The following is a 144,179-nucleotide window of genomic DNA, read 5'->3' as shown; positions in this document are numbered from 1 at the left end:
ACTTTAATCTATTCTAAACAGGAAGAAGATCATGAATCTCAACTTCGGATTGTCCTTGAGACAATGAGGTCACATAAGCTGTATGCAAAAATGAAGAAGTGTGCATTCTTCAAGCGTCAGATTGAATATCTGGGATTCATAGTATCATCAGAAGGAATATCAGTAGACCCAGCCAAGGTCAGAGATGTGCTTGAACGGCCAATACCAGTATCCGTCAAAGAGATACGTAGCTTTCTTGGATTGACAGGATGGTATAAGGTCTTCATCAAAAACTATGCTTTGATTGCAGCACCTCTTACAGACTTACTAAAGAAGCAGACTTCCATTACATGGTCAACATCCGAACAAAATAGCTTCGACTGATTGAAGAAAAGTTTGGTATCAGTACCTATTCTAAAACTTCCTGACCTCAATAAGGAGTTCGAGGTAGTAACTGATGCTAGCATTCTTGCCTTGGGGTGTGTACTTATGCAAGAAGGTCATCCAGTAGCATACTCTTCAAGGAAATTGAAGAGTCATGAAAAGAATTATGCCACGCATGATCTGGAATTACTAGCTGTCATCCATGCTCTAAAGCTTTGGAGACACTACCTCTTGGGTAACAGGTTTACTTTAGTAACCGATCATAAGAGTCTCAAATGGATTTTTACCCAGAACGAGCTCAACATGAGGCAACGTCGGTGCATTGAAGTGTTGGAGGAATATGATTTTGAAATCAAGTACTGACCAGGGAAAGAGAATGTAGTTACCGATGCACTCAGTCGCAAGGCATTCCTAAATTCCCTAATCTTGTAGAATCCATCAACGGCCAGATCTCTGGCTACAAAAGTATCTATGCCAAACAACCCTATACTTGAATTAGCTAGAGAGGAAGCATGCCGTGATTTTGCGTACCAAGCAATGCTAAATGAGATTTCTACCAAGGAGCAGAATCAAAAGTTGCAAGATAAATATGAGGAATTTTCCATTGATAATGGGCTTGTCTACTACAGAACAAGGCTATGTATACCAGCAAGCCAGTCACTTAAGCACAAGATAATATGGGAAGCTCATGATTCCCCTTTCGCAGGACATCCTGGCTATGCTAAGACTCTTAATGCAGTTAGGAAGAGCTACCATTGGGAGAGGCTCAAAGGTGACATTCTCAAATATGTCACTGAGTGTTTGTCTTGCCAACGTATCAAAGCCGAACATGTCATGATGCCAGGGAAACTGCAACCACTTGACATCCCCCAAATGAAATGGGAATTCATCAGTATGGATTTTGTTGTAGGCTTACCCCAAGTCCAAGGAGGATACAATTCCATTATGGTTGTGGTTGACATGCTTACCAAGGTCGCACACCTGATTCCAGTAAAGACAAACTATAAAGCCTCTGACATTGCAAGATTGTTTATCAAAGAGATATTCAAGCTACATGGTTTACCCAAAAGAATCATTAGTGATCGAGATTCTCTCTTCACATCACACTTCTGGAGAGCTATCTTTGAAGCTATTGGGACTCAACTCTGTTTTAGCACCGCCTAGCATCCCCAAACGGATGGCCAAACAGAGCGAGTAAATCAAGTCATTGAGGATATGCTTAGGGCATACTGTTCTCGAGAACCCAAGAAGTGGATTCAATACTTGCCTTTGGTAGAATTTTGCTACAATGCTTCTTACCAGCAAAGCATTCAGATGACCCCTTTCCAAGCATTATATGGTCATGATTGTCGAAGTCCTCTAAACTTTTCTGATCCAACCCTAAGGGTTGAAGCGTCAAGACAGTTGTTGGAAGACATGGATGATCAAATAAAGTCAATAAGACAAGACATACAAGCGGCCAAGGATAGACAAAAGGCATACACAGATTTGAAGCGTAAAGAAAGAGTCTTCGAAGAAGGAGACATGGTCTTCATTTGCGTACGCCCTAAAAAGAGTTCTCTATCCCTAGGAGATTGCAAGAAGCTAAGTCCAAGGTATTGTGGGCCGTACAAAATCCTCAAATGCCTAGGACCCAATGCTTATAGATTGCAACTCCCTGAGAACCTAAAGGTTCACAATGTATTCCATATCAGCCAATTGAAAAAATATGTACCCAACCCTAACCATGTACTTGATGACCAACAAATTGTAATGCCTAGTCAAGAAGTCCTTGAACTAAGGCTGGATAGGATCTTAGATGTTAGGGAGAGACAGTTAAGATCTAGAACCTTGAGAGAATACCTCGTCCAATGGAAAGATTATTCTGAAGAGGATGCCACCTGGATAGATGAAGGCACTCTCAACCATCAATATCCCCAGTTTATCTCGAGATGAGGACATCTCGATTCTTCTAAGGGGGAGAGAATGTAATATACTGAATAAGTTTTAAAAAAAATTATTTTTCACCTTTCATGGAGGCGCATGAGCTGAGCTGTGACGCCGCAATCCGATAGGGGATAGAGGGGGGGGGCCAGCAAGCTCCTCGTGGCTAGAGCTTGCTCAGGCCCCTCGCCATGCATGCTGATAGGCAAAGAGGGAGGATTCCCTCCCCTCCCCTATTTAAAGAGGGAGGGCCGCAGGGTTAATGAGGAAGGAGGAGAAGAAGATACACGCCGCCCTGCTCGATTGCAGCCGCCACCAGCCGCCGTTGCCGCCTATCCCCTCCAGCTTCCCTCTCCACAGTGCCACCGTTAGATTTCCCATTCCCCCCCGCCCCCCCCGCCAGATTGTTTTTCCCCCCTCTTGCCACGTGATAAAGGAAGTGGAAGCTTCCTAAGGGGGGGCTAATCAAGCCCCCATTCACCCTCTCATATCCCTTCCTGTGAATTTTCATTCCCCCTCCCCCGGGTTTTTAAACCCCCAAGCCCCCTTTCCCGTGGTGCATTAACCCCTTTTCCGGGGTAGACTTAAGCCTTTTCCGGGATACGATTAACCCTTTTCCGGGCTGTATTAAAGCCAAGTCCCTTAAAATTCACCTTACTCTAGGAGGAGAAAACCCTTAATCCCTGTGCCTAAAACCATAAGTCCCGTCTTGTGTTTGACCCCGTGTTTTACCCTCATATGTTCTTTTTCTTTTGTACACTCCTAAGCCCTTTCTAAACCCCGTACACACCTTTTTCCCCAACTATAAACCCTTGTGTTATTCTTCAATTTTTCCTTTGGGTTTGAAAAACTCCCAAATCCTTCCATTCCATTGCCAAAGATATCCCAAGGGCTTTTATAGATGTTTTTGAAGCCACACTCACACATAATCTTTCCACCGTGATTATATCCTATAGATCCTTTATCCCTTAAGCTTACGAGCCTTTTTCTCTCCGAAGAAGCTAGGATTTTAGAGGTCTAATTATCCCTTCCGGTGGTCAACTTTTTGATCGACTTCTTGCCTCGAAAGAGAGACAGTGGAAATCCGGAAGAAAGAGTAAAAGCTGCCTTCACAATAGAACTGCGATGCCGCCTAAGAAAGTCCAAGGAGTAGCTGCGGGAGGATCATCTCTTGGTATCCATGTGGATATCTCACCGCAAAACCAGGTTTTTCCTTCTTGGTTTTTTTCGATTTTAAGTCAATCAGGCAAAGAGAAATTGTTAGGGATAGGATATATTTTTTCGAGTTATTTACAATGAAGGAGTTCAGTTTAATTTAACAAATGATAATGTATAGAACGTAGTTTCATTCGAATAGCATCATGCATTTAAAACAAATTACGAACAAGATTATCTACTTACTATAGTAGTATATTTTAATTTAAATTCGTGATGGTATAAAAGCTGCATCTTGCACCATTAACCCTATTCTTTTTGCAACAAGTCATGATGAAATTCATGAAAGGTTTTTTTTATGTTGTTCAAATTACTAGGAAATTATCATTGCTAATTGCATATCTTGGCAAGGAAAATAATGTTAATTGGCATAAGTTTCATTTGCAAGGAAAATGGAAGATTAAATTGAATTTACCTACCACAAAGCAATAAAATTTAGGACTGAAAATTCAATTGTCACAAGGATAACAAATCGTGCCGAGGTGATCAATATTTCCTTCCAAAAGATAGCCAAATCAATATAAATTTAGAAATACCATGCTGTAAAACATGCCTTAAAGATCAAAGAAACGTTTATACCTTAAGCACTTGACTACCTTCCCTGATTGTAGGGTCAATTAATTTCGTAAAGGTAAATGAACTAGAGTTGTCCCTAAGGTTCTTAAAAAGAGACCCTAGGTCCAACATACGTCAGCTTAAAGAATCTAAAACGGATTATTTCATCGCAGGACTTGCGCAGTAAGTACGAAGTCATTTAGTTTTGTGATTTATTCACAAGGAGAAAGGGTAAACACCCTCAACAAGGATGGCAGATCCTTATGCAAGTTATCTTGCAAAAGGACGTATTCTTGGATATCCTTCTAAATAGGGAAAGTTATAAACCAGAAACTAAAGTATCTAATGAACTTTAGGGTTGACTAAGTTGGGTTAATAAGGTACGCACTAAATCGGAATATAAAGGATCTCACCAAGTTGCAAGACATCTTGGACGAGTGCTGATACACTCAAAAGGAAAGAATAATTCCTTAGCAATTTACCAAACAACACGGTCGATTAATGGAAATGTTTGTGCTTGCTAGAGATTTTAGAGCACTGTTTGATATATGAATTACAAATTAAATGAATACCTATACTTCAGGATGAAGGCCTGAAGAGAGAGGCAGTTTCAGTTACCCCCGACTGCCTGCTTGACCCTAACCAAGGGGGTTGTTGACCGCGCCGGGAACGTGGACCGAACCCGCCGCGAGAGGTCTCTCTATTGAGCTCTACTTGGAGCAGGAGGATGCTTGAGTGCCAGGGGGGCTCTGGCCGTAAATCCCTCGCCTGCCGGGTCCTGCACAAGAGGCTAACGTGACTCGGGATTGGATCTCGAGGCCCGCATAGTAGTTTACAGGTGGAAGCTTGGAATAGTAATCCCTGTGGATTACTGGATAGCCTTCGGGCGGATTATGGACAAGCCTACGGGCGGAAACTCCTTGTATTTCAAAGATAAAAATGATGATATGTTAATAAAGAATTTGTTTGATATTGTTTTTCTATGTCACGTGATAAGATTACGTAAAGGAACTAGTGCGTAACGGATTAATTAAAGAAGCTGATTGTTATGTGTCAAATTAATGTGTTAGATAATTACATAACTAAAACAAACCGAGAAAAGTGCGGAGGATGCGCCATGGGTTCGTCCTACAGTTGGGTGGTCCCGGTCAGCCGCGGAAACTTTTCTCAAAACTTGAAGAACAGCGGGATGATCGTCAAAAGACACGAACAACCAAAGCGTGGACCTAGAGTTATGTCTTAACCGATTTATGTTGTTTTAGGGGAATGGAATGGGACTATGCCTTATGGCAGAGAGGTTGAGCTTTGCATCCCTCTCGTTTCCCATTCTCCTTGAACCAAGTGCAGCGTGAATCCACTTCGGACCTGGCGTTTCTGCGTAAAGTAGTTTGCTTGGGTCCGACGCTAGTTGTTGCTGTTAGGTAATGACCAATCAGGATAACCCTAATTTCGGTCGATTCTAAGTGGGAACGGCGAGGATACTTCCGCTACGTGGCAGACGCAGAAAGACCTAGATCGCAAAGCCCGTAGCATTCCATCGGGATGCCAGGTGGAGTTTTCTAGACATCCTTTCCAATGGACTGCTAAGACATGTCCTGGATGATTCTAGTGGACACGTTACAGTTATAAAGAAAATCAGACATGATAAAGAGGGAAAGAGGAACATAAAAAGAGGAGATGAAGTTGATTTGAATTGTACATCATGGGGTCAAGGGACTCGATGATTTCTCATGAAAACCTACAAGAGGCAAATGCCATAGAAGCATACTAGCTACAACTGGTTGAGGATGGACACATTCATCTTTCAAGATCCCCATCAAGAATGTTACAAGCAGAGCAACAAAAGGTAAAGAGTAGAAGCTCAAAGATTTACATAGTGACCAATCTCATCCAGAATCCACATTTGGATTTCATTAAAACCAATCAACCAATTGGTTTGAAGTATTGTGGGTGGCACAAGTTTTATCGAGTATGTATTCATATATAAATATGGTTCTAATTGCATTTTTTTCTTGAAATTACCTTGAAAATATCTGATTTCTCTTATTTTTGTATTTCTAGTTTTTGGTGCCTACTGGGATCATAGATCACTCCCCCTAGAGGCCCATTTGGTGATATACAAGCTTTGCGCCAAGTTGTACAATGAATATTACAAAGGAAATCCATATTGCTTGCCTTCACCATAAGATATACCATAATTGAGAATAATAAGTGAACAAATAGATGCGAGAAGAAAACACCAAAGAATTGTACGATACAAGAATGGATACAATCTCCCCCCATGCATGGATGGGCACATCTCCCATACATGTATTTATAATATTTGAATAAGCTCTTCTACCAAAATATATTGATAGTATCTTTTTTGTGTTTTTTAGTTTTTCTCACCTCACACGACTTGCTTTTGTGCACATAAATCAAAACATATCCTATTCTTATAACTTTACTAAAATTGTATATTTTCCCTCTCTAATAAATACATCAAATAAACTCATTGAATTATATGGTCACCACGGTACAAAATACATTAGTATCCTTCCCTTTATTTGCCACGCATACTACTACTAGTGTCACATGTGTGCCTTGTGTTATAAGTCATGGATCATGTGATAAATAAGTAAAATCTATAATAATAATTTTTGATTGAATATCATATTAAACATAATTTTCATTATATTTCTCAAGGATTAAGAAGTAAATTTCCCCAATTGATAACTCAAAGAACATTTTAAGAATGCCTAGCCAGATGCACGTGTTGCTTAGTACGATGAATCTACACCATATACTAGTACTACCTATTGTGAAAAAATTGCACTAGAAATTTCCATGGATTTTACACAAAACACTACCCACTATGAGTAATATATACCCGTGGGATATTTAATGTGATTGTGAGTAGAAGAAACTAATTAGATTGTCATACTGCAAAAAGTTAGTGCTAATTTCTATATCTATTGTGATTCTTCTACAGAATGAGTCTCATATTTCACTAAATATCTATGTTATTGATAACTTCATCTAGTAGTTGTGTATTCATGGTCAAGGATTTATGTCACGAACTAAAATTTCAATGTTAGTCTCTAGTAAAGGTGTATCATCAACAAACAAGTGTAAATGGAGGTGTTTTCTTGAATGGTTTCAACTAATATGAAAAAAATTATGTAATTGCCAGTTAGGAGGAATACCCAATCACTACAAGACACAGGTCACATACTGACGTTCAAAGCAACGAAAATGTTCAGAAAAAAAATTTGCCCTCGTCGTTGCAAAAAAATATCGACAAAGGTCACCTACACACACAAAAATTGATGTTCACATAATCAATATGAATCAAGCAAAGCACGGTAATATAAATCTTAAGAAATTATCGTACTTAAAATACATATCTTATGTATCCTTATAAGTGATTCAAAAATGAATTGAGTAGGTGGATGCTCCAAGTATAAAGTTCTTTATGGTCCCATGTCAATCTCGTGACACAACTCTGCATACACTGTAAGGTCGATAGATAGATCACAACAAAAGCATGAGTCCACCTCGTTCTCACTCCTGAATTTCCATCATTTTTACCAAATTCTGGCTCCTCTACATGCTCCAAGATTTTGGTAGCCTCCACCCCTTGCAATATCTACACCTCTATATGTATATTGTCCTCATCTATGCTAGGAACATTACTTTCATCATATACTTTCGTATTTCGGGGAGCTGAAGGTACAAGATACCACGATTGAGGTTGTTGGGGGCTTGGATAGTAAATTACATGTTAAAAATCACGTAAAAGAGAGATTTAACTTTTGTGACATGTACCATGTTATAATATAATTTAAAAAAAACATGAATTCACACTACAAGAGAAAGGCCCTATAGATGCGCACTGTACACGTGAAAAAGCGGGCGCGTTTATAAGCGTATGTATCAGCGCACCTATTTACGCTAGTATACAGAACACATCTATATATCCGTGTTTATAAACGCGCCTATAGATGCGAAAATAAACACACATATTTTTCATTTCTCATAAAGTCCCTAAATATGACTAAACCTCTTAACAACTAGTACTTGTTTGAATACATTACCAACTTTTCTTCTTTCTGAGTATTACAAATATACATCCAATCATTCAAAGCTAATTATATATGTGTGATTTCATGGCCTATATACATCCAATCATGCCCTATACAAATGTGATTGGATAGGGCATGATTGGATGTATATATGATATAATTAAACCTGGATCATAAGGACATGGTATACATGTATAGGATCATAAGGACATGATATACATGTGTATACAACATGATATACATTACCAACTTTACTTCTTTCTGAGCATTACAAATATACATCCAATCATTCAAAGCTAATTATATATATATGATTTCATGCCCTATATACATCCAATCATGCCCTATACAAATGTGATTGGATAGGGCATGATGATTGGATGTATATACGACATAATTATCAGAGAAGTGATTGATACATGTATATGTTACATCTATTGTGCACATAACCTAGCCATGGCTAAAACTTATAGATCAAAGGTTGACTTGTGCATGTGCAATGTGTATATATATATATATATATATATATATATATAGAGAGAGAGAGAGAGAACTGATCAATACACTCACATCTCTCATTTGTTGTGCACTTAACCTAGCCATGCATAAACTTATAGATCAAAGCTTAATCAGTGATTCAAGGGAGTACCCTCACTTTTTAGGGTAGTCCCTTGATTCTCATTATTCTCGAGGAATATATATCACAATCAATACAATCAAAGAAAAAGCAAGTCATGCATGCCAATTCATAGCATGAGTAGATTGATGTAAATCAGTTGGCTTGTGCATGTGCAAGCTATTCCAATCATGTCAAGGTACACTTATAGCTCACATATAATTTTAGATAAGGTGGACCACATGTAGCCAATGTGCACATGTTCTCTTTTCATCATCTTTAGCTAGTGTGTCCACTTTTTGGTGACTAAAATAGATCACTGTAAGGATACTTTGCAATACCAACAAGTCAACTACAAATCTCTTATCTATGAAATGTATAAGTAAATTAACTTGGTCACTTTAATGAGGTCCAGTTTTCCTTCCATGGACAGTGTGGTTGGCTATCTACTTCAAGATTATGGGAACTTGCAGAAGTCAATGAAGCATCCTAAAAATGACGATACTCTAATTACTATATCAAGTCACTTCATGTGCATATCTTTGATTGATTGATGGATAATATGCCTTTCTCTATCTCTTTCATATACACCTTCATTGCATTATCTCTCTCTAGCTAAAAACCATTTGTGCTTTATCCACCTATTGATACTTGTATGAAATTGCAAGTGGGATGGTCTAGTAAGTCACCACATATGTGCCAATTGACTTGCCAATGTGTTATCTCTTATCCTCAAGCTTTGTTATATATGTCACCACATAGGTCAATTGATTTGCTAGTGTACCATCTCTTATCTCAAGATTTTCTATATATTTCACCAGTATTCTCAATCAAAAACATCATATCAAGCATATCTTGCATTAATCAAGCAGATTGGCCAACCCAACATAAATGAAATCGTATGAATAGCAATGTAGATCAAGATCTTAGCTTAAATCAATGACACCTTTTTGCACAATATAAACTGTTAAAGTTTAACTACAATATATAATGCCTGGAAATAAAAAAGAGGCTTGATAATCTGTTGGACCACTATGCACATACAATCTATATATGTCATATTCCCTAAATGTATGCATTGATACTTACAACATGGAGGCAAACATTTTGATATTGAAAGACTAGGAAAGTCATGTCATGTTGATCCAAAAACAACCAAAAGCTAGCATCTAATCAGTTTAGTTGTTCCTGCGCATCTATTAGCGTGTGTAATATGTATTATCTGTGCATATACACACGCAATTACATGTGCTTACAGGTGCGCTACGCAAATATAAAAAAAAATTAAAAAAAGTTGTGGCTTTCTTTTCAAACATGTGCTTTCCTGTGTTTTTTGTGTGTTTTGTGCAGTTCGAGCTCGACATCATTACTCATGTCTATCTATCACTTCATGAAGACAATGAGAGAAGGAAATAAGAGTAAAAAGAGGACAGGAGGAAAGAAGAGCCAAAGAGTAAAGAACAAGAGCCTAATAGTAAGGAAGAGAAGAAGATTCAAGCAACTTACCAAGGGAAGGGAGAAGGAGGACAAGGAGCTTGCAACCTAGCCGCCACCCGTCGGAACAAGCAAAGAAGGTGAATTCTTTTTCTCTCTCTCAATATTGTTTGCTTTCTCTGTCTGTTTGTCTCTCTCTCTCTCTCTTTACATGCTATAGACTGTCATCTATGGAGGTTTTTTTGTGCGTTTTTTAACCAAGTTTGAAAAAAATGGTCTGACTGTGCGCGTCTGTCAACGGGTCCAGATGACAGTGTAGACGCAGATATATACGCGGAAATAGATGCACTGACAGACGCACACATAGATGCAGATATAGACGCAGCATGTAATATGTTTTATCTGCACAGGGTAATATGATTTTTCTTGTGTAGATGTGGAATCCTGGATCTTCTAGCACTGATCCTGAGTTGGAACGCATGAACAACACCTTAGCGGAGTTTTCTAGAGGTGTTAGTAGATTTTTTGGAGGTTTTTCAAACAAGGAGCAATTCATGGGGGAGATGACCAATTATCTTGGTCGCCCTCCCACTGTAGAGGAGGTTTTCAGTGTGATGTCTAGGACACCTATCACATCTTTGCCTAGCACTGCCGCACAAACACCAAACCTTGGCACAACTCTACTAACAGGTACTCCACGCACTATGCATACACACATATCAGCTGATACATAGGGATCAGCTGAAGTACATGGATCGGCCAAAGCATGTGCATTTGCAGAAGCACGTGCATTGAGTGAGGTAGAGGGTAGTGCCCGTCGAGGGAGGAGGGAGAGTCGTGTGGGAGGACGAGGAGGTTGAGGGCTTTGTGGGGGTTGCCTAGGAGGTGAGCCTCCACTAATGTACTATTGTATCACTGATGTTGGTGGTATCTTGCATGATTTTGAGGGGAGGGAAGTGATGGCCTACTTGAGGAGTTTCATGCATGCCACATACAAAGATTGCATGATTTTCTTCAAGCACCAAAAAACTGGTTTCTGGTAAGAGATGCTGCGGGCAGTATATAGAAGGTACCTTAATCCCGAGAATTTACGATTCTCAGATGATTGGGGACAGTCAAAGGTGAGAGACGCGCTTCATAACAAGAGGTCTCACCTTATGACGTGCGCCAAGGAGTCACTGCGGAGACAAGAGTAGGGGCGCCCTGGATATGGCCAACTACCCAATTGCAACCGCAGGGAGTGGAAAGAGGCCAAGAAGAGAGCAGCAGGAAAAATGACAAGTCGCCAGCATGCAGAGGCGCAACGTATCCAGGTGGAAACCATGGGATCGTTGCATTATGGATCCAGTGGCAGGGAGTCATGGGAGGCTGAGTTTGTAAGTATTATTTGATTTCTTTTTTTAAATTAAATTTTGTAATTTGTTTCACTTTATTATGTAGTGTGTTCTAATACGTTGTATGTTCAAATTGTTTTGTAGTATCATATTGTTGGTAGGACGCCTACTCTTAGAGAGGTAGGCTACCATCGAGGTCATAACGGAGCGTCCACTTGGCAACATTTCTACGAGGAGGAACTCATCATGGAGGAGCAATATAATCATGCCATGAGGATTCCACCACCAGAAGAGATATGTTTTATTTTTTACATGAAAAGTATAGGTAACTCTAATTTATTGTTTGTAATGGTATTTATATACCTTAATCCTTTGTGTAAGTGAACCCTGATGCAGTTGAGGATAGCGAAGGGGGGACTAGCAGTAGCGGTGGCGGCAATGGCAGCGGCACAAGCAGCAGTGGTGGTAGCGATGATGATGCCTCTTCTGAGGACATGTAGAGGAGTCCCATGCATGCATGCCTCCCCTTGGCTTGTAATTTTCATTTTTGATATGTATTACTTTCAGCTAGTGCTTGCGACCATGACCATGCTTGAGGTCACAAGCACTAGAACTCATCATGTAAAAATGTTTCATCTATATATATATGAAAGTCCGTGTTCTACATACGTTGTTTTGTTTTCAGTACAAAAATCTTCGAAATAATATTTCTATTTTTTCCCTAAGCATACAATTTGATGTTGATGGGGGAAAAAAAACCAGAGAGCATGTGCAAAGCCACATGTGCTCTGGTTTTTTTTTATACCTCTGTTTTACGCATCTATCAGCGTGTGTAAATTGCAGGATAAATGCACGTCTATTCTCGTCAAAAACTTGCAGAGTAAACACTTTTTTAGACGCGTAGATACACGCGTGTATAGATACACAATATGAATATATCCACTTTTTTATAAATATGATGATATATTTACATAGCGCGTCAATACGCGCGTCTATATGGGTGTGTAACTCTGACTATAAGCACGCTTTTAGACGCGAAATTGTAGATGCAGCAGTAGACGTGGTAATAAACACGCCCGACAATTTTTATCACAGTTCAAATATTGCATCTACAAGTGCGTTTATGGAGCCTTTTTGTTGTAGTGTCATGCACCTATTCATAATGGGCCGGCAATACAAATGTATCGCGCAAATCCATCCAACCTTTTCTGGAATCTATTTCGAGAGAGCCAAATGGACGTCGTTGAACTATTGTCCCAACTCCTTCAAGTGCAAATTTGAACCACTGCACATCAAACACGATCATGGAGAAAATACGGTAATCCACTCTGATAATACTTTGCAAGTTTTCAAAATACTCCATCTCATCTATAACAATGTTTGGATCCATTGCTCGTCATTCGCTCTCTTGCTCGAACTTTGCCATGATAGCACAATCTGTTGTGGAGCGCATTTTGTCAATACTCTCCACGCAGAAATGCCATCCACGCGACCACGCCACACTGTATATTTTGTATTGTATATTGAAACAGTTAATTAGTTGTTGCATATAAAATCTAGATACGACAAACTCTAAACACGTCGTCACCTTTGGACTACATCCCCTCGAGAATTCCCACTCCTCAATTGAGGCCTTTGCCCCTTCGCGAGACGTAGTCAAAACTCCATGCAAACCATTGAGTTGACATAAACCATGTCATCTCCTCCATGCACTCGGGATATCAAATCGATCAATGGCACATAGTATATCAAAATTCAGATTGCGCTTCTTCCCGATCTTTCCTGGCTTGCTCGTAGGTACTGAGCCACATCTCCATGGAGAAATGATGCAACATAGAAAAACGATTCACTTTCTTCTCCATTGCATCATCCATCCTTTTTTCTATCCCATTTCCAACCATCACATCTCCAGTCAATCTATGATCGTCCTCCAAAAACCATAGTATACTATTGTCTGAATCCACTGTTTGTAGCCACAATGAAATATGCACTAACACCTCACATACCAACCAACCTTCAGTCATACTACCTTTTGGCCGAGTTTGTTGTCACACAAAGCCTTTCAAGGTTTTCATGAAGTGCTCCACGAAGAACATTCATCGCATATGGATACGTCTTGTAATCTTCACTTCCTCTAAAAGATGCACTAAGGGGTGGGTTTGTATCGTGAGCATGTTGGTGGGCAATTACTTCTGAAAGAGACATAGAGTCTCCACTGCTCCCTGCCTTGCAGATTTAATAGATTATTTGTTTATCTCCTTCTCTGAGATCCATTGCATGAAATTTGACAACCTGTAAATCGCCTAGTGTATTTTTGGAGTAAGGCCTCTCTTGATCGCGATCGGTAGTACAAACTGTGGCAAATAAAGAAGCATTATGAACAATGACTAGACTCAAAATAACAAAATATGCAGGCTTGATACAATCCATTTGTAATACAAACTTGACATATCTTATGCAAATCATGGAATTTTAGCCCTGATAATTGGTCATCTTTAGAGAACACGAACCTAAGAGAATGCATCATACCCGTTGGAGTGCGGATAGACTTGATAATTTGCTTCATAATGCGCTATTCCTTAGTGGACAAAACCCAAGCAACACAAGGTAGCTCCAAGCGACCATCAACACTGGATTGCGGCCAAAGCACCTCCGTCTTGTCGGTGCGGTCTTTAAATGGTACACTCTCCACTGGACAATCGAGAATTGGACTAAGAAACCCACATATCTTCATAAGAACCTCCTCTTGGGAGGAGGTCAAGAGATTAATGTCATCATTAGTACAAATAGTACAAAAAAAAATTATTTCCTTTCCCCAGCCGAAGCGTGGCTGAGGGAAGGGGATGACTAAAATGGAAAGGAGAGAGGTGGCAAGGGAGGGGATAGCCACACAAGGCAATTACGTGGTAGCAAAGGCTTACCCCCCCCTTCCTATAAAAACCCTCGCTGATGCCGTGATGAAAGGGGGAAGGTGGAAAGGCCGATGTGAAGGAATTTTCGTGAAGAGGAGGACGCAGAGGGCCACGCTGCGTGATGAGAGAGGGGGAAGACTGTGATGTCACCGTGTTGCGAAGGGAAAAGGCGCCACTGATGCCGTGAGCAAATGGGGAGGTGGGAAGGCTAGAAGCTGCGTGGAGAAAGGAAAGAGAGGGTTGTACTGCGTGGGAGGAGAGGGAAGCTGAGGACGCCATGCGAGGCTGCCGTCCAGTAGAAAGCTGCTGCTACGGTGCAGAAGGGGCCGCCGCCACGCTGCAAAAAGGACCCGCCGCCAGTCGTGAAGGGCCGCTGGGCTGGGCCGACAGCCGCCACCATCTCCCTGACAAGTCCATCTTTTTTTTTTCTCTCCATTCGATGTCATCTCCCAATAGTTTAATCCTTAATCAATCCCCTTGGCCACGTGATTTCTGGGGAAGCAGAAGCTTCCTAAGCTTTGGAAGCTTCTTGAAAGAAACAGGGCCTAAGACCTTGTGCACACGGGTTCTATCCCGGGGGTTAAAAGCCCTCCTTTAAAGCCCATTTTCCCATAGGCTTAATTTTCACAACTTCATTCGCAAGAGGTTTTTTTTTCGTTAATAGGTTCCAAAGGCCACAAGCCATCCGTAAACCCATGCCTTATCACCCCAGTTTCCCCTAAAGCAGCTCATAAAGCTTCCTTTCCTACAAGCACCATTCGTAAGATCCTTTCCGAAAAACCCCTCGAAAAACTCCAAATTCCATACATCCAAATCCCATAAGCCCAAGTCTCACAAGCCCAACCTTTTAAAGATCCGAAGTTCCGCGAAGGCATCTCCTGCATATGAGGGAGAAAGGCAAAGATCTTGAGGCTGCGTATCAAGGTGAGAAAATTCACCGAATTGTGTAAAGACAAAGGCAACCTGGAAGTCCGAAATTATGCCCACAATGGCCCAAGAGGTTGCAAGTCGAGCTTGCGCGGGAGGTTCTTCTCCTAACATTCATGTGGATATCTCCCTGAGCCCACAAGTCCAGGTATTTACTATTTTTGATTCGTCCCAAAAGTAAGGCATTATGCACGATAAATTCATGGACTAGGAAGCACCTACGCATGTCAAATTCACCTAGCCTAATTAGATGCAATTGGAAATAGATTGACTATTGAAATAATTAGCTCATGACATGAAGTGGTCATTGGTATTTCCAACATGATGAACAAAATAACGTAAATTATCTATGCATCTCACAACCTTATTAGTAGTTTTCCTTGCGTGCTTATCAAAGTGACGGCCTAGAACACCTATTGCCTATCCTTATAAGGTCAAAAATTGTTAAAGTGCACCTTTGATTAAGCATAGAAAGATTAATCCCATGTTGCATTTTTAGAGAAATCTTCATTGAATGATTCATTAGGGAAAGTCATTAATCCCGTAGAAAATAGAAGAGCCTAGAAATAATTCTAGAAATTTGCGTGTGGCATGGATTGTAAATTGGAATAAGTTAACTCTAGTTTTTTTGTTGCATAAATCTCAATCAATTACGTAAGTAGTTACGAAAGTTGGTGTATTGCTCATTTAGCCTACGAATAATTCATTTAGAAATAAAATTAGGAAAAGGCTGCATGGTCCATTTTAACATAAACCCCAAAAGCCTAGCAGCATAAATCATGAAATGCATGTTTTAGAAGGGTCAATGAAAATTATGTCGTAACTTAACCTATGCCTTGATCTTAACCAGGAAAGTTAGGGTTGGTAAATCTAATCATATGTAGGCAATGAATCATGTGATTATGAGAATGGTATCATAAAAATCTTCAAGAAGAGACAAGTAGATTAGTTCACCCTAAACACCTAAACCGCGAGGGACTCACTTAGAAATGGTTAAATCAAAGCAAACATATCCCAAGTGCTAACTAGGATTTAAAACGTTGAGGACGTAACCTAGTTGTTCTTATTGCCAAGTTGAAACTCTCATACCCTAAAGACCTGCCCACATTCACGGAATGTAGTGAAAATAGGACATACTTGCGAGAACGATCTAGGGTTTCTTACCCTAAGGGTCGCTCGCTAAAAGGATGAAACTCGGTTTGAATTGGAACCCCTAGGACTGACAAGGTTGGCCTAGTGCAATAAAAAATGGATTGGATATGAGGACACCCTAACCCTATTTCCTATTAATCATGATTTCGTGATTAGAAGACGACATTCGATGGGAAAAATAGTCCCATAGATTAGATGCGACACTTGTGCAACAAATTACAGAGTTGCATGACCTTGTGGGTTGACCACAAGGGAGTGGCCAATTCCTCGAAATGAGATTGGCAGATTCTTGCGCAAGTTTATCTTGCAAGAGGATAAGTGGTCATCCTGATATAACACCTTTCTTGGGAAAGGTGACCAAGATAAGTGGATTAGATAATTGCTTGGAAGCAAAATACCAATCAGTAAATTGGAATAACATATTTACTGCCAACGGAACTTAAGGTATTCGTTAAAGCTGGGTTAATAGGGTACGGCCCTAACCCAAGGACATATGTTAATAAAGAACTTGTTTGATATTGTTTTTCTATGTCACGTGATAAGATTACGTAAAGGAACCAGTGCTTAACGGATTAATTAAAGAAGCTGATTGTTACATGTCAAATTAATGTATTAGATAATTACATAACTAAAACAAACCGAGAGAAGTGCAGAGGTTAGGCCATCGGTCCGTCCTACAGTTGGGTGGTCCCGGTCAGCCGGGAACTTTTCTCAAAACTTGAAGAACAGCGGGATGATCGTCAAAAGACACGAACAACGAAAACGTGGACCTAGAGTTATGTCTTAACCGATTTACACTATTTTAGGGGAACAGAATGGGACTATGCCTTATGCAGAGAGGTTGAGCTTTGCATCCCTGTCGTTTCCCATTCTCCTTGAACCAAGTGCAGCGTGAATCCGCTTCGAACCTGGCGTTTCTGCATAAAGTAGTTGCTGTTAGGTAATGACCAATCAGGATAACCCTAATTCCGGTCGATCCTAAGTGGGAACGGCCAGGATACTTCCGCTATGTGACAGATGCGGAAAGACCTAGATCGCAAAGCCCGTAACATTCCATGGGAATGCCAGGTGGAGTTTTCTAGACATCCTTTCCAATGGACTGCTAAGACCTGTCCTGGATGATTCTAGTGGACACGTTACAGTTGGTATCAGAGCTGACCAACAACGGAATTGTTTTTATGAGATCTCAGTAAAATGAAGTAAAGAAATTGTTGATGTCCAAACATTTTCTTACCTTCAATGCTGTCTTGCAGAATTACGAAGCGTGGAACAAGTTTTTGGTATTTCGGGTCATGTTTATGACTGCAATGCATTCTCCGCTTTATAGACAAAGAATTGGGATGATGAACATCTTGGAGCAGATCTATAATCCATCACCTTTGTACATGGAACAAAGATGGACAGGTGCTTCAAGAATCTACTATATAGCCGCCCACCGGTTTGCTTATCTACAGACCAACTTAAAAAGGATCAAGTGGTTGGAAGACTTGAAAGTCCTGAAGCTGTTCGTTTTTGTGGAAGCTCACGTAAATTCTACTTTACATATCCGAGGTCGGAGGGTTGAAATGAACTCATATGTATATGAGGAAGTAACCCATGTAATCCCCGCCGACAGGATTAAAGTGTTGGGCCACCATGAGAAGTATGGATTCCAATGGAAAGGATATCCTGAACTTCCGATGACTTATCGATTCCTGAAGATCCATGACCCAAAAACCTACTATTACACAGTTGCTGTAGATAAATGCAATACAACGTTGTTCTCCCCAAACTAAATGTAACAATTGACTTATCATCACACGGAATGTTGTATTCGAAAGGGCTATGCCCATGTAAATACAAATAAAGACTTCTTTTTATCAATGTTTAGCTGTGCATAAGAGTTGTTAAAAAGTTAAGTAGCTACATTGTTTACGAGATAGCTGAACTAAAAATGAAAGATAAGCTAACATCGATTATCATATAATAACGTTAAGAAAACCTTTATTCAGGCACAACCCCAGGTACATGTTCCAAATTCGCCTCCTACATCAAGTACTGCTGTGATCCAGGAGAAAAAGTTCTTCCTCAAGCAGATAAAGCCACCCGAGTTTGACGGGAGAGGCAGGCTTGTTCAGGCTGATGCTGAAATTTGGATTGAATCCATGGAGGTTTACTTTGAACCAGTCGGTACTGCACCCACCAATCAGGGTATGCTCGGCAAGTTAAAACTCATCGGCGAAGCCACACTTTGGTGGAAGCAATGGTGCAGGGATCAAGGGATTTCAGAGGGATCCGTTACCTGGGAGAAGCTGAAGAAAGCCGTGCAGGGAAGATACTTACCACCTGCATATCGCACGCAAAAAATGAACGAGTTCTACGAGCTAAAACAACTAGGACTCACTCTTGACGCATACTACGCTAAATTCGTCTCACTTTTAAAGTATGCGCCACAGATGGACATGACGCAACAGGTGTCCAAATTTTGTACGGGCTTAAATCCACCAGTAAATACCCGTCTCGAATCTATGCGTCCATCAGATCTTCAGGATGCACTCATTCGAGCAGCGCCTATAATTCAGAAGGTGCAAGCTAGACCAAGGGGTAACAAAACTTGGTCTTATAATGACCCGAATAGAGGTGCATTCAGACCTCAAATGAAGAGAGTTCAAGGTCATAATCAGGGACAAAGAAAGAAAGCAAGGACAAATAACGTCAACAACTTTGTTCCTACTCAAAGTAATGGCCGAAACCTCCATTGTTTCCACTGCAACGAACCCGGTCACTTCAAGAGGCAATGTCCCAACCTTAGCGGAGGACATCGCCAAATGCCTTTCCAAGGAGTAGGCCACGGTCAAGGAGCCGCCACCCGTGGAAGAGGAAGAACCGCCTGCATTGCCAATAGGCAAAGATGCGAAGAAGAAGAAGAGGAAGATCCGACTATGGAAGCAGAATTCGAAAGAGCAACAGTCCATGCCGCTTTACACAAGAAAGGGCTGAATCGCCAGTTCTCGGTGATCCAGACACCGTCGGACTATCAAGGTAAAGGTTTCAAAACCTTGATTGATTGTGGCAGTACACATTCCTTAATCTCACCAGCATGTGCAAAAAGATTAGGAATAGCCACAGTAGAAACACCTACCATGCTTGTGGAATTGACAAATGATTGTGAGGTAACTTCTACCAGGCAAACAGCTAAGGTGGAATTCTTTTTGGGAAGAAAGAATACTTCAGTCAAATTCAGAGTCATGAATTTAGGAATCCATGAGTGTCTACTCGAAATGGATTGGCTTAAGCCCAACGACACCCACATTCACTGTGGAAAGGGTCAAGTTTCTTTTCGAAACTCTGAAAGGGAATTTGTCACAACTCAAGGTGAGGCAGGAGTGCTAAGAATCCAATTGGCCAAAGTATCTTGGATCATAAAAGGACTCATAAAAGGATTACCCGTTTACCTGATCAAACTCAACAAGTTAGGTAAAAAGCAACAATCTCATGAAGGACCTTCTTGGCTAAAGGAATACGCTGACGTATTCCCTGAAGAATTGACTGAACTTCCGCCTCAAAGAGAAGTAGATCATGAGATTAGGTTAGTACCTGGAGCTGCGCCAATTGAAAAGAGACCTTATAGAATGTCCATACCAGAAGCAATAGAGTTGAAGGAACAACTTAAGCAACTGTTAGATCAGGGCTACATCCGGCCTAGCAATTCACCGTGGGGAGCTCCAGTACTATTCGAAAAAAAAAAGATGGGACACTTCGACTATGTATTGATTACCGAGGGTTGAACCAATCAATAGTCAACGACAAGTATGCCATTCCTAGAATAGATGAGCTTTTTAATCGTCTTTAGGGTGCAAAGAACTTTTCCAAGATTGATCTCAGGTTAGGTTACTATCAGATAAGGATCAAGGAAGAAGATATCCCAAAGATGGCCTTCAATACAAGATATGGGCACTTTGAGTTCCTGGTTATGTCATTCAGGCTTACAAATGCACCTGCCACCTTCAATAGATTAATACAGGATATCTTTAGACCATATCTTGATGATTTCGTGCTTCTCTTCTTCGATGACACTTTAGTCAATTCTAAACAGGAAGAAGATCATGAATCTCAACTTCGGATTGTCCTTGAGACAATGAGGTCACATAAGCTGTATGCAAAAATGAAGAAGTGTGCATTCTTCAAGCGCCAGATTGAATATCTGGGATTCATAGTATCATCAGAAGGAATATCAGTAGACCCAGCCAAGGTCAGAGATGTGCTTGAACGGCCAATACCAGTATCCGTCAAAGAGATACGTAGCTTTCTTGGATTGACAGGATGGTATAGGGTCTTCATAAAAAACTATGCTTTGATTGCAGCACCTCTTACAGACTTACTAAAGAAGCAGACTTCCATTACATGCTCAACTTCCAAACAAAATAGCTTTGACTGATTGAAGCAAAGTTTGGTATCAGCACCTATTCTAAAACTTCTTGACCTCAATAAGGAGTTCGAGGTAGTAACTGATGCTAGCATTCTTGCCTTGGGGTGTGTACTTATGCAAGAAGGTCATCCAGTAGCATACTCTTCAAGGAAATTGAAGAGTCATGAAAAGAATTATGCCACGCATAATCTGGAATTACTAGCTGTCATCCATGCTCTAAAGCTTTGGAGATACTACCTCTTGGGTAACAGGTTTACTTTAGTAACCGATCATAAGAGTCTCAAATGGATTTTTACCCAGAACGAGCTCAACATGAGGCAACGTCGGTGGATTGAAGTGTTGGAGGAATATGATTTTGAAATCAAGTACTGACCAGGGAAAGAGAATGTAGTTGCCGATGCACTCAGTCGCAAGGCATTCCTAAATTCCCTAATCTTACAGAATCCATCAACGGCCAAATCTCTGGCTACAAAAGTATCTATGCCAAACAACCCTATACTTGAATTAGCTAGAGAGGAAGTATGCCGTGATTTGGCCTACCAAGCAATGCTAAATGAGATTTCTACCAAGGAGCAGAATCAAAAGTTACAAGATAAATATCAAGAATTTTCCATTGATAATGGGCTTGTCTACTACAGAACAAGGCTATGTATATCAGCAAGCCAGTCACTTAAGCACAAGATAATATGGGAAGCTCATGATTCCCCTTTCGCAGGACATCCTGGCTATGCTAAGACTCTTAATGCAGTTGGGAAGACCTATCATTGGGAGAGGCTGAAAGGTGACGTTCTCAAATATGTCACTGAGTGTTTGTCTTGCCAACGTATCAAAGCCGAACATGTCATGATGCCAGGGAAACTGCAACCGCTTGACATCCCCCAAATGAAATGGGAATTCATCAGTATGGATTTTTTTGTAGGCTTACCCCAAGTCCAAGGAGGATTCAATTCCATTATGGTTGTGGTTGACATGCTTACCAAGGTCGCACACTTGATTCCAGTAAAGACAAACTATAAAGCCTCTGACATTGCAAGATTGTTTATCAAAGAGATATTCAAGCTACATGGTTTACCCAGAAGAATTATTAGTGATCAAGATTCTCTCTTCACATCACACTTCTGGAGAGCTATCTTTGAAGCTATTGGGACTCAACTTTGTTTTAGCACCGCCTATCATCCCCAAACGGATGGCCAAACAGAGCGAGTAAATCAAGTCATCGAGGATATGCTTAGGGCATACTGTTCTCGAGAACCCAAGAAGTGGATTCAATACTTGCCTTTGGTAGAATTTGCCTACAATGCTTCTTACCAGCAAAGCATTCAGATGACCCCTTTCCAAGCATTATATGGTCATGATTGTCGAAGTTCTCTAAACTTTTCTGATCCAACCCTAAGGGTTGAAGCGTCAAGACAGATGTTGGAAGACATGGATGATCAAATAAAGTCAATAAGACAAGACATACAAGCGGCCAAGGATAGACAAAAGGCATACACAGATTTGAAGCGTAAAGAAAGAGTCTTCGAAGAAGGAGACATGGTCTTCATTTGCGTACGCCCTAAAAAGAGTTCTCTATCCCTAGGAGATTGCAAGAAGCTAAGTCCAAGGTATTGTGGGCCGTACAAAATCCTCAAATGCCTTAAGACCCAATGCTTATAAATTGCAACTCCCTGAGAATCTAAAGGTTCACAATGTATTCCATATCAGCCAATTGAAAAAATATGTACCCAACCCTAACCATGTACTTGACGACCAACAAATTGTAATGCCTAGTCAAGGAGTCCTTGAACTAAGGCTGGATAGGATCTTAGATGTTAGGGAGAGACAGTTAAGATCTAGAACCTTGAGAGAATACCTCGTCCAATGGAAAGATTATTCCGAAGAGGATGCCACCTGGGTAGATGAAGGCACTCTCAACCATCAATATCTCCAGTTTATCTCGAGATGAGGACATCTCGATTCTTCTAAGGGGGAGAGAATTTAATATACTGAATAAGTAAAAGAAAAAAATTATTTTTCACCTTTCATGGAGGCGCATGAGCTGAGCTGTGACGCCATAATCCGATAGGGGATAGGGGGGGGGACCAGCAAGCTCCTCGTCGCTAGAGCTTGCTCAGGCCCTTGGCCATGCATGCTGACAGGCAAGGAGGGAGGATTCCCTCCCCTCCCCTATTTAAAGAGGGAGGGCCGCACGGTTAATGAGAAAGGAGGAGAAGAAGATACATGCCGCCTTACTCGATTGGAGCCGCCACCAGCCGCCGTTGCCGCGTATCCCCTCCAGCTTCCCTCTCCACAGTGCCACCGTTAGATTTCCCATTTCCCCCCCCCCCCCCCCCCCCGCCAGATTGTTTTTCCCCCCTCCTGCCACGTGATAAAGGAAGTGGAAGCTTCCTAAGGGGGGTCTATTAATTTCGTAAAGGTAAATGAACTAGAGTTGTCCCTAAGGTTCTTAAAAAGAGACCCTAGGTCCGACATACGTCAGCTTAAAGAATCTAAAACGGATTATTTCATCGCAGGACTTGCGCAGTAAGTACGAAGTCATTTAGTCTTGTGATTTATTCACAAGGAGAAAGGGTAAACACCCTCAACAAGGATGGCAGATCCTTACGCAAGTTATCTTGCAAAAGGACGTATTCTTGGATATCCTTCTAAATAAGAAAAGTTATAAACCAGAAACTAAAGTATCTGATGAACTTTAGGGTTGACTAAGTTGGGTTAATAAGGTACGCACTAAGCCGGAATATAAAGGATCTCGCCAAGTTGCAAGACATCTTGGAACGAGTGCTGATACACTCAAAAGGAAAGAATAATTCCTTAGCAATTTGCCAAACAACACGGTCGATTAATGGAAATGTTTGTACTTGCTAGAGATTTTAGAGCACTCTTTGATTTATGAATTACAAATTAAATGAATACCTATACTTCAAGATGAAGGCTTGAAGAGAGAGGCAGTTTCAGTTACCCCCGACTGCCTGCCTGACCCTAACCAAGGGGGTTGTTGACGGCGTCGAGAACGTGGACCGAACCCGCCGCGAGAGGTCTCTCTGTTGAGCTGTACTTGGAGCAGGAGGATGCTTGGGTGCCAGGGGGGCTCTGGCCGTAAATCCCTCGCCTTCGGGTCCTGCACAAGAGACTAACGTGACTCAGGATTGGATCTCGAGGCCCGCATACTAGTTTACGGGTGGAAGCTTGGAATAGTGATCCCTGTGGATTACTGGAAGCCTTCGGGCGGATTATGGACAAGCCTACGGGCGGAAACTCCTTGTATTTCAAAGATAAAAATGATGATATGTTAATAAAGAACTTGTTTGATATTGTTTTTCTATGTCACGTGATAAGATTACGTAAAGGAACCAGTGCTTAACGGATTAATTAAAGAAGCTGATTGTTACATGTCAAATTAATGTGTTAGATAATTACATAACTAAAACAAACCGAGAAAAGTGCGAAGGATGGGCCATGGGTCTGTCCTACAGTTGGGTGGTCCCGGTCAGCCGCGGAAACTTTTCTCAAAACTTGAAGAACAGCGTGATGATCGTCAGAAGACACGAACAACCAAAGCATGGACCTAGAGTTATGTCTTAACCGATTTATGCTGTTTTAGGGGAACGGAATGGAACTATGCCTTATGGCAGAGAGGTTGAGCTTTGCATCCCTCTCGTTTCCCATTCTCCTTGAACCAAGTGCAGCGTGAATCCACTTCGGACCTGGCGTTTCTGTGTAAAGTAGTTTGCTTGGGTCCGACGCTAGTTGTTGCTGTTAGGTAATAACCAATCAGGATAACCCTAATTTCGGTCGATTCTAAGTGGGAACGGCCAGGATACTTCCGCTACGTGGCAGACGCGGAAAGACCTAGATTGTAAAGCCCGTAACATTCCATGGGGATGCCGGGTGGAGTTTTCTAGACATCCTTTCCAATGGACTACTAAGACGTGTCCTGGATGATTCTAGTGGACACGTTACAGTTATAAAGAAAATCAGACATGATAAAGAGGAAAAGAGGAACATAAAAAGAGGAGATGAAGTTGATTTGAATTGTACATCATGGGGTCAAGGGACTCGATGATTGCTCATGAAAACCTACAAGAGGCAAATGCCATAGAAGCATACTAGCCACAACTGGTTGAGAATGGACACATTCATCTTTCAAGATCCCCATCAAGAATGTTACAAGCAGAGCAACAAAAGGTAAAGAGTAGAAGATCAAAGATTTACATAGTGACCAATCTCATCCAGAATCCACATTTGGATTTCATTAAAACCAATCAACCAATTGGTTTGAAGTATTGTGGGTGGCACAAGTCTTATCGAGTATGTATTCATATATAAATATGGTTCTAATTGCAATGTTTTCTTGAAATTAGTACTACCTATTGTAAAAATTTGCACTAGAAATTTCCATGGATTTTACACAAAACACTACCCACTATGACTAATATATACCCGTGGGATATTTAATGTGATTGTGAGTAGAAGAAACTAATTAGATTGTCATACTGCAAAAAGTTAGTGCTAATTTCTATATCTATTGTGATTTTTCTACAGAATGAGTTTCATATTTGACTAAATATCTATGTTATTGATAACTTCGTCTAGTAGTTGTGTATTCATGGTCAAGGATTTATGTCACGAACTAAAATTTCAATGTTAGTCTCTAGTAAAGGTGTATCATCAACAAACAAGTGTAAATGGAGGTGTTTTCTTGAATGGTTTCAACTAATATGAAAAAAATTATGTAATTGCTAGTTAGGAGGAATACCCAATCACTACAAGATACAGGTCACATACTGACGTTCAAAACAACGAAAATTACATGTTAAAAATCATGTAAAAGAGAGATTTAACTTTTGTGACATGTACCATGTTATAATATAATTTAAAAAAACATGATTTCACACTACAAGAGAAAGGCCCTATAGATGCGCATTGTACACGTAAAAAAGCGGGCGCGTTTATAAGCGCATGTATCAGCGCGCCTATTTACGCTAGTATACAGAACACATCTATATATCCATGTTTATAAACGCGCCTATAGATGCGAAAATAAACACACATATTTTTCATTTCTCATAAAGTCCCTAAATATGACCAAACCTCTTAACAACTAGTATTTGTTTGAATACATTACCAACTTTTCTTCTTTCTGAGTATTACAAATATACATCCAATCATTCAAAGCTAATTATATATGTGTGATTTCATGGCCTATATACATCCAATCATGCCCTATACAAATGTGATTGGATGGGGCATGATTGGATGTATATATGATATAATTAAACCTGGATCATAAGGACATGGTATACATATATAGGATCATAAGGACATGATATACATGTGTATACAACATGATATACATTACCAACTTTACTTCTTTTTGAGTATTACAAATATACATCCAATCATTCAAAGATAATTATATATATGTGATTTCATGCCCTATATACATCCAATCATGCCCTATACAAATGTGATTGGATAGGGCATGATGATTGGATGTATATACGACATAATTATCAGAGAAGTGATTGATACATGTATATGTTACATCTATTGTGCACATAACCTAGCCATGCCTAAAACTTATAGATCAAAGGTTTACTTGTGCATGTGCAATGTATATATATATATATATATATATATATATATATATATATATATATATATATATAGAGAGAGAGAGAGAGAGAGAACTGATCAATACACTCACATGTCTCATTTGTTGTGCACTTAACCTAGCCATGCATAAACTTATAGATCAAAGCTTAATCGGTGATTCAAGGGAGTACCCTCACTTTTTAGGGTAGTCCCTTGATTCTCATTATTCTCGAGGAATATATATCACAATCAATACAATCAAAGCAAAAGCAAGTCATGCATGCCAATTCATAGCATGAGTAGATTGATGTAAATCAGTTGGCTTGTGCATGTGCAAGCTATTCCAATCATGTCAAGGTACACTTATAGCTCACATATAATTTTAGATAAGATGGACCACATGTAGCCAATGTGCACATGTCCTCTTTTCATCATCTTTAGCTACTGTGTCCACTTGTTGGTGACTAAAATAGATCACTGTAAGGATACTTTGCAATACCAATAAGTCAACTACAAATCTCTTATCTATAAAATGTATAAGTAAATTAACTTGGTCACTTTGATGAGGTCCAGTTTTCCTTCCATGGACAGTGTGGTTGGCTATTTACTTCAAGATTATGGGAACTTGCAGAAGTCAATGGAGCATCCTAAAAGTGACGATACTCTAATTACTAAATCAAGTCACTTCATGTGCATATCTTTGATTGATTGATGGATAATATGCCTTTCTCTATCTCTTTCATATACACCTTCATTGCATTATCTCTCTCTAGCTAAAAACCATTTGTGCTTTATCCACCTATTGATACTTGTATGAAATTGCAAGTGGGATGGTCTAGTAAGTCACCACATATGTGCCAATTGACTTGCCAATGTGTTATCTCTTATCCTCAAGCTTTGTTATATATGCCACCACATAGGTCAATTGTTGTGCTAGTGTACCATCTCTTATCTCAAGATTTTCTATATATTTCACCAGTATTCTCAATCAAAAACATCATATCAAGCATATCTTGCATTAATCAAGCAGATTGGCCAACCCAACATAAATGAAATCGTATGAATAGCAATGTAGATCAAGATCTTAGCTTAAATCAATGACACCTTTTTGCACAATATAAACTGTTAAAGTTTAACTACAATATATAATGCCTGCAAATAAAAAAGAGGCTTGATAATTTATTGGACCACTATGCACATACAATCTATATATGTCATATTCCCTAAATGTATGCATTGATACTTACAACATGGAGGCAAACATTTTGATATTGAAAGACTAGGAAAGTCATGTCATGTTGATCCAAAAACAACCAAAAGCTAGCATCTAATCAGTTTAGTTGTTCCTGTGCATCTATCAGCGCGTGTAATATGTATTATCTGCGCATATACATGCGCAATTACATGTGCTTATAGGTGCGCTACGCAAATATAAAAAAAATTTAAAAAAAGTTGTGGCTTTCTTTTCAAACATGTGCTTTCCTGCGTTTTTTGTGTGTTTTGTGCAGTTCGAGCTGGACATCACTACTCATATCTATCTATCACTTCATGAAGACAATGAGAGAAGGAAATAAGAGTAAAAAGAGGACAGGAGGAAATAAGAGCCAAAGAGTAAAGAACAAGAGCCTAACAGTAAGGAAGAGAAGAAGATTCAAGCAACTTACCAAGGGAAGGGAGAAGGAGGATAAGGAGCTTGCAACCTAGCCACCACCCGTCGGAACAAGCAAAGAAGGTGAGTTCTTTTTCTCTCTCTCAATATTGTTTGCTTTCTCTGTCTATTTGTCTCTCTCTCTCTCTCTTTACATGCTATAGACTGTCACCTATGGAGGTTTTTTTGTGCATTTTTTAACCAAGTTTGAAAACAATGGTCTGACTGTGCGCGTTTGTCAACGGGTCCAGATGACATTGTAGACGTAGATATATACGCGGAAATAGACGCGCTGACAGACGCACACATAGACGCAGATATAGACGCAGCATGTAATATGTTTTATCTGCACAGGGTAATATGATTTTTCTTGTGTAGATGTGGAATCCTGGATCTTCTAGCACTGATCCTGAGTTGGAACGCATGAACAACACCTTAGCGGAGTTTTCTAGAGGTGTTAGTAGTTTTTTGGAGGTTTTTCAAACAAGGAGCAATTCATGGGGGATATGACCAATTATCTTGGTCGCCCTCCCATTGTAGAGGACGTTTTCAGTGTGATGTCTGGGACACCTATCACATCTTTGCCTAGCACTGCCGCACAAACACCAAACCTTGGCACAACTCTACTAATAGGTACTCGCACTATGCATACACACAGATCAGCTGATACACAGGGATCAGCTGAAGTGCATGGATCGGCCAAAGCACATGCATTTGCAGAAGCATGTGCATTGAGTGAGGTAGAGGGTAGTGCCCGTCCAGGGAGGAGGGAGAGTCGTGTGGGAGGACGAGGAGGTTGAGGGCTTTGTGGGGGTTGCCTAGAAGGTGGCTGTCGATTACCCTCATTGAGAAATGAGATAGGTGAGGCTCCACAAATGTGCTGCTGTATCACTGATGTTGGTGGTATCTTGCATGATTTTGAGGGGAGGGAAGTGATGGCCTACTTGAGGAGTTTCATGCATGCCACATACAAAGATTGCATGATTTTCTTCAAGCACCAAAAAACTGGTTTGTGGTAAGAGATGCTGCGGGTAGTACATAGAAGGTACCTTAATCCCGAGAATTCACGATTCTGAGATGATTGGGGACGGTCAAAGGTGAGAGACGCGCTTCATAACAAGAGGTCTCACCTTATGACGTGCGCCAAGGAGTCACTGCGGAGACAAGAGTAGGGACGCCTTGGATATGGCCAACCACCCAATTGCAACCGCACGGAGTGGAAAGAGGCCAAGAAGAGAGCAGCACGGAAAATGACAAGTCGCCAGCATGCAGAGACGCGATGTATCCAGATGGAAACCATGGGATCGTTGCATTATGGATCCGGTGGCAGGGAGTCATGGGAGGCTGAGTTTGTAAGTATTATTTGATTTCTTTTTTTAAATTAAACTTTGTAATTTGTTTCACTTCATTATGTAGTGTGTTCTAATACGTTGTATGTTCAAATTGTTTTGTAGTATCACATCGTTGGTAGGACGCCTACTCTTAGAGAGGTAGGCTACCATGGAGGTCATAATGGAGCGTCCACTTGGCAACATTTCTACGAGGAGGGTCTCATCATGGAGGAGCAATATAATCGTGCCATGAGGATTCCACCACCAGAAGAGGTATGTTTTATTTTTTACATGAAAAGTATAGGTAACTCTAATTTATTGTTTGTAATGGTATTTATATACCTTAATCCTTTGTGTAAGCGAACCCTGATGCAGTTGAGGATAGCGAAGGGGGGACTAGCAGTAGCAGTGGTGGCAATGGCAGCGGCACAGGCAACGGTGGTGGTAGCGATGATGATGCCTCTTCTGAGGACATGTAGAGGAGTCCCATGCATGCATGCCTCCCCTTGGCTTGTAATTTTCATTTTTGATATATATTACTTTCAGCTAGTGCTTGCGACCATGACCATGCTTGAGGTCACAAGTACTAGAACTCATCATGTAAAAATGTTTCATCTATATATATATATATGAAAGTTCGTGTTCTACATACGTTGTTTTATTTTCAGTACAAAAATCTTCGAAATAATATTTCTCTTTTTTCCCTAAGCATACAATTTGATGTTGATGGGGGGAAAAAAACCACAGAGCATGTACAAAGCCACATGTGCTCTGGTTTTTTTTCATACCTCTGTTTTATGCATCTATCAGCGTGTGTAAATTGCAGGATAAATGCACGTCTATTCTCATCAAAAACTTACAGAGTAAACACTTTTTTAGACGCGTAGATACACGCGTGTATAGACGCACAATATGAATATATCCACTTTTTCATAAATATGATGATATATTTACATAGCGCGTCAATACGCGCGTCTATATGGGTGTGTAACTGTGACTATAAGCACGCTTTTAGACGCGAAATTATAGATGCAGCAGTAGACGTGGTAATAAACGCACCCGACAATTTTTATCACAGTTCAAATATTGCGTCTACAAGCGCGTCTATGGAGCCTTTTTGTTGTAGTGTCATGCACCTATTCACAATGGGCCGGCAATACAAATGTATCATGCAAATCCATCTAACCTTTTCTGAAATCTATTTCGAGAAATCCAAATGGACGTCGTTGAACTATTGTCCCAACTCCTTCAAGTGCAAATTTGAACCACTGCACATCAAACACGATCATGGAGAAAATACGGTTATCCACTCTGATAATACTTTGCAAGCTTTCAAAATACTCCATCTCATCTATAACAATGTTTGGATCCATTGCTCGTCATTGGCTCTCTTGCTCGAACTTTGCCATGATAGCACAATCTGTTGTGGAGCGCATTTTGTCAATACTCTCCACACAGAAATGCCATCCACACCACACTGTATATTTTGTATTGTACATTGAAACAGTTAATTAGTTGTTGCATATAAAATCTAGATACGACAAACTCTAAACACGTCGTCACCTTTGGACTACATCCCCTCGAGAATTCCCTTCAACTCAAGCAACTATTAGATCAGGGCTACATCCGGCCTAGCAATTCACTGTGGGGAGCTCCAGTACTATTCCAAAAAAAGAAGGATGGAACACTTCGACTATGTATTGATTACCGAGGGTTGAATCAATCAACAGTTAAGAACAAGTATCCTATTCCTAGAATAGATGAGCTTCTTGATCGTCTTTAGGGTGCGAAGATCTTCTCCAAGATTGATCTCAGGTCAGGTTACTATCAGATAAGGATCAAGGAAGAAGATATCCCAAAGACGGCCTTCAATACAAGATATGGGCACTTTGAGTTTCTGGTTATGTCATTTGGGCTTATGAATGCACTTGCCATCTTCAATAGATTAATACAAGATATCTTTAGGCCATATCTTGATGATTTCGTGCTTGTCTTCTTTGATGACACTTTAGTCTATTCTAAACAGGAAGAGGATCATGAACCTCAACTTCGGATTGTCCTTGAGACAATGAGGTCACATAAGCTGTATGTAAAAATGAAGAAGTGTGCATTCTTCAAGCGTCAAATTGAATATCTAGGATTTATAGTATCATTAGACGGAATATCAATAGACCCAACCAAGGTCAGAGATGTGCGTGAGTGGCCAATACCAGTATCCGTCAAAGAGATACGTAGCTTTCTTGGATTGACAGGATGACATAGGGTCTTCATCAAATACTATGCTTTGATTACAACACCTCTGATGGATTTACTAAAGAAGCAGACTTCCATTACATGGTCAACTCCTGAACAAAATAGCTTCGAAAGATTGAAGCAAAGTTTGGTATCAACACCTATTCTAAAACTTCCAGACTTCAATAAGGAGTTCGAGGTAGTAACCGATGCTAGCATTCTTGCCTTGGGGTGTGTACTTATGCAGGAAGGTCATCTAGTAGCGTACTCATCAAGGAAATTTAAGAGTCATGAAAGGAATTATGCTACGAATGATCTGGAATTGCTAGCTGTCATCCATGCTCTAAAGCTTTGGAGACACTACCTGTTGGGTAATAAGTTTACTCTAGTAACTGACCATAAGAGTCTCAAATGGATCTTTACCCAAAACGAGCTCAACATGAGGAAACGTCGATGGATTGAAGTGTTGGAGGAATATGACTTTGAAATCAAGTACCGTCCAGGGAAAGAGAATGTAGTTGCCGATGCACTTAGTCGCAAGGCATTCCTAAATTCCCTAATCTTGCAGAATCCATCAACGGCCAGATCTCTAGCTACAAAAGTATCTATGCCAAACAACCCTATACTTGAGTTAGCTAGAGAGGAAGCATGCCACGATTTGGCCTACCAAACAATGCTAAATGAAATCTCTACCAAGGAGCAGAATCAAAAGTTGCAAGCTAAGTATCAGGAGTTTTCCATTGATAATGGACTTGTCTACTACAGAACAAGGTTGTGTATACCAGCAAGCCAGTCACTTAAGCAGAAGATAATGTGGGAAGCTCATGATTCCCCTTTCGTAGGACATCCTGGCTATGCTAAGACTCTTAATGCAGTTAGGAAGAGCTACCATTGGGAGAGGCTCAAAGGTGACGTTCTCAAATATGTCACTGAGTGTTTGTCTTGCCAACGTATCAAAGCCGAACATGTCATGATGCCAAGGAAACTGCAACCGCTTGACATCCCCCAAATGAAATGGGAATTCATCAGTATGGATTTTGTTGTAGGCTTACCCAAAGTCCAGGGAGGATACAACTCCATCATGGTTGTGGTTGACATGCTTACCAAGGTTGCACACCTTATTCCAGTAAAGACAAACTATAAAGCCTCCGACATTGCGAGATTGTTTATCAAGGAGATATTCAAGCTACATGGTTTACCCAGAAGAATCATTAGTGACTGTGATTCTCTCTTCACATTACACTTTTGGAGAGCTATCTTTGAAGCTATTGGGGCTCAACTCTGTTTTAGCACCGCCTACCATCCCCAAATGGATGGCCAAACAGAGCGATTAAATCAAGTTATCGAGAATATGCTTAGGGCATACTGCTCTCAAGAACCAAAGAGGTGGATTCAATACTTGCCTTTGGTTGAATTTTCCTACAATGCTTCTTACCAGCAGAGCATTCAGATGACCCCTTTTCAAGCATTATCTGGTCATGATTGCAGAAGTCCCCTAAACTTCTCAGATCCAACCTTAAGGGTTGAAGCTTCAAGACAGATGTTGGAAGACATGAATGATCAAATAAATTCAATAAGACAAGACATACAAGCGGCCAAGGATAGACAAAAGGCATACGTGGATTTGAAGCGTCAAGAAAGAGTCTTCGAAGAAGGAGACATGGTCTTCATTCGCGTACGCCCTAAAAAGAGTTCTTTATCCCTAGGAGATTGCAAGAAGCTAAGTCCCCAAGGTATTGTGGGCCGTACAAAATCCTCAAATGCCTAGGACCCAATGCTTATAGATTGCAACTCCCTGAGAACCTAAAGGTTCACAATGTATTCCATATCAGCGTATTGAGAAAATATGTATCCAACCCTAACCATGTACTTGATGACCAACAAATTGTAATGCCTAGTTAAGGAGTCCTTGAACTAAGGCCAGATAGGATCTTAGATGTTAGGGAGAGACAGTTAAGATCCAGAACCTTGAGAGAATGCCACGTCCAATGGAAAGATTATCCCGAAGAGGATGCCACTTGGATAGAATAAGACACTCTCAACCATTAATATCCCTAGTTTATCTCGAGATGAGGACATCCCGATTCCTCTAAGGGGGAGAGAATGTAATATATCAAATATATACCAAATATTTATTTTGATTTTTTTTCTCCCTCTCGTGCGGTGGCGCATCATGCTGGTAGGGTGGAAGAGGATAGAGGAGCCAGCAAGCTCCTCGCTAGAGCTTGCTTGGCTCCACAAGCATGCATAGTGACACGCTTGAGAGGGAGGATTCCCTCCCCTCCCCTATTTAACCAGAAGGGGGGCCCTGCTATTGGGGTATGAAGGAGAGGAGATAAGACTGAGGACAAAGATTAGTGCTGCTGCTGCTTGATGCCATAACACCATGCTTAATGCCGAGGGAGAGAGAGAAGGATAAAGCCAAGCGGCCGCCGCTTGCAGACTATTCCCCCCCCCCCGTCGTCGCCATCTCCATTTTTTGCCGCCGTCAGATGGCTGGTTACCCCCCCTCCTGCCACGTGGGGTATGGAAGCTCCTAAGGGGGGGGCTAATTAAGCCCCCTTTCACCCCCCTTATATCCCTTTTACCCTTTCATGCCCCTCATATCCCTTTTACCCTTTCACCCCCCTCATACTCCTTTTTAACATACCCCACAAGCCCTTTTTTATTTCCCCACGTGTCCCCATTATTTCTTTCTTCCCCCCCCCCCTCACACCCTGGTTTTGAAGCTCTAAAGCTTCTAAGAGGCCCTAAGCCCTCTTTCCCTTGGAACCACACCCACCCCCCCCCTCGGGGGTTTTTTTAACCCTGAACCCCTTTCGGTAGAGCCACTTAACCCCAACCCGTGTTTAAGCCACCATAGCCCCCTCTCCCCTTGGCCTCAAAAACCATTAAGCCCCTCCGTAGTTTTAATAAGCCTTCCTCTTGAAGGGTTTTATAACCTATTTTTCCACCCTCCCCATGTTTTAAAAATCTTCCCCGTGGTCTTTCCCCATGAAATGCCTTAGGGTCCTATAAGCCCTTTCAAATTGCAAGCCTCTTAATCCTTCCTTGTGGGCTTCCACAAGCCTTCTCCAAGTGGATTTATACCCCCACCCGAGATTTAAGCACATTTCCCTCACAAGTTCCACGCCTTTTCTTTTAGGCTTTATAAACCTTTCCCTCTCCAAAGAAGTTAAGACCTTAAAGGTCTTGTTACCCCTTCCTTGTGGTTAATCCCGTAACGACTCCTTGCTTCGAAAGAAAGAAGAAGAGTATTGAAGCGGCGGTGGAATTTCGAAAAGGAGTGTAAAGCTGCCTTCACGTTCGAAGGATTACAACTGCAATGCCGCCTAAGAAAGTCCAAGGAGTAGCTGCCTGAGGGTCATCTCCTGGTATCCATGTGGATATCTCACCCCAAAACCAGGTCTTTCCTTCTTGGTTTTTATATCGGTTTTAATTCAATCATGCAAGATGAATTGTTAGGATAAGTTATATTTTGTCCTAGTTATTTACGATGAAGGAATTTAGTTTAATTGAACATGCATAATGGATAATGTATAAAATATAGTTTTCCTTCAAATAGCATTATGCATTGAAACTAATTATGAGCAAGATTATTTACCCACTATAGTAATATATTTCGTCTAAATCGTGAAGGTATAAAAACTGCATCAACCCCTATTCTTTTTACAACGAATCATCATAGAAGGGGAAATTAATGAAAGGTTTCTTACGTTGCTTAAACTCTAGGAAGTTATCATTGCTAACTGCATATCTTAGCAAGGAAAAGATTGTTTATTTGGCATGAGTTTTGTTCACAAGGAAAAAATGAAGATTAATTGAATTTACCTAACCTCGAAGTAACAAATTTTAGGACTGAAAAATCAATCGTCACAATAGATAACAAATCGTGCCGAGGTGATCTCGATATTACCTTCTAAGAGTTAACCGAATTAATATAAACTTAGAAATACCTAAGCTGCGAAATATGCACTGGGAATGATTTAAAAATCCAAGAAACGTTTATACCTTAAATACTTGCCTACCTTCCCTGATTGTAGGGTCAATAAATCATAAATGTAAAAGAACTAGGGTTTGTCCCTGAGGTTCTTAAAAAGAGACCGTAGGTCTGACAAACATCAACTTAAGAAACTAAAACAGATTGTTTCATCGCATATTACGATGCAGGACTTGCGCAGCAAGTACGAAGTCATATGGTCTTGCGATTGATTCACAAGAAGACATATTAAATACCCTCAACAAGGATGGCAGATCCTTACGCAAGTTATCTTGCAAAAGAAAAAAAGGATGTATTCTTTGATATCCTTCTAAGTAAGGAAGGTTAAAACCGGAAACTAAAGTATCCAATGAACTTTAGGGTTGACCAAGTTGGGTTAATAGGGTACGCCGTAACCCAGAATATAAAGGATCTTGCCAAGTTGTAAGACACCCTGGAACGAGTGTTGATGCATTCGAAAGAAAAGAATCATCCCTTAGCAATTTACCAACAACAAGATCGGTTAATGGAAATGTTTGTGCTTGCTAGAGATTTTAGAGCAGTGTTTGATTTATGAATTACAAATTAAATGAATATCTATACTTCAGGTTGAAGACGTGAAGGGAGAGGCAGTTTTAGTTACCCCCGACTGTCTGCCTGACCCTAACCAAGGGGGTTGTTGACCGTGCCGGGAACGTGGACCGAACCCACCGCGAGAGGTCTCTCCGTTGAGCTCTACTTGGAGCAGGAGGATGCTTGGCTGCCAGGGGGGGCTCTGGCCGTAAATCCCTCGCCTTGCGGGTCCTGCATAAGAGGCTAACGTGTTTCGGGATTGGATCTCGAGGCCCGCATACTATTCTACGGGCGGAAACTTGGAATAGTGATCCCTGTGGATTACTGGATAGCCTTCGGGCGGATTATGGGCAAGCCTACGGGTGGAACTCCTTGTATTTCAAAGATAAATATGATGATATATTAATAAAGAACTTGTTTGATATTGTTTTTCTATGTCACGTGATAAGATTACATGAAGGAACCAGTGCTTAACGGTTTAATTAAAGAAGCTGATTGTTACATATCCAATTAATGTGTTAGATAATTACATAACTAAAACAAACCGAGAAAAGTGCGGAGGATGGGCCATGGGTCCGTCCTATGGTTGGGTGGTCCCGGTTAGCCGGGAACTTTTCTCAAATCTCGAAGAATAGCGGGATGATTGTCAAGGGACACGAACAATGAAAGCGTTGACGTAGAGTTATGTCTTACCGATTTACCCTATTTTAGGGGAACGGAATGGGACTATGCCTTATGGCAGAGAGGTTGAGCTTTGCATCCCTCTCGTTTCCCATTCTCCTTGAACCAAGTAAAGTGTGAATCTGCTTCGGTCCTGGCGTTTCTGCGTAAAGTAGTTCGCTTGGGTCCGACGCTAGTAGCTGTTAGGTAATGACCAATCAGGAAAATCCTAATTCCGATCGATCCTAAGTGGTAATGACCAATCAGGAAAACCCTAATTCCGACGTGGGAAGCCCTAGATCGCAAAACTCGTAATATTCCATGGGAGTGTTGGGCGGAGCTTTCTAGATATCCTTTCCTATGGATTGCTAAGATGTGTCCTCGATGATATTAGTGGACACGTTACAATATATTGGTATGGAGGCTTCCTCTCTGGCGGATCAGATGTCTTGATATCCATGGGCATCAATGCATCGATCATTGCCTCCATCCCAGGCTCCAAGATTATAGGTAAGTTTGGAAGGTTACTTGTCTCCTTTGGTATTGATGGTATAGATTTGGTGGTGCCTTCCAGGTGGTGGATTGGCTCAAGTACTCGATCCATCGCATGCCCACGAACTCTTGTAACTAGCTGCAAAGGGTGTACTCCTCCTTGGGATGAGATGTCAGCTCCCTATAATAAAGTTAATGACCACATTCAATGTTTTTTTTAATAATATTCAATTACTTTGTGAATACAATGTATGATTTATATATACTTTTCTTACTGTTTGCTCAAAATTTAAGATTGCTTGATTAATGATCTCTGATTGAAACTTGCTAAAGTGTCATACATTTTCTATAGACAATTGACGTTTTCATCTAATTACCAGCTTATATTGAGAGCAAGGACATGGGACACAATGATTAAGATATGCCTCGCAATTGAAGACTATTATCTTCATCACAAGTTGTATTTCAAGGTGGCAACAACGTATCTCTAAAGAAGATGTTGTGAAGGAATATTGTGACAACATGCTAAAAGATGCAATCAAATTTGTGTCTAAGGAAAGGGCCTTTCTCATCTTTCAGATCCTTATTACTTGGAAGTTCCTTTTTCATCAATGCCAAATACACTTCAGTTTAACTCTTGTTTCATCCATATCCATGATATATAAAACTCTCTTGTTTAGCCCTCGATACCATCAGATTACGCCTCGTTACCACCAGATTTATGATTTGAGCATCAGATAACTGATTTTTCCAAGATCCCCTCCACGAAGAGCTCTTCCTCTCACTTCTTCTCTTGTTTAGCTATAAATATGAGGCATGGGAGGCACAAGGGAGCACAAGGAGACCCCGATAGGCTGCAAGAGAGAGATAGAAGGATAACCCTTCAAGAGATTGTGAGAAGGAGCTTGACAGAGAGAGAGAGAGAGAGAGGAGTTACCTCGAGAGGTTGCAAGGGAGAGAGTTAGCTCAATTCCCCCTATCTCGTTCTTCGACTAAGCCACCTTCTCTTATGCTCTTCCATCTCAAAATCCATTCCTCCTTCTTATCTCTTAAATCTATTTGTAGAAGATGGCCCCCAAGAGAAGAATATTGCGTATGGATGGCAATCCTACAACTAGCAAGGAAGGTTCATGCGAAGGCATCACTGTCAATCCAACCACGGTATCGGTTGTACATAATGTATTTCCAGATTGATAGATGCTTGCTTTGATTCTCTCATGCAATACATTAGGCTCCATACTTTGCCAAGCTAAAATAGGTCATTGAAAATGATAAATTGCATCTCAAATATTCAAAGATGGAGTTTGCGAAGTGCATGTATCAAGGGAAGTTAATTGAACCTAGTTGCTATTTGACGATTCCATGCATAGCATAAGCAACATATGAGACTCTAAAGTATTAAGCATCGATGAGTTTTCGATGAATCTTTACCAAGGACAATATTGCTTAAGGTTCGCAAATGGACAGACGGTACATACATGGAAGAGAATATGTGAACGTTACATCAATGACACGCAACTCCTTGCCTTAGGAGAAAGGAAGATAAAGTCAAGACAAAATGTTGCATAGTAGGGAAAGGCTAAAAGATAAATGTCACTTAGAGAAGAGGCATAAATTCTCTTGCTAGATTGATTAGTTCGCATGGAAATGATAGGACTTACATCATGTACAATATCTGAACCCTTAGCATATGCCTTAACCAAAAGAAGGAAAATTTTTATCGCATCTATTCTTGCAATGCTTGGAAAAGAATGCCATTGTTTTGTTGGTTAATTGAACAACATGCTAAATGGTTTTACAATCAATTGATTGTTGGATTGTGGTTTGGATGATTATTCCAATTACTTGTGTTTGTTTGATGGTAAATGCATGGGAGGGTCTATGATGACAAATTGCCATGCGAATAAAGAAATGTTTTCTTAGACAATGATATTAGGGCTGAATGCCTTGATTGTGCTTGATTCTTAATTGTGCTCCATCCACTACATACCACCCCTAGATAGATAGCCACACTGAAAGAGTAAATAAATCGCTTGAGACATACTTGTGGCTCTTTTGCCATGATGTACATCATAGTAGGGATACATAGCTTAACTTGGCTGAGTTTGCCTATAATAACTCCACCCACTCTAGCATTCGGGCTTTCTCTTTTGAGGCATGATATAGGTATAAGGTTTCCTTCCCTATACACTTATTCAATGATAAGATCAATGTGCTTAGAGAAAAGCTGAGTCGGATCATATGTAGGCTGTCTGCTTTAGCAATGCAGAGTGAATCTTCAAAATGCACAAACTCACATGAAACTCTATGCTCATGAGAAAAGAAGACATTTGGAATTCCAAGAAGGGGAACTGGTTCTCTTGAAAGTGCCTAAGTCCTCTTACTCAACTCTCAAAGAGGGAAACAATAACCAACTAACCCACCATTTCTATGGCCCCTATCAAATCCTTAAGAGAGTTGCCTTACCTTCAAGATTCCCTATCAGCTGAAGACTAGCTAGTTATGCCCCCATTTGACGACCCCTTGCTTGTAAACTAAACCGTATTTTAGAATAGTTTTGTGCTTTCTCTCCTCTTTCATCTCTTTGCTTTCAACCTTGCTTCCTTCTTCTTTCTCCCATCTTTCCTCTCTTTCTCTCTCCTCTTCTAGTCTTTCTTTCTCTTCTTCCTTCTCTCATTTTCTCTCTTCAATTCATTTTCCTCTCTCCTCTTGGCTTTCATTCATTACATCTTTGGTCTATCTATCTATCCATTTGCAATGTCACTATGGGACTATAAGTTGGTATGAAAGGTGTATTGAGTTCACCATGCATAGAAATCTATCAACAAATATAGAGGTCACACACATCTATATTATGGTAGTAAATAGAGAAGTTTTATTTGACATCACTTACCTCTTTTCTGTAATTCCTAATAATTTCCCCTGGAGGTTAGTTATAAATATATGTATGCATCACATGGATTCAACATAAGGGATTTCTAACATACCATTTTTACATAGTGTTTACATCTAGAAGGGTCCCATATAAAGCGGTTACTTATGGATTGAATAGAAAAGGATAATGTTCTATTAAGGAAAAATTCACATATAAGGATATTTATAAATAGGCCTTGAACGAATGTGATATACAGGGTATAGATATAGTGAATTCCCCAAAAATAATTCCCATTCTTTGATGGATATATACTTACAAAAATTTTTAAGTTGTAATTAAAAAACTCCTTTTGTAAATATAATCCAATAAATTTTACTAAGTATAATACCCTTTTTTTTGAACTCACACGGTATCTTACATGTTCTATAAGGTGGATACATCGGGCCCAAATACAACTTTGTAAAGAAGATCTCACACATATATAGTGGCTCTATACTTGATAGGATATGGACGCTAAATTATGACAAATCATTGGAATAATGGACAAGAGACTTGATAGCAGCTTTGTATACTTTAGCTATGTATGTATTCCCATACACTATATTATTAGGCAAATATCCATGCTCTACAACTCTCCAAAATATTTGATATGATGACAAATAGAAACATACTTGCACACAATTATAGAATTTTTTTTCTTAAAGTACTAAAACTCGCCACCAAGATAGGACACTCTTTAGATGCCTCCAAAAAATGTATAAGTTATTCTTGGGAAAGGACAGCAAAAGTGAATGGATAATGTTTCATGAAAGAAAATCCCTATAGAGATTACATCACCTAATGCTTGATTGCATTGTGGGAGATAGATGTATGATGTATAAGGACAAACAATTGTATAGCCTCCACAAGCTTGAAGACCAAAACAATGGGAATTTCTCAACAATAAGATGGTCAAAGAGGCAATTTATAGACTGCAAAATGGAAAGGCACAAGATGAAGATGGTCTACTAGCCAATGTATGTGATATACTAGCATCCATACTAGCATAAATGTTCAATAGGGCTGTTTATGAGGGATTCTTGATATTTGGTTAGACCATACTATACTTCCACTTTTTAAAAGTTGTGATCCTTTGATCCCTAACAACTACATGACCATCATGGTTTGTCACACACTAGCCAAGATATATAGCTCCATATTAAAACATGAGCTTAATGTATGGACTAAGAGAGAGGGCAGAAGAGCATAAGGACAAGCTAGTTCTAGGCATGGATACACCACATTGGATCGCATCCTCACACTCAAAGCAATCATTGAGGAAGGATGGGCTCAAGGCAAGAAGATCTATTGTTACTTTGTAAACTTCTATATGGAATTTGATATAGCACCTCGAGCACATCTCATCTAAAGATTAGAAGAAGATATATTGTTTCTTTTTGGACTTACATAAGTCTTTTAACATTGTATCTCAAGCATGTTTTATGCAAATATTGCAAGAAATTGTGAATCCATAAGGAATGCAATGGAGTATCTATGCACTGTACAAGACAATAACATGCCATATATACCCATCTAAGGGGATTCTTGAAAGAATTGACACCATCATAGGAGTAGAACAAGGATTTCCTCTCTCACCCACATAATTTGCATTATACATAGATGAGGTGTTGGAATACATTGATAGTGGAGGAGAGACTAGATCTAACTTAGCGAGAGTTTTGATTTTGATACTACTTTATGTAAATGATATTGTACTTATCTTTGATTCACCAGAGGGTTTGGAACACCACTTGGATGCATTACACACTTTTTGTAGTGATAACAATCTCACCATGAGCCTTGGGAAAACCAAAGTGATGGTATTCAGTACATTTGTAGCATGGGTGATCCAATCCATATATGATAGTGGAGGAGAGACTAGATCTAACTTAGTGAGAATTTTGATTTTGATACTACTTTATGCAAATGATATTGTACTTATCTTTCATTCACCAGAGTGTTTGAACACCACTTGGATGCATTACACGCTTTTTGCAGGGATAAAGATCTCACCATGAACCTTCAAAAAACCACAGTGATGGTATTATGTACATTTGCAGCATGGGTGATCCAATCCATATATGAGTTCACATTTGCAGCAGGGGATGCAATTAAGCATGTACATTTGCAGCATGGGTGATCCAATCCATATATGAGTTCACATTTGCAGCAGGGGATGCAATTAAGCATGTTAAGGAGTATGTATACTTGGGAGTCACTATTCTTGGCTTGATATTTTCAATGTAGTTGAAGCCCAATTAGCAAGATGTTGTGTAGCACTTAGGGGCCTCATGAGTCAGTATGCTTTTGTTCAACTTTAAGAACCCCACACCAAATTATGGATTTTTGACACCTTTATCACTCCTAACCTTTTGTACAGTGTTAGTATATAAGGTTTCTATTGAGATGTAGAGAGAGGAGATATGTAGAGATGTGTGTGAAAGAGAAAAGAGACATACCCACGTACACTCCCAAAGACTATTTCATATTGATCATTACCTACATATATAGAGGTGACTCCTAGTCTAGATAAAGTAAGCTATATATAGCTCCAACACCCACTCAAAGAAAGGTCTATAGCTATTGTGGATGAAAAAATGATTGGGGAGCATAAGGGAAAACTTGAGCTCCTATATACAAATGTACAAACATGATCAAGAAGGATTATTATGTGCATGTAAAATGAAATTGTGCATGCGAAGTAAAACTGAATATGTATGTACAAAGATGACCAACAGATCTCAAGTGTATGTGCACATGTGAAGTGTATGGTGCGTACAAGGAGTATGTACAATCATAGTACAATGTCATAGTAGATTAATTCCCAAATATTGACATTGAGATAACTCGAAGTTTCAAGTATGACAACAGAATGAAGCGTGCTTCATTGAGTCCTTTGGTGAACATACGTGCAATCATTCGATTAGTTGGACAATGTTCAATCATGATGGTGCATTTCTTTACTTTATATATGGTGCACAAATCGGATGCCATATGCGTACATAGCGAGCGTCGGAATGTCTTCAAGAACAAAGAACTCTACTTTTTGTTCAAAATCCAAGAGAATAGACTTGCACGACATGAGCAAGAAGACCAATTGGGTTCAATCTCCCCCCCATGCCTTCTATGAGCGCTCCACAAAGCATGCATTTAATATTTTATTTATCTCCTAGATAAAAAATAGCCCAAATTTATAATTAGCATGCTTTAGCTTTTGTGTTTGCTTTTGTCTAAATAAAGAATAAAGCAGTTGCGCATCCCAAGAGTCAGGTTCTACCCAAATACAATGACTAATAATGAATATTTAAATTGTGCATCCATGCGCATACAAAATAATAAATATATATCAAGCACTTCAATAAATAAGCGCATCAAAATAAATATTTGTGCCACGCCTAAGATGCACGCCCATAAAAAATGATAATTTTTTCTAAATAACTTGAATACATGCTATCGCCAAGTGCTTCCCAGTGCCATCGTCACCTGCTCTACACATCAACTGAAGCATTCATAATTGTTAGAAAATAATAAAAGTAAACCGACAAAAGTGAATATCTAACAGTCTTTAGCTAGAAAATAAATAAATAGATTGGAACTCTATCCCGAACTTAATTTAATACAAGTGCACACTCTAAACTCATAAACATTCAATAATTTAAATATGTATTTTGCGGAATCACCCACTTGCACATTAAATTAATGTGACGCCCGAAAAGGACAAGCGTCCCTATTGACTTTTTGCACAAGGAATTCACCTTGTGTATGAGCCCCAGTAAATAAATATAATTTTACAGAATCCACCGCAAAAGCTCACGAAATCCACCGTGGAATATGTCTCATGGCATCATACCCCATCGGCGTGCAAATTGGATACCGTATGTGTACGTAGCGAGCGCTAGAAGGTCCCCAAGAACAAAGAACTCTACTTTTTGCTCAAAATCCAAGAGAATAGACTTGCACGACATGAAGCAAAAAGACCAATTGGGTACAATCTCCCCCCCATGCCTTCTATGAGTGCTCCACAAAGCATATATTTAATATTTTATTAATCTCTAAGCTAAAAAATAGCCCAAATTTACAATTAACGTGCTTTAGCTTTTTTGTTTGCTTTTGTCCAAATAAAGAATAAAGCAGTTGGGCGTCCCAAGAGTCGGGTTGTGCCCAAATACAATGACCAATAATGAATATTTAAATCATGCGCCTATGCGTATACAAAATAATAAATATATGTTAAGTGCTTCAATAAATAAGTGCGTCAAAATAAATATTGGTGCCATACCTAAGACGTGTGCCCATTAAAAATGATAATTTCTTTTAAATAACTTGAATACACATTATCGCTCACAATGCTTCCCAACGCCACCGTCACCTGCTCTACACATCAATTGAAGTATTTACAATTGTTAGAAAATAATAAAATTAAACCGACAAGAGTAAATATCTAGCAGTCTTTAGCTACAAAATAAATAAATAGGTTGGAACTCTATTCTAACTTTAATTTAATATGAGTGCACACTCTAAACTCATAACATCCATTAATTTAAATATGTATTTTGCGGAATCACCCACTTGCATATTGAATTAACGTGATGCCCGAAAAAGGACGGGTGTCCCCATTGACTTTTCGCACAAGAAATCCACCTTGTATACGAGCCTCAGTAAATAAATATAATTTTACGCAATCCACCACAAAACCTTATAGAATTCACCATGGAATATGCCTCCGGGCATCAATATCAAATATAATGATAATGCATAGCAATGTGTTTAGACTTGTTATGTTGAACATAATCTTTAGCAAGACTAATAGCACTTCAGTTATCACATCAAAGTGGTGTATTGGAGAGAGGAGGATGGCCAATATCTGATAGATGTTGTCTAAGCCGTACTAACTCTCGAGCTCCTAAAGATACAGCTACATATTTAGCCTTTGTAGTGGAAACCACAACATAGCGTTGTTTCTTGCCTTGGGTAAGTGACTCATGAATTATATGTGTACATCACATGGGTTGGAAAAACCGTATTTTTAAGATCCCATTTTTATACATTTTTAAAATGCCATGAGGGAGGTTGGGCCCAATCGTTCATTTTTCTATTGTCTTTCTCAATCTATTGAGTTATTCAAATCCTCTTATATATTATAATGTTGTTTGTATTTAATGCATGAGATGTTTGATTTGCTAGATTTGCCACGTGTTCCACTTCGAAACAGACACTATGCATTGTTACATATTCTACACTAACTTAAGCAAACACCACATCCAAGGGGAGGAGAGATAGTTATTATAGATTTCTTATTTCACTTTCATTGGCAACAAACAACCTACAACAACCTCCATTCCATTGGCAACAAACAATAAGACATTCAAGCGGTCCATTCTCTTGGAGCTGCACTTAAAAGTACTCCTACATATTACATGCACACACTACAACAAAAAGGCCTCATAGACGCACATTTAGACACGATTTTTTAATATAGAGAAAATCTTACGGGCGCGTCTATCCGCCCGTCTATTTGCGCGTCTACTATTTCTCGTCTATAATCGCATGTATCAACGAATTTACACGCAAAAATAGACGCGCAATAGACGCACATATACGCGCACATATAGACACACTGGTAGACGCATTTTTATTAGCACTGGTAGACACGAACGGCATCTCAAAAAATGTCCTTTTTAAAGAAAGATAGTTAATTTATTTTTTAAATTTGAATTATGAAGCGCATGTAATCTGCACTATAGACACGCGTATAAACGCGAATTATCTGCAATTTAGACGCGCGGATAGACGCGCAAAATAGAATTGGAAAAACAAAACCAGAGAGCATGTGGTTGCAACATGCTCTCTGTTTTTTTTTTCCCCCTCCCATACATCAGATTGTGCATTTGGAAAAAAGACAATGTATCTTACAGGCACGAGAATTGAAAATAAAAGTCCATGTATTCATTATATATCAAAAGCATTTACATGGAAGTTTAAGTGCTTGCGACCTAAAGCGTGGCCGCAAGCAGTAGGCTCAAAGATGGATCATACATATACAAGAAAAGAAGGCCTCATGAGGAGGTATGGTGCTCCTCTACGAATCTGAAGAGGAAACAGCTTCGCTAGTACCACCATGGATACTAGCGTCGCTATCCCCCTCCTCGCTATGCTCCACATCCGGGTTCGCCTACACACACAAAAGATCAAGGTTGCTTACATAGACAAGGTGGAGAAAAAGTTATAATTAGCTATACTTTTAATAGGAAAGTAAGAAAAACATACCTCCTCTGGCTGTCAAATCCTCATGGCCCGGTTGTATTGGTCCTCAATGATGAGACCCTCCTCATAGAAGTGAAGCCATGTGGCTGCACGGTTATGGCCTCGATAGTAACCTACCTCTCTAGGAGTAGGTATCCTACCAACGATGGTAGTCTGCAAAACATTTAGATATATACAAACAATTATGAGTCACAATATATTAGAATAAAATATATTAAATTTTAAAAAACTAAAAATCAAAATATACTTACAAACTCTGCCTCCCACGACTCTCTACCGCCTGATCCGTAATGCGACGATCCCATGGTTTCCATTTGGATCTGTCGCGCCTCTGCGTGTTGGTAACTCTTCACTTTCTTTGCTGCTTTCTTCTTGGCTTTTTTCCACTCTATGCGGTGGCACATAGGTGGTTGGCTATAGGCTCCATGCCCCTCCTCCTACCTCCACAGTGAGTCCCTGGCCCGTGTCATGAGGTGGGATCTTTTGTTGTGAAGCATATCCCTCACTTTTGTGCGTCCCCAATCATCCAAGAATCGCTGACCCTCAGGATTTGGGTACCTCTTATGGACTACCCTCAACACCTCCTGTCATAAGCCGCTTTTCTTGATTTTTGAAGGCAATGAAACAATATTTATACATCGCATGCACAATGCTCCTCATGTACGCCATTACATCCCTTCCTTCATCATCATAAAAGATGCCACCAGCATTTGTAACTCTATAGTACTGACATACAACCTCCTCTACGTGATCTACTGGTGAGGGTGATCGCTCGCCACCTCCTAGGTAACCCCCACACAAGCCTCATCCTCCCCCTCGACTCTCCCTCCTCCCTCTCTGTCGACTACCCTCTGCCTCGCTGGATGCACGAGCTTCTGCAGATGCACGTGCTTCTGCAGATGCTTGTGCTTCAGTCAATGCACGTACAGGTGCTGCACGTGGAGTACCTGCATATGGAGTACCTGTATGTGGAGTATCTGCATGTGGAGTTTGGGAAGTAGTGCCAGGCAAAGACGTCAGAGGCGTTCCGGACATGACACTGAACACCTCGTCTGCTGTGGGAGAGCAGCCAAGATGTCTGGTCATCTCTCCCATGAAGTCTTCCCTACTAGGAAAACCTTCAAAAAATGCATTGACCCCCTGCTAAAGGAGGCCAATGTATCATTCATGCAATCCAAATCCGGGTCATTGCTAGATGAACCAGGATACGACATTTACAAAAAAAACACAAAAAAAAGATAAATTTATTTGCATTCAAAAAATCATATATTACCTACATTTTCAAAGAGCTTTCTTTAGACATTGAGCATAAAACTTAAGTGCTAATGCTTCTCATAAACAAGAAAACTGATAAACACAAACATGGGATTGGTCACATTCATCATTGCAAAAATATATTGTTTACTATCAGAACTAGGAGACCTAGCACGTGTATCCCCGCGTCTAAATTGCAGGTTAGACGCGCCCTCAAACACGCCCCCAAAGTCAACCCTCTGTCTAACGCGTCTATATTCGCATCTAAGATGCAGCACAAACGCGCTATCAGATGCACATTCCAGGTCAATGCGCGTGTATAATCGCGTGTAGAATGTAGGTCAACCTTCTGTCCAGCACGTGTATCATCGCGTGTAGACTGTAGAGCACACGCGCTCTAAGACACGCACTCAGATGCTATGAGAGGAAACATTTTTCACGTCTATATCTGCGTCTACACTGTAATATAGATGCGCTATCAGACGCACTCGGTCGGCTGATTTTAGCCCGACGATCGCCAGTGATGATTTACAAAATGCAATACATAATGGAATCACAAATCCTAAATACACAGAGAGAGCAGAGAGAGAAAGAGAGAAACAAAGAGAGAGAGAGAGAGAGAGAGAGAGAGAGAGAGAGAGAGAGAGACTCACCTTGGGTGTTTGGTGTGGCGGGTGGTGGCGTTTCTTCCTTCTCCTTCTTCCTCTCCTTGGTAAGTTACCCTCCCTTGATGCTTGCTTGCTTGCTTGTTGCTTCTTCTTGTTCTCCTCTCTCTTGTTGTCTCTTTTTTCCTCTCCTTGGCATTTCTTTTTCCCTTCTTGTGTGTTTGAAATGAAAGAAGAGGTGAGTCATGAGGAGGTGAAGCATGAAGAGACTAGGTGAGGCATGAAGAGACTGCATGTCGGTAAAGCTCAAGCTTCAGAACCGTAAAAAATGAAGGAAAGGAAAGGCACAGTTTGAAAAGAAATGATTTAAGTATGGTTTGAATTTTGACGTATGCGTCTATTTTTGCGTGTATATGCGCGTCTATTTTTCAGATAGACGCGAGGATAGACACGAATATAGACGCGGAAATAGATGATAATATAGACGCGTAGGTAAACGCAAATATAGACGCACATTTAGGCTTTATCATAATTTTTTGTTTTTAAGATAAGTTTTAATAGTGAATTCTTATCATAAGTTTTAATATGATTTTTGTGTATTTAAAATTGAGATTTTATGTAAACATATGAATGACAAATATTTTAATTTGATGTTGTCATGAATTATTAGATTTAATCATGTCGTCATCATCACCTAGTGCGGTGCATGCTGATGAGTCAATGAGCACATCCTCAAGTGAGGATGAAACATTGCGTCTTCATAATCGCGATGCATGGCTACGATGAAAAATTAAATGCATGTGTGATCGTTGTCGAGGGTGTATTATTCGAGCACGTCGAATCGCAGTGTCACACCTCAGCTTGTATGGAGAATGGGACCGAGAAAAATCACCAGTATTCATTGTTTTTTTTTACTACTAAGATTGCTAGTCTATGTTACGGAAATTATATATCAACGTACATGAAAATCCCTTTTGTGGTTGAGCAGGATGCGGTGCCACATCCTCAGATGGTCCCTTCCGGGCGTCGAGAGGCTGCAAAATGTCAACGCGAGGAGGCAGAGTCTTCAAGAAGAATAGAGACTGACGACCATGATAGTAGCCCTCATGAAATGCCCCATTAAGTCGTAGAGGATGAGATTTTGGACAACATGGTACACCATCTATTTTCTCAACTGGTTCAAGGAGAAGGTCACTCTATGAAGCCAGATGATCCACTATATGTAGCATCATCTACTCCGTTGTATGAAGGTTGTATGTACTGCGTTCTTTGTGTGTCCCTCGAGATACTTAACTTGCAAACAATTTATGGATAAAGTAATGTCAGTTTGGATACTTCTCTATATTTTTTCGTCTTCCGTATTGGACTGAACTCAAGTTCAATCACCTGTTGGACCCCATGCACATATTCAAAAATATTGTATCTACATTATGGGATCACTTGATAGGGGCTCGTGATTCAGTTAATGTAAGGGAGGATTTACGTAACATTGGTCGAATGAGATGAGCCTGGCCACGCATTGGACCCAGAGGAAAGATTGAGCTACCCCATGCACCTTGGATGTTGTCAAAGAACGAGGAAAAAATAGTGAAGGAACAAATATATAGCTTTCGAACACCCACAGGATGTATGAGATGTCTCCAAGGAGCCTTCATAAAGAAAAATAAAAGAGGTGTGGAGCAACTATCTGGTTTGAAGTCCCACGATTGGCACAAAATGATTTAAGTAAGGGTATCTCTAACCATGAATATAGTAATTAGTGGAGTAACTATGTGTAAACTTTGGGGTATGATGACTTTTTCCTCAACTAATCATTTGATCTATGAATATTGTTTACATTCAGTTCATACTTCCTACTAGCATATCCCATTGTGTATCCAAAGATGTACGTGATATCATTTACAAGATGGGAGAGCTTGTGAGGTGTGTATACATTGTATTTTTTCATTATATGTCTTTGAATTTTTACACAAAAATAAACAATTCTCCAATACATCTTGACAGATACGTGAGCTCGAAGGAAATTGATCCAAACACATTGCAAGATGCTCGAGTATTATCTGTTGAGGTGGTTTGTTTGGTGGAGGAAATTTTTCCTCGATCCATTTTAACTACTCAATTGCATTTACTTGTACATTTGATTGATGAGATTGCACTTTGTGGGGCAGTTCATGTAAGGTGGATGTTTTTTCTTAAGCGCTTTATGAAAACCTTGAAAGATTTTGTGAGGCAAAAAGCAGGGCCTGAGGGAAGCATAGCTGAGGGTTGGTTAGTGCAATCATCCCTTGTTTATATCTCTGAATATCTTGCTAAAGTGGATCCCTCTCAACCACGACTATGGAAAGATGATGAAGACTTAAGGATGACCTCTGTAGTACCTCAAGGAAAAGGAATGAGTAAAGTGTTAACAAAAGAAAAACTTTGTAAGTTAAATAGTTTTTGTGTGCTCAATAGTGATATAATGAGCAAATGGGTGACACTATATAATGAAGCAAGGGCAAGAAGAAAAAGCGGAAGACAAGAATTTCGCACTAGATATGGACGTAATGTCTCATTTCCAGATCATCTAAATGCACTCCCACGTCATATTGATATAGATTGGTTACATGAGGAAATGGAGAGAATGGAAAAATAAGAGGAAATTAATATATCTCAAGAAGAGTGGGAATACGCACGAGGTTGCTTATCAAAGGTGAGACATACTATCAATTAATTTGTTTCTATAAGTTTTATTTTATATAAATAATTGACATATTTGATCTTTTATCTTTACTACTAGTGCACATTATTCAATGCACTTTGGTGTGAGGGTAAACATCTTTGAACTCAACGTATAGATGAAAAGAGAAATACCCAAGAGTGTGGTGTCCTTGCTCACTTCGAGGATGCCAATGGTACCATGGAAGGTTATTGTGGCTTGATCCAAGATATTCTGAAGCTTGACTTCAGACCATTCTTTATATATGTACTGGATGTGAAGTGGTTTAAAGAAGTGGTAACAAATGGTGAGCATTGCACAATCAGACGTCATCCAAGTGGTTTTGTAATCATTGACTCTACAAAATTTCACCAAAACAAGAATGACACATTAGTACTATCTCAACAATGCGAGCAGGTATATATGCAAAGGCTAATTTTTTTATATGTATATATGTGATACATATACACAATATAATAAGTACTTAAGTTTTTTGCTTTTGTTTTTCAAATACAGGTTGTGTCTCATCCAGTGGTAAACAATAACCGATGGTGGTATGTCATCCCTATATCTACTCGTTCAAAACCAATATATGGTAATATTACCGATATGGAGATAGCAGATGACAATCCAACAATTAATGATGATGTGCATGATGACACCATAATGGATGATATGCGTGATATAGTACAAGATGAACCTCGCGAGGATATTCAAGGAAACACAGAAGAAGACAATAATGTGATTGTCGATGATATTGATGAAGTTATTGAGCAATATAGCAACACATCTGATAGTGGGATAGACTTATTTGTTTCGTTACCTCTTGGTAACATAGACCTAGAAGTAGATAGTTTAGCAAGGGCTGATCTCATTGAAGATGAGATAGATCATTCACTGTAACATACTTAATTTGCTTATTGATTAAATGTGTATTCCTAATTCTATGGTTTTTATCATTCGCACACGTGCATACTCAAGAATCAATAGTCAAGTTTAAAGCTAAATTGAATTTTCCATAATAAAAAGGAAGTATTTTTTATCATCTTCAAGTACGTAGAGAAATTACGAGATACATATTGCAATGGTTGCTACTAATTGTAAGGTTTCTGTCCCTTGCCACTAATTACTTATATCAGGCTTATCAACTCTATTTTTTTAATTCAATGATGCAATGTGTATTCTTAATTCTATGGTTTTTATCATGTGCACACGTGCATGCTCAAGAATCAATTTCAGGTGGTTAAATAATTATTAACTTTGGTTTTTTAACTATGTGAATTGTAATTTTAGGTGGTTAAATAATTGTGCGTCTGCTGATGCATCTATATTAGCGTCTATTTGCGTGGATATATAGACGCAAAATTCGCGTCTATTTACAGGCACGTTTACACGCAATGATAGACGCGCCCGACTTTGCGCGTCTAAACCTCGTTTCTGTTGTAGTGACACTTTAATGGTATTTAGAAAGGCTCTACTTACACGTTATGGTATGTTAAACTGAATCCTCTTCCTTAAGGAAATTAAAACCATGTATTTTTAAAGTTTGAATTAAAAAACTCCCTTTTGAATCTATAACATTTTTAATTTACTCAAATCTCATCAAATAAAATATCTCTTAGTAAATTGAGGTAATACACATACATTTTGAAGATGTATCCTTGACATTTATTTCTTTGAGCCTAGACAATGCCCACTTGACTCTTTAAAAGCATGAGCCCATGACAATTCTTTGAACATGGAGGAGCTTTCCAAAAGTTTCAACTATGGCAATGGTTTCACCTTCTAGCTATCAAATAAGCCTTGGAAAGCCATAGAGACTAGTCAATCACTAAGCACGATACCTTTTGGATTAGAGCTAGATGACTAAGGTGGGAACTATATAGAATCTCCCTTGAAACTAGCTACAATGTTAAGCAACACATACCTCTTAAGTTTATATCCCAATGCAATAAAAAAGAGGCTTGTACGGATTAGCTAAATTGGAATGAAAACATGTTGGGTGCATTTAAATTTTATCGATAACTATCTCTTAAATTCCCATTCTAAGGCAACCCATCCCATAGCATGCATAATCATATAAGGCAAACCTCTAGTTAAGTATGGCAAAAGAGAAGGCTATTGAAATACCTTCTCCTCTCCCTTTTATAGTAGCTACATCATCCTTTGTGCCAACGGCTTTGAGATCTTGTTGTATAGAGGCCTCCATTGGATGCATATCAATTTTAGCATTTTTCTCAACAATGCCACATTTGCCAGTGGGCAATTCATCTTTAGGGGGGGAACACTTCTCCACCCTCTGTCATTAGATGCATCCAAAGGAGGGGTGGCAGTTGTGAGCCACACTATTCTATTAGTAGTCCAATAAAGGGAACAACCTACTACATTGCAGTTTCCTAGCTCCTAAGTACTCATCGCTCAACTAACTTAATAGAGATATGTAGGACTCCTAAGTAAAATCATTGTTTTGATGCCCAAAGTGTTTCCAAAGGACTCTTTCTAGTTTGGGAGTCTCTCCAACTTGTTTGTACCAATTCCTACTTGCTAGAAAACCTCGAAGCCTATATAGCTTATTAGCATCGATTCCCATGTGCAAAAATCAACAAAATTAAGTCTCGAGGAAGTTACTATATGTATATCCTCTACATCACGTGTGTTGTCGGAATGTTTGGGGTCGAAAGTCTACTGCGACGGTAAGAGACAACCTGGTGAAGGGAGATTCAAGGAGAGGAGTAGATGGAAGAGAAGGGGTTTGAAGAAATAGGAGACGTAGAAGAATATTGACAAAAAGAAATAGGAGATGTAGAAGAATACTGATAGAAAGAAATAGGAGATGTAGAAGAATACTCATAGAGTTGAAGCCTGTAAGTTTATTTCTGCATTATGAGAACACAAATCTCTTGCAGACAAAAACATACATAAAACAATACCTTCCTCTATGCTGCTCAGATCACCAATGTGATACTTCCATTGGCTCTGAAAGGGGGGTAAAATAAGGGGACACCTAACCAGAACTCTGTCAGACCACTCCTTCATCTCCCACTTTAAAGTGCTTTTTACTACTTGAACACAGCGATTGTGCGTTACGTGATTTTTCCAATCTCTCTTTTTACATAAAATCCTCTCAAAAAAGGCTAAAAGCTATCTACTTTCTTTTACATGTCATCCTAGTCTAGAATTTGTCTATAGTTCTTGGATTTTTTAGAAGAGATAATATCAACAATTGGCTAAACTTGTCAAAATACAATATTAGTGAGTTTGGGAATCTCCCAATTCCCATTTTTTGAATACTAAAAAGATGGCACCTGGATAACATGCCCATAAGTTTCTCGAAACAATATGATGTGACCTATAATTGGAAAACACTTGAAAAATGGAATCTATTGAGCTATAGAGTGCTTGATTTAGAGTTATAGTGTTCAAGATATGACAAATTCAAAAATTTGACCATGTGTCCCAAACTTATGGGAAATTCCCATATTCCCCAATATGGTGTTTCCAAAAATCTAGTATGTTGGACCACGGTCACTAACAGTAATATCTAAAATGGCATTGACTTTCTAGATCAATAAGAAAACCACACTCTAGAGTTTTTCACATGGTTTTCACATAACAGCACGACAACATTCAAGGTCTCTTTATTGAAATCTTTATTTCTAAAATTTTCTTGAATAAAACATAATTCTTTTCTATTTAATTTGTAAATAACTCCTTTATATTACACCTTTCTATATAACACATATATTCATGAGTAAGTTGCCCGAGAATTAAGGACACCAAAACTTGGAGCTACTAACGTTCCTAACCTATCAATACAAATGATTTATTCCTATAAAAAGAAAGAAAAAAATTAGCATTTTCCTATTTTCATCAAAAGAATTTCTCCATCGGCTAATGAGTCCTGACTCTATCCAATCCCAATTATATCCATATTTCGATATCACTACATGTTTGTCCGCTCTTAAGGTTTATCATAGGCTGGAGAAGCGTAGAGTTGATGCGACGATCCCTGGTGCTTTTGGAAACTGCCCATGGATGTCAAATCTTGATCGACGTTACAACTTACACGAGTAAGTCTACACTAAAAATAGAATCTTCCTCCCAGCCTATTGTTGCCAACTTGCAAACCCATGAGCAATAGTCGTGTTGCTTCTGCAGCACCTTTTATCTTTCTCGTCTAGATTGTAAACAACAATAGTCGGATACGCGCCGTAGACTAATAGCCCTTTATCGGCTTTTAAATGGAAGGAAATTTCTTCAATGTCCGATTAGGGCTTCTCGTCAGTTTGGCCGACACTTGTTTATAACAACGTGCTTTCATGCTTTGCCCTTCTTACACTCGAATCGTTTCCTCCAGCAAGCAGTTTCTCTCCATCTCTCAGCTGCCACACTACCTCTCCATCGCTCCTTCTCCCTCTCTAGCCGTGACATTTACCTCATCTTCCGCCTAGCTTTCAAACGCTGCCTTTCTCTACATCTTCATCTCCGCGTATTCCTTCTCCTCGCTTTAGCGTTATTCGATCTCCGATCAGCCACACAGGTCATTGCTTCCCGCCGGTGTAGTAAGATGTCCGCGTTCTGCAAGTCCACGCCTGCCATTCCTGATCATCAGCCTTTGATCGAGCCCGAACAGCTGCTGTTCTCTCGTTTTCGTGAAAGCCACCATCACTATGAAGAGGAGCTGTAGAAGGTTCAAGTCCTACGACCACAGCCATTGAAGGATCGTCATAAGGAAGAAGCTGCAGACAACAAAGGGGCAGAACCTCAGCTATTTCCAGCAAACGACAAGGGACCGGTTTCACCTGTGACCACGCCCTGCGGCAAGAGAAGCGCAGGCATGGAAGGTCTCCCGCCATTGGATTCTTCGCCTGACAAACCCAATGTGTTGTTAGAGTGCGTCTGCCCTAAGTGCAACAAGGAGTTCCCCTCACAACCCGCTCTCAGAGGCCATATGCGAGTTCATGGAGCATCGTACGCCGAGGCTGCAGCGAAGAGGGAGCTAAAGAGGCAGCAACAACTGGAGCTGCGCGTCGCCTCCAAGCGGCAGTTAGCTGCCGGGGAGATGAAGCTTACTGTTGAGAAGAGATACGATATTCAGGAAGCTGACATTCAGAGCTTGGAGATGGATATCGCCAAGGACGAGACGTTGCGTCATCCAGCCTTCTTTGGAGGGTCCAAGCGACCAGACAATATGGCTATGCCGCAAACAAGCTCGATAGCTCGTCATCATGACGAGAGGACTAAGATGCTGTGCGAGATCCGGAACCCTAAAAGCGTACCCACCACAGCTGGTGCAGACCTCAAACGCAGAAATGAAACAGAACTTATGCAGAGAGGTGCTGCTGATCAAGAAGAAAAACACATCCAGAATTTCCGCACCAGGCACCCCACGCACAAGCCCTCTGAGAGGAACTGGATAATAAGCCGAAGCACCACGACACCATCAGGTAGTCATCATGAGTCGCCCAGCTCCGATCACAGCCGCAATATGCCGACGTCTGGCAACAGGTCTATCAATGAGGAAGCTGCTGATCCTGAGATGATCATGGCTGCACGGACCCTGGTCGCTATGAAAGCTGGAAAAAGGCAGCTACTTGATGATCCAAAACACCAGCTCGTTGTTGCTGCAGGCACTCAGCCATGCTGGCGTGGATTGGATGCAGGAGTTAAGGTTGTTGGAGGTGTTCCTGAAGCTGGCGCAGATTTCCGTACTACTGTGGATCACTCGTGCAATGAGGACAAGGGCACGACTGGCAGATGTACGAAGATCCTCGCCAAGGATGATGATGATCTTGGTAGCCTGAACCTTGCCCTATCCTTGCCTGAATCAATTAAGACAGTTGAAGGTCTCCACATCACGGATGACCACAATCATCGGCTTGCCACATCAGAGGACATGAAATTACGTCAGAAGCAGAACTTCAGCATTGAATTACGCCATGTATGCTGCACCTGCCACCGTGCATTCGCAAGTGGTCAAGCTCTTGGTGACCACAAGACTAGATGCCACTGGACCGGTGAGAAGAAGCTGCACGCAGAGAGAGCTGGAGGGAGTGCTAAGAAGTTTTCATGCGAGAACCAGCCATTTAATAATTTGCCGTCTCGGGGCCAGCAAGCAAGGACACTGCCGGAGTTCATAGACCTCAAATCAACGTACTTTGTCTTTTTAGAATGTTTTGGATTTCTAGCCAAAAACACACATGAGAAGTTATCACGTAGAATCTTAAATGGTGGTTTATCAATTAAGTTTAATTTATCTAAAACCATTTGAATCCATAAAACCTCCTTTGCAACCAAAGCCATTGCAACATAATCAACTTCAGTCAAAGATAAAGTCATTGCAATATGCTTCTTTGATTGCCAAGTGACCGGTCCACCAGATAGGGTGAACACAAACCCGGAGAAGTAGAGCAATGGGGGTCTCAATACTCGCCCCCCTAATCCGAGTCAAACCACCCAATAAAGGGAAAGGATGACAAAGAGTTCGATCTCGTAAAAAATGGAGGTCCAAATTACTACTAGTAAAATGCAGGTAGCGCATCACCCGCCGCAACAATGCTTTCCAATGTTTAGGAGCAGGATTGTACATAAAGCGTGAAAGATAATTAATGGCAAAGCACAAATCAGGTCAAGTGCCAGTAACTAAGTAGTGAAGCATCCTGATTAACAGATCAAAGGTAAGCTATCGCATATAGGCATGATCCCGAGGGGTGGAGCGACAATCGTCAAGTGAGATAGAAGGTGATAAAGGATTAGGGAAAGGTTTGGCTTGATGAGGGCCAAACGCTTTGAGAATATCTTGGGCAAATTTAGTTTGATGAAGGTAAAGGACACCAATGGATTGATTATGAGAGATCTCCAATCAGAGAAAATAGGTAAGTGGGCCTAAATGGTGAAGGAGCCATTGATAGGTGGTAGGTTGCCGATCAGGAGGACATGGAACCAGTGTCCATGTGCCATTGGATTGAAGTGAATTGAGCTTGAACTCCATGGTAGCATGCCAAAGCGGAGCCTCAACACTACTGTGCAAGGCATCATCAACTGGGATAGCACCAATACTGTCGATAGCCTCAGGAGGGGGATCAATAGAATTACTATCAACATTGATGGATGGGGAGGTAACAGAGGAGATAAGTACAAGCTCATCATCGGATTGATGTTGAGCAAGAAGAGCATCAATACGAGTGGTAGACTCATATAAATCAGATAAAGAACGTTGAAGGCATGAAGACAAAGGAGATAAATCAAGTGAAAAGGTGAGGGGCAATAGAAGGGAAGTGGGCATGAAATCGCCAATTGTTGGCAACCCACATTGAGATTAATTCTCTTAGCAAAAATAATAACAGACACGTCTTGAGATGAGACCGAAGTGGATGGGTGACTGCCACTAGATAGCAGTAGGGAATGAACATGGCGTTGATGGGTGAAAGACTTGCCACGTGCTAGGTAAGGCTACCCATACTCAATTCAAGTAAACTATTGTCCAACGAAGGTGGGAAGACCGTGTTGATTTGCCTATTGCATAAGGAGAGGGCTAGTGGATGGGTCGCACAGATGTGTCAGCCTCGGAAGAGGCATAGTAGGCACTATGGGAAGAGGTGCAGGGGGAGCGGGCACCACATGGGGTTGTAGGCCACCAAGAGCAGGAGGTAAGGCCTATAGCATATGAGAGGACATACTAGAGGTGGGTATGGATGACGTGGAAGGAGACTTCAAAGCTAATATGGAGTTGGGACCTGAGTGGAGGTGTTCGTGACATGAAAGAGGACTCATCGAATAGAGCCATATGAGTAAAGAGAGACTTTCGGCGGGTTGGGCACCAAATACGATAGCCCTTTACAATGTATGGTTCACCATAGCCCACAAGGATAGCGGTAAGGGCACGCTAATCCAATTTGTGACGAGTGTTGAAAGGCACAAAAGCATACACTAGAAACCCAAAAATGTGAAGATGTTTGTATGTACGTTGGTGTTAAAACCATAAGCTGTAAGGGATGGTTTGCATGGAGCGATGGTAGGTGTGGTTTGGAAGGTAACATGCACTGATAACAACCTCATCCCAAAAGGAAGGAGGCAAGGAAACAACCTTAAGCATAGACCTAGCAGATTCCATAACGGTTCTATTTTTCCATTCGACAAGACCATTTTGTTGTGGGTGCTTAGGAATGATAAGGCAGTGGTGGATACCATGCAACTGATACTAAAGTATGGTAATGGGTGAAAGCTTTAAGAATGGTAGTGGCCTTTTTGTCCCTTCAAGAGTTGAAGGATAGTGAAACGAGTATAGTCGTCGATAAAGGTAATCAAATAGGAGAATTTTGACACGAAAAGAGTAGGTAAGTGTCTGCATAGGTTAGAATGGATAAGCTGGAATGGAGAAACGGTAAAGATATGGGACTTCTGATAGGGCTTATTTAAAAGCTTCCCATAAATACACCCTTCACAAAGTGTAATGTGACAGTGGGAAGGTAAGGTATAATCATGAGCAAGCTTATGAGTATGGATGTATTGCATAGTTTGAAGGTTTAAATGACCAAGAAGATAATGTCATAGAAGAGTAGAATGGTTGGACATAGGGGTATGAGATGTACTATAGGCCTCAGTTGAAGGTGGAGTGGAACCTAAGAGATAAAGCTTTCCTATATGAGGACATTGGGCAACATAAAGATGACCATTAGAAAGAGTAAGGCAAATGGGACAGTGATTATGAAAAAACTCAACAGATGTAGAAGCATTAGTGAGTTTGCTAATGGAAATTAGAGGACATACTAGAGGTGCGTATGGATGATGTGGAAGGAGACTCCTAAGCTAACATGGAGTTGGGACCTGACTGGAGGAGTTCATGACATTAAAGAGGACTCATGGAATAGAGCCGTATGGGTCAAGAGAGACTTTCGGCGGGTACGATAGCCCTTTAGAACGTATGGTTCACCATAGCCCACAAGAATAGCCTTAAGGCATGCTAATCCAATTTGTGACGAGTGTCGAAAGGCACAAAAGCATACACTGGAAACCCAAAAATATGAAGATGTTTGTATGTGGGTTGGTGTTAAAACCATAAGGTGTAAGGGATGGGTTGCATGGAGTGATGGTAGGCGCAGTTGGGAAGCTAACATGCAGTGATAACAACCTCATCCCAAAAGGAAGGAGGCAAGGAGGAAACCTTAAGCATAGACCTAGCAGATTCCATAAGGGTTCTATTTTTCCATTCCACAAGACCATTTTGTTGCAGGTGCTCAGGAATGATAAGGCGGTGGTGGATACCATGAAACTAATACTAAGCAAGAAAAAGATTATTGGCATACATGCCACCATTGTCAGTATGAATGGCCTTCATCTTTGAACCAAGTTGATTTTCTACCAAAGTATGGTAATGGGTGAAAGCTTTAAGAATGGTAGTGGCCTTTTTGTCCCTTCAAGAGTTGAAGGATAGTGAAACAAGTATAGTCATCGATAAAGGTAATGAAATAGTAGAATTTTGACACGAAAAGAGTAGGCAAGTATCTGCATAGGTTAGAATGGATAAGCTAGAATGGAGAAACAGTAAAGGTATGGGACTTCTGATAGGGCTTATTTGAAAGCTTCCCATAAATACACCCTTCACAAAGTGTAATGTGACCATGGGAAGGTAAGTTATAATCATGAGCAAGCTTATGAGTATGGATGTATTGCATAGTTTGAAGGTTTAAATGACCAAGAAGATAATGTCATAGAAGAGTAGAATGGTTGGACATAGGGGTATGAGATGTACTATAGGCCTCAGTTGAAGGTGGAGTGGAACCTAAAAGATAAAGCTTTCCTATACGAGGACATTGGGAAACATAAAGATGACCATTAGAAAGAGTAAGACAAATGAGATAGTGATTATGAAAAAACTCAACAGATGTAGAAGCATTAGTGAGTTTGTTAAGGGAAATTAGATTTTTAGCTAATTGGGAAACATAGTATACTTGGTCAATATCAACGACTTTGCCATCCATCAATTGGATGTGCACAGCACACCAACCTGAAGTGCAAGAGCAATGATGTTATTTCCAAAGGGGACAAGAAATGGTGGTGGTAGAAGTTTATAGTGAGGTAGCCAGTCGAAACAAGAGGTGAGGTGGCATGTGGTTCCACTATCCAAGACCCACATGGAAGACGAAGAGGAGAGGGATGACACATCAATCGCCATGTATGCAAGGAGTGCATCATTAGTGTTGGACTGATGAGATTCCTAAGAATCATCTAGACTGGATGCAAAGGAATCAACTTGGTCTTCCTCATCGACTATATGGGCTTGGCCATGTCAATCGAAGTTGGGTCCTCCTTGTCGAAGGTTTATGACCGACAATCATGAGCCAAATGGCGAACTTTGCCACAAAATTTACAAAAATGGTGCAACTTGAATTTGCCGGGGGCTAGATTGGAAAGTTGACAGGGGCGTGGATGACCTTTAAAAGATGGTGGGTGAAAGGGGGGCTCACACGAATTTGTGGCAAACATGGCCAAAGGATATGTAGATTGTGATGATGACGATGAGGTATGGCAACAGTTTGAGGGAGAGTATTCTCTTGGACAATACTAGGAATGAGAGTGGGCATGATTAGATTTGCAGACACCTTCGTGGTTATAAAAGGTTGCCATGAATGGGATAATGCAACCAATAATAACATAGCCTGGATATTAGCGAGAAGGTGGAGACCCGATGTGGAGACGTTGTCCATTGACTCTTGCGAAATTTGGGCAAACTTAGTAGGGACATCATCATCTTCATAGAGATGAAGCTGGATCAAGTGTGCCTTGATTTGATCCCACTGAGTTTTGGGAATTCTTGATTTGTCAAGTCTTTTACATTCTTGTAATTATTATCACAAATCACTCTCTAAAGATTCTCACATTTGTTTATCCTCAACTCTTTTAATATTGTCTCCTTTAAGTTGTAAAGATTGCTACTAGAATGGGTGAGGTAGATGGTCATAACAATTCACTAGATGATCCTTGCTTCTATCTGTTTGCTAGACTTTTTTTAATGAAGCATTCACTTGATCTAGTATAGACCACATTGCGGTTTACATTCACCAAGAATGATCAAGGCACTTTACTTCAATAAATTTTATCTTAAGTGATCCTAGATTTCTTTCATGCATAGGCTTCCACTCACATGTGGTGATCCATTATGCCATCCACACTGAAAAGTAGGAATCTAGTAGGATGTGTCAATAGATAGGCATGCAATCACCTATCAAACATGTAAGATATAGTGACACTAAAATCTATTTTTTAGGAATTAAAACCTAGCTTTTTGAGGTGTATGCACTCCTAGACCCCAAACATTTTGCAACAATGGTCATGCAAATGCCACTGATATAAATAAACCCTTTATGTAAAATCCTTATATTTCTATTATAGGATCGGACATTCTATGGCCTCCTTTCAAGTAGATGTTTATTTTTAGTCCATCCCTTGATATCCAAATATTTTGGATATTAGCTTTGAGATATTATGATAACCTTGATCTTCCTTTAGAGCTTATGCTGAACTTGACTAAGCTTATAGCTGTAGACTTGCATAACAGAAAGAATCACAACATGATTTTGTACAATGGCATAAGCATATTCCTAAATGCAATGTTAGAGTTGCGATTTATAACCTTAAAAACATTATACATTTCCAACACAGTGTTGTCTCCATAGCATAGAATACTTGTTCAGGCAAGAGTGGATGGATTTCTATTGCGAAATAAACTTACATACAAAGAACAACATGGATAGATTATTGTGTAAGTCTTCCTTTTGAACTAAATAAGGATCTCATTTAATGAGGAAATATACTAAGAAGTAGCATAGGACAATTGCGATGGAGAAATGGAATTTGATAATTTGCCTTTGGTTGTAGAGTTTGTGTTGGCACCTTCAACCCTTTGTGAAGACCAATTTGGTTCTCTCTTGCAACCATCAGAATCACCTTAGTTATATGTTGTAGTGTCCTCTTGAAATGTGTGAAAAAATTGAACTTGTTATGATCTCCTCAAGTCATTTAATAGTAACCATATGTACTTGATTAGCTCAATGCAATAAGGTGTTCTACAAATACAAGTGTATGGTTTTCTTCTCTTCCTTTGGTGCTCATATGCATGCACATTGGTTACAGCTTCTAGATTATTGGAGATTGTCTAAAATGCCTCTTCCCTTGAGTTGAGAAGCATGAGGAAGAATCCTTAGTCATGAGAACATCAAATTGAATGACATACTCTTGTATAAGAGTAGAAAGTCATGCTAGCACCATCCATATGCATGATCAGCTAACTAGCAAGTCTAAATGTGTATTAGCCTTTAATGTTACTAGCATAATAGTAGCTTCAATGCCACACACTATTAACCTCCTCTCTATTGCCACTAGGGCAAGTCAACTATCTTTCCACTACAAGAGCTAGTGTTGAGCAGGAGCAACAACTTGCTAAACTACAATATGTTTGTTGAGTGTAGGTTTTTGAAAATATGAGAGCCATGAATGTCACAACTCTATAGAAACAGAATTTGTATCCTTTTTCATTAATTTTTCTATATAATGATTTATTAAATTTATTTCCTTTGCACTAATTAGATATAAAGAAAAGTGCATTGGAGCTGGCCATTGATGAGTGGTCACAGGTTATGGTGGACCCACATGGTGGGTTAGAGAAAAGATAGTTCACACTTCCACCTATATGACTCGATTGGGCGCCTGTGACTAGAACTCACGCATATCAGGGTTAGACTCGCACACAGAAAGGATTGATGCCTTGAAGTGTGGGCTAAATCCACCAGAACAGACAGTTACAATCAACAAGATGGCATGATCATGAAATGCTTGTATAATGTGCATGTGTGGGCTGAAAGCTTGAAATGCACATTTCTTTGCATAGGAAAGTCACATGAAGATTCGGATACCATTTTTGCGATGTACACGGAAAAAGCTTTCATATGATACCCATATTGGGGGGTCCCTAAATTTTAGGAGATCCCTAAAATTTAGGAGGTCCCTAAATTTTAGGAGCCTCGAATTAGCCTAAAAATGCTAGTCCTAAAAAATAGGGATGTCATTCTAAAAATAGTAAGTTGTGTACTCTGACTGTGCTTACTAAATTTGGTTGTTTCTACTCTTGACAGTATTCAACCCAAAAAGGAAGGCCATAGAGAAGAGACAAGTGTCAAGACACTTGTCACACAAGTTTCCAAGTGTCCCACCACTTGTCACATCTCATGACATGTGGCTGGACACTTGTCTTGTGCTACTCCACTTTCCCCTTTTGTACTAGCTCTCCCCTCTCCTATAAATAAGAGCTCGTTTTTCTTCATTCAACATCATTTTTCTTTGTTGTAAACTCATGTACAGCACCCACAGATAGCCAGAAACTGGCCCCATCCATCCCCATCATCATCCCCCACTTCTCCATTATCAAATTCCTCCATATTCTCTCTTCTATCGCTGTTGTTTTACAGGACAGCAAGCCTGTAAATTCATTACAACACCTCCTTCTCGAGCTTTTTCTTCCATTTTAGCAACAAGAAGCAAGCCCTATCCATGTACTGCTAATCAACGATGGAGAAAGGCTGATTTCCCCTTTTTCTTTTCTCATACTGTAAAGAAATCAGTTCTTATCATTGCATAATAGATAATGCATGTGTGTTTGTACATCTTTGCATGATCTTGTGAGAGTGAGAATTACCTTTTTCTCACTCTCAGGTTGATTGTAACTGAGCTCTTCCCTAAGGGACTTGGGTTGAGCAGAAATACATTCCTTCGGGGGGGGGGGGGGGGGGGGGTTGCCCATCTTCAACCCTCAATCTTGTCTCCATTACTTTTACATTTTCATGGCTATAATTTTGTGAGTAATTTTCATTTTTAGCTTTAAGTGTTCATTCTCTTTTATATTAAAATCTTGAAAACAAGCGAATATCATAATTGTTAAGCATACTACGTTGTTCGGGGCGTTTACAGTGGTATCAGAGCTTTGGCTCGGTCCTCACCCCCAACACTGGTAGTGCTTACAACTATAAGTTTGTTTGTTTTCAGCCCTTGCATTGAGTGCTTGAGCATATATTTTTTTTCTTTAGTCTCAATGGATCAATCGAGTGCTATCCTTCAAGCCATTCAAAGTCTTAGAGAGGAGAATCAGCAAATTCGTGAGCAACTTCTCAAACTAGAAAAAGTTGAGAATCCCAAAGAATTCAAGGAAAGAAGCCCATCTACTTCAAGGAGGTTTGCATTTTAAACTTCGTACTGCTCTTAATCATTATCATTGTTCTAGTCTCAGGGAACTCATTGACCATGCTGAGACATGGGAAATGGAGCACAATGGCAACAAATCATTCCAAAAGAATGATAAGAAGAGAGTAGCTGATGATGAGGAGTATTCAGCCCCAAATGAAGGACAAAAACAGTGGCAAAAGCAGCCATCAAATCAAAAGAAGATGAAGCCCTATGCACCTCCTAATGCTCCTCAATTTCGCTCCAATCTATACCCACAAGAAAAGCAACTTTTCGAAGAAGAAAAGCAACACTTCATGAAAGAAGGGAAGTGCTTTAAATGTGGACAAACAGGCCACATAGCGAAGCAATGTCCAAACAAGGGACAAAGCAAGGTTTCTGACAACAAGCCTAAGTCGCCAGTGAAAATCAATGCTATCAGTGATGTAGTTGCAAACACAACTCACACTCCAGAGACGCGCAAATTATTAAAAGCTTGGGAACAGTTGCAAGGTAAGCAAGCACTATTCTTGATAGATCTTGGGGCGAATGAAAATATCATTTCCTTGCAATTAGCTAAAGAGCTTGGATTAAAGAACGAAGAGATGGACACTCCGGCAGAAGTTCGCCAAGCTTTAAATGTTGATGAAGTTGACACAGTGAAGACTGTGATACCCTACATTGGCAAGCTCAAGTTTCAAATTCAAGGCTACAGTGACGAAGATACCTTCTGTATTGGAGACCTTGATGGTTGCGATGTGATTCTTGGCATGCCCTGGAATCATAGAGTAGATTCAACCATCTTCTCTCAGAAAAAGAAGATAGAACTCACCAACAAAGGCAAGAAGTACGAGATCCAAGCTGGAGTTTCTGGAGACACCATACCTATGGTAAGCCATATGCAAGTCTCTAGAGCAATTAAGGATTGTGTTCAATGCTATCTGCTTTATGTCACTGATGTAAAATATAATATGAATGCTGAAAACCAAGAGCAACTTCAGCTCTTGGAAAAGTATAAAGATTGTTTTTTGGAAGATCTTCCTTATCAGCTTCCCCTAGAAAGGCCAGAAGACCATCATATTGATATTATCCCGGGCAGTTCTCCTCCTAATATAGCACCATACCGTGTGAGCCGTCCTCAACAAGAAGAAATCAGAAAGCAAGTCGAAGACCTACTCAACCGTGGGCTAATTAGGCCAAGTAGCTCACCATTTTGTTCACCGGTTCTTCTTGTTCAAAAGAAAGATGGCACATTTAGGATGTGCATTGATTATCGAGCCCTCAACAAAATCACTGTGAAGAATCGGTTACCTATTCCCAGAATTGACGACATTTTGGATCGTCTAGGAGGCTCAAAGGTTTTCAGCCGCATTGATCTAAAGAGTGGTTATCATCAAATTAGGGTAATACCACAAGATGTACACAAAACTGTTTTCCGCACTTCATACGGTCTTTATGAATTCTTGGTGGTTCCTTTCGGATTAACCAATGCACCAGCCACCTTTAATCGAATGATGGAGCGCATCTTTAGAGAGCATCAACAATATGTCGGTACTTTCTTTGATGATATTCTTGTCTTTAGCAAGAATGAAGAGGAGCATCATCAACACTTGGAAATTGTTCTACAATTACTACAACAAAATCAACTCTTGGTAAATGGTAAAAAGAGTGAATTTTTCATGCATAAAATAAATTACCTTGGGCATGTCATCTCTTCTGAAGGGATTCAGATGGATCCTGAAAAGATCAGGATAATCCAAGAATGGCCTCATCTTCGTGATGTACATGAGGTGTGATCGTTTCTTGGCTTATGTTCTTATTACCACCGCTTCATCAAGCATTTTGCACATATGGCTTCTCCACTTCATGACCTTACAAAGAAGAAGATCTCTTTCCAATGGAAGGAAAAAGAGAAGGCAGCCTTCACAAGGCTGAAAATAGCTCTTACTTCTGGACCTGTTCTTATCATTCCAGATCCGGTAAAACCATTTGTGGTGGAAGCAGATGCTTGCGGTGATTGTATTGGTGCAGTGCTAAATCAAGAAGGCCATGCCGTAGCCTTTGAAAGCCGCCGTCTAAATGATGTGGAGAAAAGGTATGACATTTATGAAAATGAGCTCTTAGCAGTGGTTCATGCTTTAAAGATATGGAAACATTATCTTTTAGGCAATGAATTCCTTATTAAAACCGATCATCAAAGCTTGAAGTATTTCAAGACTCAAAAGCATTTGCAGGAGAAACATGCAAGATGGGAAAATTTCTTGTCTATGTTTCATTTTCAAATTATGTACACTCCAGGGAAACAAAATGTAGTTGCTGATGCACTTTCTAGAGTGCCTCGCATTGCAACTATTGCAGTGGCTCATCATGAAGATTTTCAAACAATGAAGAATACTTATGATGAAGATATTGATTTTGCAGCAATTTGGTCAAATTTACAGCAAGGAGATTCTCATCTAGGTTATTCCATCAAAGAGTACGGTTACCTTCTCATGAACAATCGCCTTTGTGTCACTCTTCCTGTTCGACAAAAGGTGCTTAAAGGAAGTCATGAACCCCCTTATGTAGGGCATAGAGGGAGGGCAGCCACTCTAAGTGCAATTGAGCGCTACTTTTATTGGCCAACGTTACGAAGAGATACACATAACTTCATTGAGGCTTGTCTGGTATGCCAAAAATCCAAATATGATAGGCAGAAGATTCCAGGATTGTTACAACCTCTTCCAGTGCCCAAAGATCTATGGGAATCTATCACAATGGATTTCATCTCAAGTATTCCAAGAACACCTCAAGGTCATGATATGATTTGGGTTATAATTGATAGATTCAGCAAACAATCACATTTTATTCCATGTCATAAAACATTGAAATCCGCACAAGCTGCAAGACTTTTCATTCAACATATCTTCAAATTACATGGTATGCCTTCTGAGATCATTTCAGATAGAGACTCCAAATTCACAAGTAACTTTTGGCGTGCTTTATTTGAGAATTTGGGAACCACTTTAAAGTTCTCCTCAGCTTTTCATCCTCAAACTGACGGCCAAACAAAGGTGATGAATCTCACTCTTTTGGATATGTTGAAAGCTTATGTTAGTGAACATAAGTCACAATGGGAGAAATATCTTCCATTATTGGAGTTTGCTTACAACAATACAGTGCACTCATCCACAGGGAAAGCTCCAAATGAAATAGTACAGGGTAAAGTGATTCCTCCTCTAATTATTCGCACTAAAGATAAGATTTTTGCTGCTGATGAGTTTGCTTCAAATTTAAAAACCACAATGGATCAAGTTCGAGCCACTATCAAAGTTTCCCAAGAGCGACAAAAGAAGCAAGCAGATAAACGAAGAAGACCTTTGTCTTTTGAAAAATGTCAATATGTCCTGCTAAAGTTTGATAAAAGCAGGCTCAAACAAGGTTCTGGTCAAAATTCATCTTTTCCAAATCTCTCCAATAGATACTTTGGACCCTTCAAAGTGATTGAGAAAATAAATGAAGTTTCTTATCGACTTGAGCTTCCTACTCATTGGAAAATACACAATGCTTTTCATGTAAGTTTGCTAAAACCTTACATAGGACCAGAACCAAAGGAACCCATTACTGAAGATCCCCCAGAAGTTGAAGAAACAGAGCAACTCTTGGAACCTAAAAAGATTTTGTTTCTCAAGGATCGAACCACGAGAAGTGGCCTTGTGACACAAAAATTCTTACTAAAATTCAAGAATCTACCCACAACAAATGCACAGTGGGTAGATGAAAAATTCATGAAGGATTACCCAAATATTCTACAGCAATATCAAGAAGCTTTTCAGCTGAGGACAGCTGAATAAAAGGCAGAGGGCTGTCACAGCTCTATAGAAACAGAATTTGTATCCTTTTTCATTAATTTGTCTATATAATGATTTATTAAATTTATTTCCTTTGCACTAATTAGATATAAAGAAAAGTGCATTGGAGCTAGCCACTGATGAGTGGTCACAGGTTATGGTGGACCCACATGGTGGGTTAGAGAAAAGATAGTTCACACTTCCACCTATATGACCCGATTGGGCGCCTGTGACTAGAACTCACGCATATCAGGGTTAGACTCGCACACAGAAAGGATTGATGCCTTGAAGTGTGGGCTAGATCCACCAGAGCATACAGTTACAATCAACAAGATGGCATGATCATGAAATGCTTGTATAATGTGCATGTGTGGGCTGAAAGCTTGAAATGCACATTTCTTTGCATAGGAAAGTCACATGAAGATTCGGATACCATTTTTGCGATGTACACGGAAAAAGCTTTCATATGATACCCATATTGGGGGGGTCCCTAAATTTTAGGAGATCCCTAAAATTTAGGAGGTCCCTAAATTTTAGGAGCCTCGAATTAGCCTAAAAATGCTAGTCCTAAAAAATAGGGATGTCATTCTAAAAATAGTAAGTTCTGTACTCTGACTGTGCTTACTAAATTTGGTTGTTTCTACTCTTGACAGTATTCAACCCAAAAAGGAAGGCCATAGAGAAGAGACAAGTGTCAAGACACTTGTCACACAAGTTTCCAAGTGTCCCACCACTTGTCACATCTCATGACATGTGGCTGGACACTTGTCTTGTGCTACTCCACTTTCCCCTTTTGTACTAGCTCTCCCCTCTCCTATAAATAAGAGCTCGTTTTTCTTCATTCAATATCATTTTTTTTTGTTGTAAACTCATGTACAGCACCCACAGATAGCCACAAACTGGCCCCATCCATCCCCATCATCATCCCCCACTTCTCCATTATCAAATTCCTCCATATTCCCTCTTCTATCGCTGTTGTTTTACAGGACAGCAAGCCTGTAAATTCATTACAACACCTCCTTCTCGAGCTTTTTCTTCCATTTTAGCAACAAGAAGCAAGCCCTATCCATGTACTGCTAATCAACGATGGAGAAAGGCTGATTTTCCCTTTTTCTTCTCTCATACTGTAAAGAAATCAGTTCTTATCATTGCATAATAGATAATGCATGTTTGTTTGTACATCTTTGCATGATCTTGTGAGAGTGAGAATTACCTTTTTCTCACTCTCAGGTTGATTGTAACTGAGCTCTTCCCTAAGGGACTTGGGTTGAGCAGAAATACATTCCTTCGGGGGGGGGGGGGGGGTTGCCCATCTTCAACCCTCAATCTTGTCTCCATTACTTTTACATTTTTATGGCTATAATTTTGTGAGTAATTTTCATTTTTAGCTTTAAGTGTTCATTCTCTTTTATATTAAAATCTTGAAAACAAGCGAATATCATAATTGTTAAGTATACTACGTGTTCGGGGCGTTTACAATGAATATTTAGGACCTACTTCCCAGGAAAGGAAGAGGTGATGAGGATGCAGGAGGGTTGACAAAGTGCACTCTCCCCCTATAGCAATAAGTTGTAGCATGGGAGGTTGCTTCTTGTGTATCCCTCGTTACCATCAGATTTATGATTTGAGCATAGCATAAGCAGCATATGAGAATCTAAAGTATTAAGCATCCATGAGTCTTTGATTAATCTTTACCTAGGACAATATTGTTTAAGGTTTGCAAATGGACATAGATGGTGCATACATGGAAGAAATTATGTGAACATTACATCAATGACACGCAATTCCTTACCTTAGGAGAAAGGAAGACAAAATCAAAACAAAATGTTGCATAGTAGTGAAAGGCTAAAAGATAAATTTCACTTAGAGAAGAGGAATAAATTCTCTTGCTATATTGATTAGTTCACTTGGGAATGATAGGACTTATGTCATGTACAATATCTGAACCCTTAGTACATTATGTTGCGATTAACTTGCAATAGCTCCTCTCTTTGCAATTTGTGAAATAAGCAATTCTAAGATAACACCATAGCCAAAGGGATGGTATGGGTGTGGCTATAGATCTTCCTTTGCACCCAAAACAATTAGATAGAAGACACCCCTATGATTATACTTTCAAAGTATCAAAAGTGGGATAAAAGGTGAGCAACATATCGTGAATCTATTTACTAGGCATGCCATCATCTTCATTTCTTATAGCCTAGTATAGTTATTGTAATATATTGAATAAGTAAGAGAAAAAAATTGTTTTTCGCCTTTCATGGTGGCGGATGAGCTGAGCTGTGACGCCGCAATCCGATAGGGGATAGAGGGGGGGGCAACAAGCTCCTCGCTGGAGCTTGCTCAGGCCCCTCGCCATGCATGCTGACAAGCAAGGAGGGAGGATTCCCTCCCCTCCCCTATTTAAAGAGGGAGGGCCGCACGGTTAAAGAGGAAGGAGGAGAAGAAGATACATGCCGCCCTGCTCGATTGCTGCTGCCGCCGCTGCCTATCCCCTCCAGCTTCCCTCTCCATAGCGTCACTGTTAGATTCCCCATTTCCCTCCCCCCCCCCCCTCGCCAGATTGTTTTTCCCCCCTCCTGCCACGTGATAAAGGAAGTGGAAGCTTCCTAAGGGGGGGCTAATCAAGCCCCCTTTGACCCCCTCATATCCCTTCCTATGAATTTTCATTCCCCCTCCCTCGGGTTTTTAAACCCCCAAGCCCCCTTTCCCGTGGTGCATTAACCCCTTTTCCGAGGTAGACTTAAGCCTTTTCCAGGGTACGATTAACCCTTTTCCGGGGTGCATTAAAGTCAAGTCCCTTAAAATTCACCTTACTCTAGGAGGAGAAAACCCTTAATCCCCGTGCCTAAAACCATAAGTCCTGTCTTGTGTTTGACCCCATGTTTTACCCTCATATGTTCTTTTTCTTTTGTACACTCCTAAGCCCTTCTAAACCCCGTACACACCTTTTTCGCCAACTATAAACCCTTGCATTATTTTTCAAATTTTCCTTTGGGTTTGAAAAACTCCCAAATCCTTCCATTCCATTGCCAAAGATATCCCAAGGGCTTTCATAGATGTTTGTGAAGCCACGGTCACACATAATCTTTCCACCGTGATTATATCCTATAGATCCTTTATCCCTTAAGCTTACGAACCTTTTTCTCTCCGAAGAAGCTAGGATTTTAGAGGTCTTATTATCCCTTCCAGTGGTCAAAATTTTGATCGACTTCTTGCCTCGAAAGAGAGACGGTGGAAATCTGGAAGAAAGAGTAAAAGTTGCCTTCACAATCGAACTGCGATGCCGCCTAAGAAAGCCCAAGGAGTAGCTGCGGGAGGATCATCTCCTGGTATCCATGTGGATATCTCACCGCAAAACCAGGTTTTTCCTTCTTGGTTTTTTTCGATTTTAAGTCAATCAGGCAAAGAGAAATTGTTAGGGATAGGATATATTTTTCGAGTTATTTACGATGAAGGAGTTCAGTTTAATTGAACAAATGATAATGTATAGAACGTAGTTTCATTCAAATAGCATCATGCGTTTATAACCAATTACGAACAAGATTATCTACTTACTATAGTAGTATATTTCAATTTAAATTCCTGAAGGTATAAAAGGTGCATCTTGCACCATTAACCCTATTCTTTTTGCAACAAGTCATGATGAAATTCATGAAAGGTTTCTCTTACGTTGTTCAAATTACTAGGAAATTATCATTGCTAATTGCATATCTTGGCAAGGAAAAGAATGTTAATTGGCATAAGTTTCGTTTGCAAGGAAAATGTAAGATTAAATTGAATTTACCTACCACAAAGCAATAAAATTTAGGATTGAAAAATCAATTGTCACAAGGATAACAAATCGTGCCGAGGTGATCAATATTTGCTTCCAAAAGATAGCCAAATCAATCTAAATTTAGAAATACCATGCTGCAAAACATGCCTTAAAGACCAAAGAAACGTTTATACCTTAAGCACTTGACTACCTTCCCTGATTGTAGGGTCAATTAATTTCGTAAAGGTAAATGAATTAGAGTTGTCCCTAAGTTTCTTAAAAAGAGACCCTAGGTCCGACATACGTTAGCTTAAAGAATCTAAAATGGATTATTTCATCGCAGGACTTGCGCAGCAAGTACAAAGTCATTTAGTCTTGTGATTTATTCACAAGGAGAAAGGGTAAACACCCTCAACAAGGATGGCAAATCCTTACGCAAGTTATCTTGCAAAAGGACGTATTCTTGGATATCCTTCTAAATAAGGAAAGTTATAAACCAGAAACTAAAGTATCTAATGAACTTTAGGGTTGACCAAGTTGGGTTAATAAGGTACGCACTAAACCGGAATATAAAGGATCTCGCCAAGTTGCAAGACACCTTGGAACGAGTGCTGATACACTCAAAAGGAAAGAATAATTCCTTAGCAGTTTGCCAAACAACACGGTCGATTAAAGGAAATGTTTGTGCTTGCTAGAGATTTTATAGCACTGTTTGATGTATGAATTACAAATTAAATGAATACCTATACTTCAGGATGAAGGCCTGAAGAGAGAGGCAGTTTCAGTTACCCCCGACTACGTACCTGACCCTAACCAAGGGGGTTGTTAACCGCACCGGGAACGTGGACCGAACCCGCCACGAGAGGTCTCTCTGTTGAGCTCTACTTGGAGCAGGAGGACGCTTGGGTGCCAGGGGGGGCTCTGGCCGTAAATCCCTCGCCTTTCGGGTCCTGCACAAGAGGCTAACGTGACTCGGGATTGGATCTCGAGGCCCGCATACTAGTTTACGGGCGGAAGCTTGGAATAGTGATCCCTCTAGATTACTGGATAGTCTTCGGGCAGATTATGGACAAGCCTACAAGCGGAAACGCCTTGTATTTCAAAGATAAAGATGATGATATGTTAATAAAGAACTTGTTTGATATTGTTTTTCTATGTCACGTGATAAGATTACGTAAAGGAACCAATGCTTAACGGATTAATTAAAGAAGCTGATTGTTACATGTCAAATTAATGTGTTACATAATTACATAACTAAAACAAACCGAGAAAAGTGCGGAGGATAGGCCATGGGTCCGTCCTACGGTTGGGTGGTCCCAGTTAGCCGGGAACTTTTCTCAAAACTCGAACAGCGGGATGATCGTTAAAAGACATGAACAACGAAAGTGTGGACCTAGAGTTATGTCTTAACCGATTTGCGCTATTTTAGGGGAACGGAATGAGACTATGCCTTATGCAGAGAGGTTGAGCTTTGCATCCCTGTCGTTTCCCATTCTCCTTGAGCCAAGTGCAGCGTGAATCCGCTTCGAACCTGGCGTTTCTGCATAAAGTACTTCACTTGGGTCAGACGCTAGTTGCTGTTAGGTAATGACCAATCAGGATAACCCTAATTCTGGTCGATCCTAAGTGGGAACGGCCAGGATACTTCTGCTACATGGCAGATGCGGAAAGACCTAGATCGCAAAGCTCGTAACATTCCATGGGAATGCTGGGTGGACTTTTCTAGACATCCTTTCCAATGGACTGCTAAGACGTGTCCTGGATGATTCTAGTGGACACGTTATAAATGGTATCAGAGCTGACCAACAACGGAATTGTTTTTATGAGATCTCAATAAAATGAAGTAAAGAAATTGTTGATGTCCAAACATTTTCTTACCTTCAATGCTGTCTTGCAGAATTACGAAGCGTGGAACAAGTTTTTGGTATTTCGGGTCATGTTTATGACTGCAATGCATTCTCCGCTTTATAGACAAAGAATTGGGATGATGAACATCCTGGAGCAGATCTATAATCCATCACCTTTGTACATGGAACGAAGATGGACAGGTGCTTCAAGAATCTACTATATAGCCGCCCACCGGTTTACTTATCTATAGACCAACTTAAAAAGAATCAAGTGGTTGGAAGACTTGAAAGTCGTGAAGCTGTTCGTTTTTGTGGAAGCTCACGTAAATTCTACTTTACATATCGGAGGTCGGAGGGTTGAAATGAACTCATATGTATATGAGGAAGTAACCCATGTAGTCCCCGCCGACAGGATTAAAGTGTTGGGCCGCCATGAGAAGTATGGATTCCAACGGAAAGGATATCCTGAACTTCCAATGACTTATCGATTCTTGAAGATCCATGACCCAAAAACCTACTATTACACAGTTCCTGTAGATAAATGCAATACAACGTTGTTCTCCCCAAACTAAATGTAACAATTGACTTATCATCACACGGAATGTTGTATTCGAAAGGGCTATGCCCATGTAAATACAAATAAAGACTTCTTTTTATCAATGTTTAGCTGTGCATAAGAGTTGTTAAAAAGTTAAGTAGCTACATTGTTTACGAGATAGCTGACCTAAAAATGAAAGATAAGCTAACATCGATTATCATATAATAACATTAAGAAAACCTTTATTCAGGCACAACCCCAAGTACATGTTCCAAATTCGCCTCCTACATCAAGTACTGCTGTGATCTAGGAGAAAAAGTTCCTCCTCAAGCAGATAAAGCCACCCGAGTTTGACGGGAGAGGCAGGTTTGTTCAGGCTGATGCTGAAATTTGGATTGAATCCATGGAGGATTACTTTGAAGCAGTCGGTACTACACCCACCAATTAGGCTATGCTCGCCAAGTTAAAACTCATCGGCGAAGCCACACTTTGGTGGAAGCAATGGTGCAGGGATCAAGGGATTTCAGAGGGATCCGTTACCTGGGAGAAGATGAAGAAAGCCGTGCAGGGAAGTTACTTGCCACCTGCATATCGCATGCAGAAAATGAACAAGTTCTACGAGCTAAAATAGCTACGACTCACTCTTGACGCATACTACTCTAAATTCGTCTCACTTTCAAAGTATGCGCCACAGATGGACATGACGCAACAGGTGTCCAAATTTTGTGCGGGCTTAAATCCACCAGTAAATACCCGTCTCGAATCTATGCGTCCATCAGATCTTCAGGATGCACTCATTCGAGCAGTGCCTATAATTCAGGAGGTGCAAGATAGACCAAGGGGTAACAAAACTTGGTCTTATAATGACCCGAATAGAGGTGCATTCAGACCTCAAATGAAGAGAGTTCAAGGTCATAATCAGGGACAAAGAAAGAAAGCAAGGACAAATAGTCATGAAAAGAATTATGCCACGCATGATCTGGAATTACTAGCTATTATCCATGCTCTAAAGCTTCGGAGACACTACCTCTTGGGTAACAGGTTTACTTTAGTAACCAATCATAAGAGTCTCAAATGGATTTTTACCCAGAACAAGCTCAACATGAGGCAACGTCGGTGGATTGAAGTGTTGGAGGAATATGATTTTGAAATCTAGTACTGACCAGGGAAAGAGAATGTACTTGCCGATGCACTCAGTCGCAAGGCATTCCTAAATTCCCTAATCTTGCAGAATCCATCAACGGCCAGATCTCTGGCTACAAAAGTATCTATGCCAAACTACCCTATACTTGAATTAGCTAGAGAGGAAGCTTGCCGTGATTTGGCCTACCAAGCAATGCTAAATGAGATTTCTACCAAGGAGCAGAATCAAAAGTTGCAAGATAAATATCAGGAATTTTCCATTGATAATGGGCTTGTCTACTACAGAATAAGGCTATGTATACCAGCAAGCCAGTCACTTAAGCACAAGATAATATGGGAAGCTCATGATTCCCCTTTCGCAGGACATCCTGGCTATGCTAAGACTCTTAATGCAGTTAGGAAGAGCTACCATTGGGAGAGGCTCAAAGGTGACGTTCTCAAATATGTCACTGAGTGTTTGTCTTGCCAACGTATCAAAGCCGAACATGTCATGATGCCAGGAAAACTGCAACCGCTTGACATCCCCCAAATGAAATGGGAATTCATCAGTATGGATTTTGTTGTACGCTTACCCCAAGTCCAAGGAGGATACAATTCCATTATGGTTGTGGTTGACATGCTTACCAAGGTTGCACACCTGATTCCAGTAAAGACAAACTATAAAGCCTCTGACATTGCAAGATTGTTTATCAAAGAGATATTCAAGCTACATGGTTTACCCAGAAGAATCATTAGTGATCGAGATTCTCTCTTCACATCACACTTCTGGAGAGCTATCTTTGAAGCTATTGGGACTCAACTCTGTTTTAGCACCGCCTACCATCCCCAAACGGATGGCCAAACAGAGCGAGTAAATCAAGTCATCGAGGATATGCTTAGGGTATACTGTTCTCGAGATCCCAAGAAGTGGATTCAATACTTGCCTTTGGTAGAATTTGCCTACAATGCTTCTTACTAGCAAAGCATTCAGATGACCCCTTTCCAAGCATTATATGGTCATGATTGTCGAATTCCTTTAAACTTTTCTGATCCAACCCTAAGGGTTGAAGCGTCAAGACAGATGTTGGAAGACATGGATGATCAAATAAAGTCAATAAGACAAGACATACAAGCGGCCACGGATAGACAAAAGGCATACGCAGATTTGAAGCGTAAAGAAAGAGTCTTTGAAGAAGGAGACATGGTCTTCATTTGCGTACGCCCTAAAAAGAGTTATCTATCCCTAGGAGATTGCAAGAAGCTAAGTCCAAGGTATTGTGGGCCATACAAAATCCTCAAATGCCTAGGACCCAATGCTTATAGATTGCAACTTTCTCAGAATCTAAAGGTTCACAATGTATTCCATATCCGCCTATTGAAAAAATATGTACCCAACCCTAACCATGTACTTGATGACCAACAAATTGTAATGCCTAGTCAAGGAGTCCTTGAACTAAGGCTGGATAGGATCTTAGATGTTAGGAAGAGACAGTTAAGATCTAGAACCTTGAGAGAATACCTTGTCCAATGGAAAGATTATTCCGAAGAGGATGCCACCTGGGTAGATGAAGGCACTCTCAACCATCAATATCCCCAGTTTATCTCGAGATGAGGACATCTCGATTCTTCTAAGGGGGAGAGAATGTAATATACTGAATAAGTAAAAGAAAAAAATTGTTTTTCACCTTTCATGGAGGCGCATGAGCTGAGCTATGACGCCGCAATCCGATAGGGGATAGAGGGGGGGCCAGCAAGCTCCTCGTCGCTAAAGCTTGCTCAGGCCCCTCGCCATGCATGCTGACAGGCAAGGAGGGAGGATTCCCTCCCCTCCCCTATTTAAAGAGGGAGGGCCGCAGGGTTAATGAGGAAGGAGGAGAAGAAGATACACGCCGCCCTCCTCGATTGCTGCCGCCACCAGCCGCCGTTGCCGCCTATCCCCTCCAACTTCCCTCTCCACAGTGCCACCATTAGATTTCCCATTCCCCCCCCTCCCCCGCCAGATTGTTTTTCCCCCCTCCTGCCACGTGATAAAGAAAGTGGAAGCTTCCTAAGGGGGGGCTAATCAAGCCCCCATTCACCCCCTCATATCCCTTCCTGTGAATTTTCTTTCCCCCTCCCCCGGGTTTTTAAACCCCCAAGCCCCCTTTCCCGTGGTGCATTAACCCCTTTTCCGGGGTAGACTTAAGCCTTTTCCGGGATACGATTAACCCTTTTCCGGGGTGTATTAAAGCCAAGTCCCTTAAAATTCACCTTACTCTAGGAGGAGAAAACCCTTAATCCCCGTGCCTAAAACCATAAGTCTCGTCTTGTGTTTGACCCCGTGTTTTACCCTCATATGTTCTTTTTCTTTTGTACACTCCTAAGCCCTTTCTAAACCCCGTACACACCTTTTTCCCCAACTATAAACACTTGTGTTATTTTTCAAATTTTTCTTTGGGTTTGAAAAACTCCCAAATCCTTCCATTTCATTGCCAAAGATATCCCAAGGGCTTTCATAGATGTTTGTGAAGCCACGCTCACACATAATCTTTCCACCATGATTATATCCTATAGATCCTTTATCCCTTAAGCTTACGAACCTTTTTCTCTCTGAAGAAGCTAGGATTTTAGAGGTCTTATTATCCCTTCCGGTGGTCAACTTTTTGATCGACTTCTTGCCTCGAAAGAGAGATGGTGGAAATCCGGAAGAAAGAGTAAAAGCTGCCTTCACGATCGAACTGCGATGCCGCCTAAGAAAGTCCAAGGAGTAGCTGCGGGAGGATCATCTCCTGGTATCCATGTGGATATCTCACCGCAAAACCAGGTTTTTCCTTCTTGGTTTTTTTCGATTTTAAGTCAATCACGCAAAGAGAAATTGTTAGGGATAGGATATATTTTTCCGAGTTATTTACAATGAAGGAGTTCAGTTTAATTGAACAAATGATAATGTATAGAATGTAGTTTCATTCGAATAGCATCATGCATTTAAAACGAATTACGAACCAGATTATCTACTTACTATAGTAGTATATTTCAATTTAAATTCGTGAAGGTATAAAAGGTGCATCTTGCACCATTAACCCTATTCTTTTTGCAACAAGTCATGATGAAATTCACGAAAGGTTTTTTTTATGTTGTTCAAATTACTAGGAAATTATCATTGCTAGTTACATATCTTGGCAAGGAAAAGAATGTTAATTTGCATAAATTTCATTTGCAAGGAAAATGGAAGATTAAATTGAATTTACCTACCACAAAGCAATAAAATTTAGGACTGAAAAATCAATTGTCACAAGGATAAAAAATCGTGCCGAGGTGATCAATATTTCCTTCCAAAAGATAGCCAAATCAATCTAAATTTAGAAATGCTATGCTGCAAAACATGCCTTAAAGACCAAAGATACGTTTATACCTTAAGCACTTGACTACCTTCCCTGATTGTAGGGTCAATTAATTTCGTAAAGGTAAATGAACTAGAGTTGTCCCTAAGGTTCTTAAAAAGAGACCGTAGGTCCGACATACGTCAGCTTAAATAATCTAAAACGGATTATTTCATCGCAGGACTTGCGCAGTAAGTACAAAGTCATTTAGTTTTGTGATTTATTCACATGGAGAAAGGGTAAACACCCTCAACAAGGATGGCAGATCCTTATGCAAGTTATCTTGCAAAAGGACGTATTCTTGGATATCCTTCTAAATAAGAAAAGTTATAAACCAGAAACTAAAGTATCTAATGAACTTTAGGGTTGACTAAGTTGGGTTAATAAGGTACGCACTAAACCGGAATATAAAGGATCTCGCCAAGTTGCAAGACATCTTGGAACGAGTGTTGATACACTCAAAAGGAAAGAATAATTCCTTAGCAATTTGCCAAACAACACGGTCGATTAATGGAAATGTTTGTGCTTGCTAGAGATTTTAGAGCACTGTTTGATTTATGAATTACAAATTAAATGAATACCTATACTTCAGGATGAAGGCCTAAAGAGAGAGGCAGTTTCAGTTACCCCCGACTGCCTGCCTGACCCTAACCAAGGGGGTTGTTGACCGCGTCGGGAACGTGGACTGAACCCGCCGCGAGAGGTCTCCCTGTTGAGCTCTACTTGGAGCAGGAGGATGCTTGGGTGCCAAGGGGGGCTCTGGCCATAAATCCCTCGCCTTCCGGGTCCTGCACAAGAGGCTAACGTGACTCGGGATTGGAACTCGAGGCCCGCATACTAGTTTACGGGTGGAAGCATGGAATAGTGATCCTTGTGGATTACTCGATAGCCTTCGGGAGGATTACATAACTAAAACAAACTGAGAAAAGTGCGGAGGATGGGCCATGGGTCCGTCCTACAGTTGGGTGGTCCTGGTCAGCCGCGGAAACTTTTCTCAAAACTTGAAGAATAGCGGGATGATCGTGAAAAGACACGAACAACCAAAGCGTGGACCTAGAGTTATGTCTTAACTGATTTATGCTATTTTAGGGGAACGGAATGGGACTATGCCTTATGGCAGAGAGGTTGAGCTTTGCATCCCTCTCGTTTCCCATTCTCCTTGAACCAAGTGCAGCATGAATCCACTTCGGACCTGGCGTTTCTGCGTAAAGTAGTTTGCTTGGGTCCGACGCTAGTTGTTGCTGTTAGGTAATGACCAATCAGGATAACCCTAATTTCAATCGATTCTAAGTGGGAACGGCCAGGATACTTCCGCTACGTGGCAGACACAGAAAGACCTAGATCGCAAAGCCCGTAACATTCCATGGGGATGCCGGGTGGAGTTTTCTAGACATCCTTTCCAATGGACTGCTAAGACATGTCCTGGATGATTCTAGTGGACACATTACAGTTATAAAGAAAATCAGACATGATAAAGAGGAAAAGAGGAACATAAAAAGAGGAGATGAAGTTGATTTGAATTGTACATCATGGGGTCAAGGGACTCGATGATTGCTCATGAAAACCTACAAGAGGCAAATGCCATAGAAGCATACTAGCCACAGTTGGTTGAGGATGGACACATTCATCTTTCAAGATCCCCATCAAGAATGTTACAAGCAAAGCAACAAAAGGTAAAGAGTAGAAGCTCAAAGATTTACATAGTGACCAATCTCATCCAGAATCCACATTTGGATTTCATTAAAACCAATCAACCAATTGGTTTGAAGTATTGTGGGTGGCACAAGTCTTATGGAGTATGTATTCATATATAAATATGGTTCTAATTGCATTTTTTTATTGAAATTACCTTGAAAATATCTGATTTCTCTTATTTTTGTGTTTCTAGTTTTCGGTGCCTACTGGGATCATAGATCACTCCCCCTAGAGGCCCATTTGGTGATATACAAGCTTTGCGCCAAGTTGTACAATGAATATTACAAAGGAAATCCATATTGCTTGCCTTCACCATAAGATATACCATAATTGAGAATAAGAAGTGAACAAATAGATGCGAGAAGAAAACACCAAAGAATTGTACGATACAAGAATGGATACAATCTCCCCCCATGCATGGATGGGCACATCTCCCATACATGTATTTATAATATTTGAATAAGCTCTTCTACCAAAATATATTGATAGTATCTTTTTTGTGTTTTTTACTTTTTCTCACCTCACACGACTTGCTTTTGTGCACATAAATCAAAACATATCCTATTCTTATAACTTTACTAAAATTGTATATTTTCCCTCTCTAATAAATACATCAAATAAACTCATTTAATTATATGGTCACCACGGTACAAAATACATTAGTATCCTCCCATCTATTTGCCACGCATACTACTACTAGTGTCACATGTGTGCCTTGTGTTATAAGTCATGGATCATGTGATAAATAAGTAAAATCTATAATAATAATTTTTGATTGAATATCATATTAAACATAATTTTCATAATATTTCTCAAGGATTAAGAAGTAAATTTCCCCAATTGATAACTCAAAGAACAATTTAAGAATGCCTAGCCAGATGCACGTGTTGCTTAGTATGATGAATCTACACCATATACTAGTACTACCTATTGTGAAAAATTTACACTAGAAATTTCCATGGATTTTACACAAAACACTACCCACTATGACTAATATATACCCGTGGGATATTTAATGTGATTGTGAGTAGAAGAAACTAATTAGATTGTCATACTGCAAAAAGTTAGTGCTAATTTCTATATCTATTGTGATTCTTCTACAGAATGAGTTTCATATTTGACTAAATATCTATGTTATTGATAACTTCGTCTAGTAGTTGTGTATTCATGGTCAAGGATTTATGTCACGAACTAAAATTTCAATGTTAGTCTCTAGTAAAGGTGTATCATCAACAAACAAGTGTAAATGGAGGTGTTTTCTTGAATGGTTTCAACTAATATGAAAAAAATTATGTAATTGCCAGTTAGGAGGAATACCCAATCACTACAAGATACAGGTCACATACTAACGTTCAAAGCAACGAAAATGTTGAGAAAAAAAATTTGCCCTCGTCGTTGCAAAAAAGTCGGTATTAGCATTGCCATAGAATAGTTGCTATAGTCGTTGCTATATGTGTCGAATAATGCGACGCAAATAGTAATGCATATAGTGACGATTTGGGACGCACATGACAATGCTAATAGCGATGTGTGTAGTTAATTTGCGATGCTAATAGTGATGGTTGTAAGAAAAAGGAAAATTGTGGCAGGGCAGTCCTGCCACAAATAGCACTATGTGCTTTATTTGGGCCATACAAAAGAGTTATAGTACGGTGTATAATGCCCGTCAAAATGAAGGCAAAGTGTAGTTGAATCCATAAGCTTGATACATAAAATAAATACAAGATCGGGTAATGAAAGCGACAGTGGCATCATTGCAAGATACGAAGGATGAAAATAACACAGTGCATTGAAAATGCCAACATAAATCACATGACCAAAAAATAAGTGAATGTGCGCTCCATAAATCCAAGGGCGAGCTATAGAGCCTTGCCATCTGAAAGCTCGTCCCGCCGCAAAGGAGTATCAAACGAACTTTCAAAAAAAACAACTACACATCATTCTACCATACAATAATGCATTCTAATCAAAATTAGTAACTACGGACAAGAAAGATGAGTGACTTACTGGGCCACCACAGCCATACAATCGATCGATCAATGTAGTGAGACCATGTCTCTCTACATATCAAGTCTCTAGGCTAGTGGAATCGCAGTTTATAATGGAGTGTTGTAAAGAAAACAAAATACAACTATTAAAAACATGATTGTCAATACAATGGATATTGCAAAAAAATAAGCAAGTAGAACAAAAGAAAAACTTACAAAGTTCTCCAAATAAGTCCTGGGCTGCCACACCCAAGGTGATGGACCACTCCTATCTCCAGTCATGCCCTTGGCACCTCACATTGTTGTCTTCAACATCTTGGAGAAACTATAGCCTTCTCCCTGAGTGTATGCCATTCATCTGCGTCTAGCCACGCGAGCTTTGAGGCCCTACTACCCTTAAGTGCCTTTTCCGTGCGTCTGATCGTCAATGTGGCATGTACGGATGCATGCACTCCATCATCTAGCTTGTGAAAAATCTATATGTTGCGGTGGGTACCGGAAACTCTTCATGCAAGGATACTATGATGTAGCCCTTGCTCCCCTCTGGTATGTTCTTCCAATGATCTAAGACATGCTGAAAAAATTATTGGCACAACTCTCTCATAGAAGCCATCACCCTCCTCCCCTCATCATTCATGATGATGACTTCTATCCTATCATTTACAAGGTATCCATACCCCTCTAGGGTATACCTAACATGTGTCCTCTCCCACCTGTGGATGACCACGCTCCTAGGCATATCCAAGAGACCCAATGCATATTTGGTGTACCTATGATGGTAGTAACTCTCAGAGTAGCACACATAGAGATGCCACCTGTGAACGACTGAGCAAGAGCTAGAGTGACTAGAGTAGAAATCCCCACAGGTGTGACAAATCCAATAGGTGATGCAGCTCTAGTAGAACGATGAGATGGAGACACTGCATTAGTACCTCCATAATAACCACCTGAGCCATGCTCTCTCAAACCTACACGAGAGCGAGGAGCAGCACCTATATCACGAGCCGATCATGGGCATTGCATCCACGTCTCCGTAGCATCCTCTAGAACCACTCCCTCTATTTGCCCAAGTTTGGAGCGTCGACCTCCTCTACTAAAAACCAAATCATAAGAGCAGATCGAAGTAGATCTAATAGAACGGCCTGATGGTGTCCGAGACATCACTTGGTCACCATATCTCTAAGTCGAGCCATTTGATATGGAGACATACATGTGAAGATCTTCTATACCTCCTCCTCGCTCCTCCCTCGACTCATCATGTGGATCCAAATATCGACAAAGGTCACCTGCACACACAAAAATTGATGTTCACATAATCAATATGAATCAAGCAAAGCATGGTAATATAAATCTTAAGAAATTATCTTACTTAAAATACATATCTTATGTACCCTTATAAGTGATTCATACATGAATTGAGTAGGTGGATGCTCCAAGTATAAAGTTCTTTATGGTCCCATGTCAATCTCGTGACACAACTCTGCATACACTGTAAGGTCGATAGATAGATCACAACAAAAGGATGAGTCCACCTCGTTCTCACTCCTGCATTTCCATCATTTTTACCAAATTCTGGCTCCTCTACATGCTCCAAGATTTTGGCAGCCTCCACCCCTTGCAATATCTACACCTCTATATGTATATTGTCCTCATCTACGCTAGGAACATTGCTTTCATCATATACTCTCGTACTTCGGGGAGCTGAAGCTACAAGATACCACCATCGAGGTTGTTGGGGGCTTGGATAGAAAATTACATGTTAAAAATCACATAAAAGAGAGATTTAACTTTTGTGACATGTACCATGTTATAATATAATTTAAAAAAACGTGATTTCACACTACAAGACAAAGGCCCTATAGATGCGCACTGTACACGTGAAAAAGCGGGCGCGTTTATAAGCGCATGTATCAGCGCGCCTATTTACGCTAGTATACAGAACACATCTATATATCCGTGTTTATAAACGCGCCTATAGATGCGAAAATAAACACACATATTTTTCATTTCTCATAAAGTCCCTAAATATGACCAAACCTCTTAACAACTAGTATTTGTTTGAATACATTACCAACTTTTCTTCTTTCTGAGTATTACAAATATACATCCAATCATTCAAAGCTAATTATATATGTGTGATTTCATGGCCTATATACATCCAATCATGCCCTATACAAATGTGATTGGATAGGGCATGATTGGATGTATATATAATATAATTAAACCTGGATCATAAGGACATGGTATACATGTATAGGATCATAAGGACATGATATACATGTGTATACAACATGATATACATTACCAACTTTACTTCTTTCTGAGTATTACAAATATACATCCAATCATTCAAAGCTAATTATATATATGTGATTTCATGCCCTATATACATCCAATCATGCCCTATACAAATGTGATTGGATAGGGCATGATGATTGGATGTATATACGACATAATTATCAGAGAAGTGATTGATACATGTATATGTTACATCTATTGTGCACATAACCTAGGCATGGCTAAAACTTATAAATCAAAGGTTGACTTGTGCATGTGCAATGTATATATATATATATATAGAGAGAGAGAGAGAGAGAGAGAGAGAACTGATCAATACACTCACACGTCTCATTTGTTGTGCACTTAACCTAGCCATGCATAAACTTATAGATCAAAGCTTAATTGGTGATTCAAGGGAGTACCCTCACTTTTTAGGGTAGTCCCTTGATTCTCATTATTCTCGAGGAATATATATCACAATCAATACAATCAAAGCAAAAGCAAGTCATGCATGCCAATTCATAGCATGAGTAGATTGATGTAAATTAGTTGGCTTGTGCATGTGCAAGCTATTCCAATCATGTCAAGGTACACTTATAGCTCACATATAATTTTAGATAAGATGGACCACATGTAGCCAATGTGCACATGTCCTCTTTTCATCATCTTTAGCTAGTGTGTCCACTTGTTGGTGACTAAAATAGATCACTGTAAGGATACTTTGCAATACCAACAAGTCAACTACAAATCTCTTATCTATGAAATGTATAAGTAAATTAACTTGGTCACTTTGATGAGGTCCAGTTTTCCTTCCATGGACAGTGTGGTTGGCTATCTACTTCAAGATTATGGGAACTTGCAGAAGTCAATGGAGCATCCTAAAAATGACGATACTCTAATTACTATATCAAGTCACTTCATGTGCATATCTTTGATTGATTGATGGATAATATGCCTTTCTCTATCTCTTTCATATACACCTTCATTGCATTATCTCTCTCTAGCTAAAAACCATTTGTGCTTTATCCACCTATTGATACTTGTATGAAATTGCAAGTGGGATGGTCTAGTAAGTCACCACATATGTGCCAATTGACTTGCCAATGTGTTATCTCTTATCCTCAAGCTTTGTTATATATGTCACCACATAGGTCAATTGATTTGCTAGTGTACCATCTCTTATCTCAAGATTTTCTATATATTTCACTAGTATTCTCAATTAAAAACATCATATCAAGCATATCTTGCATTAATCAAGCAGATTGGCCAACCCAACATAAATGAAATCGTATGAATAGCAATGTAGATCAAGATCTTAGCTTAAATCAATGACACCTTTTTGCACAATATAAACTGTTAAAGTTTAACTACAATATATAATGCCTGCAAATAAAAAAGAGGCTTGATAATTTTTTGGACCACTATGAACATACAATCTATACATGTCATATTCCCTACATGTATGCATTGATACTTACAACATGGAGGCAAACATTTTGATATTGAAAGACTAGGAAAGTCATGTCATGTTGATGCAAAAACAACCAAAAGCTAGCATCTAATCAGTTTAGTTGTTCGTGCGCATCTATCAGCGCGTGTAATATGTATTATCTGCGCATATACACGCGCAATTACATGTGCTTACAGGTGCGCTACGCAAATATTAAAAAAAATTTAAAAAATTTGTGGCTTGTTTTCAAACATGTGTTTTCCTGCGTTTTTTGTGTGTTTTGTGCAGTTCGAGCTCGACATCACTACTCATGTCTATCTATCACTTCATGAAGACAATGAGAGAAGGAAATAAGAGTAAAAAGAGGACATGAGGAAAGAAGAGCCAAAGAGTAAAGAACAAGAGCCTAACAGTAAGGAAGAGAAGAAGATTCAAGAAACTTACCAAGGGAAGGGAGAAGGAGGACAAGGAGCTTGCAACCTAGCCGCCACCCGTCGGAACAAGCAAAGAAGGTGAGTTCTTTTTCTCTCTCTCAATATTGTTTGCTTTCTCTGTCTGTTTGTCTCTCTCTCTCTCTCTTTACATGCCATAGACTGTCATCTATGGAGGTTTTTTTGTGCGTTTTTAAACCAAGTTTGAAAAAAATGGTCTAACTGTGCGCGTCTGTCAACGGGTCTAGATGACAGTGTAGACGCAGGTATATACGCGAAAATAGACGCGCTGACAGACGCACACATAGACGCAGATATAGACGCAGCATGTAATATGTTTTATCTGCACAGGGTAATATGATTTTTCTTGTGTAGATGTGGAATCCTGGATCTTCTAGCACTGATCCTGAGTTGGAACGCATGAACAACACCTTAGCGGAGTTTTCTAGAGGTGTTAGTAGCTTTTTTGGAGGTTTTTCAAACGAGGAGCAATTCATGGGGGAGATGACCAATTATCTTGGTCGCCCTCCCACTGTAGAGGAGGTTTTCAGTGTGATGTCTGGGACACCTATCACATCTTTGCCTAGCACTGCCGCATAAACACGAAACCTTGGCACAACTCTACTAACATGTACTCCACGCACTATGCATACACACAGATTAGCTGATACACAGGGATCAGCTGAAGTACATGGATCAGCCAAAGCATGTGCATTTACAAAAGCACGTGCATTGAGTGAGGTAGAGGGTAGTGCTCGTCGAGGGAGAATGGAGAGTCGTGTGGGAGGACGAGGAGGTTGAGGGCTTTGTGGGGGTTGCCTAGGAGGTGGCTGTCCATTACCCTCATCGAGAAATGAGAGAGGTGAGTCTCCACAAATGTACTGCTGTATCACTGATGTTGGTGGTATCTTGCATGATTTTGAGGGGAGGGAAGTGATAGCCTACTTGAGGAGTTTCATGCATGCCATATACAAAGATTGCATGATTTTCTTCAAGCACCAAAAACCTGGTTTGTGGTAAGAGATGCTGCGGGCAGTACATACAAGGTACCTTAATCCCGAGAATTCACGATTCTCAGATGATTGGGAACGGTCAAAGGTGAGAGACGTGCTTCATAACAAGAGATCTCACCTTATGACGTGCGCCAAGGAGTCACTGCGGAGACAAGAGTAGGGGTGCCCTGGATATGGCCAACCACCCAATTGCAACCGCAGGGAGTGGAAAGAGGCCAAGAAGAGAGCAGCACGGAAAATGACAAGTCGCCATCTTGCAGAGGCACGACGTATCCAGATGGGAACCATGGGATCGTTGCATTATGGATCCGGTGGCAGGGAGTCATGGGAGGCTGAGTTTGTAAGTATTATTTGATTTCTTTTTTAAATTAAATTTTGTAATTTGTTTCACTTCATTATGTAGTGTGTTCTAATACATTGTATGTTCAAATTGTTTTGTAGTATCATATCGTTGGTAGGATGCCTACTCTTAGAGAGGTAGGCTACCATTGAGGTCATAACGGAGCGTCCACTTGGCAAAATTTCTACGAGGAGAAACTCATCATGGAGGAGCAATATAATCGTGCCATGAGGATTCCACCACCAGAAGAGGTATGTTTTATAGAGGTACATGAAAAGTATAGGTAACTCTAATTTATTGTTTCTAATGATATTTATATACCTTAATCCTTTGTGTAAGCGAACCCTGATGCAGTTGAGAATAGCGAAGGGGGGACTAGCAGTAGCGGTGGCGGCAATGGCAGCGGCACAGGCAGCGGTGGTGGTAGCGATGATGATGCCTCTTCTGAGGACATGTAGAGGAGTCCCATGCATGCATGCCTCCCCTTGGCTTGTAATTTTCATTTTTGATATGTATTACTTTCAGCTAGTGCTTGCGACCATGACCATGCTTGAGGTCACAAGCACTAGAACTCATCATGTAAAAATGTTTCATCTATATATATATAAAAGTTCGTGTTCTACATACGTTGTTTTGTTTTCAGTACAAAAATCTTCAAAATAATATTTTCCTTTTTTCCCTAAGCATACAATTTGATGTTGATGGGGGGAAAAAAAACCAGAGAGCATGTGCAAAGCCACATGCACTCTAGTTTTTTTTCATACCTCTGTTTTACGCATCTATCAGCGTGTGTAAATTGCAGGATAAATGCGCGTCTATTCTCGTCAAAAACTTGCAGAGTAAATACTTTTTTAGACGCGTAGATACACGCGTGTATAGACGCACAATATGAATATATCCACTTTTTTATAAATATGATGGTATATTTACATAGTGCGCCAATACGCGTGTCTATATGGGTGTGTAACTCTGACTATAAGCACGCTTTTAGACGCGAAATTGTAGATGCAGCAGTAGACGTGGTAATAAACGCACCCGACAATTTTTATCACAGTTCAAATATTGCATCTACAACCGCGTCTATGGAGCCTTTTTGTTGTAGTTTCACGCACCTATTCACAATGGGCCGGCAATACAAACTTATCGCGCAAATCCATCCAACCTTTTCTGGAATCTATTTCGAGAAATCCAAATGGACGTCGTTGAACTATTGTCCCAACTCCTTCAAGTGCAAATTTGAACCACTGCACATCAAACACGATCATGGAGAAAATACGGTAATCCACTCTGATAATACTTTGCAAGTTTTCAAAATACTCTATCTCATCTATAACAATGTTTGGATCCATTGCTCGTCATTGGCTCTCTTGCTCGAACTTTGCCATGATAGCACAATCTGTTGTGGAGCGCATTTTGTCAATATTCTCCACGCAGAAATGCCATCCGTGCGACCACGCCACACTGTATATTTTGTATTGTACATTGAAACAGTTAATTAGTTGTTGCATATAAAATCTAGATACGACAAACTCTAACCACGTCGTCACCTTTGGACTACATCCCCTAGAGAATTCCCACTCCTCAATTGAGACCTTTGCCCCTTCGCAAGACGTTGCGGTCAAAACTCCATGCAAACCATTGTGTTGACATAAACCATGTCATCTCCTCCATGCACTCGGGATATCAAATCGGTCAATGGCACATAGTATATCAAAATTCAGATTGCACTTCTTCCCGATCTTTCCTGGCTTGCTCGTAGATACTGAGCCACGTCTCCATGGAGAAATGATGCAACATACAAAAACGATTCACTTTCTTCTCCATTGCATCATCCATCCTTTTTTCTATCCCATTTCCAACCATCACATCTCCAGTCAATCTATGATCGTCCTCCAAAAACCATAGTATACTATTGTCTGAATCCACTGTTGGTAGCCACAATGAAATATGCACTAACACCTCAGATACCAACCAACCGTCAGTCATACTACCTTTTGGCCGAGCTTGTTGTCACATAAAGCCTTTCAAGGTTTTCATGAAGTGCTCCACGAAGAACATCCATCGCATATGGATACGTCCTGTAATCTTCACTTCCTCTAAAAGATGCACTAAGGGGTGGATTTGTATCGTGAGCATGCTGGTGGGCAATTACTTCTCAAAGAGACATAGAGTCTCCACATCTCCCTGCCTTGCAGATTTAATAGATGATTTGTTTATCTCCTTCTCTGAGATCCATTGCATGAAATTTGACAACCTGTAAATCGCCCAATGTATTTTTGGAGTAAGGCCTCTCTTGATCGCGATCGGTAGTACAAACTGCGACAAATAAAGAAGCATTATGAAAATGACTAGACTCGAAATAACAAAATATGCAGGCTAGATACAATCCATTCGTAATACAAACTTGACATATCTTATGCAAATCAAGGAATTTTAGCCCTGATAATTGGTCATCTTTAGAAAACACGAACCTAAGAGAATGCATCATACCTGTTGGAGTGCAGATAGACTTGATAATTTGCTTCATAATGTGCTATTACTTAGTGGACAAAACCCAAGCAGCACAAGGTAGCTGCAAGCGACCATCAACACTGGATTGCGGCCAAAGCCCCTCCGTCTGGCGGGTGCGGTCTTTAAATGGTACACTCTCCACTGGCCAATCGAGAATTGGACTAAGAAACCCACATATCTTCATAAGAACCTCCTCTTGGAAGGAGGTCAAGAGATTAATGTTATAATTAGTACAAATAGTACAAAAAAATTTTATTTCCTTTCCCCAGTCGAAGCGTGGCTGAGGGAAGGGGATGACTGAAATGGAAAGGAGAGAGGTGGCAAGGGTGGGGATAGGCACGCAAGGCAATTACGTGGTAGCAAAGCCTTACCCCCCTTCCTATAAAAACCCTCGCTGATGCTGTGATGAAAGGGGGAAGGTGGAAAGGCCGACGTGAAGGAATTCTCGTGAAGAGGAGGACGCAGAGGGCCACGCTGCGTGATGAGAGAGGGGGAAGACTGTGATGTCACCGTGTTGCGAAGGGGAATGTAATATTCCCACCCGTGAATATTGACGTCCCGCACACGACGTAAACCTTGTGCAAAGGTTATCTCTTGCATTGAAATTATTGGCAGTGTAATGTGTGACCCGCACGCGAGAAATGGGGTCCTCTGCATTGGTAAATCAAAACCGAAAGTTCAAAATCGCAAGTCTCACAAAAACACCCTCTTGGGAGGGGCAATTTGAATAATTCAAGACAAATTTTTTTATTTTTACCCCTTTTTCTCCAGCCGATGCATGGCTGGAGAAGAGGGAGTGTGGGGGGATGGCCCATGGATGAGTCGTGGCCTGCATGGGAGGGGGGGAACCCATGCACTGGCCACGTGTGTGGAGGCTTTTCTCTTCCCTCCCCCCCTTGCCTATATGAACTCTCGTTAGGGAGAGAAGAGGGGAAGAGAGGGACGGTGCTGTGAGAGGGAGGAGGGGACGCTGCTGCCCGCCGTTGGGAAAGGAGGGAGACCAGGGTGCCATCGCCGCCGTGCAGGAAGCCGCCAGCCGCCATAGTCCGCCGCCACGGTCCGCCAGGCCGCCACAGCCCGCCGCCACCTCGCCTTGATCACGACCCCCCCCCCCCCCCCCCCGACGTTGCTGCAGAAGCCTAGAAGCTTCTTAGAAGCTTCTAAGGGGGCTTTCTTAAGCCCCCTTCCCACCAGAACCCCATAAGTCCATTCCTACCCCCCCCCCCCCCCGCCCCCCCTGGGACTTTGAAGAGAAGAAGAAGAAGCTATAAAGCCCTCCCGCAAGACCCATCGTAAGAGGCTTTCCGCAAATAGGCTTCAAAGCCCACAAGCCATTCGTGAACCCATCCCTAGCCACCCGGGTTTTTCCTAAAGAACTCATAAAGCCCTCTTCCGCAAGCACCATTTATCCAAAGTCCCGCAAAGGAATCTCTTGCGCACGAGGGAAAAAGGCAAAGATATGGAGGCGGCATACCAAGGCAAGTAAATTCATAGACCGCAAAGGCTAACTAGAAGTCGAAACCACGCCTACGATGGCCCCTAAAAAGTCATAAGGCGCGGCTGCGGGAGGTTCATCTCCAAGCATTCAAGTGGATATCTCCCCGAGCCCACAGACCCAGGTTTTTTTTATGATTTTGATTCTACGCGAAAGTAATGCATTAGGTATGATAACTCTCACGGGATAGAAAGCACCTATGCATGTTCAAATTTACTAAGCCGAACTAAAAGGAAATTGAGGAGAATTTGTCTATTATCTCATGACATGAAATGGAGTTAATAATAATTTCAATATGATGATCGTGAGTGGTCTATCATCTTACGACCTTAGTATTATGTTGCCTTATCATGCACTTCAAATTAGCAAGCCTAGAACACCCACCGCTTATCATTCTATGGTTGAAGTTATTAAGTGTAATTTTGATTAGTCATGGAAAGAATAAGCATATGTCGCAATTTAGGAAAAATCTTATTGTAATGGTTCATGGGGGAAAAGTTGTTAACACCGTAGGAGGTTATCCGAAAAGTAATGGTGGTGTATCAAAAATCGAATCTAGGGATTCGCATGTGGCATGTGCTTGCAAGAAGAAATATACCAACACTAACTCTACAATAATCTCATTTAACTATGTTGTAGTTATGTAAAGGTTGCATGTTGCACTTTCATCGTGCATAAAAATTCCTTCATCAAGTGTTGCCGTAGGAAAGGTTGTAGGATTTAAACAAGCATGAGATTCTAAAGTGAAGATAACAAGGTAGCAGATATGATTATTTGAAGTGAGTCCTAGTAGGTCCTAAGAAAGTTGGTATCCAGCTTATCATGTATTTTTACTTTACCAATAAAAGATAGAGTGAGTCGCATGTTTACATGTATGGTGGTAGTCGAAACCATCTTTCTTCTTTAGATCTAGTTTATTATCTCTAGGAAGGATTCATCCTTGTCGCGAGACAAGCATAGTGAATTACCCAAATCACCTAGCCGCAAAGGATTCGTATGGGCAAGGTTCAGTCAATACGATAGATATCCCAAACCCTAACTAGGTATTAGCACGTTAAGGATTCGGCCAAGTTTTCCAATTGACGATAAGTCAAAACCTTCAAACCCAATAGTCCTAACCATATTCCCAAAATGTTAAGCTAATTGGATGCTCATGTAAACAATAATCTAGGATTCCTACCTTAATGACCAAGCATTTAAAATGATGAAACTCGAACTGAGTTGGAACCCTAGGACTAAACATTGTCGATTTAGTGAAATCAAGGATGGGGTGGGTAAAAAGACAACCTAAACCCTCCCTCTCGTCTGAAGTTAATTCCGTGACCTGAATACGCCATTCATTAGGGGAAATGATCTTTTGGAATGGAGACAACACTTGTGCAATAAGTTGCAACGTCACTTAGCCTTGCAGGTTGATCGTAAGGAGTTTTGCCATTCCTTGGAATAAGGTTGGCAAGTTCTTGCGCAAGTTTAACTTGCAAGGGGAAAGGGTAGTCATCCTTTTGCTCTATCCTCATTAGGGAAAATTTGCCAAGTTGAGGGGAAGCTAGGTATTTGCTTGGACGCAAATGATTAGTCAATAAACTAAAGCGACATGGTCGCCGGAATCTACCATTAACAAAACCTAAAAGTATTGACAGGGTATGACCCTAACCCAAAGACGATAGGAATCTTGCCATGTTGCAATTGATTCCGGATCGAATGCGGGATGCATTCGAGAGAAGGAGTCACTCCTTAACAGTTTGCCAACTAAACGACCACTGGAATTGATTGTGCTTGTAACAGTTTAGAAAGCACTGTTTGCATTGTTTGTTCAAGGAATTAAAGGATGAAAGATATATAAATGCTTCAGGTTGAAGGCCTGAAGGGAGAGGCAGCTTCAGTTACCCCCGACTGCCTGCCTGACCCTAACCAAGGGGGTTGTTGACCGCGCCGGGAACGTGGACCGAACCCGCCGTGAGAGGTCTTTCCGTTGAGCTCTACTTGGAGCAGGAGGATGCTTGGGTGCCAGGGGGGGCTCTGGCCGTAAATCCCTCGCCTTCCGGGTCCTGCACAAGAGGCTAACGTGACTCGGGATTGGATCTCGAGGCCCGCATACTAGTCTACGGGCAGAAGCTTGGAATAGTGATCCCTAGCGGATTACTGGATAGCCTTCGGGCGGAATATAGACAAGCCTACGGGCGGGACTCCTTGTATTTCAAAGATAAAAGGATAAAATGATAATAAAGAAGTTGTTTGACATTGTTTTCTTTATGTCCTGTGATAAGATTACGTGAAGAAACCAGTGCTTAACAGGGCTAATCAAAGAAGCTGTTTGTTATATGTCAAATTAATGTGGTAGGTAATTACATAACTAAAACAAACCGAGGAAAGTGCGGAGGATGGACCATGGGTCCGTCCTATGGATGGGTGGTCCCGGTTAGCCGAGAACTTTTCTCAAAATCTTCAACGAACAGAGGGATGATCATCATCGCCGAAACAAATAACGAGAACGATGACTTGGAATTACCTATTACCCGATTCACGCTGTTTTAGGGGAACGGAATGGGACTATGCCTTATGGCAGAGAGGTCAAGCCTTGCATCCCTCTCGTTTCCCATTCTCCTTGAACCAAGTGCAGCGTGAATCCGCTTCGGACTTGGCGTTTCTACGTAAAGTAGTTCGCTCGGGTCTGACGCTAGTTGCTGCTAGCTAATGACCAAACAAGAAAACCTTAATTCCGGTCGATCCTAAGTGGGAAACGGCCAGGACACTTCCGCTACGTGGCAGACGCGGGGAGACCTAGATTGCAAAACCCGTAACATTCCATGGGAGTGCCGGGTGGAGTTTTCTAGACAGCCTTTCCGATGGACTGCCAAGACGTGTCCTAGAGGATTCTAGTGGACACGTTACAGGGAAAGGCGCCACTGATGCCGTGAGGAAATAAGGAGGTGGGAAGGCTAGAAGCTGCGTGGAGAAAGGAAAGAGAGGGTTGTACTGCGTGGGAGGAGAGGGAAGCTGAGGACGCCGTGCGAGGCTGCTGTTCAGTAGGAAGCTGCTGGTACGGTGCAGAAGGGGCCGCCACCATGCTGCAAAAAGGACCCGCCACCAGTCGTAAAGGGCCGCTGGGCCGGGCCGACAGCCGCCACCATCTCCCTGACAAGTCCATCTTTTTTTTTTTCTCCATTCGATGTCATCTCCCAATAGTTTAATCCTTAATCAATCCCCTTGGCCACGTGCTTTCTGGGGAAGCAGAAGCTTTCGAAGCTTTGGAAGCTTCTTGAAAGAAACAGGGCCTAAGACCTTGTGCACATGGGTTCTATCCCGGGGGTTAAAAGCCCTCCTTTAAAGCCCATTTTCCCATTGGCTTAATTTTCACAACTTCATTCACAAGAGGTTTTTTTTTCGCTAATAGGTTCCAAAGGCCACAAGCCATTTGTAAACCCATGCCTTATCACCCCAGTTTCCCCTAAAGCAGCTCATAAAGCTTCCTTTCCAACAAGCACCATTCGTAAGATCCTTTCCGAAAAACCCCTCGAAAAACTCCAAATTTCATACATACAAATCCCATAAGCCCAAGTCTCACAAGCCCAACCTTTTAAAGATCCGAAGTTCTGCGAAGGCATCTCCTGCATATGAGGGAGAAAGGCAAAGATCTTGAGGCTGCGTACCAAGGTGAGAAAATTCACCGAATTGTGTAAAGACAAAGGCAACCTGAAAGTCCAAAATTTTGCCCACAATCGCCCAAGAGGTTGCAAGTCGGGCCTGCGCGGGAGGTTCTTCTCCTAACATTCATGTGGATATCTTCCTGAGGCCACAAGTCTAGGTATTTACTATTTTTGATCCATCGCAAAAGTAAGGCATTATGCACGATAAATTCATGGACTAGGAAGCACCTACGCATGTCAAATTCACCTAGCCTAGTTAGATGCAATTGGAAATAGATTGACTATTGAAATAATTAGCTCATGACATGAAGTGGTCATTGGTATTTCCAACATGATGAACAAAATAATGTAAATTATCTATGCATCTCACAACCTTATTAGTAGTTTCCCTTGCGTTCTTATCAAAGTGACGGCCTAGAACACCTATTGCCTATCCTTATAAGGTCAAAAATTGTTAAAGTGCACCTTTGATTAAGCATGGAAAGATTAATCCCATGTTGCATTTTTAGACAAATCTTCATTGAATGATTCATTAGGGAAAGTCATTAATCCCGTAGAAAATAGAAGAGCCTAGAAATAATTCTAGAAATTTGCGTGTGGCATGGATTGTAAATTGGAATAAGTTAACTCTAGTTTTTTTGTTGCATAAATCTCAATCAATTACGTAAGTAGTTACGAACGTTGGTGTATTGCTCATTTAGCCTATGAATAATTCATTTAGAAATAAAATTAGGAAAAGGCTGCATGGTCCATTTTAACATAAACCCCAAAAGCCTAGCAACATAAATCATGAAATGCATGTTTTAGAAGGGTCAATGAAAATTATGTTGTAACTTAACCTATGCCTTGATCTTAACCAGGAAAGTTAGGGTTGGTAAATCTAATCATATGTAGGCAATGAATCATGTGATTATGAGAATGGTATCGTAAAAATCTTCAAGAAGAGACAAGTAGATTAGTTCACCCTAAAGACCTAAACCGCGAGGGACTCGCTTAGAAATGGTTGAATCAAAGCAAACATATCCCAAGTGCTAACTAGGATTTAAAACGTTGAGGACGTAACCTAGTTGTTCTTATTGCCAAGTTGAAACTCTCATACCCTAAAGACCTACCCACATTCACGGAATGTAGCAGAAATAGGACATACTTGCGAGAACGATCTAGGGTGTGTTACCCTAAGGGTCGCTCGCTAAAAGGATGAAACTCGGTTTGAATTGGAACCCCTAGGACTGACAAGGTTGGCCTAGTGCAATAAAAAATGGATTGGATATGAGGACACCCTAACCCTATTTCCTATTAATCATGATTTTGTGATTAGAAGATGACATTCGATGGGAAAAATAGTCCCATAGATTAGATGTGACACTTGTGCAACAAATTACAGAGTTGCATGACCTTGTGGGTTGACCATAAGGGAGTGGCCAATTCCTCGAAATGAGATTGGCAGATTCTTGCGCAAGTTTATCTTGCAAGAGGATGAGTGGTCATCGTGATATAACACCTTTCTTGGGAAAGGTGACCAAGATAAGTGGATTAGATAATTGCTTGGAAGCAAAATACCAATCAGTAAATTGGAATAACATATTTACTGCCAATGGAACTTAAGGTATTCATTAAAGCTGGGTTAATAGGGTACGGCCCTAACCCAAGGATAGATGTTAATAAAGAACTTGTTTGATATTGTTTTTCTATGTCACATGATAAGATTACGTAAAGGAACCAGTGCTTAACGGATTAATTAAAAAAGCTGATTGTTACATGTCAAATTAATGTGTTAGATAATTACATAACTAAAACAAACCGAGAAAAGTGCGGAGGATAGGCCATGCGTCCGTCCTACGGTTGGGTGGTCCCGGTCAGCCGGGAACTTTTCTCAAAACTTGAAGAACAGCGGGATGATCGTCAAAAGACATGAACAACGAAAGCGTGGACCTAGAGTTATGTCTTAACCGATTTACGCTATTTTAGGGGAATGGAATGGGACTATGCCTTATGCAGAGAGGTTGAGCTTTGCATCCCTGTCGTTTCCCATTCTCCTTGAACCAAGTGCAGCGTGAATCCGCTTCGAACCTGGCGTTTCTGCATAAAGTACTTCGCTTGGGTCAGACGCTAGTTGCTGTTAGGTAATGACCAATCAAGATAACCCTAATTCTGGTCGATCCTAAGTGGGAACAGCCAGGATACTTCCGCTACGTGGCAGACGCGGAAAGACTAGATCGCAAAGCCCGTAACATTCCATGGGAATGCCGGGTGGAGTTTTCTAGACATCCTTTCTAATGGACGGCTAAGACGTGTCCTGGATGATTCTAGTGGACACGTTACAGTTGGTATCAGAGCTGACCAACAACATAATTGTTTTTATGAGATCTCAATAAAATGAAGTAAAGAAATTGTTGATGTCCAAACATTTTCTTACCTTCAATTCTGTCTTGCAGAATTATGAAGCGTGGAACAAGTTTTTGGTATTTCGGGTCATGTTTATGACTGCAATGCATTCTCCGCTTTATAGACAAAGAATTGGGATGATGAACATCCTGGAGTAGATCTATAATCCATCACCTTTGTACATGGAACGAAGATGGACAGGTGCTTCAAGAATCTACTATATAGCCGCCCACCGGTTTGCTTATCTATAGACTAACTTAAAAAGGATCAAGTGATTGGAAGACTTGAAAGTCGTGAAGCTGTTCGTTTTTGTGGAAGCTCACGTAAATTCTACTTTACATATCGGAGGTCGGAGGGTTGAAATGAACTCATATGTATATGAGGAAGTAACCCATGTAATCCCCGCCGACAGGATTAAAGTGTTGGGCCGCCATGAGAAGTATGGATTCCAACGGAAAGGATATCCTAAACTTCCAATGACTTATCGATTCTTGAAGATCCATGACCCAAAAACCTACTATTACAAAGTTCCTGTAGATAAATGCAATACAACGTTGTTCTCCCCAAACTAAATGTAACAATTGACTTATCATCACACGGAATGTTGTATTCGAAAGGGCTATGCCCATGTAAATACAAATAAAGACTTCTTTTTATCAATGTTTAGCTGTGCATAAGAGTTGTTAAAAAGTTAAGTAGCTACATTGTTTACGAGATAGCTGAACTAAAAATGAAAGATAAGCTAACATCGATTATCATATAATAACGTTAAGAAAACCTTTATTCAGGCACAACCCCAGGTACATGTTCCAAATTCGCCTCCTAAATCAAGTACTGCGTGATTCAGGAGAAAAAGTTCCTCCTCAAGCAGATAAAGCCACCCGAGTTTGATGGGAGAGGCAGGTTTGTTCAGGCTGATGCTGAAATTTGGATTGAATCCATGGAGGATTACTTTGAAGCAGTCGGTACTACACCCACCAATCAGGCTATGCTCGCCAAGTTAAAACTCATCGGCGAAGCCACACTTTGGTGGAAGCAATGGTGCAGGGATCAAGGGATTTCAGAGGGATCCGTTACCTAGGAGAAGCTGAAGAAAGCCCTGCAGGGAAGATACTTACCACCTGCATATCGCACGCAGAAAATGAACGAGTTCTACGAGCTAAAACAGCTAGGACTCACTCTTAACGCATACTACTCTAAATTCGTCTCACTTTTAAAGTATGCGCCACAGATGGACATGACGCAGCAGGTGTCCAAATTTTGTGCGGGCTTAAATCCACCAGTAAATACCCGTCTCAAATCTATGCGTCCATCAGATCTTCAGGATGCACTCATTCGAGCAGCGCCTATAATTCAGGAGGTGCAAGCTAGACCAAGGGGTAACAAAACTTGGTCTTATAATGACCCGAATAGAGGTGCATTCAAACCTCAAATGAAAAGAGTTCAAGGTCATAATCAGGGACAAAGAAAGAAAACAAGGACAAATAACGTCAATAACTTTGTTCCTACTCAAAGTAATGGCCGAAACCTCCATTGTTTCCACTGCAACGAACCCGGTCACTTCAAGAGGCAATGTCCCAACCTCAGTGGAGGACATCGCCAAACGCCTTTCCAAGGAGTAGGCCACGGTCAAGGAGCTGCCACCCGTGGAAGAGGAAGAACCGCTCGCATTGCCAATAGGCAAAGATGCGAAGAAGAAGAAGAGGAAGATCCGACTATGGAAGCAGAATTCGAAAGAGCAACAGTCCATGCCGCTTTACACAAGAAAGGGCTAAATCGCCAGTTCTCGGTGATCCAGACACCGTCGGACTATCAAGGTAAAGGTTTCAAAACCTTGATTGATTGTGGTAGTACTCATTCCTTTATCTCACCAGCATGTGCAAAAAGATTAGGAATAGCCACAGTAGAAGCACCTACCATGCTTGTGGAATTGACAAATGATCGTGAGGTAACTTCTACCAGGCAAACTGCTAAGGTGGAATTCTTTTTGGGAGGAAAGGATACTTCAGTCAAATTCAAAGTCATGAATTTAGGAATCCATGAGTGTCTACTCGAAATGGATTGGCTTAAGCCCAACGACACCCACATTCACTGTGGAAAGGGTCAAGTTTCTTTTCGAAACTCTGAAAGGGAATTTGTCACAACTCAAGGTGAGGCAGGAGTGCCAAGAATCCAATTGGCCAAAGTATCTCGGATCATAAAAGGAGTCAGAAAAGGATTACCCGTTTACCTGATCAAACTCAACAAGTTAGGTCAAAAGCAAGAGTCTCATGAAGGACCTTCTTGGCTAAAGGAATATGCTGACGTATTCCCTGAAGAATTGACTGAACTTCCGCCTCAAAGAGAAGTAGATCATGAAATTAGGTTAGTACCTGGAGCTGCGCCAATTGCAAAGAGACCTTATAGAATGTCCATACCAAAAGCAATAGAGTTGAAGGAACAACTTAAGCAACTGTTAGATCAGGGCTACATTCGGCCTAGCAATTCACCGTGGGGAGCTCCAGTACTATTCCAAAAAAAGAAAGATGGGACACTTCGACTATGTATTGATTACTGAGGGTTAAACCAATCAATAGTCAAGAACAAGTATCCCATTCCTAGAACAGATGAGCTTCTTAATCGTCTTCAGGGTGCAAAGAACTTTTCCAAGATTGATCTCAAGTCAGGTTACTATCAAATAAGGATCAAGGAAGAAGATATCCCAAAGATGGCCTTCAATACAAGATATGGGCACTTTGAGTTCCTGGTTATATCATTCAGGCTTACAAATGCACCTACCACCTTCAATAGATTAATACAGGATATCTTTAGACCATATCTTGATGATTTCGTGCTTGTCTTCTTCGATGACACTTTAGTCTATTCTAAACAGGAAGAAGATCATGAATCTCAACTTCGGATTGTCCTTGAGACAATGAGGTCACATAAGCTGTATGCAAAAATGAAGAAGTGTGCATTCTTCAAGCGTCAGATTGAATATCTGGGATTCATAGTATCATCAGAAGGAATATTAGTAGACCCAGCCAAGGTCAGAGATGTGCTTGAACGGCTAATACCAGTATCCGTCAAAGAGATACGTAGCTTTCTTGGATTGACAGGATGGTATAGGGTCTTCATCAAAAACTATGCTTTGATTGCAGCACCTCTTACAGACTTAATAAAGAAGCATACTTCCATTACATGGTCAACTTTCGAACAAAATAGCTTCGACTGATTGAAGCAAAGTTTGGTATCAGCACCTATTCTAAAACTTCCTGACCTCAATAAGGAGTTCGAGGTAGTAACTGATGCTAGCATTCTTGCCTTAGGGTGTGTACTTATGCAAGAAGGTCATCCAGTAGCATACTCTTCAAGGAAATTGAAGAGTCATGAAAAGAATTATACCACGCATGATCTGGAATTACTAGCTCTCATCCATGCTCTAAAGCTTTGGAGACACTACCTCTTGGGTAACAGGTTTACTTTAGTAACCGATCATAAGAGTCTCAAATGATTTTTTACCCAGAACGAGCTCAACATGAGGCAACGTCGGTGGATTGAAGTGTTGGAGGAATATGATTTTGAAATCAAGTACTGACCAGGGAAAGAGAATGTAGTTGCCGATACACTCAGTCGCAAGGCATTCCTAAATTCCCTAATCTTGCAGAATCCATCAACGGCCAGATCTCTGGCTACAAAAGTATCTATGCCAAACAACCCTATACTTGAATTAGCTAGAGAGGAAGCATGCCGTGATTTGGGCTACCAAGCAATGCTAAATGAGATTTCTACCAAGGAGCAGAATCAAAAGTTGCAAGATAAATATCAGGAATTTTCCATTGATAATGGGCTTGTCTACTACAGAACAAGGCTATGTATACTAGCAAGCCAGTCACTTAAGCACAAGATAATATGGGAAGCTCATGATTCCCCTTTCGCAAGACATCCTGGCTATGCTAAGACTCTTAATGCAGTTAGGAAGAGCTACCATTGGGAGAGGCTCAAAGGTAACGTTCTCAAATATGTCACTGAGTGTTTGTCTTGCCAACGTATCAAAGCCGAACATGTCATGATGCCAGGGAAACTGCAACCGCTTGACATCCCCCAAATGAAATGGAAATTGATCAGTATGGATTTTGTTGTAGGCTTACCCCAAGTCCAAGGAGGATACAATTCCATTATGGTTGTGATTGACATGCTTACCAAGGTTGCAAACCTGATTCCAGTAAAGACAAACTATAAAGCCTCTGACATTGCAAGATTGTTTATCAAAGAGATATTCAAGCTACATGGTTTACCCAGAAGAATCATTAGTGATCGAGATTCTCTCTTCACATCACACTTCTGGAGAGCTATCTTTGAAGCTATTGGGACTCAACTCTATTTTAGCACTGCCTACCATCCCCAAACGGATGGCCAAACAGAGCGAGTAAATCAAGTCATTGAGGATATGCTTAGGGCATACTGTTCTCGAGAATCCAAAAAGTGGATTCAATACTTGCCTTTGGTAGAATTTGCCTACAATGCTTCTTACCAACAAAGTATTCAGATGACCCCTTTCCAAGCATTATATGGTCATGATTGTCGAAGTCCTCTAAACTTTTCTGATCCAACCCTAAGGGTTGAAGCGTCAAGATAGATGTTGGAAGACATGGATGATCAAATAAAGTCAATAAGACAAGACATACAAGCGGCCAAGGATAGACAAAAGGCATACGCAGATTTGAAGCGTAAAGAAAGAGTCTTCGAAGAAGAAAACATGGTCTTTATTTGCGTACGCCCTAAAAAGAGTTCTCTATCCCTAGGAGATTGCAAGAAGCTAAGTCCAAGGTATTGTGGGCCGTACAAAATCCTCAAATGCCTAGGACCCAATGCTTATAGATTGCAACTCCCTGAGAACCTAAAGGTTCACAATGTATTCCATATCAGCCTATTGAAAAAATATGTACCCAACCCTAACCATGTACTTGATGACCAACAAATTGTAATGCCTAGTCAAGGAGTCCTTGAACTAAGGCTGGATAGGATCTTAGATGTTAGGGAGAGACAGTTAAGATCTAGAACCTTGAGAGAATACCTTGTCCAATGGAAAGATTATTCCGAAGAGGATGCCACCTGGGTAGATGAAGGCACTCTCAACCATCAATATCCCCAGTTTATCTCGAGAATGTAAAGATTCTTCTAAGGGGGAGAGAATGTAATATACTGAATAAGTAAAAGAAAAAAATTGTTTTTCACCTTTCATGGAGGCGCATGAGATGAGCTGTGACGCCGCAATCTGATAGGGGATAGAGGGGGGGGGCAGCAAGCTCCTCATCGCTAGAGCTTGCTCAGGCCCCTCGCCATGCATGCTAACAGGCAAGGAGGGAGGATTCCCTCCCCTCCCCTATTTAAAGAGGGAGGGCCGCAGGGTTAATGAGGAAGGAGGAGAAGAAGATACACGCCGCCCTGCTCGATTGCTACCGCCACCAGCCGTCGTTGCCGCTTATCCCCTCCAGCTTCCCTCTCCACAGTGCCACCGTTAGATTTCCCATTTTCCCCCCCCCCCTGCCAGATTGTTTTTTTCCCCTCCTGCCACGTGATAAAGGAAGTGGAAGCTTCCTAAGGGGGGGCTAATCAAGCCCCCATTAACCCCCTCATATCCCTTCCTGTGAATTTTCATTCCCCCTCCCCCGGGTTTTTAAACCCCCAAGCCCCCTTTCCCGTGGTGCATTAACCCCTTTTTCGGGGTAGACTTAAGCCTTTTCCGAGATACGATTAACCCTTTTCCGGGGTGTATTAAAGCCAAGTCCCTTAAAATTCACCTTACTCTAGGAGGAGAAAACCCTTAATCCCCGTGCCTAAAACCATAAGTCCCGTCTTGTGTTTGACCACGTGTTTTACCCTCATATGTTCTTTTTCTTTTGTACACTCCTAAGCCCTTTCTAAACCCCATACACACCTTTTTCCCCAACTATAAACCCTTGTGTTATTTTTCAAATTTTCCTTTGGGTTTGAAAAACTCCCAAATCCTTCCATTCCATTGCCAAAGATATCCCAAGGGCTTTCATAGATGTTTGTGAAGCCACGCTCACACATAATCTTTCCACTGTGATTATATCCTATAGATCCTTTATCCCTTAAGCTTACGAACCTTTTTCTCTCCAAAGAAGCTAGGATTTTAGAGGTCTTATTATCCCTTCCGGTGGTCAACTTTTTGATCGACTTCTTGCCTCGAAAGAGAGACGGTGGATATCCGGAAGAAAGAGTAAAAGCTGCCTTCACGATCGAACTGCGATGCCGCCTAAGAAATTCCAAGGAGTAGCTGCGGGAGGATCATCTCCTGGTATCCATGTGGATATCTCACCGCAAAACCAGGTTTTTCCTTCTTGGCTTTTTTCGATTTTAAGTCAATCAGGCAAAGAGAAATTGTTAGGGATAGGATATATTTTTCCGAGTTATTTACAATGAAGGAGTTCAGTTTAATTGAACAAATGATAATGTATAGAACGTAGTTTCATTCGAATAGCATCATGCATTTAAAACAAATTACGAACCAGATTATCTACTTACTATAGTAGTATATTTCAATTTAAATTCGTGAAGGTATAAAAGCTGCATCTTGCACCATTAACCCTATTCTTTTTGCAACAAGTCATGATGAAATTCATGAAAGGTTTTTTTTATGTTGTTCAAATTACTAGGAAATTATCATTGCTAATTGCATATCTTGGCAAGGAAAAGAATGTTAATTGGCATAAGTTTCATTTGCAAGGAAAATGGAAGATTAAATTGAATTTACCTACCACAAAGCAATAAAATTTAGGACTGAAAAATCAATTGTCACAAGGATAACAAATCGTGCCGAGGTGATCAATATTTCCTTCCAAAAGATAGCCAAATCAATATAAATTTAGAAATACCATGCTGCAAAACATGCCTTAAAGACCAAAGAAACGTTTATACCTTAAGCACTTGACTACCTTCCCTGATTGTAGGGTCAATTAATTTCGTAAAGGTAAATGAACTAGAGTTGTCCCTAAGGTTCTTAAAAAGAGACCCTAGGTCTGACATACGTCAGCTTAAAGAATATAAAACGGATTATTTCATTGTAGGACTTGCGCAGTAAGTACAAAGTCATTTAGTCTTGTGATTTATTCACAAGGAGAAAGGGTAAACACCCTCAACAAGGATGGCAGATCCTTACACAAGTTATCTTGCAAAAGGACGTATTCTTGGATATCCTTCTAAATAAGGAAAGTTATAGACCAGAAACTAAAGTATCTAATGAACTTTAGGGTTGACTAAGTTGGGTTAATAAGGTACGCACTAAACCGGAATATAAAGGATCTCGCCAAGTTGCAAGACATCTTGGAAAGAGTGCTGATACACTCAAAAGGAAAGAATAATTCCTTAGCAATTTGCCAAACAACACGGTCGATTAATGGAAATGTTTGTGCTTGCTAGAGATTTTAGAGCACTGTATGATTTATGAATTACAAATTAAATGAATACCTATACTTCAGGATGAAGGCCTGAAGAGAGGCAGTTTCAGTTACCCCCGACTGCCTGCCTGACCCTAACCAAGGGGGTTGTTGACCGCGCCGAGAACATGGACCAAACCCGCCGCGAGAGGTCTCTCTGTTGAGCTCTACTTGGAGCAGGAGGATGCTTGGGTGCCAGGGGGGGCTCTGGCCGTAAATCCCTCGCCTTCCAGGTCTTGCACAAGAGGCTAACGTGACTCGGGATTAGATCTTGAGGCCCGCATACTAGTTTACGGGTGGAAGCATGGAATAGTGATCCCTGTGGATTACTGGATAGCCTTCGAGCGGATTATGGACAAGCCTACGGGCGGAAACTCCTTGTATTTCAAAGATAAAAATGATGATATGTTAATAAAGAACTTGTTTGATATTGTTTTTCTATGTCACATGATAAGATTACGTAAAGGAACCAGTGCTTAACGGATTAAATAAAGAAGCTGATTGTTACATGTCAAATTAATGTGTTAGATAATTACATAACTAAAACAAACCGAGAAAAGTGCGGAGGATGGGCCATGGGTCCGTCCTACAGTTGGGTGGTCCCGGTCAGCCGCGGAAACTTTTCTACAAACTTGAAGAACAGCGGGATGATCGTCAAAAGACACGAACAACCAAAGCGTGGACCTAGAGTTATGTCTTAACCGATTTATTCTATTTTAGGGGAACGGAATGGGACTATGCCTTATGCCAGAGAGGTTGAGCTTTGCATCCCTCTCGTTTTCCATTCTCCTTGAACCAAGCGCAGTGTGAATCCACTTCACACCTGGCGTTCTGCATAAAGTAGTTTGCTTGGGTCTGACGCTAGTTGTTGCTGTTAGGTAATGACCAATCAGGATAACCCTAATTTCGATCGATTCTAAGTGGGAACGGCCAGGATACTTCCGCTACATGGCAGATGCAGAAAGACCTAGATCGCAAAGCCCGTAACATTCCATGGGGATGCCGGGTGGAGTTTTCTAGACATCCTTTCCAATGGACTGCTAAGACGTGTCCTGGATGATTCTAGTGGACATGTTATAGTTATAAAGAAAATCAGACATGATAAAGAGGAAAAGAGGAACATAAAAAGAGGAGATGAAGTTGATTTGAATTGTACATCATGGGGTCAAGGGACTCGATGATTGCTCATGAAAACCTACAAGAGGCAAATGCCATAGAAGCATACTAGCCACAACTGGTTGAGGATGGACACATTCATCTTTCAAGATCCCCATCAAGAATGTTACAAGCAGAGCAACAAAAGGTAAAGAGTAGAAGCTCAAAGATTTACATAGTGACCAATCTCATCCAGAATCCACATTTGGATTTCATTAAAACCAATCAACCAATTGGTTTGAAGTATTGTGGGTGGCACAAGTCTTATCGAGTATGTATTCATATATAAATATGGTTCTTATTGCATTTTTTTATTGAAATTACCTTGAAAATATCTGATTTCTCTTATTTTTGTGTTTCTAGTTTTCAATGCCTATTGGGATCATAGATCACTCCCCCTAGAGGCCCATTTGGTGATATACAAGCTTTGCGCCAAGTTGTACAATGAATATTAGAAAGGAAATCCATATTGCTTGCCTTCACCATAAGATATACCATAATTGAGAATAAGAAGTAAACAAATAGATGCGAGAAGAAAACACCAAAGAATTGTACGATACAAGAATGGATACAATCTCCCCCCATTCATGGATGGGAACATCTCCCATACATGTATTTATAATATTTGAATAAGCTCTTCTACCAAAATATATTGATAGTATCTTTTTTGTGTTTTTTACTTTTTCTCACCTCACACGACTTGCTTTTGTGCACATAAATCAAAACATATCCTATTCTTATAACTTTACTAAAATTGTATATTTTCCCTCTCTAATAAATACATCAAATAAACTCATTGAATTATATGGTCACCACGGTACAAAATACATTAGTATCCTTCCATCTATTTGCCACGCATACTACTACTAGTGTCACATGTGTGCCTTGTGTTATAAGTCATGGATCATGTGATAAATAAGTAAAATATATAATAATAATTTTTTATTGAATATCATATTAAACATAATTTTCATAATATTTCTCAAGGATTAAGAAGTAAATTTCCCCAATTGATAACTCAAAGAACAATTTAAGAATACCTAGCCAGATGCATGTGTTGCTTAGTACGATGAATCTACACCATATACTAGTACTACCTATTGTGAAAAATTTGCACTAGAAATTTCCATGGATTTTACACAAAACACTACCCACTATGACTAATATATACCCGTGGGATATTTAATGTGATTGTGAGTAGAAGAAACTAATTAGATTGTCATACTGCAAAAAGTTAGTGCTAATTTCTATATCTATTGTGATTCTTCTACAGAATGAGTTTCATATTTGACTAAATATCTATGTTATTGATAACTTCGTCTAGTAGTTGTGTATTCATGGTCAAGGATTTATGTCACGAACTAAAATTTCAATGTTAGTCTCTAGTAAAGGTGTATCATCAACAAACAAGTGTAAATGGAGGTGTTTTCTTGAATGGTTTCAACTAATATGAAAAAAATTATGTAATTTCCAGTTAGGAGCAATACCCAATCACTACAAGATACAGGTCACATACTGACGTTCAAAGCAACGAAAATGTTCAGAAAAAAAATTTGCCCTCGTCGTTGCAAAAAAGTCGGTATTAGAACTGCCATAGAATAGTTGCTATATGTGTCGAATAATGCGATGCAAATAGTAATTAGCATATAGCGACTATTTGGGACGCACATGGCAATGCTAATAGCGATGTGTGTAGTTAATTTGCGATGCTAATAGTGATGGTTGTAAGAAAAAGGAAAATTGTGGCAGGGCAGTCCTGCCACAAATATCACTATGTGCTTTATTTGGGCCATACAAAAGAGTTATAGTACGGTGCATAATGCCCGTCAAAATGAAGGCAAAGTGTAGTTGAATCCATAAGCTTGATACATAAAATAAATACAAGATCGGGTAATGAAAGCGACAGTGGCATCATTGCAAGATACAAAGGATGAAAATAACATAGTGCATTGAAAATGCCTACATAAATCACATGACCAAAAAATAAGTGAACGTGCGCTCCAAAAATCCAAGGGCGAGCTATAGATCCTTGCCATCTGAAAGCTTGTCCCACCGTAAAGGAGTATCGAACGAACTTTCAAAAAAAACAACTACACATCATTCTATCATACAATAATGCATTTTAATTAAAATTAGTAACTACGAACAAGAAAGATGAGTGACTTACTGGGCCACCATAGCCATACAATCCATCGATCAATGTAGTGAGACCATGTCTCTCTACATATCAAGTCTCTAGGCTAGTGGAATCACAATTTATAATGGAGTGTTGCAAAGAAAACAAAATACAACTATTAAAAACATGATTGTCAATACAATGGATATTGCAAAAAAATAAGCAAGTAGAACAAAAGAAAAACTTACAAAGTCCTCCAGATAAGTCCTCGGCTGCCACACCCAAGATGATGGACCACTCCTGTCTCCAGTCATGCCCTTGGCACCTCACATTGTTGTCTTCAACATCTTGGAGAAACTGTAGCCTTCTCCCTGAGTGTATGCCATTCATCTGTGTCTAGCCACGCGAGCTTTGAGGCCCTACTACCCTTAAGTGCCTTCTGCATGCGTGTGATCGTCAATGTGACATGTATGGATGCATGCACTCCATCATCTAGCTTGTGAGAAATCTATATGTTGCGGCTGGTACTGGAAACTCTTCATGCAAGGATACTATGATGTAGCCCTTGCTCCCCTCTGGTATGTTCTTCCAATGATCTAAGACATGCTGAAAAAATTATTGGCACAACTCTCTCATAGAAGCCATCACCCTCCTCCCCTCATCATTCATGATGATGACTTCTATCCTATCATTTACAAGGTATCCATACCCCTCTAGGGTATACCTAACATGTGTCCTCTCCCACCTCTGGACGACCACGCTCCTAGGCATATCCAAGAGACCCAATGCATATTTGGTGTACCTATGATGGTAGTATCTCTCAGAGTAGCACACATAGAGATGCCACCTGTGAACGACTGAGCAAGAGCTAGAGTGACTAGAGTAGAAATCCCCACAGGTGTGACAAATCCAATAGGTGATGCAGCTCTAGTAGAACGATGAGATGGAGACACTGCATTAGTACCTCCATAATAACCACCTGAGCCATGCTCTCTCAAACCTACACGAGAGCGAGGAGCAGCACCTATATCACGAGCCGATCATGGGCATTGCATCCACGTCTCCGTAGCATCCTCTAGAACCACTCCCTCTATTTGCCCAAGTTTGGAGCGTCGACCTCCTCTACTAAAAACCAAATCATAAGAGCAGATCGAAGTAGATCTAATAGAACGTCCTGATGGTGTCCGAGACATCACTTGGTCACCATATCTCTAAGTCGATCCATTTGATATGGAGACATACATGTGAAGATCTTCTATACCTCCTCCTCGCTCCTCCCTCGACTCATCATGTGGATCCAAATATCGACAAAGGTCACCTGCACACACAAAAATTGATGTTCACATAATCAATATGAATCAAGCAAAGCACGGTAATATAAATCTTAAGAAATTATCTTACTTAAAATACATATCTTATGTACCCTTATAAGTGATTCATAAATGAATTGAGTAGGTGGATGCTCCAAGTATAAAGTTCTTTATGGTCCCATGTCAATCTCGTGACACAACTCTGCATACACTGTAAGGTCGATAGATAGATCACAACAAAAGGATGAGTCCACCTCGTTCTCACTCCTGCATTTCCATCATTTTTACCAAATTTTGGCTCCTCTACATGCTCCAAGATTTTGGCAGCCTCCACCCCTTGCAATATCTACACCTCTATATATATATTGTCCTCATCTACGCTAGGAACATTGCTTTCATCATATACTCTCATACTTCGGGGAGCTGAAGGTATAAGATACCACCATCGAGGTTGTTGGGGGCTTGGATAGAAAATTACATGTTAAAAATCACATAAAAGAGAGATTTAACTTTTGTGACATATACCATGTTATAATATAATTTAAAAAAACATGAATTCACACTACAAGAGAAAGGCCCTATAGATGCGCACTGTACATGTGAAAAAGCGGGCGCGTTTATAAGTGCATGTATCAGCGCGCCTATTTACACTAGTATACAGAACACATCTATATATCCGTGTTTATAAACGCGCCTATAGATGCGAAAATAAACACACATATTTTTCATTTCTGATAAAGTCCCTAAATATGACCAAACCTCTCAACAACTAGTATTTGTTTGAATAAATTACCAACTTTTCTTCTTTCTGAGTATTACAAATATACATCCAATCATTCAACGCTAATTATATATATGTGATTTCATGCCCTATATACATCCAATCATGCCCCATACAAATGTGATTGGATAGGGCATGATGATTGGATGTATATACGACATAATTATCAGAGAAGTGATTGATACATGTATATGTTACATCTATTGTGCACATAACCTAGCCATGGCTAAAACTTATAGATCAAAGGTTGACTTGTGCATGTGTAATGTATATATATATATATATATATATATAGAGAGAGAGAGAGAGAGAGAGAGAATTGATCAATACACTCACATGTCTCATTTGTTGTGCACTTAACCTAGCCATGCATAAACTTATAGATCAAAGCTTAATCGATGATTCAAGGGAGTACCCTCACTTTTTAGGGTAGTCCCTTGATTCTCATTATTCTCGAGGAATATATATCACAATCAATACAATCAAAGCAAAAGCAAGTCATGCATGCCAATTCATAGCATGAGTAGATTGATGTAAATCAGTTGGCTTATGCATGTGCAAGCTATTCCAATCATGTCAAGGTACACTTATAGCTCACATATAATTTTAGATAAGATGGACCACATGTAGCCAATCTGCACATGTCCTCTTTTCATCATCTTTAGCTAGTGTGTCCACTTGTTGGTGACTAAAATAGATCACTGTAAGGATACTTTGCAATACCAACAAGTCAACTACAAATCTCTTATCTATGAAATGTATAAGTAAATTAACTTGGTCACTTTGATGAGGTCCAGTTTTCCTTCCATGGACAGTGTGGTTGGCTATCTACTTCAAGATTATGGGAACTTGCAAAAGTCAATGGAGCATCCTAAAAATGACGATACTCTAATTACTATATCAAGTCACTTCATGTGCATATCTTTGATTGATTGATGGATAATATGCCTTTCTCTATCTCTTTCATATACACCTTCATTGCATTATCTCTCTCTAGCTAAAAACCATTTGTGCTTTATCCACCTATTGATACCTGTATGAAATTGCAAGTGGGATGGTCTAGTAAGTCACCACATATGTGCCAATTGACTTGCCAATGTGTTATCTCTTATCCTCAAGCTTTGTTATATATGTCACCACATAGGTCAATTGATTTGCTAGTGTACCATCTCTTATCTCAAGATTTTCTATATATTTCACTAGTATTCTCAATCAAAAACATCATATCAAGCATATCTTGCATTAATCAAGCAGATTGGCCAACCCAACATAAATGAAATCGTATGAATAGCAATGTAGATCAAGATCTTAGCTTAAATCAATGACACCTTTTTGCACAATATAAACTATTAAAGTTTAACTACAATATATAATGCCTGCAAATAAAAAAGAGGCTTGATAATTTGTTGGACCACTATGCACATACAATCTATATATGTCATATTCGCTAAATGTATGCATTGATACTTACAACATGGAGGCAAACATTTTGATATTGAAAGACTAGGAAAGTCATGTCATGTTGATCCAAAAACAACCAAAAGCTAGCATCTAATCAGTTTAGTTGTTCCTACGCATCTATCAACGTGTGTAATATGTATTATCTGTGCATATACATGCGCAATTACATGTGCTTACAGGTGCGCTACGCAAATATAAAAAGAAATTAAAAAAATTTGTGGCTTTCTTTTCAAACATGTGCTTTACTGCATTTTTTGTGTGTTTTGTGCAGTTCGAGCTCGACATCACTACTCATGTCTATCTATCACTTCATGAAGACAATGAGAGAAGGAAATAAGAGTAAAAAGAGGACAGGAGGAAAGAAGAGCCAAAGAGTAAAGAACAAGAGCCTAACAGTAAGGAAGAGAAGAAGATTCAAGCAACTTACCAAGGGAAGGGAGAAGGAGGACAAGGAGCTTGCAACCTAGCCGCCACCCGTCGGAACAAGCAAAGAAGGTGAGTTCTTTTTCTCTCTCTCAATATTCTTTGCTTTCTCTATCTGTTTGTCTCTCTCTCTCTCTCTCTTTACATGCTATAGACTGTCATCTATGGAGGCTTTTTTGTGCATTTTTTAACCAAGTTTGAAAAAAATGGTTTGACTGTGCGTGTCTGTCAACGGGTCCAGATGACAGTGTAGACACAGGTATATACGCAGAAATAGACGCGCTGACAGACGCACACATAGACGCAGATATAGACGCAGCATGTAATATGTTTTATCTGCACAAGGTAATATGATTTTTCTTGTGTAGATGTGGAATCCTGGATCTTCTAGCACTGATCCTGAGTTAGAACGCATGAACAACACCTTAGCGGAGTTTTCTATAGGTGTTAGTAGCTTTTTTGGAGGTTTTTCAAACAAGGAGAAATTCATGGGGGAGATGACCAATTATCTTGGTCGCCCTCCCACTATAGAGGAGGTTTTCAGTGTGATGTTTGGGACACCTATCACATCTTTGCCTAGCACTGCCGCACAAACACCAAACCTTGGCACAACTCTACTAACAGGTACTCCACGCACTATGCATACACACAGATCAGCTGATACACAGGGATCAGCTGAAGTACATGGATCGGCCAAAGCACGTGCATTGAGTGAGGTAGAGGGTAGTGCCCGTCGAGGGAGGAGGGAGAGTCGTGTGGGAGGACGAGGAGGTTGAGGGCTTTGTGGGCGTTGCGTAGGAGGTGACTGTCGATTACCCTCATCGAGAAATGAGAGAGGTGAGGCTCCACAAATGTACTGCTGTATCACTAATGTTGGTGGTATCTTGCATGATTTTGAGGGGAGGGAAGTGATAGCCTACTTGAGGAGTTTCATGCATGCCACATACAAAGATTTCATGATTTTCTTCAAGCACCAAAAAACTGGTTTGTGGTAAGAGATGCTGCGGGTAGTACATAGAAGTTACCTTAATCCTGAGAATTCACGATTCTCAGATGATTGGGGACGGTCAAAGGTGAGAGAGGCGCTTCATAACAAGAGGTCTCACCTTATGACGTGCGCCAAGGAGTCACTGCGGAGACAAGAGTAGGGGCGCCCTGGATATGGCCAACCACCCAATTGCAACTGCACGGAGTGGAAACAGGCCAAGAAGAGAGCAGCATGGAAAATGACAAGTCGCCAACATGCAGAGGCGCGATGTATCCAGATGGAAACCATGGGATCGTTGCATTATGGATCCGGTGGCAGGGAGTCATGGGAGGCTGAGTTTGTAAGTATTATTTGATTTCTTTTTTTAAATTAAATTTTGTAATTTGTTTCACTTCATTATGTAGTGTGTTCTAATACGTTGTATATTCAAATTGTTTTGTAGTATCATATCGTTGATAGGACGCCTACTCTTAGAGAGGTAGGCGACCATCGAGGTCATAATGGAGCGTCCACTTGGCAACATTTTTATCAGGAGGGACTCATCATGGAGGAGCAATATAATCGTGCCATGAGGATTCCACCACCAGAAGAGGTATGTTTTATTTTTTACATGAAAAGTATAGGTAACTCTAATTTATTGTTTGTAATGGTATTTATATACCTTAATCCTTTATGTAAGCGAACCCTGATCCAGTTGAGGATAGCGAAGGGGGGACTAGCAGTAGCGGTGGCGGCAATGGCAGCGGCACAGGCATCGATGGTGGTAGCGATGATGATGCCTCTTCTGAGGACATGTAGAGGAGTCCCATGCATGCATGCCTTCCCTTGGCTTGTAATTTTCATTTTTGATATGTATTACTTTCAGCTAGTGCTTGCAACCATGACCATGCTTGAGGTCACAAGCACTAAAACTCATCATGTAAAAATGTTTCATCTATATATATATGAAAGTTCGTGTTCTACATACGTTGTTTTGTTTTCAGTACAAAAATCTTCGAAATAATATTTCTCTTTTTTTCCTAAGCATACAATTTGATGTTGATGGGGGGAAAAAAACTAGAGAGCATGTGCAAAGCCACATGCACTCTGGTTTTTTTCATACCTCTGTTTTACGCATCTATCAGCGTGTGTAAATTGCAGGATAAATGCACATCTATTCTCGTCAAAAACTTGCAGAGTAAACACTTTTTTAGACGCGTAGATACACGCGTGTATAGACGCACAATATGAATATATCCACTTTTTTATAAATATGATGATAATTTACATAGCACGTCAATACGTGCGTCTATATGGGTGTGTAACTCTGACTATAAGCACGCTTTTAGACGCGAAATTGTAGATGCAGTAGTAGACGTGGTAATAAACGCGCCCGACAATTTTTATCACAGTTCAAATATTGCATCTACAAGCGCGTCTATGGAGCCTTTTTGTTGTAGTGTCATGCACCTATTCACTATGGGCCGGCAATACAAACGTATCGCGCAAATCCATTCAACCTTTTCTGGAATCTATTTCGAGAAATCCAAATGGACGTCGTTGAACTATTGTCCCAACTCCTTCAAGTGCAATTTTGAACCACTGCAAATCAAACACGATCATGGGGAAAATACGGTAATCCACTCTGATAATACTTTGCAAGTTTTCAAAATACTCCATCTCATCTATAACAATGTTTGGATCCATTACTCATCATTGGCTCTCTTGCTCGAACTTTGCCATGATAGCACAATCTGTTGTGGAGCACATTTTTTCAATACTCTCCACGCAGAAATGCCATCCACGCGACCACGCCACATTGTATATTTTGTATTGTACATTGAAACAGTTAATTAGTTGTTGCATATAAAATCTAGATACGACAAACTCTAAACACATCATCAGCTTTGGACTACATTCACTCGAGAATTCCCACTCCTCAATTGAGACCTTTGCCCCTTCGCGAGACGTTGCAGTCAAAACTCCATGCAAACCATTGTGTTGACATAAACCATGTCATCTCCTCCATGCACTCGGGATATCAAATCGATCAATGGCACATAGTATATCAAAATTCAGATTGCGCTTCTTCCCGATCTTTCTTGGCTTGCTCGTAGGTACTGAGCCACGTCTCCATGGAGAAATGATGCAACATACAAAAATGATTCACTTTCTTCTCCATTGCATCATCCATCCTTTTTTCTATCCCATTTCCAACCATCACATCTCCAGTCAATCTATGATCGTCCTCCAAAAACCATAGTATACTATTGTCTGAATCCACTGTTGGTAGCCACAATGAAATATGCACTAACACCTCAGATACCAACCAACCTTCAGTCATACTACCTTCTGGCCGAGCTTGTTGTCACACAAAGCCTTTCAAGGTTTTCATGAAGTGCTCCACGAAGAACATCCATCGCATATGGATACGTCCTGGAATCTTCACTTCCTCTAAAAGATGCACTAAGGGGTGGGTTTGTATCGTGAGCATGCTAGTGGGCAATTACTTCTCAAAGAGACATAGAGTCTCCACTGCTCCCTGCCTTGCAGATTTAATAGATAATTTGTTTATCTCCTTCTCTAAGATCCATTGCATGAAATTTGACAACTTGTAAATCGCCCAGTGTATTTCTGGAGTAAGGCCTCTCTTGATCGCGATCGGTAGTACAAACTGCGGCAAATAAAGAAGCATTATGAACAATGATTAGACTCGAAATAACAAAATATGCAGGCTAGATACAATCCATTCGTAATACAAACTTGACATATCTTATGCAAATCAAGGAATTTTAGCCCTGATAATTGGTCATCTTTAGAGAAGACGAACCTAAGAGAATGCATCATACATGTTGGAGTGCGGATAGACTTGATAATTTGCTTCATAATGCGCTATTCCTTAGTGGACAAAACCCAAGCAGCACAAGGTAGCTGCAAGCGACCATCAACACTGGATTGCGGCCAAAGCCCCTCCGTCTTGCCAGTGCGGTCTTTAAATGGTACACTCTCCACTGGCCAATCGAGAATTGGACTAAGAAACCCACATATCTTCATAAGAACCTCCTCTTGGGAGGAGGTCAAGAGATTAATGTCATAAATAGTGCAAATAGTACAAATTTTTTTTATTTCCTTTCCCCAGCCGAAGAGTGGCTGAGGGAAGGGGATGATTGAAATCGAAAGGAGAAAGGTGGCAAGGGAGGGGATAGCCACGCAAGGCAATTATGTGGTAGCAAAGCCTTACCCCCCCTTCTTATAAAAACCCTCGCTGATGTCGTGATGAAAGGGGGAAGGTGGAAAGGCCGACGTGAAGGAATTGTCGTGAAGAGGAGGACGCAGAGGGCCACGCTGCGTAATGAGAGAGGGGGAAGACTGTGATGTCACCGTGTTGCGAAGGGGAAAGGCGCCACTGATGCTGTGAGGAAATGGGGAGGTGGGAAGGTTGGAAGCTGCGTGGAGAAAGGAAAGAGAGGGTTGTACTGCGTGGGAGGAGAGGGAAGCTGAGGACGCCGTGCGAGGCTGCCGTCCAGTAGGAAGCTGCTGGTACGGTGCAGAAGGGGCCGCCGCCACGCTACAAAAAGAACCCGCCGCCAGTCGTGAAGGGCCGCTGGGCTGGGTCGACAGCCGCCACCATCTCCCTGACAAGTCCATCTTTTTTTTTTTCTCCATTCGATGTCATCTCCCAATAGTTTAATCCTTAATCAATCCCCTTGGCCACGAGCTTTCTGGGGAAGCAGAAGCTTCCTAAGCTTTGGAAGCTTCTTGAAAGAAATAGGGCCTAAGACCTTGTGCACACGGGTTCTATCCCGGGGGTTAAAAGCCCTCCTTTAAAGCCCATTTTCCCATAGGCTTAATTTTCGCAACTTCATTCGCAAGAGGTTTTTTTTTCGCTAATAGGTTCCAAAGGCCACAAGCCATCCGTAAACCCATGCCTTATCACCCCAGTTTCCCCTAAAGCAGCTCATAAAGCTTCCTTTCCCACAGCACCATTCGTAAGATCCTTTCCGAAAAACCCCTCGAAAAACTCCAAATTTCATACATACAAATCCCATAAGCCCAAGTCTCACAAGCCCAACCTTTTAAAGATCCGAAGTTCGGCGAAGGCATCTCCTGCATATGAGGGAGAAAGGCAAAGATCTTGAGGCTGCGTACTAAGGTGAGAAAATTCACCGAATTGTGTAAAGACAAAGGCAACCTGGAAGTCCGAAATTATGCCCACAATGGCCCAAGAGGTTGCAAGTCGGGCCTGCACGGGAGGTTCTTCTCCTAACATTCATGTGGATATCTCCCTGAGCCCACAAGTCCAGGTATTTACTATTTTTGATTCGTCGCAAAAGTAAGGCATTATGCACGATAAATTCATGGACTAGGAAGCACCTACGCATATCAAATTCACCTAGCCTAGTTAGATGCAATTGGAAATAGATTGACTATTGAAATAATTAGCTCATGACATGAAGTGGTCATTGGTATTTCCAACATGATGAACAAAATAACGTAAATTATCTATGCATCTCACAACCTTATTAGTAGTTTCCCTTGCGTGCTTATCAAAGTGACGGCCTAGAACACCTATTGCCTATCCTTATAAGGTCAAAAATTGTTAAAGTGCACCTTTGATTAAGCATGGAAAGATTAATCCCATGTTGCATTTTTAGACAAATCTTCATTGAATGATTCATTAGGGAAAGTCATTAATCCCGTAGAAAATAGAAGAGCCTAGAAATAATTCTAGAAATTTGCGTGTGGCATGGATTGTAAATTGGAATAAGTTAACTGTAGTTTTTTTGTTGCATAAATCTCAATCAATTACGTAAGTAGTTACGAAAACTACGAATAATTCATTTAGAAATAAAATTAGGAAAAGGCTGCATGGTCCATTTTAACATAAACCCCAAAAGCCTAGCAGCATAAATCATGAAATGCATGTCAATGAAAATTATGTCGTAACTTAACCTATGCCTTGATCTTAACCAGGAAAGTTAGGGTTGGTAAATCGAATCATATGTAGGCAATGAATCATGTGATTATGAGAATGGTATCGTAAAAATCTTCAAGAAGAGACAAGTAGATTAGTTCACCCTAAACACCTAAACCGCGAGGGACTCGCTTAGAAATGGTTAAATCAAAGCAAACATATCCCAAGTTCTAACTAGGATTTAAAACGTTGAGGACGTAACCTAGTTGTTCTTATTGCCAAGTTGAAACTCTCATACCCTAAAGACTTGCCCACATTCACGGAATGTAGCGAAAATAGGACATACTTGCGAGAACGATCTAGGGTTTGTTACCCTAAGGGTCGCTCGCTAAAAGGATGAAACTCAGTTTGAATTGGAACCCCTAGGACTAACAAGGTTGGCCTAGTGCAATCAAAAATGGATTGGATATGAGGACACCCTAACCCTATTTCCTATTAATCATGATTTCGTGATTAGAAGATGACATTCGATGGGAAAAATAGTCCCATAGATTAGATGCGACACTTGTGCAACAAATTACAGAGTTGCATGACCTTGTGGGTTGACCACAAGGGAGTGGCCAATTCCTCGAAATGAGATTGGCAGATTCTTGCGCAAGTTTATCTTGCAAGAGGATGAGTGGTCATCCTGATATAATGCCTTTCTTGGGAAAGGTGACCAAGATAAGTGGATTAGATAATTTCTTGGAAGCAAAATACCAATCAGTAAATTGGAATAACATATTTATTGCCAATGGAGCTTAAGGTATTTGTTAAAGCTGGGTTAATAGGGTACGGCCCTAACCCAAGGACATAAGGGTTAATAAACAAACCCTTGGGAATCTTGCCAAGTCGCAATTGATCCTAGATCGAGTGTTGGATGTATTCGGAGAGAAGGATACAATCCTTAGCAGTTGGCCAAATAAACGACCACTGCAATTGATTGTGGCTGTAACAATTTTAGAAAGCACTGTTTGCATTGTTTACTCAAGGAATTAAAGGATGAAAAGATATCTAATGCTTCAGGTTTAAGGCCTAAAGGGAGAGGCAGCTTCAGTTACCCCCGATTGCCTGCCTGACCCTAACCAAGGGGGTTGTTGACCGTGCCGAGAACGTGGACCGAACCCGCCGCGAGAGGTCTCTCCGTTGAGCTCTACTTGGAGCAGGAGGATGCTTGGGTGCCACGGGGGGCTCTGGCCGTAAATCCCTCGCCTTTCGGGTCCTGCACAAGAGGCTAATGTGACTCGGGATTTGAATCTCGAGGCCCGCATACTAGTTTACGGGCGGAAGCTTGGAATAGTGATCCCTGTGGATTATTGGACAGCCTTTGGGCAGATTATGGACAAGCCTACGGGCGGAACTCCTTGTATTTCAAAGATAAAATGATGAAATGTTAATAAAGAACTTGTTTGATATTGTTTTTCTATGTCACGTGATAAGATTACGTGTAGGAACTAGTGCTTAACGGATTAATTAAAGAAGCTGATTGTTATATGTCAATTAATGTGTTAGATAATTACATAACCAAAACAAACCAAGGAAAGTGCGGAGGATGGGCCATGCATCCGTCCTACGGTTGGGTGGTCCCGGTTAGCCGGGAACTTTTCTCAAAACACGAGGAACAGTAGGATGAGGGTCAAAAGACATGAACAACAAAAGTGTTGACTTAGAGTTATGACTTAACCCGATTCACGATGTTTTAGGGGAACGGAATGGGACTATTTCTTACCCCTCTCGTTTCCCATTCTCCTTGAACCAAGTCCAGCATGAATCCGCTTCGAACCTGGCGTTTCTGCGTAAAGTAGTTCGCTTGAATCAAACGCTAGTTGCTGTTAGGTAATGACCAATCAAGAAAACCCTAATTCCGGTCGATCCTAAGTGGGAACGGCCAGGATACTTCCGCTACGTGGCAGACGCGGAAAGACCTAGATCGCAAGTCCCGTATCATTTCATGGGAGTGCGGGGCGGAGCTTTCTAGACATCCTTTCCGATGGACTGCTAAGACATGTCCTGGATGATACTAGTGGACACGTTACAGGTGAACATATGTGCAATCATTTGATTAGTTGGAAAATGTTCAATCATGATGGTGCATTTCTTTACTTTATATATGGTACACAAATCGGATGCCATATGCGTACATAGCGAGCGTCGGAATGTCTTCAAGAACAAAGAACTCTACTTTTTGTTCAAAATCCAAGAGAATAGACTTGCATGACATGAAGCAAGAAGACCAATTGGGTACAATCTCCCCCCATGCCTTCTGTGAGCGCTCGAGCATGTATTTAATATTTTATTTATCTCCAAGATAAAAAATAGCCCAAATTTATAATTAGCATGCTTTAGCTTTTGTGTTTGCTTTTGTCTAAATAAAGAATAAAGCAGTTGCGCATCCCAAGAGTCGGGTTGTGCCCAAATACAATGACCAATAATGAATATTTAAATTGTGCGTCCATGCGCATACAAAATAATAAATATATATCAAGCACTTCAATAAATAAGTGCATCAAAATAAATATTTGTGCCATGCCTAAGATGCATGCCCATCAAAAATGATAATTTTTTCTAAATAACTTGAATACATGCTATTGCCCAGTGCTTCCCAGTGCCATCGTCACCTGCTCTACACATCAACTAAAGCATTCACAATTGTTAGAAAATAATAAAATTAAACCGACAAAAGTGAATATCTAACAGTCTTTAGCTACAAAATAAATAAATATATTGGAACTCTATCCCGAACTTAATTTAATACAAGTGCGCACTCTAAACTCATAAACATCTAATAATTTAAATATGTATTTTGCGGAATCACCCACTTGCACATTAAATTAATGTGACACCCGAAAAGGACAAGCGTCCCTATCGACTTTTTACACAAGGAATTCACCTTGTGTATGAGCCCTAGTAAATAAATATAATTTTACAGAATCCATTGCAAAAGCTCACGGAATCCACCGTGGAATATGTCTCATGGCATCATAACCCATCGACGTGCAAATTGGATACCGTATGTGTACATAGCGAGCGCCAGAAGGTCCCCAAGAACAAAGAACTCTACTTTTTGCTCAAAATCCAAGAGAATAGAGTTGCACGACATGAAGCAAGAAGACCAATTTGGTACAATCTCCCCCCCATGCCTTCTATGAGTGCTCCACAAAGCATGTATTTAATATTTTATTAATCTCCAAGCTAAAAAATAGCCCAAATTTACAATTAACGTGCTTTAGCTTTTTTGTTTGCTTTTATCCACATAAAGAATAAAGTAGTTGGGCGCCCCAAGAGTCGGGTTGTGCCCAAATACAATGACCAATAATGAATATTTAAATTATGCGCCTATACACATACAAAATAATAAATATATGTTAAGTGCTTCAATAAATAAGTGCGTCAAAATAAATATTGGTGCCATATCTAAGACGTGCGCCCATTAAAAATGATAATTTCTTTTAAATAACTTGAATACACATTATCACTCACAGTGCTTCCCCATGCCATCGTCGCCTACTCTACACATCAACTGAAGTATTTACAATTGTTAGAAAAAAATAAAATTAAACCGACAAGAGTAAATATCTAGCAGTCTTTAGCTAAAAAATAAATAAATAGGTTGGAACTCTGTTCTAACTTTAATTTAATATGAGTGCGCACTCTAAACTTATTAAATATGTATTTTGCGGAATCACCCACTTGCATATTGAATTAACGTGATGCCCGAAAAGGACGGGTGTCCCCATTGACTTTTTGCATAAGAAATCCACCTTGTATACGAGCCTCAGTAAATAAATATAATTTTACGCAATCCACCACAAAACCTCATAGAATTCACTGTGGAATATGCCTCCGGGCATCAATATCAAACATAATGATAATGCATAGCAATGTGTTTAGACTTGTTATGTTGAACATAATCTTTAGCAAGACTAATAGCACTTCAATTATCACATCAAAGTGGTGTGTTGGAGAGAGGAGGATGGCCAATATCTTATAGAAGTTGTCTAAGCCGTACTAACTCTCGAGCTCCTAAAGATGCAGCTACATATTTAGCCTTTGTAGTGGAAACCACAACATAGCGTTGTTTCTTGCCTTGGGTAAGTGACTCATGAATTATATGTGTATATCACATGGGTTGGAAAAACCGTATTTTTAAGATCCCATTTTTATACATTTTTAAAATGCCATGAGGGAGGTTGGGCCCAATCGTTCATTTTTCTATTGTCTTTCTCAATCTATTGAGTTTTTCAAATCCTCTTATATATTATAATGTTGTTTGTATTTAATGCATGAGATATTTGATTTGCTAGATTTGCCACGTGTTCCGCTTCGAAACAGACACTATGTGTTGTTACATATTCTATACTAACTTAAGCAAACACCACATCCAAGGGGAGGAGAGATAATTATTATAGATTTCGTATTTCACTTTCATTTCATATTTGATTAAAGTGAACATAAATATATCTCTTTTATTATTACGTGATTGCTATGACAATCTCTAATTAGAGATCTCATCATATTTAAGGTTTCTTATGTACATACTTTTTTCTAGGAATATTTATACAAAGTTTATATTATCTACATTTTAGTGATATGTGTATTTCTTAGTTTGTGATCCATGTCCTTTATGTTAACTTGTACTTGTTACTACTATTTTTGTTTGGATATTATCATTGCATTAAATATATATACAAACATAATTTCATATGAGAGAGTATTGCAAACATGAATAGTAGGAATCTAATCCTACAAAGAGATAGTTTCCTACCAAATTTCCTTTTTCTCTATAATCATCACTATGAGTGACAACATTTTTTCCTTGCACTTGTCAAAATATATATCAAAATATGTGACAATATTTTCTTTGTTTCGGTGATTCTACCAACGTTTTAAAAAAAACCTTATACACTTTGATGAGATTGAGGAAAATACCCACTGAGAACTCCAAACATGGGGGCCAAAATTTCCATCCTTATTTGCATTTTATTTTTTGTCACTATAACCATGATCTATTCCAATGTAAACATGCAAGCCTTGGAGAAAGTAGAGAATGATAGTTTACTTTGGCTCTACAAGTACTGATAAAAAGGCTCAATTCTCTACATGCAAGCTTTAGTATTAACCACTTCCTTGTTGATTTACAAATTCTAAAGCTTGTAGCAATTTTTTGGTCGAATGGCTAAATTGTCTACATTTGTAGTAGACATCTTGCAAGGTAGGAAGTCTCACACCTACAACAACCTCCATTCCATTGGCAACAAACAATAAGAGATTCAAGCGGTCCATTCTCTTGGAGCTGCACTTGAAAGTACTCCTACATATTACATGCACACACTACAACAAAAAGGCCTCATAGACGCACATTTAGACACGATTTTTTAATATAGAGAAAATCTTAGAGGCGCGTCTATCCGCCCGTCTATTTGCGCGTCTACTATTTCGTGTCTATAATCGCATGTATCAACAAATTTACACGCAAAAATAGACACGCAATAGACGCACATATACGCGCGCATATAGACACGCTGGTAGACGCATTTTTACAAGCACTGGTAGACACGAACGGCTTCTAAAAAAATGTAAAATTTTTAAAAAATATATTTAATTTCTTTTTTAAATTTGAATTATAAAGCGCGTGTAGAAGCGCGCGTAATCTGCACTATAGACGCGCGTATAAACGCGAATTATCTGCAATTTAGACGCGCGGATAGACGCGCAAAACAGAATTGGAAAAACAAAACCAGAGAGCATGTGGTTGCATGTGGTTTTGCAAAGCAACCACATGCTCTCTGGTTTTTTTTTCCCCCTCCCATACATCAGATTGTGCATTTGGGAAAAAGACAATGTATCTTACGGGCACGAGAATTGAAAATAAAAGTCCATGTATTTATTATATATCAAAAGCATTTAGATGGGAAGTTTAAGTGCTTGCAACCCAAAGCGTGGTCGCAAGCAGTAGGCTCAAAGATGGATCATACATATACAAGAAAAGAAGGCCTCATGAGAAGGTATGGTGCTCCTCTACGAATCTGAAGAGGAAACATCTTCGCTAGTACCACCATGGCTACTAGCGTCGCTATCCCCCTCCTCGCTATGCTCCACATCCGGGTTCGCCTACACACACAAAAGATCAAGGTTGCTTACATAGACAAGGTGGAGAAAAAGTTATAATTAGCTATACTTTTAATAGGAAAGTAAGAAAAACATACCTCCTCTGGCTGTCGAATCCTCATGGCCCGGTTGTATTGGTCCTCAGTGATAAGACCCTCCTCATAGAAGTGAAGCCATGTGGCTACACGGTTATGGCCTCGATGGTAATCTACCTCTCTAGAAGTAGGTATCCTACCAACGATGGTAGTCTGCAAAACATTTAGATATATACAAACAATTATGAGTCACAATATATTAGAATAAAATATATAAAGAATTGAAAGAAATATAAATTTTAAAAAACTAGAAATCAAAATATACTTACAAACTCTGCCTCCCACGACTCTCTGCCGCCCGATCCGTAATGCGACGATCCCATGGTTTCCATTTGGATCCGTCGTGCCTCTTCGTGCTGGCGACTCTTCACTTTCTTTGCTGCTTTCTTCTTGGCTTTCTTCCACTCTATGCGGTGGCACATAGGTGGTTGGCTATAGGCTCCACGCCCCTCCTCCTGCCTCCACAATGAGTCCCTGGCTCGTGGCATGAGGTGGGATCTTTTGTTGTGAAGCATATCCCTCACTTTTGTGCATCCCCAATCATCCAAGAATCGCTGACCCTCAGGATTTGGGTACCTCCTATGGACTGCCCTCAACACCTCCTGCCACAAGCCGTTTTTTTGATTTTTGAAGGCAATGAAACAATCTTTATACGTCGCATGCACGACGCTCCTCATGTATACCATTACATCCCTTCCTTCATCATCATGAAAGATGCCACCAGCATCTGTAACTCTATAGTACTGGCATACAACCTCCTCTACGTGATCTACTGGTGAGGGTGATCACTCGCCACCTCCTAGGCAACCCCCACACAAGCCTCGTCCTCCCCCTCGACTCTCCCTCCTCCCTCTCTGTCGACTACCCTCTGCCTCGCTGGATGCACGAGCTTCTGTAGATGCATATGCTTCTACAGATGCTTGTGCCTTCAGCCGATGCACGTACAGGTGCTGCACGTGGAGTACTTGCATATGGAGTACCTGCATATGGAGTACGTGCATGTGGAGTACCTGCATGTGGAGTTTGGAAAGTAGTGCCAGGAAAAGATGTCAAAGGCGTTCCAGGCATGACACTGAACACCTCGTCCGCTATGGGAGAGCGGCCAAGGTGTCTGGTCATCTCTCCCATGAAGTCTTCCCTATTAGGAAAACCTCCAAAAAATGCATTGTTCCCCTGCCAAAGGAGGCCAATGTATCATTCATGCGATCCAAATCCGGGTCATTGCTAGATGAACCAGGATACGACATCTGCAAAAAAAACACAAGAAGAAGACAAATTTATTTGCATACAAAAAATCATATATTACTTATATTTTCAAAGAGATTTCTTTAGACATTGAGTATAAAACTTAAGTGCTAATGCTTCTCATAAACAAAAAAACTGATAAACACAAACATGGGATTGGTCACATTTATCATTGCAATAATATATTGTTTACTATCAAAACTGGGAGACCTAGCGCGTATATCCCCACGTCCAAATTGCAGGTTAGACGCGCCCTCAGACACGCCCCCAAAGTCAACCTTCTGTCTAGCGCGTCTATATTTGCATCTAAGATGCAGCACAGACGCACTATCAGACGCACATTCCAGGTCAATGCGTATGTATAATCCCGTGTAGAATGCAGGTCAACCTTCTGTCCAGTGCGTGTATCATCGCGTGTAGACTGCAGAGCACATGCGCTAGCACACGCGCTAGCACACGCGCCCTCAGACGCTATGAGAGGAAACATTTTTCGCGTCTATATCTGTGTCTTCACTGAAATGTAGACGCGCTATCAGACACGCTCGATCGGCTGATTTTAGCTCGACGACCGCCATTGATGATTTACAAAATGCAATACATAATGGAATCACAAATCCTAAATACACAGACAGAGCAGAGAGAGAAAGAGAGAAACAAAGAGAGAGAGAGAGAGAGAGAGAGAGAGAGAGAGACTCACCTTGGGTATTTGGTGTGGTGGGTGTTGGTGCTTCTTCCTTCTCCTTCTTTCTCTCCTTAGTAAGTTACCCTCCCTTGATGCTTGCTTGCTTGCTTGCTGCTTCTTCTTGTTCTCCTCTCTCTTGTTCTCTCTTTCTTCCTCTCCTTGGCTTTCCTTTTTCCCTTCTTGTGTGTTTGAAATGAAAGAAGAGATGAGTCATGAGGAGGTGAAGCATGAAGAGACTAGGTGAGGCATGAAGAGACTGCATGTCGGCTAAACTCAAGCTTCAGAACCGCAAAAAACACAGGAAAGGAAAGGCGCAGTTTGAAAAGAAATGATTTAAGTATGGTTTGAATTTTGATGTATGCGTCTATTTTTGCGTGTATATGTGTGTGTATTTTTCAGATAGATGTGAGGATAGACATGAATATAGACACGAAAATAGACGCTAATATAGACGCGTAGGTAAACGTGAATATAGACACACATTTAGGCTTTATCATAATTTTTTGTTTTTAAGATAAGTTTTAGTAGTGAATTCTTATCATAAGTTTTAATGTATTTATGATGATTTTTGTGCATTTAAAATTGAGATCTTATGTAAATATATGAATGATAAATATTTTAATTTGATATTTTCATGAATTATTAGGTTTAATCATGTCATCATCATCACCTAGTGTGGTGCATGCTAATGAGTCAATGAGCACATCCTCAAGTGAGGATGAAACATTGTGTCTTCATAATCGAGATGCATGGCTACGATGAAAAATTAAATGCATGTGTGATAGTTGTCGAGGGTGTACTTTTCCAGCACGTCGAATCGCAATGTCACACCTCATATTGTATGGAGAATGGGATCGAGAAAAATCACCGGTATTCATTGTTTTTTTTTACCACTAAGATTGCTAGTCTATGTTACGAGAATTATATATCAACGTACATGAAAATCCCTTTTGTGGTTGAGCAGGATGCGGTGCCACATCCTCAAATGCTCCCTCCCGAGCGTCGAGAGGCTGCAAAACGTCAACGCGAGGAGGCAGAGTCTTCAAGAAGAGTAGAGACTAACGACCATGATAGTAGCCCTCATGAAATGCCCCATCAAGTCGTACAGGATGAGATTTTGGACAACATGGTACACCATCTATTTTCGCAATCGGTTCAAGGAGAAGGTCACTCTACGAAGCCAGATGATCCACTATATGTAGCATCATCTACTCTGTTGTATGAAGGTTGTACGTACTTCGTTCTTTGTGCGTCCCTCGAGATACTTAACTTGCAAACAATTTATGGATGGAGTAATCTCAACTTGGATACTTCTTTATATTTTTTCGTCTTCTGTACTGGACTAAACTCAAGATCAATCACTTGTTGGACCCCACGCACATATTCAAAAATGTTGTATCTACATTATGGGATCACTTGATAGGGGCTCGTGATTTAGTTAATGTAAGGGAGGATTTACGTAACATTGGTCGTATGAGACGAGCTTGGCCACGCATTGGACCCAGAGGAAAGATTGAGCTACCCCATGTACCTTGGATGTTGTCAAAGAACGAGGAAAAAATAGTGAAGGAACAAATATATAGCTTTCGAATACTCACAGGATGTATGAGATGTCTCAATGCTCCTTCATAAAGAAAAAGAAAAGAGGTGTGGAGAAACTATCTGGTTTGAAGTCCCACGATTGGCACAAAATGATTCAAGTAAGGGTATCTCTAACCATGAATATAGTAATTAGTGGAGTAACTATGTGTAAACTTTGGGGTATGATGACTTTTTCCTCAACTAATCATTTGATCTATGAATATTGTTTACATTCAGTTCGTACTTCCTACTAGCATATCCCATTGTGTATCCAAAGATGTACGTGATATCATTTACAAGATGGGAGAGCTTGTGAGGTGTGTATACATTGTATTTTTTCATTATATGTCTTTGAATTTCCACACAAAAATAAACAATTCTCAAATACATCTTGACAGATACATGAGATCGCACTTTGTGGAGCAGTTCATATAAGGTGGATGTTTTTTCTTCAGCGCTTCATGAAAACCTTGAAAGATTTTGTGAGGCAAAAAGCACGACCTGAGCGAAATATGGCTGAGGGTTGGTTAGTGCAATCATCCCTTGTTTATATATCTGAATATCTTGCTAAAGTGGATCCCTCTCAACCATGACTATGAAAAGATGATGAAGACTTGAGGATGACCTCTATAGTACCTCAAGGAAAAGGAATGAGTAAAATGCTAACAAAAGAAGAACTTCGTAAGTTAAATAGTTTTTGTGTGCTCAATAGTGATGTAATGAGCAAATGGGTGACACTATATAATGAAGCAAAGACAAGAAGAAAAAGCGAAAGACAAGAATTTCGCACTAGATATGGACGTAATGTCTCATTTCCAGATCATCTAAATGCGCTCCCATGTCATATTGATATAGATTGGTTACATGAGGAAATGGAGAGAATGGAAAAATAGGAGGAAATTAATATATCTCAAGAAGAGTGGAAATACGCACGAGGTTGCTTATCAAAGGTGAGACATACTATCAATTAATTTGTTTCTATAAGTTTTATTTTATATAAATATTTGACATGTTTGATCTTTTATCTTTTACTACTAGTGCATATTATTCAATGCACTTTGGTGTGAGGGTAAACATCTTCGAACTCAATGTATAGATGAAAAGAGAAATACCCAAGATTGTGGTGACCTTGCTCACTTCGAGGATGCCAATGGTACCATGGAAGGTTATTGTGGCTTGATCCAAGATATTCTGAAGCTTGACTTCACACAATTCTTTATATATGTACTGGATGCGAAGTGGTTTAAAGAAGTGGTAACAAATGGTGAGCATTGCATAATCAGATGTCATCCAAGTGGTTTTGTAATCATTGACTCTACAAAATTTCACCAAAACAAGAATGACACATTAGTACTACCTCAACAATGCGAGCATGTATATATGCAAAGGCTAATTTTTCTATATGTATACATGTGATATATATACACAATATAATAAGTACTTAAGTTTTTTGCTTTTTTTTTTCAATTGCAGGTTGTGTATCATCCAATGGTAAACAATAACCGATGGTGGTATGTCATCCCTATATCTAATCGTTCAAAACAAATATATGGTAATATTACCGATATGGAGATAGCAGATGACAATCCAACAATTAATGATGATGTGCATGATGGCACCATAATGGATGATATGCGTGATATAGTACAAGATGAACCTCGCGAGAATGTTTAAGAAAAAGCAGAAGAAGACAATAATGTGATTGTCGATGATATTGATGAAGTTATTGAGCAATATAGCAACACATCTGATAGTGGGATAGACTTATTTGTTTCGTTACCTCTTGGTAAAATAGACCTAGAAGTAGATAGTTTAGCAAGGGCTGATCTCATTGAAGATGAGATGGATCATTCACTGTAGCATACTTAATTTGCTTATTGATTCAATGTGTATTCCTAATTCTATGGTTTTTATCATGCGCACACGTGCATACTCAAGAATCAATAGTCAAGTTTAAAGCTAAATTGAAATTTCCATAATAAAAAGGGAGTATTTTTTATCATCTTCAAGTACGTAGAGAAATTATGAGATACATATTGCAATGCTTGCTACTAATTGTAAGGTTTCTGTCCCTTGCCACTAATTACTTATATCAGGCTTGTCAACTAGAGGAACTGCCACTCATTAGAGAGCAATGAAAAAGTAATTATTAACTCTATTTTTTTAATTCAATGATTTAATGTGTATTCTTAATTCTATGGTTTTTATCATGTGCACACATGCATGCTCAAGAATCAATTTCAGATGGTTAAATAATTATTAACTTTGGTTTTTTAATTATGTGAATTGTAATTTTAGGTGGTTAAATAATTGTGACTCTACTGGCGCGTCTATATTAGCATCTATTAGCGCAGATATATAGATGCAAAATTCGCGTCTATTTACACGCACGTTTACACGCATTTATAGACGCAATGATAGACGCGCCCGACTTTGTGCGTCTAACATGCGCGTCTATGCCTCATTTCTGTTGTAGTGACACTTTAATGGTATTTAGAAAGGCTCTACTTACATGTTATGATATGTTAAACTGAATCCTCTTCCTTAAGGAAATTAAAACCATGTATTTTTAAAGTTTGAATACGAAAACTCCCTTTTGAATCTATAACATTTTTAATTTACTCAAATCTCATCAACTCAAACATCTCTTAGTGAATAGAAGTAATACACATACATTTTGAAGATGTATCCTTGACATTTATTTCTTTGAGCCTAGACAATGCCCACTTGACTCTTTAAAAGCATGAGCCCATGACAATTCTTTGAACATGGAGGAGCTTTCCAAAAGTTTCAAGTATCGCAATGGTTTCACCTTCTAGCTATCAGATAAGCCTTGGAAAGCCATAGAGACTAGTCAATCACTAAGCACGATACCTTTTGGATTAGAGCTAGATGACTAAGGTGGGAACTATATAGAATCTCCCTTGAAACTAGCTACAATGTTAAGCAACACATACCTCTTAAGTTTATATCCCAATGCAATAAAAAAGAGGCTTGTACAGATTAGCTAAATTGGAATGAAAACATGTTGGGTGCATTTAAATTTTATCGATAACTATCTCTTAAATTCCCATTCTAAGGCAACCCATCCCATAGCATGCATAATCATATAAGGCAAACCTCTAGTTAAGTATGGCAAAAGAGAAGGCTATTGAAATACCTTCTCCTCTCCCTTTTATAGTAGCTACATCATCCTTTGTGCCAACGGCTTTGAGATCTTGTTGTATAGAGGCCTTCATTGGATGCATATCAATTTTAGCATTTTTCTCAACAATGCCACATTTGCCAGTGGGCATCTCATCTTTAGGGGGGGAACACTTCTCCACCCTATGTCATTAGATGCATGCAAAGGAGGGGTGGCAGTTGTGAGCCACACTATTCTATTAGTAGTCCAATAAAGGGAACAACCTACTACATTGCAGTTTCCTAGCTCCTAAGTACTCATCGCTCAACTAACTTGATAGAGATATGTAGGACTCCTAAGTAAAATCATGGTTTTGATGCCCAAAGTGTTTCCAAATGACTCTTTCTAGTTTGGGAGTCTCTCCAACTTTTTTGTACCAATTCCTACTTGCTAGAAAACCTCGAAGCCTATATAGCTTATTAGCATCGATTCCCATGTGCAAAAATCAACAAAATTAAGTCTCGAGGAACTTACTATATGTATATCCTCTACATCACGTGTGTTGTTGGAGTGTTTGGGGTCGAAAGTCTACTGCGACGGTAAGAGACTGCCTGGTGAAGGGAGATTCAAGGAGAGGAGCAGATGAAGAGAAGGGGTTCGAAGAAATAGGAGACGTAGAAGAATATTGACAAAAAGAAATAGGAGATGTAGAAGAATACTGACATAAAGAAATAGGAGATGTAGAAGAATACTCATAGAGTTGAAGCCTGTCAGTTTATTTCTGCATTATGAGAACACAAATCTCTTGTAGACAAAAATATACATAAAACAATACCTTCCTCTATGCTGCTCAGATCGCCAATCTGATACTTCCATTGGCTCTGAAAGGGGGGTAAAATAAGGGGACACCTAACCAGAACTTTGTCAAATCACTCCTTCATCTCCCACTTTAAAGTGCTTTTTACTGCCTGAAAATAACGATCGTGCGTTACATGATTTTTCCAATCTCTCTTTTTACATAAAATCCTCTCAAAAAAGACTAAAAGCTATCTATTTTCCTTTACATGTCATCCGAGTCTATAATTTGTCTATAGTTCTTGGATTTTTTACAAGAGATAATATCAAAATTATCAACAATTGGCTAAACTTGTGGACCAAAAATCTAGTATTTTGGACCATGGTCACTAACAGTAATATCTAAAATGGCATTGACTTTCTAGATCAATAAGAAAACCACACTCTAGAGTTTTTCACATGGTTTTCACATAGCAGCACGACAACATTCAAGGTCTCTTTATTGAAATCTTTATTTCTGAAAATTTCTTGAATAAAACATAATTCTTTTCTATTTAATTTGTAAATAACTCCTTTATATTACACCTTTCTATATAACACATATATTCATGAGTAAGTTGCCCGAGAATTAAGGACACCAAAACTTGGAGCTACTAACGTTCCTAACCTATCAATACAAATGATTTATTCCTATAAAAAGAAAGAAAAAAAATAGCATTTTCCTATTTTCATCAAAAGAATTTATCCATCGGCTGATGAGTCCTGACTCTATCCAATCCCAATTATATCCATATTTCGATATCACTACATGTTTGTCCGCTCTTAAGGTTTATCATAGGCTGGAGAAGCGTAGAGTTGATGCGACGATCCCTAGTGCTTTTAGAAACTGCCCATGGATGTCAAATCTTGATCGACGTTACAACTTACACGAGCAAGTCTACACTAAAAATAGAATCTTCCTCCCAGCCTATTGTTGCCAACTTGCAAACCCATGAGCAATAGTTATGTTGCTTCTGCAGCACCTTTTATCTTTCTCGTCTAGATTGTAAACAACAATAGTCGGATACGCGCCGTAGACTAATAGCCCTTTATCGGCTTTTAAATGGAAGGCAATTTCCTCAATGTTCGATTAGGGCTTCTCGTCAGTTTGGCCGACACTTGTTTATAACAACGTGCTTTCATGCTTTGCCCTTCTTCCACTCGAAGCGTTTCCTCCAGCAAGCAGTTTCTCTCCATCTCTCAGCTGCCACACTACCTCTCCATCGCTCCTTCTCCCTCTCTAACCGTGACATTTACCTCATCTTCCGCCTAGCTTTCAAACGCTGCCTTTCTCTACATCTTCATCTCCGCGTATTCCTTCTCCTCGCTTTAGCGTTATTCGATCTCCGATCAGCCACACAGGTCATTGCTTCCCGCCGGTGCAGTAAGATGTCCGCGTTCTGCAAGTCCACGCCTGCCATTCCTGATCATCAGCCTTTGATCGAGCCCGAACAGCTGCTGTTCTCTCGTTTTCGTGAAAGCCACCATCACTACGAAGAGGAGCTGTAGAAGGTTCAAGTCCTACGACCACAGCCATTGAAGGATCGTCATAAGGAAGAAGCTGCAGACAACAAAGGGGCAGAACCTCAGCTATTTCCAGCAAACGACAAGGGACCGGTTTCACCTGTGACCACGCCCTGCGGCAAGAGAAGCGCAGGCATGGCAGGTCTCCCGCCATTGGATTCTTCGCCTGACAAACCCAATCTGTTGTTAGAGTGCGTCTGCCCTAAGTGCAACAAGGAGTTCCCCTCACAACCCGCTCTCAGAGGCCATATGCGAGTTCATGGAGCATCGTACGCCGAGGCTGCAGCGAAGAGGGATCTAAAGAGGCAGCAACACCTGGAGCTGCGCGTCGCCTCCAAGCGGCAGTTAGCTGCCGGGGAGATGAAGCTTACTGTTGAGAAGAGATACGATATTCAGGAAGCTGACATTCAGAGCTTGGAGATGGATATCGCCAAGGACGAGACGTTGCGTCATCCAGCCTTCTTTGGAGGATCCAAGCGACCAGACAATATGGCTATGCCGCAAACAAGCTCGATAGCTCGTCATCATGACGAGAGGACTAAGATGCTGTGCGAGATCCGGAACCCTAAAAGCGTACCCACCACAGCTGGTGCAGACCTCAAACGCAGAAATGAAACAGAACTTATGCAGAGAGGTGCTGCTGATCAAGAAGAAAAACACATCCAGAATTTCTGCACCAGGCACCCCACGCACAAGCCCTCTGAGAGGAACTGGATAATAAGCCGAAGCACCACGACACCATCAGGTAGTCATCATGAGTCGCCCAGCTCCGATCACAGCCGCAATATGCCGACGTCTGGCAACAGGTCTATCAATGAGGAAGCTGCTGATCCCGAGATGATCATGGCTGCACGGACCCTGGTCGCTATGAAAGCTGGAAAAAGGCAGCTACTTGATGATCCAAAACACCAGCTCGTTGTTGCTGCAGGCACTCAGCCATGCTGGCGTGGATTAGATGCAGGAGTTAAGGTTGTTGGAGGTGTTCCTGAAGCTGGCGCAGATTTCCGTACTACTGTGGATCACTCGTGCAATGAGGACAAGGGCACGACTGGCAGATGTACGAAGATCCTCGCCAAGGATGATGATGATCTTGGTAGCCTGAACCTTGCCCTATCCTTGCCTGAATCAATTAAGACAGTTGAAGGTCTCCACATCACGGATGACCACAATCATCGGCTTGCCACATCAGAGGACATGAAATTACGTCAGAAGCAGAACTTGAGCATTGAATTACGCCATGTATGCTGCACCTGCCACCGTGCATTCGCAAGTGGTCAAGCTCTTGGTGACCACAAGACTAGATGCCACTGGACCGGTGAGAAGAAGCTGCACGCAGAGAGAGCTGGAGGGAGTGCTAAGAAGTTTTCATGCGAGAACCAGCCATTTAATAATTTGCCGTCTCGGGGCCAGCAAGCAAGGACACTGCCGGAGTTCATAGACCTCAACCAGCTCCCTCCTTCCATGGATGACGATCACGAGGAAATGGGCGATATTGATTCTGCAGAGCTTGCGTGGCCGCCTTCATTGACGCTGAATGAAGAGCCTCTACTTGAGCACGAACAAGCAACCAACAACTCGACAGCCCTAATGCTTCTACCTTCCCATGAGGAGTTCAAAAATACACACCTAGTACCAGATGAGGAGGAAATGACAGCTCAGCAAATTTCAACTGATTCAGCACGTGAGCAAGCACGTACAACTGAGGACTTGACAACTGAAGGCGCTGGTGAACGTAGAGGTGGTGAGAAGCAAGGAGTTCACTGTAGAGAACCATGTGGGACGAGACGAGACAAAACAGATCGTGCAGATTACTAAAGCAGTGACTCGATCAATTCATCATGATCTGCCAATAGGCGTAATGTACAAGTGGATGTACCTGTAAAAGAGCAGGCATATCGATTCGTTTTAAGTAAATATTGTTATTTTATGATGCGACCATTATTTTGTTAAAGCCGGTTTACAACATGGCCTCGTAATGGGAGTATCATTTAATATTTTGAAATCTTATCATTCGAAGATTGCTGCAGCAAGCATAATGCTTGTCTGCTGGTAGTGCCTTCATTGGAAAATCAGCCCACATCGCTTCTTTTCCTCAATCATTTTCCGAATGAAATGGTACTTCATGTCAACGTACTTTGTCTTTTTAGAATGTTTTGGATTTCTAGCCAAAAAAACACATGACAAGTTATCACGTAGAATCTTGAATGGTGGTTTATCAATTAAGTTTAATTTATCTAAAACCATTTGAATCCATAAAACCTCCTTTGCAACCAAAGCCATTGCAACATAATCAACTTTAGTCAAAGATAAAGTCATTGCAATATGCTTCTTTGATTGCCAAGTGACTGGTCCACCAGATAGGGTGAACACAAACCCGGAGAAGTAGAGAGATGGGGGTCTCAATACTCGCCCCCCTAATGCGAGTCAGACCACCCAATAAAGGGCAAAGGATGACAAAGAGTTCGATCTCGTCGAAAATGGAGGTCCAAATTACTACTAGTAAAATGCAGGCAGCGCATCACCTGCAACAATTCTTTCCAATGTTTAGGAGCAAGATTGTACATAAAGCATGAGAGATAATTAATGGCAAAGCACAAATCAGGTCAAGTGCTAGTAACTAAGTAGCAAAGCATCCTGATTAACAGATCAAAGGTAAGCTATTGCATATAGGCATGATCCCGAGGGGTGGAGCAACAATCATCAAGTGAGATAGAAGGTGATAAAGGATTAGGGAAAGATTTGGCCAGATCAGGGCCAAACGCTTTGAGAATATCTTGGGCAAATTTAGTTGGATGAAGGTAAAGGACACTAATGGATTGATTTTACGAGAGATCTCCAATCAGAGAAAATAGGTAAGTGGGCCTAAATGGTGAAGGAGCCATTGACAGGTGGTAGGTTGCTGATCAGGAGGACATGGAACCAGTGTCCATGTGCCATTGGATTGAAGTGAATTGAGCTTGACCTCCATGGTAGCATGCCGAAGCGGAGCCTCAACACTACTGTGCAAGGCATCATCAACTGGGATAGCACCAATACTGTCGATAGCCTCAGGAGGGGGATCAATAGAATTACTATCAACATTGATGGAGTGGGAGGTAACAGAGGAGATAAGTACAAGCTCATCATCGGATCGATGTTGAGCAAGAAGAGCATCAATACGAGTGGTAGACTCATATAAATCAGATAAAGAACGTTGAAGGCATGAAGACAAAGGAGATAAATCAAGTGAAAAGGTGAGGGGCAATAGAAGGGAAGTGGGCATGAAATCGCCAAGTGTTGGCAACCCACATTGAGATTAATTCTCTCAGCGAAAAGAGTAGCAGACACGTCTTAAGATGAGACCGAAGTGGATGGGTGACTGCCACTAGATAGCGGTAGGGAATGAACATGGCGTTGATGGGTGAAAGACTTGCCACGTGCTAGGTAAGGCTACCCATACTCAATTCAAGTAAACTATTGTCCAAGGAAGGTGGGAAGACCATGTTGATTTTCCTATAGCATAAGGAGAGGGCTAATGGATGGGTCGCACAGATGTGTCAGCCTCGGAAGAGGCGTAGTAGGCACTATGGGAAGAGGTGCAGGGGGAGCGGGCACCACATGGGGTTGTAGGCCACCAAGAGCAGGAGGTAAGGCCTAGAGCATATGAGAGGACATACTAGAGGTGGGTATGGATGATGTGGAAGGAGACTCCAAAGCTAACATGGAGTTGGGACCTGAGTGGAGGCGTTTGTGATATGAAAGAGGACTCATCGAATAGAGCCATATGAGTAAAGAGAGACTTTCGGTGGGTTGGGCACCAAATACGATAGCCCTTTACAATGTATGGTTCACCATAGCCCACAAGGATAGTCGTAAGGGCACGCTAATCCAATTTGTGACGAGTGTTGAAAGGCACAAAAGCATACACTAGAAACCCAAAAATGTGAAGATGCTTGTATGTACATTGGTGTTAAAACCATAAGGTGTAAGGGATAGTTTGCATGGAGCGATGGTAGGTGTGGTCTGGAAGGTAACATGCAGTGATAACAACCTCATCCCAAAAGGAAGGAGGCAAAGAAACAACCTTAAGCATAGACCTAGCAGATTCCATAACGGTTCTATTTTTCCATTCGACAAGACCATTTTGTTGTGGGTGCTTAGGAATGATAAGGCAGTGGTGGATACCATGCAACTGATACTAAAGTATGGTAATGGGTGAAAGCTTTAAGAATGGTAGTGGCCTTTTTGTCCCTTCAAGAGTTGAAGGATAATGAAACAAGTATAGTCGTCGATAAAGGTAATCAAATAGGAGAATTTTGACACGAAAAGAGTAGGCAAGTGTCTGCATAGATTAGAATGGATAAGCTAGAATGGAGAAACGGTAAAGTTATGGGACTTCTGATAGGGCTTATTTAAAAGCTTCCCATAAATACACCCTTCACAAAGTGTAATGTGACCGTGGGAAGGTAAGGTATAATCATGAGCAAGCTTATGAGTATGGATGTATTGCATAGTTTGAAGGTTTAAATGACCAAGAAGATAATGTCATAGAAGAGTAGAATGGTTGGACATAGGGGTATGAGATGTATTATAGGCCTCAGCTGAAGGTGGAGTGGAACCTAAGAGATAAAGCTTTCCTATATGAGGACATTGGGCAACATAAAGATGACCATTAGAAAGAGTAAGGAAAATGAGACAGTGATTATGAAAAAACTCAATAGATGTAGAAGCATTAGTGAGTTTGCTAATGGAAATTAGAGGACATACTAGAGGTGGGTATGGATGAAGTGGAAGGAGACTCCAAAGCTAACATGGAGTTGGGACCTGACTGGAGGAGTTCATGACATGAAAGAGGACTCATGGAATAGAGCCGTATGGGTCAAGAGAGACTTTCGGCTGGTACGATAGCACTTTAGAACGTATGGTTCACTATAGCCCACAAGGATAACCTTAAGGGCATGCTAATCCAATTTGTGACGAGTGTCCAAAGGCACAAAAGCATACACTAGAAACCCAAAAATGTGAAGATGTCTGTATGTGGGTTGGTGTTAAAACCATAAGGTGTAAGGGATGGGTTGCATGGAGTGATGGTAGGCGCAGTTTGGAAGCTAACATGCAGTGATAACAACCTCATCCCAAAAGGAAGGAGGCAACCTTAAGCATAGACCTAGCAGATTCCATAACGGTTCTATTTTTCCATTCGACAAGACCATTTTGTTGCAGGTGCTTAGGAATGATAAGGCGATGGTGGATACCATGCAACTAATACTAAGCAAGAAAAAGATTATTGGCATACATGCCACCATTGTCAGTATAAATGGCCTTTAGCTTTGAACCAAGTTGATTTTCTACCAAAGTATGGTAATGGGTGAAAGCTTTAAGAATGGTAGTGGCCTTTTTGTCCCTTGAAGAGTTGAAGGATAGTGAAACCAGTATAGTCGTCAATAAAGGTAATGAAATAGTAGAATTTTGGCATGAAAAGAGTAGGCAAGTATCTGCACAGGTTAGAATGGATAAGCTAGAATGTAGAAACAGTAAAGGTATGGGACTTCTGATAGGGCTTATTTGAAAGCTTCCCATAAATACACCCTTCACAAAGTGTAATGTGACCATGGGAAGGTAAGGTATAATCATGAGCAAGCTTATGAGTATGGATGTATTGCATAGTTTGAAGGTTTAAATGACCAAGAAGATAATGTCATAGAAGAGTAGAATGGTTGGACAAAGGGGTATGAGATGTACTATAGGCCTCAGTTGAAGGTGGAGTGGAACCTAAAAGATAAAGCTTTCCTATACGAGGACATTGGGCAACATAAAGATGACCATTAGAAAGAGTAAGGCAAATGAGACAGTGATTATGAAAAAACTCAACAGATGTAGAAGCATTAGTGAGTTTGCTAAGGGAAATTAGATTTTCAGCGAATTGGGAAACATAGTATACTCGGTCAATATCAACGACTTTGCCACCCATCAATTGGATGTGCACAACACACCAACTTGAAGTGCAAGAGCAATGATGTTATTTCCAAAGGGGACAAGAAATGGCGATGGTAGAGGTTTATAGTGAAGTAGCCAGTCGAAACAAGAGGTGAGGTGGCATGTGGTGCCACTATCCAAGACCCACATGGAAGACGAAGAGGAGAGGGATGACACATCAATGACCATGTATGCAAGGAGTGCATCATTAGTGTTGGACTGATCAGATTCATAAGAATAATCTAGACTAGATGCAAAGTAATCAACTTGGTCCTCCTCATCGACTATATGGGCTTGGCCACGTCAATCGAAGTTGGGTCCTCCTTGTCAAAGGTTTATGACCGACAATCATGAGCCAAATGGCGAACTTTGCCACAAAATTTACAAAAATGGTGCAACTTGAATTTGTCGGGGGCTATATTGGAAAGTTGACAGGGGCGTGGATGACCTTCAAAAGATGGTGGGTGAAAGGGGGGCTGACACGAATTTGAGGCGAACATGGCCAAAGGATATGTAGATTGTGATGATGAAGATGAGGTATGGCAACAATTTGAGGGAGAGTATTCTCTTGGAGAATACTAGGAATGAGAGTGGGCATGATTAGATTTGCAGACACCTTCGTGGTTATAAAAGGTTGCCATGAAGGGGGTAATGCAACCAATAATAACATAGCCTAGATATTAGCGGGAAGGTGGAGACCCGATGTGGAGACGTTGTCCATTGACTCTTGCGAATTTTGGGCAAAATTAGTAGGGACATCATCATCTTCACATAGATGAAGCTGGATCAAGTGTGCCTTGATTTGATCCCACATTGCTTCCACAATGGTTAAGGTCCGAACCAATTGGGTAGGGCGCTTGCTCAAATGAAGGAGAAGCTCCAACCCAACATTCAAATCCTTTGCAGTTCAATCCACATAGGTAGCATCATTAGCTTGCGGTTGTACTACATAATTGTCAACAATCCCAAGCAGGTCGAGTTTCTGCAAAATATTTTCAATTTTCAATTTCCATGTATGATAATTAGAGTCTCTAAACCTATTGATTTTGTAAGTGCACGTGGTTGCAATAGTGTGAGCCATCAAAAGCTATTCAAATCAGCAGTAGTTGGGAGGGTTGGAGTAAGAACGTGAGAAGAATGTCTTCCTAAAGCAACTACGATAGGCCCTACAAGAGAGATACCATGTAGAGAAGTAGGTGAGACGAGTCAAGACAAAACATATCATTTAGAATACTAAAGTAGTAAATTGATAAATTGATCGTGACACCAATAAGCATAATGTACAAGTCAATGTGCCTATAAACGAATAGGCATATCGATTCATTTTAAGTAAATATTTTTATTTTATGATGCGAACATGATTTTATTAAGCTCAGTTTAAAACATTCACAACTAAATATGAGCAGGTCAAGGGTACCAAGCGCCATTGAGATGGCTTAGCAAGATCAATCACACTCGTTTATCGAAATGGTGAAGGTTTCTAGCACTTTATTGGCACTTTTCCAAGTGCAACATCACCAGAAGCACTTTACACTCAATGGTTTGTGGGAGACCAACATACAACTAGGAACAAGCATTGCTATCATGTGCCTAATAGTCTTAATCCTTTTAAGTTATTATTGGATGGTTTCAACCCTAAAATACCTTTAACGAAATTATTTTTTAATGCTGAGTTTTGGAGGATTCTTGATTTGTCAAGTCTTTTACATTCTTGTAATTATTATCACAAATCACTCTCTAAAGATTCTCACATTTGTTTATCCTCAACTCTTTTAATCTTGTCTCCTTTAAGTTTTAAAGATTGCTACTAGAATGGGTGAGGTAGATGGTCATAACAATTCACTAGATGATCCTTGCTTCTATCTGTTTGCTAGACTTTTTTAAATGAAGCATTCACTTGATCTAGTATAGACCACATTGGGGTTTACATTCACCAAGAATGATCAAGGCACTTTACTTCAATAAATTATATCTTAAGTGATCCTAGATTTCTTTCATGCATAGGCTTCCACTCACATGTGGTGATCCATTATGCCATCCACACTAAAAAGTAGGAATCTAGTAGGATGTGTCAATAGATAGGCATGCAATCACCTATCAAACATGTAAGATATAGTGACACTAAAATCTATTTTTTAGGAATTAAAACCTAACTTTTTGAGGTGTATGCACTCCTAGAACCCAAACATTTTGCAACAATGGTCATGTAAATGCCACTGATATAAATAAACCCTTTATGTAAAATCCTTCAATTTCTATTATAGGATCGGACATTCTATGGCCTCCTTTCAAGTAGATGTTTATTTAGTCCATCCCTTGATATCCAAATATTTTGGATATTAGCTTTGAGATATTATGATAACCTTGATCTTCCTTTAGAGCTTATGCTGAACTTGACTAAGCTTATAGCTGTAGATTTGCATAACAGAAAGAATCACAACATGATTTTGTACAATGGCATAAGCATATTCCTAAATGCAATGTTAGAGTTGCGATTTATAACCTTAAAAACATTATACATTTCCAACACAGTGTTGTCTCCATAGCATAGAATGCTTGTTCAGGCAAGAGTGGATGGATTTCTATTGCTAAATAAACTTATATACAAAGAACAACATGGATAGATTATTGTGTAAATCTTCTTTTTGAACTAAAGAAGGATCTCATTTAATGAGGAAATATACTAAGAAGTAGCATAGGACAATTGTGATGGAGAAATGTAATTTGATAATTTGCCTTTGGTTGTAGAGTTTGTGTTGGCACCTTCAACCCTTTGTGAAGACCAATTTGGTTCTCTCTTGCAACCATCAGAATGATGCCAGGAGGCATATTCCACGGTGGATTCCGTGAGGTTTTACGGTGGATTCCGTAAACTTAGATGACCGGGGCTCATACGCAAAGAGGATTCTTTGTGCGAGAAGTTGATGGGGACGCCTGTCCTTTTCGGGCGTTTCATTAATTTAGTGTGTACATGGGTAATTCCATAGCGGGTGATTCCGCAAAATGCATATTAAATTAATAAACGTTTATGAGTTTAGAGTGCGCACTCGTAATAAATAAAGGTTAGGATTTATTTCTAACCAGTTGATTTATTTATGTAGCTGAAGACTGCTAGGTATTCACTTTTGTCGGTTTAATTGTATTGTTTTACTAACGATTGTGAATGCTTCAGTTGATGTGTAGAGATAGCAGCAGTGGCGGAGGAAAGCATTGGAGTCTAGCGGGTTTTCGACCTTTGGACTATATTTTGATAGGCGCCACGCTTATATTTTGATTATGTCTATAGAGACATCGACTATTTATTATTATTTTGTATGCGCTTATGCGCCTGGATATGTTATTTTTATTTGGACATTGAGATTGGGCGTGCCAGAC

Source organism: Lygodium microphyllum, chromosome 20, assembly GCF_053477565.2.
Source record: "Lygodium microphyllum isolate KBCC chromosome 20, Lygodium_microphyllum_v1.1.10, whole genome shotgun sequence".
Classification (NCBI taxonomy): Eukaryota; Viridiplantae; Streptophyta; class Polypodiopsida; order Schizaeales; family Lygodiaceae; genus Lygodium; species Lygodium microphyllum.
The sequence above is the reverse complement of the archived record's forward strand: the minus strand, read 5'-3'. Positions refer to the sequence as shown.